We start from the raw sequence: 144,179 nt of genomic DNA on the forward strand, positions 1-144,179 counted from the left end.
AAGCTATTCATTCTGTCTCTCTCAGCAACATATAGGATCCAGTTCTCCACAGAAGATGTAAATCAAGAGTAGTTCCACTGAGGACATCTGAGTTACACTGATGTAAAACTGGTGTTAGTGAAATCAGAAGCAGGCCCATAATCTCTAAATGTATACTTGTTACAAATATATCCCGGCACCTTTTCAACTGATTTTTCCATTTGACTTCAGTGGGTCCAGGATTTAAATACAGTCTAGCGTGATCTACATATCATTAAGAGGAATAATTCCATTCCAATAGTAAAGATCATGCTAGTTGTAGTTGGTTTAAGGAAATATTAATTTCTTATTAATTGCAATTATTTTAAATTGTCCTGGCATTTTATAAGTAAAACAGGTAGAAACTGTCTTAGGTACATTCCATTCTTAATTACACTATTGTGAGTTCACTGATGTCACTAGAATCAGACTGGTTTTATGGAGCAAAATTTGGCTCAAGTTCTGCAAATTGTGTGGTCCTAGGACTCTGTTTTGAAACAAAACCTGCCTGTTAAACAAGTTGCAACCACCCTATACTGTTAGAGGGATACATTCTGCCCAGAGATGTGCATGCACAGCTCCATCTGACTGCAATGAGAACCGTATGTGTATATTCAGAAGCAGAATTTGGTCTAAAGGGAACTGACAACATGTCTGTATGCACGCAGTTAGGGGGTGACAGCAATTTCTAAAAGGAATGGAATTACTAGGACTGCGCCTTTTGATTATTCTCTCCCAGATGGGATATATGGAATAACAGGAAATATTTGAACTATGAGAAAAAGTAAATAAAAATACACAAGAGATATAGATGTTTGGGTAAATGAGCCTCTCCATGCAGATAAGATCCAGTGATTAATGTTAGTGGGAGATAGGCGTGTGCACATGAAAAGGAAAACAGTTGTTCGTTACTATGAGGAAATGTGGATGGTGCCTGTACCATTTGGGAGTCTGCAATATCCCATTAATAGCTGAAACAGTGGGGCATAAGAAAAAAACTGAGGAATTTGGGGGAAAAAACACTGTCTGGGTCTGTCTTTTTCAAAGCCAGGTAAGCACAATTACCGGTGTACTATTAAGTGTGCCTAATTTGCATAGGCAAGTACTGTGATAGCCTGCTCAAATCAGATGTTTGCACTTACTAATGGACAGTTAAGTACATGAATATATATATATATATATATATATATATATATATATATATATATATATATATATGTATATACACCACTGTGAAGGTGTCAGGGTTCCCTCCCCACTCTGAACTCTGGAGTACAGATGTGGGAACCCGCATGAAAGCTCCCCTAAGCTTATTTCTACTAGCTTAGGTTAAAAATTTCCCCAAGGCACAAATCCTTTCCTTGTCCTTGGATGTATTGCTGCTATCACCAAGTGATTTAGACAAAGATTCAGGAAAAGGACCACTTGAAATTCCTATTTTCCCAAAATATCCCTCCAGGCCCTTTCACCCCCTGTCCTGTGGGAGCTTGAGAATAATATACCAGCCAATTGCCTTTAATAAATGTACAGACCAGACTCTTTATTTTTAGGACACTGAAAATCAATCAGGTTCTTAAAAGAAGAACTTTATTATAAAGAAAAAAGTAAAAGAAGCACCTCTGTAAAATCAGGATGGTAGGTAATTTTACAGGATAATAAAAAGATTTAAAACACAGAGGATTCCCCTCTAGCTCAACTTCAAAGTTACAAAAACGGGAATAAACCTCCCTCTTAGCATAGGGAAAATTCACAAGCTAAACCAAAAGATAATCTAATGCCTTTCCTTGCCTTTACTTACAATTTTTGTAATCTTAGATGCTCATTTCAGGTAGGTTTTTAGGAGATGTTTTTTCCTGCCTGGTCCATCTCTCGTCCAGAGAGAGAACAAATAAAGAGAGCACACACAAAACCTCCCCCCACAGATTTGAAAGTATCTTCTTTCCTTATTGGTCCTTTTGGTCAGGTGTCAACCAGGTTATTTGAGTTTCTTAACCCTTACAGGTAAAGGAGGGATTCTATGCTACTCTTAGCTGTATGTTTATGACAGAAGGGCACTGTGGTAAACCGTAAGGTAGGTAGATATAGATGTGTATATGCAAATTGAGTATTTGTATACACAAACATGGTATTTGCAGGTACAAATTAGGTGCATACAATTGAACACATGCAATTACATGCACTCAGCTTTGAAATTCAGGTCCTCTTTCAAATTTACACATTGTAATACATATTTGGTGAATTAATAAATCAGTAAACTTATGTTGTAGTAAAATAGTTTTTAAATAAGAAAAGGGTGCTTCATGATGTGAGGGAGAAGCTAATGTACTGAAATGTACACCTTTCAAGCTGTTAAATGCTACTAATGTAAAATTCCAAAAATTCTATTATCCAGGTCTTTAATAGACCCTTGACTCCAAATATTGAGAAAATACTCCCATCTTGTTATGTCTGGAAGTATAAATCCACTTCAGTTTTTACATACAGTAAAAGTATCTTTTTTTTTTTTTTTTGGTCAATTGCAGTGATTAAATAATTGCAGTTCAAACTTATTTAGTTAGTGAAATAATGAGGTCCTTATTGCTGACACGGAAAAAACAATTAAATTTGTCCCTATTGTACAACAACTGAAAGTGTCTCTATTTCTGTCCTGTATTAGATTTATGGACACCTCTGAAACTTCTACAAGAAAGGTTAGGAAATTCATGGTGGTAAAATTATGCACATTTTCTGTGACTAAAGATCTGCACCAACTGATGTGTAGGCCCAAGGGAGTAGAGTAGTAGATACACTAGAAATAGAAAACAAGGTAAGAACATCTGTGAAATCAGTCAGGAGTAAGAGGGATATCCAGATGTTGATCATCCTTTGGATACAAAAGGTGTTATTAAGAAGGATAATCAGGAATTACTATGTAAATAACCATTTTCAAACCCTCCAAGTACAGGGGTGTTAGCTCCCACAACCTGCCCTTTTATCATCATGGCTTTAGGGACAAACAGATTGGTTAAAAAAATACATCCTGTGACGAGCTGGTTAAATATTTTTGCCTCAAAACTTTTATGTGATGGACAATTCCTTTTCAGTGAAATGAAGCAATTTCAATTGCTTCCAATTTATATTTCACTTAAACACATGAAAACTCAAACCTGAAAAACTTTTGGGTTTTGGCAACTAAAAGCCACATTTTTGGATGAAAACAATTGGTTTTCAGACTTTTTTTCCTCTGAAAACATACAAATTTTCAAATAGGATTATTATTTTCAAAATGAATGAAAATTATTTTTGTTTCATTTCTGTTGACTTTTTTTTTTTTGTAAATAATTTCCTACCAGCTCTAACTCTGTGTGCAGCAGAAGTGAGGATCACAGCTGTTGTCAAGAAATTGCTGAGGGAGGAGAATAAGAAAACTACGGTGATGATTAAGTTTAAAGTAGTGGATAAAAAGTGTAAAATAGTGGATAAAAAGTGTAAGGATCCACTTAAGTCTCAGTGGATAGATCTGGAAAGCAAACTTACAAAGGTTTATGGGTGCTGAGATGTGAAGTTTTGCTTTAATCCACAACAACATTGTGCAGAAGACCTACAATTGAATTATGTTTGATATGAATAACCTTTCTCTCTCATATATAGTAGTAGAGAGTGCGTGTATGGAGAGTTTAAAGGTGAAAGGACCTGATGAAGGGCTTGAAATCTGTGGAGGATATTTTGATATTTTCGCTTGATCTTCAGTTGCTTCTGTCCTGGAGCAATTCTTGTGTCCTACTCCTAAGTGAGGCTTAGAGAACCCCAAGCTTAATCTGATTCCTTTTCCTCAGTGTGTACCAAGATTTGAGTAACCTGTCAAGGGTTACACACTTCCTGCATTGCATGGTACCCAGCTTCATGGAGGCCCCCTGAGAGCTGTGGTCTATGGGAGAACTGGGGACAAGGCCGGGCCAGGATGGGAAGGAGCAGAAGTGGGGCAGTGGGACTATAGATTTACTTTCCTTACTTAAGATTATCTCCAACAACTCTCCTTCTGCAAATCTTTCACTTTCTTGCCTTTGTGTTGCTGTATAAAACACCAGTGTAGAGAAAGTGCACAAAATTAAGAAAATGGGAAGGAAAGTACAGATCGCCATCAACACCTGTTTTTTATCCACCCCATGCAACCAAATAAAATGCCTTAGGACAAAAAGGAGATCATGGAGACACATTTTCCTTTGTCCACTGCTTCATATAAAACAATGTTAATTGTACTTTATAATCAAACCACAGAAACAGTAATTTTTCTTTGATCTAGGTGCATAGCACATAGTCTCTCTCTCAAGGAGGAGACATACATTTATACAGTGACTGGAAGGCAAATGCTTGTTGTCAATTTTACTTTTTGTCAAATAAATGGAGTTCAGGATCAACTGTGTATATGAGGACTGAAGTCACTGCAACTTGCAAGTGTAAGCCAGGGCCTGAGTGAGCTCTCCCCTGCCATCAAGCGATGATCTGAGGGAAGAGACTTCAGGAGCAGTGTGTATATTTGCATAGAGTGGTCGTGTAGCTGTGTCAGACCCAGGATATTAGAGACAAGGTGGGTGAGGTAATACATTTTATTGGAAGTTGGTGAGAGAGACAAGCTTTCAGGCTACACAGAACTCTTCCTCGGGACCTGTAGTAGGAAGAGCTGCTTTGCCAAAGTGTTCAATTTTGGCTGCTTTGGGTTAAAATTCACTATAGTATTGAATGCAGGGGTGATTAAATGTTGCTATCCTTATTGTGTACGTGAAGAGCAGCAGAACTGTACTGAGCATGTTCTGATTGAAGGCTCACTGTAAAATTAACCTCATTTGCAAAATGGGGGGAGCGGTGCCAAATCCAAGGGAAAGTGAGGGGGATGGGAAGGTCTCTGTTTAATAAGTCTTAGACACCATTTGACCCTCCCCTCTCCAATGTTTAAATACAGAACTGATCAAACTCAGTTGAGAGTCCTTGGTTCTGTTCACTGATTCCTAGAGCTCAAACCACGGATGAGCCTTAGACCTGGCGTCAGGTGTGGGGACAGCGCTGCAGTGAAAGACAACGCAGAGGCTGCATTAGCAGCGAGGTTGCCTGCTACCCAGTGAAATCACTCAGAGCTGAGATCATTAAGAACTGGACTAAGTGGTGGAACCTCAGATCATGGCATTACAGAGGCGGCAGCAAGCAGTGACAGATATAACGGCGGGAGCAGCGGCAACCAGCAGCAGACATAGCAGAGAGTGGCTAACAGAGGCAGAGGAACAGCGAGCGGCAGCAGAATGGCGGTGGTGAGCGGTGGAAGACTAGCAAGTAGAGGCAGGGATTCCTGAGAGCAGCAGAGACATTGCTCCATGTTCCTCCCTTCCCCCTTTCAGGGTGGGAGGTGATCTGACGTGAATGCACCCTTGAGTTCCAGGACGTGGCTGACCTCGGACAACAGAGAGTGGGGTGCAGTGGAGGGAAAGGGGAGTGGCATGTTAAAGGGGCATTCGTCCATCAGACTTTCACACTGCAAGGTGGGAAACAGAGGCAAAAGTCACTGCCCCATATACTGTGGAGAGGGTGTTTGTTTATGGTTTACGTTCTTTTGAATAATTTGTTTCAGTATTTTCCCAAATTAATTCTGTGTTCCTTCTTCCTTTTAATAAAACTTTTCTTTTGTTATATGCAGACTCCGGGTGTGCGAGTGGGGAAGTATTGTTTCTTAGATGTGCCCAGGGATAGTGTTTAATTTTCCCAGATTACTGGGTAGGGGCTCGAACCAGGTCTGTTTCTCATTGTTAAGAGGAACCCCTAGATATTGAATCTGGCCCCCATTGCTGCCAACACCACCTTGCAGAAGCATTACACAAGCCAAGCCTTTGAGCTGAAAACTGTGTCTTGTAACCCTTGTTTTTGAAGGGAAAGAAAGAGAGGGAAACAGAAAGCAAGAAAGAAAGCAAGACAGAGGGTTCTGGAGAGTCACACCTGCCAAGTGCTGGCAGGCAAAGCAGAGCGCTCTCTCTCTCTCTCTCTCTCTCTCTCTCTCTCTTCCCCCTGTGTGTCTGTATATGTGTCTGGCTGGTGAGTCCTATGATCACATGCACCTCGGGCTCCTGCCTCCCTCCCTCCTCAGTCCTCTCTCTCTCACTGCACTACTTGCAACTTTTGCAAACAAGTCTAAGCAGAAGCACTTATCACAGACTGGACTCTTTATCCCTCCACAAGTCCTGGAATTCACCAGTGACCAAGGCTTGCTGTTTTTCCTATCTGCTGAATAAGGATCTGGGACACATAGTGGAGCTTTTGTGCTGCTTTAAAAAAATGATTCCCCTTAGCAAGAAAGGCTCCTGTTCGTCTCAGCTCTGTCTTGCTCTCTGTGCCTTTGGGTTAGCACTGCTTGGGGATTTATCCCAGGCTTTGCCTGTGGAGGATCAGGATTATTACCTGCAGGAGATTATAAACAGGGATCATTATTATTCCTATCCAGGTCCCGATGAGGAATTTTCCCCTTTCACAGAGCAACCTGGACAGGAAGAAACAGCCCACGTTGCAGAGGCAGAGGAGTCCCCAAGGTTCAGACCGGGCAAGAAAGAGTTAAAACAGAAGAAAGGCAACAAAAAAGAAAAATCCATTCTCGAGATTCCACCAGGTAACTTTCCACCTCTTCCTCCAAACTTTAAGAGCTCTGTTGAGTCTCAAACTGACTCTGACTTTTAACATAAATTAATACTCTAATACTGATAGTAATAATAATAAATGTGCTGGGGATGATGACATATACTAATTTCTAACACCAAGCTTTTCAGCTCTTTGGAAATCTCACATGCACTTTTACCCTTTCCCTCTCACCTGTCACATTAAGAGTTTTCAAAAACACTGCATTTCATTAATCAAATGAGACTCCAGCTGGTGCATGAACTTCCCTTCTTATCATATTTCACATTTGGCTGCTTGCTGAAACTACATTTTTGCAATCAAATGAAGAGAGACTCACTCCATGGTAAGATCTGTTTTGTCTGTCTTATGATGATTTCTTATTGTACCCCTAGTCATTTTAACTCTAAATGTTCTTCACCTTTGAACAGGTGAATCACTGTCAGATTTCACTTTAAAGCCCTCCCATGGAAGAAATGTAAACAGGGATATTCCTTCAGAGAGATCAGTTACTAGGGGGATTAATTTTAATTATTAGGAGGTACTAATACATAATTTAATAAATAAATTAAAAGACAGCCATATCGTCCATCACTTCAGTTATTACATGTAATGTCTTTGGCTGAGAGAAGACAAGCTATTGGAAACCTACACATTACTATCGTTCCCAAAACTCTGGTCAGTAAGCACAGTAGAGTGGTTTCTATTTTGACACAGTTACACTAAGGTGGCTCGGCAGTTTATTCTACAAGCATTCTCCGATTGCATTTGTCTTGTTTAATTTCTTTGGAGGAAATTTGAAATCGAAATTATTTCACGAAGTAAGCAACAGTCTTATAAAATTAAGGGCCAAAGCCCTCACTCAGGCAAAACTCCCATTGGCTTCAGTAGGAATTTTGTATCCTTAAGTACTATGGGATATGGCACAAAATTTTCAAAATAAAGACACCCACATCACAGCAAATTGGAGAAATAAGGTTTTCTGAGTGGCATTAACTCTTCCCAATTGCATATAGGTGATATTAAATTAAGGGTTGCAGTTTGATTTTTACCAGTTTTACATGTAGTTACTTTCTGATCAAGAAAAAATTGAAAACAGCTTTTTATAAGTTATGCCCCAAATTTACCATTTCTGCAGTGTTGAAAATTGTTAGAGGGCCAGCAGATCTTAGCTGCAGGTATAGCCCAGGGCAGAGGACTCTAGTGGCATAGAGTCTGCCTGGGTGAGGGTAGCAGTGGTACAAGAAACTTATAACCTGGTGCTCCACTGGGGATCAGCAGCTAGACAGAAAGTTCAAAAGCAGATGGCACTGGCAGGGTATCTCTGGGATGTGCTGATTCAGCTTATCTGGTAGTGCATGCACTGTCTTTCCTCCCATTTTCTGTGGGGGGTGGGAGGCAGGAGAGTTCCCCCTGAGGTGCAGTGGCCCCTGTTTGTGTACAGGGTTCAGTTCACAGCTCTTCGGACTCCAGCAGGTATGTAAGAAGCCCCACATATGTACAGCCACATTATCCCCTTTGACCAAATGGGTGTCTAGAAACTTTGCATGCTTGCACTTGTAGAATTTACTGAAAAGTCTTCCCTTGGTGAAGTTTGGTGAGGAGGTGATAGGCAGCTCATAACACTAAATCAGTTGATTCTCCAAGAGCTAGCGCTCAGGTGATCTAGCAAGTCCTGAGCCATCTCCATGGAGGCTCTGTAGCTCCATACTGCCTCCAAGCTCCCTGCTGGCTTTCCCCCAACTTTCCTAGCAGCACAGCTGCAAACATACTCCAGAAAGCCCAGCATCACTCAGGAGCTCTGTGGCAAAGGCAGGGTTAGAATTTGATTCTCTTCTCTTCCTGCAATCTCCTTCCTCATTCACACACTTTCCAACTTCTGCAACAAATGAGGACGGAGTCCTACAGATAGCAACCCCCTTTACACCACACTGATTCATTCCCAGGACAGGTCCCTCCTGTGGGGTTAATAAGGTAGGGGTCCTGTGGAAAACAAATAGTATGTGATCATGCAATTAAAGACTCTTGTAATGCATATTCACAAGGGGACTGAATTAATGGCTGTAACAGGGTGGCTTGTCCCTTTAAGGGCCAGAGGCCTGGGCCCCTCCAATCCCAGTTACTAAGGAGTCACATTTGAATGGGGATCAGCTGATAAAGAGTACAAGGAAGGGGGGCAGAGGGTCTGAGGAAGCTGAAGAAACTGCAGAGAAAGGAAGGAATGGCAGGGTCTGCCGGAGACAGGAGGCCTGGCAGTAGCCTTAGGAGCAGAGACTAAGGTCAGAAGGGTAACTGCTTAATGTTTTCATTTTTGTTTGTTTTAGAAAATAAATAAAGCCCTGCAGAAGGGCCTGCAAGAGTGATCTGTTGTGAGTTTAGTTGTGGAGCCCTGGAGAGGGGTGAGATTGATGAAAAGGGGTCTGCAGAGCGACCTCATGCCATAAGGGTGCATTTCCTAACTTTTGAGCACTTGGTGTCCCAACTTTAATGTTCTTTTAATATAGTTTTTCTTTGTAATTTCCTAGGTTTTTTAAAAAAGCAAACTGTAAAAACAGAAATTCCATGCTATGGCATTGCATTGACACCCACATGATTCATCAGGTGGGCTGGAGCCTTTAGATCTACCATACAGACTTCTGCCACTTGAACTAAGGGAGTAACTGGCAGCAGTTTTAGGTGGTCATCTTCTATGTGGACCAGTACTAGAGGGGGATATGAGATACATTCCACACACATTTGTTGAGGAATGGTGAGAATTGGAAATGTTGGTGCCCTTGTTCCCTCCATGCTGTCCTTGTGCCATTCTTGTTCCTCCCTCCAGTTTCTCATCCTAGTGTCCACCCCCTCATCCCTGGCTCCTCCCAATACCCATCCCCTCACCTAGCCAATCTTAGTCTCCTCATTCCAGTTTCTCTCTCCTTGACCAGCCAGTCTCAGCTCCGTGACCAAGTCTCAGTCTCTCTGCCCCCACAAGCTCCCAGTCTCGGTATCCCCATGCTGGTCCCAGTTGTTCCCAATCTCCTCTCCTCCCAGGCCTCCTCTTCCAGTCTCCATCTCTCATTCTTACCCCCTGGTTCCCAGTCTTCCACCTCCAGATTCCTTGTGCCAACCCTACCTGCTTCCTCCCATATCCAGCTCCTATTTCTTCTGCATTTCAGTCAGATGGTTTCCTCCTCCTCGCTACCTGGGCACTGAGAGCATGAGGGACAATTTCCTTGTCCTTGGTTTTGATGATTGGGGCCACGCAGCCTGAAGTAATTACAGGGAAAGTCCTGCTCAGCCCTTTCAGCCCTGGACTGGACCATGTTCAGTGCAGAGAAATTGAGCTGCCAACCTCTAAGAAGTCTCTGCTGTGCATGTGTGAATTGAAATTTTTCAAAGGCTTCTAGCATAGCCATATTTGAGCATTTTTTTCAGGGTGACAGTAAAGGGCACATCCCCGACACCCGCGTGGCTCTCTGACAAATTTCAAGTCCCTGCTCCAAAACATGGAGGCTCTAGAACATCTTAAATAAATTTGTCATAAGATTTTTTTTTTTAACGTGGGGAAAAAACACGTTTTCCTCTTACTCATGCTCTGGAATGTCTGAAACATTTCAACTGAAACTACCCAAAATAATTCAGCCTAAGGCAGACACCCAACATGTTGAAGCTCAACCTGAACGCTTAAGGACTGGCAAAGTTATAAGCAACTGAAGAAAGAGATCTTATACTGGGAAGTATTGTAGAACCTTAACGATAGATGGCACTAGCTGCTCTGTCTGTAATCTACACAAAATAACTATCCAAGGCACTATAGCATGATCCAGCAATTATGTAGGTTAAATCTAAAACACCATCCAGTGCAGTGCTACATGGATTAGTAACATTAAAATAAATTAAAGCTGTTGGTTTTCAGCACCTCTGAAAACCAAGTCACTTACGTAAGTGCCAAAATACAAATGTAGGTGCCTAGAATTGCACACCCAATTTTGAAAAATTGGCCTTATAAAGGTACAGATCATGCTGAGCTCATGATTGATTGGTGCTTAACTAATAATTATGAACCTAACTGTAAATAGGTGTGGAGGTGTGTGTAAGTATGTATGTATTTATATATTTATATATATGAACAAACACTTTTACGTTGAATAGAGATTAAATCAATGGACATACAGTAAACAAAATGCTCCTTTTTTGTGAAGCTTAGTGGAAGCAGGGGCATGTTGGATTAATTATATGGTGTAGCAAACAATAGACTGGATCTTGGCTGGAATAAAGAAAGGCAGAGGAATGGGAACGTGTGATCTGCCCTGTGGCTGGGCAGCTGGTAGTGATCAGTGCTAACTTTGAATTAAAGTTGGACTAAAATCATAACTGTGTAAAGGCTACAGCAAATTGCATATGACATGTAATTGATTAATTTAAGCTCATTACTGTTGATGGCTTGAATGCAGCTGGTTTACATTGTGAAGTATTAATATAAGTACAAATTCATTTCCATTCAAGGCAACGGGCAAGTCTCCCATTGACTTTAGGTGGGCAAACCCAGGATTATGCTGTGGATTTATTTTTTATTAAAGCAGTATTTGCGAGCACTTGAGTTACATAACAATACATCAATCTCATCCTGCCCTTTGCCTCCCTTATGACTCTTATAAATTCAGCTGTACCATGTAATCCTTGGAAAGTAAAAGGTTGGATTGACAGATCCCATCACAAGTGGATTTGTATTTTCTAATCCATTCTTGCTTATTTATGACCTGATCCAAAGCCCACTGAAATCAACTAGTCTGATCGGCTTCAGTGGATTCTATTCTATATCTGTTCTTACACCACATTCATGGCTGTAATATCTGAGCATCTTCCAGTAATGCATTAAGCAACATGGCTACATAACTCTCATTTGTTCTTCTCTCGTCCTCTCCCCAGGGGTACAAATGTGTAGTGGAGTGTCTTGTTTTGGTAGTTTTTTAAATAAATATTCACATTGCTATGTGTGTGTTAGGGGAGGCAAGTCAAAAAAGCATGGCTTGCACTTGAATAGAAAGGTGATGCGGTTTGTGATGGTCTTTAGTTCCTGAGGGAATTTATTCCAAAGTCTCGGATCAGCCCCAAAGAAAGTGTTGACTCCTGCACAAACAAGCTTTACCTTTATTTACCTTCCTTTGTGCCAGAGGGGTGTAGTTGTTGATCACAGTCTTCAACTCAGAGTTTCATTTGGTTTTTTAGATATGTTCAAAGCACTCTATGGCCTGGGACAAGTATAAGGACTGAGACCTTGAACTTGATTTGAAATTCTATGGGAAATCAGTGTAGAGAGTAGAGAACAAGTCTGAAGTTCTTGCGGGTAGCCTGTGTTGCTGAGGAGATGCTCTGCAGAGTTCTGTATCAATTGGAGTTTCCTAGGTGCTGAAGGCTTCATGCCCAGGAATACTGCAGTGCTGTAGTCCAGCCAAGAAGTGAAGGCATGAATAACTGAGGTCAGGCCATCATCTGCCAGGACGGGGCAGTCTCCTAGCCAACACGAGACGATAGAAAGCATTACTCACAGATATTGCTTTGTGAGAACTTAGCATCAGTGAGGAATCCAAGAGTATTCCTTGATCATGAACTGAATTGACCAAATGTGGATGAGTACCTTCAACCAAAGAAGAATGCGCTGTAGCTGCAAACTCCTCCAAATGCTTCCCTCTGCCCACCAGCATCACCACTGTCTTGCTTGTATTCAGATTCAGCCAGCTGTTGGGTGTGTTCCTTCGGAAAGGATTCAACACGTTTTAGCACATTACCTTGGATAACAGCTCTATATCCAAACTGATCTGAGGTGAGAAAAGGGCCTTTTAAAAAAAAATCAAGATTTCATTAATAGACTGGAGAGAGATAAGCATGAGACTGAATCTGCTTCTGGAATGCTGGTAGATGGATTATGATTTGCTCCAGTTTATTCATTATGTCAATGTACTACTTTTTCGAAGGAAATAAGAGAGGATTTGCATGCATGATGGATTGAATTTGAACAGTTTGGCAGCAATATCCAGTAGCCCAGATTAAAAATTCAACCTGATCTTTTTAGTTGTGATTGGTCAGATAAATCACATGCTATTGTTTCTGTTCTCTGATTGGATGAGTGTAACTCTAAGGTTTGGGAGGAGGACTTCAAGAAGCCATGTGAGCTTTGATTCTCTCAGCGAGAGGTAGCAATTTATGGTGAGGGAGCAAGATATAAGCAGCATTAGGTGATTTGTATAAAAAGCGAAGAACATAGGCGCTGACTCCATGGGTCTGCTAGGGTTGGAACACCCACATAAAAAAATTAGTGGGTGCTTAGCACCACTTGCAGCCAGCGCCCCCCTCCCAGTGCTTCCCGGCAACCCCGCCAATCAACTCTTCCCGCTCCCTCCCCGTGCATCCTGCCTGCTGAGATCAGCTGTTCTGTGGCATGCAGCAGGTGCTGGGGGGGAGGGAAAGGAGCAGGGATGGGGCACGCTTGGAGGAGGGGATGGAACTGGGTGGGAAGAGGATGGGTGGGAGTGGAGCAGGGGCGGGAAGAGGTGGGGTGGGCATGAAGGCTTGGGGGAAGGGGGTGGGTGGGGGCAGGGCACCCCTGTGGCCCGGAGGAAGCTGGCGCCTGTAGTGAAGAAGTCCTTTTTCTTTGTGGGATACACAGACAGGGGTGCCACAAGGAGGGCAGGGGCAGAGCGGGATGAAGCCCCTGCTTGCTGCCAACACATTCGGTAAAATTTTGTCCTCCAGCTGGGAATTCAGCTGCTGCTGCAGCCTCCGAGGCAGTGCAGTGCCAAGCTGGTAGGTGGTCTCCCCATGCCCCTGGAGAACAGTGGGGGAGGAGCTCAGGCTGCTACTGGTGCCAGCTGACTAGGGTGGTCCTGCCACTAGGTCTCTGTGCATTCTGCCTGGGGGGGGGGGGGGGCAGAGGGGATGCTGAGGACTCGGAGCTGGTTCTGGGGATGCTGGTTCTGCGGATTGGAGGGCGGTGGGGGGGAATGGCATTATCACTGCCAGACCCTTTTTTACTGTGCAGCCTGCCCAGGCCCCACTCAAGAGCCCAAGCTCTGCTGCTGTCGCCTAACAACATCTGAGGAGGCACGGCTTGGCGCCAGGCTGGCTCAGTCCCAGGCATCTGGCCAGATTGAAAGGCCCAGACTGGCCACCACAGGATGCTAGTGCAGCGTGGGGGCATGAATCAGAAAATCAACAACCCCAGCCAACAATTCAACTTTGTGCCTCAGGATCAGATCTGGTAAGGCCCATTCCCCCTGCCCCGCCCTTGACCCACCCAATTCTAGCCCTTTATCTCTCCCCCAGGGGCATCTACCCCAATCTTCTCCATTTGCCAGGATCTCCTCCCCCCAAACCCTCCGATCCCACTCTGCCCCTCCCCCAAATACACCCCACCCCCCGCCAAACTCCAGTTCCTGGTCCCCCACAGACTCTATGCCAGCCCCTGATTCTAGTCATCCCCAACCACTTTCACCCCAGTCACACACACACATATCTCATGGCTCCAATCCTGCAAACACAGCTGCGGGACCCACCCCTCTCTTTCTGTCTACTTAAATACATTCCACCACTTGCCGCTCACTTCCTGAAGGCTGATTGGACTGTTTGCTCCTTCTTTCTTGTGAAATGGACATAGCCAACTTCCTGGATACTGAGAAAATAACCAAAAATTGGATCGCAATGAAATCGTGGAAAATTTCCCTTGATTAACAATTTATCAGTCCAGACATTTAAAGTAAAAATGACTATATAATTTGTTGCTTCTTCATAGCCTGCAGAATTGCTGTTTTAGTTAGTTCACAAAGCTGATATCATTCAGTAAAATCTCAGGAAACGTTAGGTAAGTTTTTGAGACTTCACCCTCCCATCCACCTGGAACCCCAAGTGGTGCCTGACACATCGTCCTTGTGATAATTAGGCTACTGAAAGATTTGTCTTCTAGTGCAGAATTTAAATTTGATTTTTCTCTCATCATATTCACACAGAGGAGCTGCTTGTGCATGTGCTGTCCTGTACTCAAAGGATGCATCAGATAGTTATCTGGCTCATTTTAATGTCCCATGCAAAGGCCCTGGTGAGCAGTGTCTCCCTGTTGTGTGAAGCTGCATCTATTGCCATATAATCTATATAATTCCTTGTATGAATATGTGAATGTGAGAGCTTAACATTCCACTTTCTGGACCTTCATGGAAAGTAGACATAAAAGGAGTCCATGCGTGGCTGACATGAGTTCATTTTAAAATTCAGGTGGAGAGCTCTGTGGAGCATTTGGCCAGCTCAGATACATGTGGACAGAAAGAGAATTAATCACTGTAGTGGCACAAAGCCAGATGAGAAATAGAGCACTAAATTTGCCCCTTTACTCTCTCCATAGAACCACTCTTGGACAATCTGGAGTATTGCACTAATATCAAAAGCCTAACAGAGTGGGTGTATATTTAAAAACAATTAAGAGGGGATATGCCATAAAGAGTTGTACAGTGTTTTCAGGCTTCTTTTCTGTTAGGATGGGATTGTTGAATGTTCTCTGCAGATGGTCATAGTCAGCCTGTCTCCTGATTTACAAATTACCTCTATGCAAACCCAACCAAACATACTATTCATTCTCCTGGCAGGAATAAACTGCATGGAGATGAGAAGGGTTGTGCATGGAGGACATTGCAACAAATCAGAATATAGGTGCAGAACAGTGCTGCTTTTGTGCTCACCAGCTTTGGGAGCATTCTTGCCTTGGGTTAGAATATTGGTGGTGGTCTGTGAAGATGTTGGATCACTGCAGATTAAATATACTCACCCCTTTTAAGGTCTGATCCAACTCCATTAAAGTCCAGGGGAGTCTTTCTGTTCACTTCAGTAGGTGTTGGATGGGGCCCTTATATGTTTGATCAAATGATGAGGAGGATTGAGCAATAAACTGTCACTGGAGCGTGTGTAGACATTAAAAAATGAATTCCATTTGTGCAAGAAAGAAATGCATATCTGGTTCCTTCATACTGCAGCAAAGAAAAGGACACTTCTGATTCCTTGCACCCATATTTCTATAGTTCTCATACCTGGGAAAAGAATAACAGGATATTCTAAACATCTGCTGCATTGGAAGGATTGGAATGCCATCCTACAGAAGCAAACTGTTTTATTCACTGTGTAGTTAGCCATTGTTAAATACACTTGACAGTGGACAAGAAGTAAAACTTGTTTTTCTTTTCATCCTACAGCTAAAAATGGCAACAAGAAAGGTGAGAAAAACAAGAAAGGGAATGAGAAGATGACAGATGGTGGCTATGAAAGTCGAAGGGGCTATGAAGTCTTCAGAGAAAGTACGTGTAAAGTTTCTAAAGTACCTTTTGGAATTCTTGGTTTACCTGCTACTTTCTCCAGTCACATTTAAATTAAATTACAAATTATATTGAAGATATTGCTGTGAAATGTCTAGATGCTGCGCTGGTTATGAAATGGCATGCTGAAATAAACTACGTTAGCACAGCATGTGCGAAAAGATGGAGACAAGGAACCACACCGTGTTAGTGTGGGATGAAGTGAGCTACAATGTAAGGTAAGGAGCCTAATTCTCATTTCCATTAAGGCCTCTTTTAACACCACTCCGGCAGTAAAAGGGCCCTTACAGTAAGTATTCCTCTTTGGAGTGATGTTTAATGGCACCTTAGTGTAAATGAGAATGAAGCCCAAGATATTTTTATAATTTATAAAAGAACAAGGTATATTTTCATTTAAAACTAAGAGTTTGATGCTTTAAGAATGGTGCTAGATTAAGAACTGTCTCTCCAGAACAGGAACAGTGAAATATTTCCCATTCTGCCATACCAATATGCCTTAAATCTGATCTGGAGGTCTCACCTCAACGTATGTAAGACTGGAACAGCCAAATGCTAATTGTGAGTGTGGTTTCTGTATTATGGATGTTTGTCCACTGTGACCTGAACTGATATTCCAGTTGATTTCATGAAAGCTAGCAAACTCCAGCAGGCTGTCATGATTTGCAGTTATTACAGACCTCAGGTGGAATTGAATCAATGATCTAGCAGAGAAAGGCTTTATAATATCTTGAGAAATCCAGCCTTCCTTATATTTATGGGAATTTACAGCATGGGCATACTATGAACTTCTATTACTAGCATGGAGATTCAGATCAGCACTGGGAGTAACATGCATCTGATCTCTGCTCCCTCCTCCCAGAGTCCTAAGGTGGTGTTAAAAAGTTGCGGGGTTTTTTTTTCTTTCAGTTTTTAAAATATTTTCACATGTAGGTGTATGAACCTAAATTTCTCTCTCACTATGTCTATTCAGTAGCTTCTCATTCATGGAGATGGAAAATATTGCATTCCTAGTGAATAGTTGCTGATTAAATTAGGTTTCCAATATTTTGTTTGGCCCTGAAGAAAGGTCCTGGAGGGAGTCTCCAGGTCCTTTGCTCCTCAACCTCATTTCTTTTACCTCCTTGTATATGCTTCAGGAAACAAAACAATCTTCCTCCTTGAGTCCATTCCCCTTGATTTCTATGGAAGTTACGCTTGAGGGAGTGTTGGGCTAGGCCAAGTATCTCCTGCCTTTAATGCACTGATTTTTACTGTAAACCATCTGAGTGCATGACTCACTACAGTGTGCTGGGAAATGACACTCTTTGGAATGTGAACACTTGAAAACCAACTAGTTCATGCTTTTCCAGCAATTATATTTATGTTCACCTCTTCAGAGAGAGCCTATATTATGCTGACAGTTTTACAGCCTTGCTTTACTGTCAGTGTCTTCCTAAAACATCCGTCAATTAAGGGAAAAAGTTCAAAATATACTAAAAAATGTAGATGTGCCTTAACCACAAATGTCAGATCCGGATTGTGAACCTCTCTCCCCACACCCACTTTTGAATGGTGGATTGAGATTATCCCATAAAAGTGAGGGACAGCGTCTACAAAGCTCAAACCTGGATCCAGGATCAGATTCGAAACCTCCAAAAGATTTGACTCAGGCCTATCATTCTTTGTAAACTGTATTGTAAGCCTACCCTTATGGAAATCAAAATGGATTTACTGGGACACTGCAATTAACAACTCCAGCACGCAAATGGAGCTTGAATTCTCAGCCTTTTCTTTCTTTTCATAATTGATAGATGATGTAAAATGTTACCAGGGACAAATAGAATGATAGTTGACATCCACTCAGCAAGCTGACATGAGCACTGTGTTCTGAAGTACAGACTCAGCTTTGCTCGCCCTTGAAATTAAAAAAAAAAAAACAAAAGCAAAACCCTTTTCTTGTGTTCTTTACATTTTTTTTTATGCTCCAAGCCAAAGTTTCATTTAGAAGCTCTCTGTGCCAAAAATATAACATTACTTAAGCAAACTGTTCTGAATGTTGGAATATCCAGAAGAGACTCAGACAACTCATAGGTCAGTCATCCCAGCATGGTGAAGCTCAATCTTAAATTGCATTCCAGACAATCCCAGCGGTGCTCTACTGGTGCAGCAGCCTTTAATCTGCCGGAGCCAGTCACAGGAGGTTCACCCAAGTCTAGGGAATCATCTGGAGACGTAAAGCCAAAGTAGCAGCTCTTATCCGACCCACGTTCCCTGGTGCTGGTGAATTGGGTGTGGCCAGGGGAACGGGAGAGTAGCCAGGGCTTCTCTCTGTCCTGATGATTCCTGGCTGTCTAATGGACCCTGGGGACTTTTGGTAGCAAGGAGACCGGTCCAGTGCATTGTCAGCCTAAGCTCTAGGGAACAAGGATTTAAAGCCACTTATGCAGACAACCTCCACCTCTCCTCCAGTTGCTCTGTATGCTCCTTGACAGCAGGTAAGGATTCCAGCCTCACACTCTTCCACATCCCTCATTTGAAGGGTGAGATTCTTACTGCTTCTCCAGAGTAGATAGACTAGAGTGGTGTAAAGGGCCCTAAAATCGTGATTTCATCTGGTGGGAGGATTTCTACGGCTCAGGTACTGTGGAAGCCAGCTGTAAGGCTGCCTTGCAAGGACCCCCTGCAACCCTGACATAAGGGGTAGAAAGAGACATGATGGAGATGAAAAGGGTATGTCAAGGGCAGAATCACAGCACATGGTACTGCAAGGATTCTAGGCAGTACTGTGACCTGTAGGGTAGCCCAAGGAGGATAAGGTGAATTTCACAGATCCCTGCAGCATAAAACTTGGCTTAACGGTGAAATCCTAGCAGATCTTAAACATAAAAAAGAAGCTTACAAGAAGTGGAAGGTTGGACATATGACCAGGGAAGAGTATAAAAATATTGCTCGGGCATGTAGGAATGATATCAGGAGGGCCAAATCGCACCTGGAGCTGCAGCTAGCAAGAGATGTTAAGAGTAACAAGAAGGGTTTTTTCAGGTATGTTGGCAACAAGAAGAAAGCCAAGGAAAGTGTGGGCCCCTTACTGAATGAGGGAGGCAACCTAGTGACAGAGGATGTGGAAAAAGCTAATGTACTCAATGCTTTTTTTGCCTCTGTTTTCACAAACAAGGTCAGCTCCCAGACTGCTGCGCTGGGCATCACAACATGGGGAAGAGATGGCCAGCCCTCTGTGGAGATAGAGGTGGTTAGGGACTATTTAGAAAAGCTGGACGTGCACAAGTCCATGGGGCCGGACGAGTTGCATCCGAGAGTGCTGAAGGAATTGGCAGCTGTGATTGCAGAGCCATTGGCCATTATCTTTGAAAACTCGTGGCGAACGGGGGAAGTCCCGGATGACTGGAAAAAGGCTAATGTAGTGCCCATCTTTAAAAAAGGGAAGAAGGAGGATCCTGGGAACTACAGGCCAGTCAGCCTCACCTCAGTCCCTGGAAAAATCATGGAGCAGGTCCTCAAAGAATCAATCCTGAAGCACTTGCATGAGAGGAAAGTGATCAGGAACAGCCAGCATGGATTCACCAAGGGAAGGTCATGCCTGACTAATCTAATCGCCTTTTATGATGAGATTACTGGTTCTGTGGATGAAGGGAAGGCAGTGGATGTATTGTTTCTTGACTTTAGCAAAGCTTTTGACACGGTCTCCCACAGTATTCTTGTCAGCAAGTTAAGGAAGTATGGGCTGGATGAATGCACTATAAGGTGGGTAGAAAGCTGGCTAGATTGTCGGGCTCAGTGGGTAGTGATCAATGGCTCCATGTCTAGTTGGCAGCCGGTATCAAGTGGAGTGCCCCAAGGGTCGGTCCTGGGGCCGGTTTTGTTCAATATCTTCATAAATGATCTGGAGGATGGTATGGATTGCACTCTCAGCAAATTTGCGGATGATACTAAACTGGGAGGAGTGGTAGATACGCTGGAGGGGAGGGATAGGATACAGAAGGACCTAGACAAATTGGAGGATTGGGCCAAAAGAAATCTGAGGAGGTTCAATAAGGATAAGTGCAGGGTCCTGCACTTAGGACGGAAGAATCCAATGCACCGCTACAGACTAGGGACCGAATGGCGAGGCAGCAGTTCTGCGGAAAAGGACCTAGGGGTGACAGTGGACGAGAAGCTGGATATGAGTCAGCAGTGTGCCCTTGTTGCCAAGAAGGCCAATGGCATTTTGGGATGTATAAGTAGGGGCATAGCGAGCAGATCGAGGGACGTGATCGTTCCCCTCTATTCGACATTGGTGAGGCCTCATCTGGAGTACTGTGTCCAGTTTTGGGCCCCACACTACAAGAAGGATGTGGATAAATTGGAGAGAGTCCAGCGAAGGGCAACAAAAATGATTAGGGGTCTAGAACACATGACTTATGAGGAGAGGCTGAGGGAGCTGGGATTGTTTAGCCTGCAGAAGAGAAGAATGAGGGGGGATTTGATAGCTGCTTTCAACTACCTGAAAGGGGGTTCCAAAGAGGATGGCTCTAGACTGTTCTCAGTGGTAGCAGATGACAGAACGAGGAGTAATGGTCTCAAGTTGCAGTGGGGGAGGTTTAGATTGGATATTAGGAAAAACTTTTTCACTAAGAGGGTGGTGAAACACTGGAATGCGTTACCTAGGGAGGTGGTAGAATCTCCTTCCTTAGAGGTTTTTAAGGTCAGGCTTGACAAAGCCCTGGCTGGGATGATTTAACTGGGAATTGGTCCTGCTTCAAGCAGGGGGTTGGACTAGATGACCTTCTGGGGTCCCTTCCAACCCTGATATTCTATGATTCTATGAAAACTTGCAGGCCAGGGTGAAGGGAGGCTACGGCAACTTTATACCACCATTGTGCTTTCCTGATCCCGGGAACTTTCCCTGAGTTCTTTGCTGCCCATTCACACAGGGAGAGCATCAGCAAATGGTCAGCTTTTCTGGCACTGCAATGTCATTCCTAGAAGTGGTGGCAATGACAGAAATGGGCATTAAAATTTACCAAAGGAGACAGCAGCATCCCAGTATTGCAAGGGCAAAAATATCTTCCCTACCATATAGTACATGAGCTATGTTAATGGGAAGTTCATAATCACAAATATCAAAGCCTTGGTTTGTTTTAAGAGAGAGTTGGACAAATTTATGAATGCAATTAGATGATGGGGTTATTTGTGATGGTAGGGGCCAGGACTCAACAGACCTGGGGCTTCACTTATGTGCCAAAAAGCTCAGGATTTCAGCTGAACACCTGCAGTGGTCAGGAAGGAATTTCCCCCCTAATGTATTCTGGGATTTTTTTGTCTCCTTCCTCTGAACACCAGGGGTGGTCACAGCTGGAGATGGACATTGGATGGGGCGGGGTGCAGGGCTCTGAGGTGGCACTGAACATTCTCTTGGTTGCGTGGCCCCCATACTTAGTGTCTAACTGATCGCCATATGTGGGGTTGGGAAGGAATTTTCCCCTAGGTCAGAATGGCAGTGACTTTGAGGGGTGGGGAAGGTTGCCTTCCTCTGCAGAGTGTGGATGCAGGTCACTTGCCAGGATTTTCTGTCTATATTGCACTTAATTATTTCCCTGCCAATGTGGGGGACCTTGGGCACAGGGCCACCTTGGTCCCTTCTAATCTCTGCCTATGGCTCACAACAGTCTAGTTTCCTGTGGACTGTAATACGTCGGGCTAATTTTGGTTGTTGGGTTTAGTGTGTGTGTGCTGGGTGGTGTTGGTGGCCTGTGATATACAGGAGGTCATACCAGAGGATCTGGTGGTCCCTTCTGGCCTTAAAGTCTGACTCTTTGTGCCCCTCCTTTCTCTTTTCTGCTTCTCTGAAAGTTACTAAAAATGGTGGTAACTCTTCATGTAAGCAAAACCAACAACGGAATATCAAGAATATTTGAGGGTAAGTTGACATATTCGTAAAATATGGGAATATTGTAGCACTGAAAGCTTCCAACATTCCCTGTTACTTATAAATTGCCGCAGCTATGTCAAGTTTGTTTCTGGTGTACTTATTCCCTAAAATGTGTTGTCTGTGGGATGTAACTAGTCAGGCAAGTCATAGGGCATATTTTTTGCTTCCTGACTGGAGGACTGAAACTTGAAAACAAAAAAAAGGAGTCTACTGAATTGTGACTAATGCACTTTCCGTAGGAATTTTCTGCAAGATAATCTTTTGTACTGGAATTCATTCAACGTTCAGGACCTGAGACCCTTTCCACAAGTAAATTGGCACTTATGCGTCGGTGTTTGTGAACAACAAATAAAACCCCACAAAGTACAGCAGAGTAGTCTCAGTAAGCTTACTTACAGAAATACTCACAAATCCGCTCTAGGCATTTAGCAGTATTTTAGGATTATGCAGTTAAAAGGAAAAATGATGCTTAAATGTCCTTTGTGTCCACTTTCCAAATCAGCCTAAGTAATGACCCTTTATATTGTCTGTGCACAGTTCTGCGAATGGATCTGAATTCTTTGGTATTGCCAAAAAAGCTGTAGCAGTCTTCCATGTAACTTTCTGAATGCTAGTCAAAAAGCAGTCATTTACTGGGGAAGAAGGAAGCTATGAGGCTCTTTCAAAGAGAACAACACAAACTTTTTCAAAGCACAGCAAAAATGTTAGCAGCAGAGTCCTCACTAAACTGAAGGGCAGTTTTGCGGTTATAACACCACCCAGCCCCTTAAAAATGCAGAGATAAAATAGCACAATATCCATCCTCCATGTGCTCATTGCTCACTTTTATTCCCTGATTCGGAGTCAGATTTCTTCCCCCTCCACATCTGAGTTAGAGAGTATTTGTTCATGTTAGACAAGCCCTTGTGGTGTAGTACAGAATGGGCCAGATTAGGCCTTCAGGCAGCAATAAAAGAGCTAGGAGGACAGAACTAGGCATTTGGGGTGTAGAGAGTAGAAAGTGACAAGCGTTAGTCAGAGGGCCAGAGACTGACAGCTCCAGTTTCTACCTGCATGGAGGGAGGAGGCTCTTGTCCCTGGAATGATGACACAGGCACAAGCTCAGTAACAGCATAATATGTGTTTATTGCTGGGAGAGGGGACAGAGGCAGCTCCCTTCCTCTGGCCAGTACTGCAGAACCCCCAAAACACCTTTGCTTTCCCATGGCCAGAAAGCCCCCCTTCATCTCCAGGGTCAGCGGTTCTTTTCCTCCTGGAGGAGTCACACCCTTTAGAGGCTGTGTGGGATAAAATGTGGAGCTCCATTAAGACCATGTAAATGGGCACTGCTGCCACTCTGCTGTGGCCTGCCTTAGTTTCCCCCTGGATGAGATAGCAATAAAGTCCCAAGTAACAGCTTGGTCAAGGAGAAGCCAAACACTCCACTTCACAGCAGTATCTCTCTCTTTAATAAAGCCTTTTGAGAGGAGCACTTATACAACAGCCTAAATGCTTCTACCCCAGAGTAAAGATAAACCAACTCCCTTAACAAAAATCTGTCACAGGTAGGCTGGGCATCTCACTCTCCTTAGAGGACCAGCCCTGTGATAGGCTAAAGTCATTAGCAAGAAGATTTTGACCCTAATTAGGAGGCTGGAATAGAGATGGGAGAACCTCCCTGTTCAGACATTTGGATTGGATAAGTGCCTAAGCGTTGAAATGTTCATCTGAACCTTGTGTGAACTATTGGAACTTTTTAGGTCTGCAAAACTGAGCTGGGAGCTTCATAAGAACAGGCTTCCTTGCAGGATTTCCAGTGCTTTGTTCTGATAGAGGGTTGCCACATCTGAGATGCAGAAAAGCTGACCACTGACCAGTCCCACACCACAGATGTGAAGATGCCCCCTACCCGGGCTGGCTCCAGCTTTTTTGCCACCCCAAGCAGCGAAGGAGGGGAATAAAAACAAAACAAGCCTGGTTGAGCTGCCGCCGAAGTGCCGCCCCTTTCTATTGGCTGCCCCAGGCACCTGCTTCCTTCGCTGGTGCTTGGAGCCAGCCCTGCCCCCTACCATCTTCTCCCACAACTACCTTCCTCACCCAGCTTTTTACCCCTCTTTGATAGTGAGCCTCAGGTCTGTCCCGGTCCACAGTGCCAAGAGAAGCCACGGCAGTTTCAGCAGGTTGAGGGCCCGACACACAAAGCAGGACCGCACTCCTAGCCATGTTATTTGCACAGTAGTTATAAGATCCCTGCATGGCAACGTGTGCATGCAGCGTATAGGGAATGTTGGTTCCAGGTAGGAAAAAAGCCCAGCACACTAAATCTTTTCACCCACAGCCAGCAAGGCAGTACAAAAACTGGCCAGGCCAATTAAGAACCAATCAAGTGGCAACCCTATGATCAGCTTGGAACTGCTGAGAGCACTGCCTTTCTTGCAGTATTTTGGCATTTCTGTAACCAGAAAGCTCAGAGGCTTGTGAAAATGATGACTAATAATTTAAAATACATTAAGTGAACTTTTAAAACCATGAAACCTAGGTGTTAGCTTGAATTGGGAACAAAAATTCTTATTTAACCTGAATGGGCTCCCCCTTTTCTAGATTGAAGCCAGATAGCCAGGGGGAGGGGAAGTGGGTAATGGATGAAATAATTAAGCATGGGAGGGAGTTGAAATCGAAGTGCTATCTGTACAGTGAGCAGCTGTTTGAAACCCAAAGTACTTCAGAAAGATTGTCAAGGGCTGCCATGAGAAGCAAAACTAGTGAGATGTGGGAACAAGAAGGCCTGGATATAGTGTGCTGGTAAGTTTACTTAGCTCTTAAAAAAAGCATGTCCTTTCCAGGGGTGGATTACGGCATAAATGAATGGTGTGAATGATCTGGGCTCCATACTCAGATGGCTTCATCAATGGTGTATTTTCCAGTGGAATTCCTATGCCGTTCATGGTTTTGATTTCTCCAGCAGTAATCCCCAGTCCCTGCCAGCAGACTAGTTTCCAAAAGAACCCCCTCCCACTTTCCTCCTCTCCAGAAATACTCTTCCAGAAATACTGCTGAGCCAAACTGGGGCCTTCATTTCTTGGTTTGGGCCATGTTTCATTTTAATTGATCTATGGCTTAGGTTTCCTCAAACTCTTAACATTCTAATTATTTCTTGCACTGTTACTTTTCCTCTTACTTCTAACTTCTTCAATTTTCTTTACATTTTTCTGGAATTAGATAAATTACAAGTCTGGAATTAGATAAATTGCAGTCATACGAATCTTCTCTGAATGCACTGTGTGGGTAATAGCTCTCCACATGAAGAGTGTGTGTTTTTATTCAGGCCTCTCATTATCCAATATGAAATAGTAATAGCAGATTTATTTTTAAAATCTGTACTTATTACAGTGTCAGACAAATCTAACCTTTATATTATTGAAACTTAGGGAAGAAGTTTTTATTTTTAAAAGCTATTTTAAGACGAGTTGGACTGATTTTAGGTATTTCCTGTAACCAGCTCTGTATATAGGTCAAGTATTTAAGCTAACCTGTCTTCTAGAGAGTTAGAAGTCATTGTCAGAGGACTGTCAGGCTCGGTGCAGGAGAGGAATAGAGGGGAACTAAGGCTTATGCATAATCATGGGCAGAACTTCATGTAAATAAACCATCTAACCGTGAATTTAAAGTTGGTCTCTCTTCCTCCTGCTGGCCAGAAGAAGTTACTGCTGATTCAGGAAGAGAGAAACTGGAAGGGGCTGGTATATGCACCCTTCTTACTCGTTGTGACAAGGTGGAGGGCTGTATTCCCTGGCTGACTGTTTTATTTGTATTCTCTCAGCCCTGGGTCAGTTCTGTATTAGAGTTTGTCCCCCTGACCCCAGGTTCTTTCTGCTTCCTATGAGTGGAGAAAACTTTGGTAGGCTTTATGGTTAGCAGCATGTTCTCAAGCAAGAATTTGTAAGTGGCAAGGAGTGGGAGGGATGGCTCAAAAGTGAAGTGTTAAAAGTTGCACTTGCAGTGTTGACTTGGCCATGTTGCACATACGAAATATTTTCTGTTCCTGTTTTCCTTTGTAAATGCAAACTTTAATATATGCCATAAAAATATCAGAGAGACAATGTGGTTGAGTTAAGCTGGAGATACCTGAACTCATCATTCTGGATATAAAAGAGATTTATAACCTTGCATGAACTTAAGACAGATCATTTCCTGTGTCTGCTCCAGGCTTAATAGTTTAATGTTTTCTTTCTGCTGCAATGTGTTGTTTTAAACTGTTATCATTCTCTATCCGTCAACTGGTTCACTGTGTGGCCTGGTAATTCAGTACCTCCCCATGCTCCTCTGCCAATGTGCCTCAATCTTGACTGGAGGAGATACTGTTAGAGGTGATCGGACAGTTCAGGTTCCATATTCAGTCAGCCTTTGGATTCTGATTATCTTATGGGGCAATCAGTGCATCTTGTGATGCTTGTTTTTGTATTGTAGTAAGCACTGAACTGAGACTATAGATTCATTTCATATTATCAGCCAGAGGCATCAGATGTGCACTAGCGAATTTCAGGTGCTACTAATCAATGTTAAATTAAAACAATGACCTATAGGCAAAAGACTCTGTATGCCATTACTGGTCAACAGAACCATCTAGTTTCCATTCAGGGTCAGATTTTTGTTTCTCACGTTTGTTCTGCCATATCCTAATTGGCAGAGACATTCTGGACATGTGACAAAAATGCCTCACATGAACCTATTTTGCTCTCTTCAAAGGTTTTCAAACCTCAGACTGCTGCTTCTAAGGATGGCAGTGCATCTGCTTCAGTATCCTCTCCAGCATATGTTTCATATGAAGAAGTTCAAATTGGCCATAGCCCAGACCCTAGATTGACTGAAATATGGGTGGTATGCAGATCTCTTTAAATAACATTGATCAGAAAATGGAGTCACTTTTTTGGTTCTGGCTCAGCTTTGCAGTCAAGTGTGACAGATGTAGAAAATACTTCCTCACCAACAAGGGTGCCTGTATTGATGGTTATGAAGGTTAATGATTCTTTGTCACTAAATAGGATCCTATTTAAAATCAAAATCCTGGGCTGTATCCTTAAGCAGTGTAAATCACTGAAATCAATAGAGCTATGATAATTTACACGACTTGCAGATCTGATCCATGTATATGTGGCCATGAGAGTTACTGTAGTCTCACGTATGCAGTGCCAATCAACTCTGCAGCCTGCGATGGAGGAGGGTAGGGTTTCTTCCCTGTGATTCCCCCATGGGGATACTCAGTGCTTAGCCTGGTGTTCAGGCTGTGCTCTTGATGGAAGAATCTAAGCAAAAACCCATAAAGCTGGCCACAGCTCTTTATAGATGTTAGGTATGTCACATTTAGTCAAGTGGGGAAGAAGCATTCTTTCAGTCAAAAATATGGGACTGTCAAATGAAATTCTCCTTACTGTGTCAGGCACAGGTGAAGACTAATGGGAGCAGTTTAAGAAAGGAAACTAAGGCTGTTTTTGGCAGCAGTCACACAGAGAAAGTTTGGATGAAGGGGAAATGATTCCATATTTCTAGTGATTAGGATGTTGGCTACCTAATTAAGAAACAGTTTACAGTTTTTGTGCTACGTCAATTTTCTGTGGCAGCACAGACTTTGTACTTAAGCCTTCATAATGATATCAGGATGGGCAGATTTGTTTGTTCTTTTATTTTTCACATAGTCTGATAAAGTATTGTTCTTTCAGTCAGGACCGCAATTTCGCAATAGAAGTATGTAATAAACCTTACTTGGTTGTTAATTGAATGATGGAAATTGTGTGCTATCTTGCACTGGAGCATGGCTACACTGGAAAGTTGTCCCACTTTAACTATACCAGTATAGTTAAAGCAATACAACCCTCCTAGTGTGGATGCAGTTGTATCCATATAAAGTTGCACTATATTGATATAACTATTCCCCTGTGAGAAGGGGAAGAAGTATACTGGTATAAAGTCACCCTTTTATGGGTAGAAGTGCATCCACACACCGATGCTTTTACTGGTATAACTATTTGGTAAAGTTATATCAGTAAAATATGTAAGCATAGATCAGGCTATAATCATTCAGTGGTTGTTGTTTGGGTTAGCTGTCGAAAGACTGAAAGTCTTCATTTAACTGTATCCTTGACAATATACTCCCTGGTCCTTTTCCATTTTCATCCTTTGTCTTTGGGCCCAGAGTAATATCTAATGTAGCAGTAATCTTCTTAGTTCATGTTCTTCTACTTAATTGCATGGGCAAGGTTGAGATGTCTTTTGTGTTGTAACTACTGTTTGTGGCCCCTCTGTGGAATCTTTTTGGCCCCGCAGTGTATTTCAAGGTTTTGATATTTTTAAGATACTTTAGACACAAGCATATTCAAGAAGTATGCTTTTTCCACTGGTAGTTTTTGTCAAACACCCAGCCCTTGTGAGAGTGGTTTGCCTCTGTTTTTTATTTGAAATGCTTGGCTAAGTATGTTTGTTTGAATTTGCAAGAGAAGACTTATTCTTGTTTTTGACTACTGTGTTTAGTTTGGCTGCTTTACTTGGAATCATGCATTCTGTTCATCCTTGTGCCTTAAACTAATAACGGATGAAAATGTTTTGAATTAATGGATCACAAGTCAGCCTCACTTGCACTTAATTTTGAACTCATTATAATCATTATTACTTTAATGGTTTTAATCTCTAGCAGTTAAAGGGAAGAGATCTATTTCAGAGAGATACCAAATACACTGCAGTGTTCTTTTGTAGAAAATGGGGTGGGTTCCTCAGTCAATCTGGCTTGGGTATAAACGGGGATTATTTTTCTTTCCTCAATGGCACAGCACAACAGCAGTATCTCTGGGAGACATTTTGTCTCTGACAGGCACAGTTTGTTTCCAGGAGCCCTTTGGAAGCACAGCTACTGCAATGTTTTTGTGGAAGGTTGCAGTGCGCATTCCCTCCCACAGAGGGCAAGCTCTAATGATAAGTGCAGATGGAGTTCAAGTCATGGACACTGTCCATGCCATGAGAAGACTAGCACCACTCTGGAGGTGTAGTTCTTGAGCATTCTGCATGCAACAGCTGCAATTAGGTCCATCCGTGCAGGCAAAAGTGAGGGAGGCTCCTTGTGCCCATTACCCTTGCGCCTTACCCAGGCACAATCCGACCCAAAGGCATTTTTGTGATTGTTGACTGGTGACAGTCTGCCGTATGGCACTTCCATACTGTCTATGCCATAAATGACATAACTTCTTAGGCAAGATGTCTGTCAGCAGCAGCGGGCTCAGAAATTCCAGTTTATAATGTAGGCAAGCCAAGGTGGATGAGGTAATATCTTTTATTGGACCAACATTGCTTCTTGTTTCCTGGGCAAATGCAAGAAACAAAGATATTACCTCACCCACCTTGGCTTTCTAATATCTTGGGACCAGCACAGTTACAACACCACTGCCTGCAACAGTTCATAAAGCTGTATGCTATCTGAAGATTATCTGAAGCTCCTGAGTCAGAAAACATAGAAAGGAAATCTTCTAAAATCAGGTTTTCTGGGAAAATCTGCTTTCAGCTCTGCAAGAAACACCGAAAGATCCCAGTGCTAAATGTTATTTTGGCATTTCCAGAACTGACTGCAACCTGCAAGTGCTAAGGTGCATAAACATGACAAATAGTCTATAAATAAGTGGACTTTTCTGAATCTAAAAAAATGTTTGGTTTCATTTCAGGTTTGCAATATGGAAGTGGGGTAGTACTTACTTTATTCTATACTTATCAATTGTTTTACTTCAACTAGGGAAGAAGAACCTTTTCAATAAATCATGTGCCCAATTCTGCCATCTGGCGCACAGCATTTAGCTTACAGAAAGGGTGCAAGTTACAGTCAGTCTTTTCAAAAAGAACATACATTGCCACAAAATAAATTCTGCATTGTTCTTCTGTCATAGTAAGAGATGGGGACATAATGCAATATGCACAGCTTGCTCAGATTTCATGACCTCTGTAGAAAAAGCAAGTGTAGTCACAGTCCCGGATATGCTAGTTCAGTACTGAATTTATAGGTTCAGATGAAAGATAGAGTAGGGGAATAAATATACTTTAAAAACACTAGTCCATCCTAGGAAAGCATCAATTGTACCCTAGCCTCCCATCAAAGCCATGCAATTTTCTAATGAAACACAGCAACCACTGTATGGGGTTTAAGAGATTGGGAATTTTCCACTTAAGAAAGAGGTAATGTTTATCCCAGTGCTATAACATCCACTTCCCCTTATGGTACTACTGTAGAAACCTAAAAAATACCCTGCAGGTATGTTGTAACCACAGGAAGCAGCTCTGGTGAGAAAGATTCCTTTTATGTTAAGCATAGAGGACCTGGTCCAAAGTTCAAAGAAGTCAACTAGAGTCTTTCCATGGGCTTTGGATCAGGCCTAGAGGTGGCATAAGACTGTGCTGTTTACAAAGTTAGGAGAACTATTCATGGTAAATAACTTATTCAATTAATGTGTTTCTTACCTAAAAAATGATCCGTGAATGGACTTTAATAAATCTCAATTATTGAACATTTTATAGGAACACATTTCAGACTATGGGCTGTTGGTGAATTGGTCACTTTAATTGCTAGCTGCTCATGATTCATAGTGTGCCATTGATCATTGTTTCATGTACCATGTGCTAGGTAATAACACAACAGGATTAATTGTTTCTAAAACTAAAATGGCACTGTATTACGACAATGATTTATAGAGATGCTGCAAGTGCAGCTAGCATTCAAGCTATGTGCAGACAGACTTCCTGGTGCCTCCTCCAAATTTTTGTCTCCTGTAACGTGTGCTCCATGCAGGTTGCTATCATCACAGAGCAGCAGTTCAGGTAGACAGATTGTGATCTACAATGCAGGTAGCCCACTCAGGGGCTCCCTTCTCCTCAAACATCCTTACTTCTCTTTGAGGGGCACATAACATAGGTCATGATTTGGCCCTTAGAATCAATGTGCATAAAATTTTGCTGTCTGTTTTGCTTTATATAACAAATGTGCTGTTGCTGATCATGTCTATCAGACATGTCTATCAGATTTGGAATGGTGCCTGGATCAGAGATGGGCACTCTTAAGAGTATTTCCATTCAAATGTTTCTGCTATGTTGCAGGGACAGAAGGGACTTCAAAAGATGTGCTGGCACAAGGAGACATATATGATACATGGTAAAGGTATATCACACTGTCTTCTTTCACTATCTTCTTCCCCCCCTCCCCCGGCTCTATCCTTACAATCTCTGTGCATTTGGTATTCAATCTGTCCATTCTCTGCTCTATGTTTTAAATCTTTCTTCACTGAATTGTTTCATTATGCTTCCTCTGTTTTGTTTTTTTCCCCTGACAGTCTCTCCTAAGCAAAAGCATGAATCCAATAATGACTCATATTAGGGTCAAACTCTGAACGCTTCAATATTTGATTGGGATCAAAATTAGGCAAAATTACTCCCCTACCTAAATTCTCACTGATGGACATGTTAATGGAAACACAGCGTAAGCCTATATTAAATCAAATATAGAAACAGGAACAGAGAACTTGTCCTTCTCATAAATGACTCTCTTTCGGATTGGGTCTGGTATAGATCAGATGTACCTGAACCAAAACCTTGCATCCAGGCTCCCCTGAATGTTGATAAAATTTGGATCTAGATCTTGGCCTAAGGTTACAGTTGCAGCTCATCTCTTATCTATCATGGACACAGTGCCCAAACTCTGTAACATCAACTCCAGCATCAAACAGAGCTCCCCAAATCTTGTATGCTCGGACAGATTTACTGATGTTTTAAATTGAATGATTACTCAGTTTTTTGGTGGGGGAATTGAACACTGCTTCTGATTGGTATCAGGAATTGGGCCCAGCAAGCAGAGCCAATCTGTGGGCAAACTCATTAGAGCAGGTGGCTACACCACCTGATTGAAGAGTCTGCAGACCAGCTCTGAAGTCCAGCCCAGCAGCTGTTCAGTGGCTGCTCAAAGTGTTTGCCCACAGCTGTGATGGTGCCTCTGCCTGCTTGGCCCCAGCCCTGCGTCACTCCAGGTAACCCATCCTGACTCTGTTCTCTGATTCCTGACTTTGGCTGTAGCATCTGGCCTTTGACTCCAGCTCTGACCCTTGGCTCTGATGCCTGACTTAAGCTCTGACACTTGGCCCTGATTCCTGACTCTGGCTCTGATCCTGGATTTCGATTCCTGACTACTGACTGTGGCTCCAGCACCTAGGTCTGACTTCTGCTCTAGCCACTAGACATGACTGCCCACATTGGGGTCATAAGAAGATAAGAACGGCCATACTGGATCAGACCAAAGGTCCATCTAGCCCAGTATCCTGTCTTCAGACAATGCCAATGCCAGGGGCCCCAGAGGGAATGAACAGAACAGGTAATCATCAAGTGATCCATCCCCTGTCGCCCGTTCCCAGGTTCTGGCAAACAGAAGCTAGGGAAACCATTCCTGCCCATCCTGGCTAATAGCCAGGGATGGACCTTCTTCTCCATGAGCTTATCTAGTTCTTTTTTGAACTGATAAAGGAAATCTTGTTGAGAAAGTGAGCAGGCCCTAGCCACACCTATTTTTTGTAGGAGAGTTGGTGATTGGACCTGAAAGCAGAAGAGAATTATAGCGGGCATAAGAAACTGAGGAAGACGAGGAGAACCACGCATAGCTAAATCCATGAACTTGGATCCTCCAGTAAAGCAAGGGTAGCATACCAAGTAAATGAAGTGAGTCATAAACTTCTGTGAACATTTCACACTTATACGAGCACATCCTCAAGACAGCAGAATTTAGCTATAACATGTTTCCCCCCCCACACAAATGGTCCAAGACTATAAATATAACTGATTATTTAGACTAGATGGAGAATGTTGTTCCATTCCATCCAGCCCCAACAAAGGATGTCCATGGCAATATTTAATGACACAAAGCAATCAAAACATATTTTCAACTAAAATGCTCAGATAAAATCCTTTCAGGTGCACTGCATGTTTAGAATACTTTGCATGCCTGTGACATAATAGATTTTAAATGATGAGCTAAATTTCATATGAAGAGGCATAGAATATGGACAGAATTAGTTAGAGCTTTCCATACAAAATGTTCCATTACTGGAAGGTGAAAAGAAAAGGAGCACTTGTGGCACCTTAGAGACTAACCAATTTATTTGAGCATAAGCTTTTGTGAGCTACAGCTCAACTTCATCAGAATGCAGCCAATGAAGTGAGCTGTAGCTCACGAAAGCTTATGCTCAAATAAATTGATTAGTCTCTAAGGTGCCACAAGTCCTCCTTTTCTTTTTGCGAATACAGACTAACATGGCTGCTACTCTGAATACTGGAAGGTGAGTTATTCAGCCACACATTTCATTGGGAAAACTCAAAAGATTAAAATTTATATTAACTTTGGCCAAAGCCCATAGTCCTTAGGTTGATTCCAGTAGGTTTATTTCGTCTGTATAAGTACAGCATAAGGATTGCGGGATTTGCCTCAAAATAATGCAAGTAAAATATTAAAGATTAAGGTCCTGATCCAGCAAAGCACTTATTAACCAGGTGTTAAACTTTCAGCATGTAAGTAGCCCTTTGCCTTCAAGTTAACGTAAAGTTAACCATGTGCTTTGCTTGATTAGGGCCTGAATCCTGCCTATGCTCCACATAGTGTTCAGGACTGGAAAAGGGGAATCTGAGATTCAAACTACAGAAACAGCAGTATGCTCAATGAGGTTGGCCAAAGGGAAGAGCAAGACTGTACTGTGCTAACAGATATGCCTATCATGTTTGCAGCTAGCAGGGGTGCAGGAAAAGGGGAAGTGTGTGCCCAAATCTGGTAAGCATGTCTCCTGCCATCTATAGCAGGCACAAATCGGCAACGATTACAGTGGCACATTGCTGCTGGCAAAAGGAACAGCAGAGCTTCAAAATGGCCCCACATGCAATGGCAGGGTGTCTGTTACTGGATGCACCCTAAAACCATCACCACTGTTCATACAGGGCAGGGCTTTGGCGATGAGGCCAAGATTTGACCCACATGTGTCTTGACATACAGTATTAAAAAAGTTAGCATTATAGGGCCTGATTTTCGGAGGGGCTGAATACCCACAACTGCTTCTGGAGTTGGGAGCTTTGACTGTTCAGCATCTCTGAAAATCAAGCCCATAGTGTTGATATTCACAGAAATTCCACTATTTTAACTACAATCAGTTCTAGCCAAACTGTAGTGAACTACTTGAGCTCAGCTTACTGAGGGCCTGATTCAACTCCTACTGAAATCAGTGGGAGTCTTTTCCGAGCCCCAACATCAAGCCCCAAATGTCTAGCTAGAGATGTCTCTGGAAAAATATACAGAGCCAAAGCCATTATTGGTATATGGATGATTCTATATCAAATAAATATCGGCAGTGTCTTGACCTCCTTTAATCTTCCCCTGGACCGTGTGTCTATAACATAAACTCTAAATTAAATAAACATGTTGAAGTGTTGTGGGATTCTTATCTATTTAAAAATGACAACGCTCCTGGAGCTAAAACACATTTAGAATCATAAAAAATAAATAAGCAGTCAAAGTAAATTCTGCTTCCAAATGGCGAGGAGCCCGTCAGACTGCACAGGGAAAATATTTCTCCATTTACAGATGTGAATATCACTGTGTGGCTAAGAGTTAGACAAGCACAGATTTTTCTTGTGGGAATTCAATACGATCATAGATACATCTCTTTAAAATGATAAATATAAATAAATAAATAACAAGGAAACTTTTTCCCTAATAGAAGAACAGAATATACAACTAGAATTGATGGGAAATCTTTTAAAAATAAAATAGCCAATTTGGTGGCTTTGCCCTCAAAAGAGCAACAAAAGAGAACAGATTTCCAAACTGTGTCTATTAAATATAACAAAATATATGGCAATCTGTGCTTTTACCTGAAAAATTGACTCGGAAAAAAATAAAGAAATTAACAGTTGAGCTAGGCTAACTGACTTTTATTATTTCCATGTCCTCACAATAAATATTTGTCTATTGCTGAAATTGATCTGTAGTTCCAAGGATGTATATTTCCTAAATTTGATGAAGAATTGTGGACATTTGAGAACCAGGTTTAGCATAATTAGTTATAATTTCTTCAATGACTGGGAATGTAGGCTCATCCTGCCTACCAAATTATGAACCCATTATGTTTCTGAGCATTTGTTTCCAGATGTGATCCCATAGAAATCAGTGGGACTGCTTAAGTGAGCAACTGCTCACTTAATTGTGAGCCTTTGAGCGAGGCCTTGGTTCTCCACCAGTGTTGCCTACCTTTCAGCTCAGTGCACTCTAAACTGCAACAGAACTTGGGCTGATCAATACTTTGGTCTTGCAAGTACAGATTGCAGGACATAGTGTGTATTTGAAACCATCTTCAAAATCTCTGCCATACAGAAAAGTTGTGGCTAATGTCTTGGCTAATGATGCTGCTGCATCAGAAACGCTGGCTGGTCTTAGCTGAGATATACAACATCCACCAAAATAGTACTAGGCATTATCTGAAGGAGTGGACATTGTATCATGGCTTCTAAGAGGTACTGTACCTCTAAATAATATGTTTTCCAGCGGACAAGTTATCGTCTCTAGTTAGAATAAACCAGGCCATATATTGATGGGTTTTACCTAGAACTTTTAAACATTTTCTGAAATTCTGAGGATCCTTCCACACCATTTAGGCCATGAGTCAGCAGGGTACTTAAGTGCATGCCTAATTTTAAGCAAGTGAGCAGTCCCATTGACTTCAGTGAGACAGTTCAAATACTTACAGGTAGGCACTTGCATAAGAAACTTGCTGAACTGACACCTCAGTCCCTAAACTATGTTTCTAATCCAAACCATTTTGAATTTGTTTTTGTTTTGTTTTGAAGAATTTGAAATCCCTGAATCAGAGTCATCTCCTCACCCATATGATTTTGGTCCTGGGTCAGATCTGAATGCAGGAAGGATCTGTTTTTTCTGCCTGAAATAGCAGATATTTGACAAGATTTCTACCATTTGAGACAGAAATCTCACAAGAACAGCTCTTAAAATACAAATACTGTGAAACATTTTATACATGTTCTCAAAATGAAGTAATAAATTAAAAACTCAAGGAAACAAAGCAGAAACCTAACCTAAAAGGAGACTCCTATAAAGGACTTTTAATATCTGTGCCTGTAGTAGACTGGCAAATTTAGATGGGTTGCTGTGTCTTATATTCAGAACCTTGAAGATTATTAGACCAGGTCCTATTGGAAACTTTCCCGTTTCCACACCCCCACCCAACTAATAGATTGAAACCCTTTGTTTGGTAAAATCTGTAAGTGGTACAAACTTTTCTTACCATTTGTGTTGTCGATGGAAGTGACATGTAAGTGAAACAACTGACTCTCTTAAAAAGTTAGAAATCCTTTATTATAGGCCCTCAACTTTAAAGCAAAATCAAAGATTGTCTTTTGTGAAAAACATCACGAATCCCATACGCATTTGCTGCTCTGAACAACAGACTTGATGACACCAAGATCATCACTAATATTAGCAAGTTAATAGTTGGTAGCAGATAAACGTAAAGCCAGAGCCAAAAAACTTCTTTGAAGAATGATGTTGTTCCATTCCCAGTTTGGCATAGCTGCCAGAGAAAGAGGTACTGTGAGTGGAGGAAATGAGATGTTTTTATTTAAGGTCAAAATTTTCAATCCAGAGCTGGGACAACATATTTTATTTTTCTTAAAGAGAGATTTTTTCAGGTGACTTCGAGTTTTGTTGACTGTGTGCATTAGCCTTTACCTATGGAGACTATAGTTGAAATTCTATCTTAAGTTTTGAATGGAAGTAACTGCTTTTCTCAGAATTCTTTGTAAGAGATTTTCCATGGCTCTTAGTGTGAAAGGCACTTTAAATGGGGCATATTATTAATTTATTATTATATATACCTTTTTATATGATGGTAGCATCTAGAAACCCTAATCATCACAAATGGGGACCCCTGTTGCTAGGTACTGTACAAACATAGAGGCAGATACTGTCTGTGCCCTGAAGATCTTAAAACTATAAATGCTACACTTTAGTATCACTGGTTTTATGAAGTTTCAAGCATTGCAAAGATAAAAGCCACATGCATTCACTTCTATCATCAACCTTAGTGTCTAATCCTGCTAGCACTTACATGCCTGCCTAACTTTAGGTACTTTTGTTCCCTGGGACTACATATGTGAATGTACTCAGGTGCAGAAGAGTTTGCAGGATTATGCCTTTAGATTGATTTCTAAATCTGTCCAGAGGGTTGAATTTGTAGGAGTGAGACAGGGAGTTCTTATTACCGGTTCTTCTCAGCCGTGTAACTTACTCCCAATAGAGGTCTTTCAGAACCCTAGGCTTATCTTGTTTAGGGAACAATATAAGATGAAACACTCATATATAACGAAATATAATTAAAACAAACAAAATTCCCTCTAAGCTACTCCTTCCTCTGGTTTTCCCAGTGCATCCTGTCTCTTCTCTGTTTCTGTTAATTAGATTGAAAGCTCTTCTGAGCAGGGTCTGTCTGCATTTTGTCTCATGTGCAGCACTGAGCCTATTGTTAGTGTTAAAAAAATACATTAATATTAAATGTTTATCATTCTAATGGTCCCACTCCTGTCTCCATTGTAGTCAGGAGTTTTGCCATTGACTTCAGCAAGACCAGAAACCAGCCCTATTGCTGATGAAGTGTCCAAACCTTTTTTCTAAGGGTGAGCAAATCAATACTTGCACAGTTTGTTCTGCAGCATAATCCCAGTTCCATTTTTCTAGGAGGAGTTTACATCATGGATGAGCTAAGGGAGAGAACAAGAAATCCTATGTCCTTTCTGTCAGTTTTTGTATAATGATTGGAGATGGGCCTGGATCAGATCCTCAAATCCAGACATCTGTGGATTTCAGAAGAGTGATTTCAATCTAGACCTGAACCTACACAAGAACAGCCATACTGGGTTAGACCAAAGGTCCATCTAGCCCAGTATCCTGTCTTCTGACTGTGGCCAATGACAGGTGCCCCAGAGAGAATGAACAGGCCAGGTAATCATCAAGTGATCCAATTTCTGTCGCCCATTCCCAACTTTTGGCAAACAGAGGCTAGGGTCACCATCCCTCCCCATCCTGATGTATCTACCCTCCATGAATTTTTCTATTTTTTTTTTGAACCCTGCATTGGTAATTCCTTGGTAGCTATGGCATATGTAAGGCTGTGTTCACAGCTCTAAATCAAAGCAGAAAGGGAGGATGGTCTAGTCATGGTTAGAATACTAGCATTGGGAGACCTGGATTCAGACTCCTATGTGAACTGTTTCTCTCTATGCATCCATTTCCCTTCCATGAAAAGTTGATAAGAGAACTTTCCTACCTCCAAAGGCTGATATAAGGATAAATACATTAGAGATTGTGAGGCGCGCAGATACTGTGGTAATGGAGGTCATACAAGTACCTTCGACTAGAACTTTTCTGATTTAAAAAAGTACAGTAGGATCTTTCTGATGTCTTATCTTCCAAAGTAAGATCTCAAGGCTGGATTTTGCTGCAGTACTGTACAGTACTGGCATCTGCTATTTTTGTTCAAAACTGTGCACCATTTGAAGCTTATAGAGGTGGCCTCTTGTTTCAAATTTGCCCTGTTTGTGCTTACTCATTGCTCCAGCAGAGCTCTGCAGTGTGGTCTCCCAGACCTCCCTGAGAGATGCTATTGTACAATGTGTGTGCATGTTTGAAGTCTCCAGAATGTGCTTTAATTGAAAACAACTTGACACAGTAGTAAATGCCAAAAGAAAAAAATAAAAGGCCACTCTGCTGGCATTTTGTACTGACAAGCACTTGACAGGAAATACTGTGCATATCTGTGGCAAAGGAAGGGTATGGCAAAGAAAAAGAACTATTAAGGAAAACTTAAAGGTCCAGACCCTCAACTGATGAAAATCAACATCACTCCACTGATTTCAGTGGAGCAGCCATCATCTCATTGGTTTCATTGTGCTATCCCGATTTACACCAGCTGAGGATCTGACCTATTTCGGTCTCTCACACACACACATGTGCACACACACATATACAAAAGTAGCTTTGGATAATATATATTTGTTTGTTTTCCTCATTTTTTAATAAAACTTTGTCGTTTTACAGGTTGCCCACCGCTTGGTTTAGAGACATTAAAAATTACTGATTTCCAGCTCCATGCTTCTACAGTAAAGCGATATGGCCTTGGGGCCCACAGAGGAAGGCTTAATATTCAGGTAAAATCAATTTTCTTTGTAAGTGGTAGAATGGCTTAGGGTTGTAGTGTTCTGCAGACAGTGCTAATGGATGGTTATAGGTTTTGACTACCTTGTCAGCTCACATTATTCAAATGAAGGGAAATATTGAATTACACTGGTGGATAGGGTTGATGAAGAGTTCTGAAGTTGTGGGGTTTGTTCTGTGCTTTAAAAAGCTCTAAATTTTATGCTGCTTAGAATTCAAATCTTAATGAAATTCCATAAAGTAAAGATGATGAGGTGGAGCGGAGCGGGGAAAAGAATCTTCCCTAATGCGTTAACAGAGCACAAAGAAGAGACGGTAAGGATATATGAGAAGCAAAAACATTTTGTTTCATTATTTGCCTGTAAATAATGATCGTGGTGAATAGAAAAAACATTTTAAAGCAGTGGTTCCTAAACTGGGGTTCATGAAATATTACAGGGGATTCTTGGGAAAAAATTCCCTAATGGCAGACAGAGCTGTCCCTAGGGACCCTGGGCAGCATGGGGCCAGCAGCCTGGAGCCCCTGGACTTCCAAGAGCTAAGCAGATCAAAGCAAGCATATCTATCACACTGAGGAGATTTAAACTTCAAGACACCTTAAAAGAAATGGGAAGGGAGGTGGATATTTTTTGCTGTTTTTAAAATTAAATAGGCAGCTAGTATTGTTTTTTAAATTGTTATGAAGAACAAGTTTCAGCTTTGTTGTAACATGCATTGTTTGTCTGGACTGCTGAAGACCTGAATGTTTGTGTAGGAGGAACTCTTTGAGTTGGCTTCTTAAATATCTTCATGCTGTTTCACATCTGACACTCCTTGATGAAACATAGGAGCCTTGTCTTATAACAGGCTTATTCAAAGTGATACAAGCTTCGAAAGTGAGATCTTGGAAGAGTGTTGCCGTTTTCATAATGTAATACAAATACTGTAATGATAAATAATAATTAATAACAAATAGTGTGTAAATAAGCATGTCATAAAACAAATTTTATATTTCCAAGATCACTGCTTTTTTAATTTATACTCAGGAGAAAATCCCTGGAAATATTCATTTTTAGGAGGGGGTTCACAAGACTTGACATTTTACTGAAAGGGGTTCACAGGTTGTTAAAGTTTGGGAACCACTGTTTTAAAGCAAAGTAATTTGTCACCAGGCAGCTTTTCCCAGGCAATGATACTTCTACCAAAAAATATAGCAATTTGGAAGCCACTTATATATGTTCTTGTGTCTCCTGTGTTGGCCACCTTCTCTTTATATGGTGTTATCTCTTTTATTCCAGCCTGTTTGATGTTTGTTTGATGCTTGTTGCTATATACTGCCTTACATTTTATATTGTAACCTGCTTGCACTGTCTTCCATACGTAATTGGGATCTCTGGCTACCCCGGTGCCACCATGAGCTATTTAGTTCCTTTAAATTAGAGAGTGAATTAATTGTGAAATGTCTGATTTTGGGGCATTGGCAGAGGATTGAGGGCAGTCACACAAACATCTTGACACTGAGACCAAAGGCAAGTATATTGTAGGCCTAATTCACCCCTGAGTTACTCTACTTGTATGCTGGTGTAAATCCATTGAAGTCAAAGGAATTAAACCGGCATAAAACTGGAGTTATGTGGTATGAATCAGTTTCCATATATTTATTAACTGATTAAGCAAATCAAGGAACATATTTAAAGGAAATCTACTTACCCTAGCTGAGACGTTAGTGATAGAACAGAGCCATGGATCAGATGGCTTTGAGGAGAGTGGAATTTAGCAACATTAATTTAGAAGTGACCTTTTCTTGCTGTGAAATTCTTTCCAAACTTGAGAATTCAGCTTGACACTTTCCTTTAGCCCAATAGAGTGGAATCCAGTTAATGAAGTAATTTGATTCAGTCTGCAGTTACTTCCAAGATGGTTCCTTCAGTCTCTTCCCTCCAATGCACTCACCAAAACCAGAATCAGTGTGTTGTTCAAAGGGCAAACAGGATGGTGATGGATTTATTTAAAGCTTGAAAGTGTACTTTAAGTATAAAAATAGGTGAGGGGTCCACTCTCAGGTTTATGACTAGATCAAAACCCTGTAACTGGAATGTGAACAGAAAAGGGGCTCCAGCCAACTATTCCTTTCAGAACATCCAAGTGACACTCAGGCTGAACAGTTTCCATAATGACATTTGGTTGTTTGTTCGGGCTTCTTGTCTCCAGTCTGCTAGGTTACAGGGTTTTGCTGGGCCACAGAACTCCTTTCTTTCTTGGGTCTTTCTCTCATTTTGATCAGTGTCCAACTCTTCCTCCTGCAAATGAGCTGCTGCCACTTGCTATTTCCCAGCAGTTCTCCAGACACCACTGGCTGTGACTGTAATATCTGTACCAATTTTTAGATAGTGGCTCCATTTTTCTCCACAGTGAAGCTCAGGCTTCCATCTCTGAAGCATTTCAGCCTTTAGGTCAGGGGTGGCCAACCTGAGACTGAGAAGGAGCCAGATTTTACCGATGTACATTGCCAAAGAGCCACAGTAATACATCAGCAGCCCTCCATGAGCTCCCCACCCGCACCCAGCGCCTTCTGCTCACTGGTAGCCTCACCGATCAGTGCCTCCTGCTCCCTCCCCACACTTCCTGATTAGCTGTTTTGTGGCATGCAGGAGGCTTGGAGGGAGAGTGGGAGGAGCAAGAGCATAGCAGGCTCTGGGATGGGGCAGGAAGGGGTGGAGTGGGGGCAGGGCCTGTGGCAGAGCCAGGGGTTGACCAGTGAGCGCCCCCCGGCACATTGGAAAGTTGGCACCTGTAGCTCCAGCCCCGGAGTCACTGCCTATACAAGAAGCTGCATATTAACTTCTGAAGAGCCTTATGGGGCTCCGGAGCCACGGGTTGGCCACCCCTGCTTTAGGTGGTCGCCTGAGGGCTGCAGTGAACTCTCCAACAAAGAGTCCTTTAACCCCAAAGACCAGTCTTCTTTATTTCAAAAATATTTTTTCAGTTGTGTTCTTCATTCTCTAGTTTCAGATCTTTGTTTAGAAAATTGATCTATTTTCCTACCGCAGAAACAAATGCTTCAGCCTGTCATAACTCTGTTTGATGCAATGTCTTATTCCACATATCTATTTCCATGTATTGTGTAAATTGCCATTTCCATGTAATGTGTAAATTCTGGCAAACATATTCTCTTCTGAACTTTCAAGTTTGTTTTGATTATTTTCTGGTATAAATACTTTCATGATCCTATCACTCTGGGAGGCTTGTATACAAATAGCACAAGAGTACCTAATCTATGACAATGTTGAAACTTAGGAATTTATCTCTTTTCCTTTTCCTGTTTGAGTGCCACCTATTTCTCTTCTACAACTTTATCTCTAATAGACAGCTCCAGTAATCTTCAAATTGTACACTTTCTACGACCAGATAACCAGTCAGTAATCCCTTAAACCAGCTCAAACATTTGGAGCACTTACTGTGATTGATAGTGCATGTAAAAGTGCATTCTGCAGTTTTTTTCTTTTTCAGATACTCCTAGTTTGCAGCCTGGCCTAAAACACCTAAGGTTCCAATATATTCAAGTTGATGATATCACTCTTCCCAGATTTCCTCTCAGTCACTTAATTTTTCATGTTCAACTTCAGTTCAGGATTACGATCTCTAAATTTTGGTGATATTGGGGAAATATATAAATGAGACTTTTATTTATAACCAAATTTGGGAAAAATGCTGTCTTTGACGTTTCAGTTTGAAATTTAGATTAATTTATAAGTACTTTATGATTGAGAGTGGAGGTTAAAGTCAATTACACGTGAAGACCGGCTTTAAAGTTTGAGGCAGGAGTGCAACTATGTGCATTTGGTTGTTTGTACGGTATGCAGTTGTGTTATTTATTTAACACACTTCTTCTTAAATGTGATCAGAGAGTGAAACTCAACCTTGGGCAGAGGATCAGCATATTATCTATGCACTTCAGCCCCTTAAACCACTTAAACTCTGGCTAGAAGGTTTAAATGCGATGAAGGTGGTGCATAGAACTTTGAATTTCACCCAGTATGCACCCGGTAGATTCCACTCTCTTTTAAGTATCAGAAGATGAGTTTGTGTGTAGTCTTGTTTCTTGTGTCACTGTTACAGGATAGAGCAAACACTGAAATCCACAATCATTTTTGACTATTACAACAAATACTTAAGTTACTTCATACTAAAGAAATGCTAGTGACATTTTGCAGTTATATTTAAGCAAATAGTAGTTATATTTTTGATGGTGTACTGCAATATTCACCATGATATTTCTTAATTTATTAGTTTCTATACTGCCACTCCTTTATGTTGGCAGTAACTACTCTAAAAGGAACATGAGCTGGTTGAAAGTACAACTCCTGAGCAATTTCAGATCTACAGGCTCCCTGTGGTGAAACAATTATTGCCTGAGAGGATCTTACTGTTGTCCATATTCCGTTAGGAATTATGTACACGTTAAACATGGATAGATTGCTACTGGTGTAAATAGTTGCTTGCACTGCAGCTGACTTACTGGGTGTTGATTTCATAGAAGACTGAAATTTCTGCCTCTATATTTTTAGTACATTTAGGGCTTAATATCTTCACCCCTGATACAAAAGTGGGCTCTTTGAATTGTGATAATATGGGACAATATTTATATTCTCTTGTATTTGGGAAGAGAACCATAATGATTATGAGTTGAGATCAGACGTGCTTTGGTGTCATATTAAAAAGATGGATGAACTTTCTATGAAACTTCAGCCTTACTTCTAAATTTACACTCATGTACCTTATGAACAATCATTTGCACCCACAATTTTGCTTGAATTTCAGCATCTAACAGCTGAATTTACAGGCACTTGATATGCAAGCAATGATATGCTGAATTCCTAGTTAGCTGTGCTCACAAATTATTTTTTATGAATCATTGCAGATGCAATTTTAGAGGGCATTTCAAAAATATTAGCCCATAACATTCAATATATGGTATAAAATAATACTTAGCACTTATATAAAATGTTTGGATCGATAGAGCTCAAACTGCTGAACAGTGGTAAGCAAGCGTTTCTATTCCAATTTTACAGCTGGGGAAATTGAGTCAGAAGTTAAATGACTTTTCTCTAAGAGCCCACAATGAGTCAATGGCACAATTGGAAGTAGAACCCATGACACCGGACTGTCTAAAATCCTATGAACTTGGCCACTGCCTCAAAAAATGTGCTGATATAGTTCAACAGAAGTGCTTTAATTAATGGGAGATACATATCTGCAGGCACAATTTGGTCCTGTGTTGAACTTTAATACCACGTTATATGAATAGATGTACAGAGTCCAAGACCAGAAGATACCATTGTGATCATGTGGTCTGACTTCTTGTACAACATATAGGCCATAGAACTTTCCCACAAATAATTGCTAGAACATATCTGGTAAAAAAGAAAAAATTACCCTCACCGTTAAAAATTTACTCCTCATTTCCAGTCTGAAATTGTCTAGATTCAACTTTCAGCCATTGGACTGAGACATTGAATAATACAATGTATCATACCAAAATCAGGGAACTAAAAAGTTAGTCACAACCTGCGCTGACATACACCTTGTGCTAACTCATTGACTTTACTAGGCTGCACAGCAGCAAAGAATTTGCTTTGGCATGTATTGTACAGTAATAAAGCCTGTCCTTGCTCCTACTGAAGTCATTGAGAGTGCTGCCATTTAATTCCATGTGCCAGCGCTGGGTTCATAAATAACAATATATTTGAAAGATAAGCCATAACCAAAACTCCATAAACAAATTTCAGATCCAGATCTAGGTTTAGATCTGAGTTTGCAGCTTTGAAATCTACCTCTGTAGTGGCCTGCATCAGCACACCAACCCTGAACACCTGGAATTTTGGAAAAGTTTAAATTCCAAGTTCAAGAACATTTAGATTTGGGGATTTGGAACTGTCTGTAATAAAGATCCTAACCGACTTGGACCAGGATTCAGAATTTGAAATCTCTAAAATTAAAGTAGTTATTTAACATGCAAATTAAAAGACTAAAATCGCCTGATTTAATACTTTGGTTGATTTTTAGCCCATCTTCTCCCCTGCTTCCACTAATCCCTTCATCCTCCTAGTTATAAATTTACTGAATCCATGCTTAAAAATGAGCTCTTGAAAAATTACACTTTTGGCCATGCTTAAATCATAATTCTAATCCCTTAACTCCCTTAATTAAGTACATGGAAGTTTAAATTGATGTAAATATTTTACATGGGAGTTTGTGTATGTGTATGCAGAGTACATTTCCCCATACTACACACATTATACACAGTACATTTCCCCATACTAATTTCTCCCTACTGTTACTCACACCTTCTTGTCAACTGTTTGGAATGGGCCACCCTCATTACCATTACAAAAGTGATTTTTCCTCCCTTGGTATCCTAATGTTAATTGAATTGTCTCGTTAGCACTGACCCCCCCCCACACTTGGTAAGGCAACTCCCATCTTTTCATGTACTGTGTATACCTACCTGCTACTGTATTTTCCACTCCATGTATCTGATGAAGTGGGTTTTAGCCCATAAAAATTTATGCCCATATAAATTTGTTAGTCTCTAAGGTGACACAAGGACTCCTCATTGTTTATGTTTTATCCTGTTTATCTTTAATACATATTTATAAAGTCTCTCTGGCTAGCTCTTGGGAGTTATTTGGGAGATACCAAGCATTACAAACTGTTCGTGAGCCATTCTTGGAATTGCCATGACCGCAAAGAAGTCCACTTTATAACTTCTGTAAAACAGAGTAAGGAGGAGGTACAAAAGTGTTAAAAAGCCTCTGTGTAGTGGCTATGAACAAAGCAAAGAGCCTCTGTCCTTTATAATAGTAATAACCACCTGGGTGCAGGGTATTCACAGGGGCTTACTACAGAGTGCCTCCACACATAATTACATTGCGGCTGGCCATAATTTCCCAGGAGATGGCCTGTGATCAGGTAGGTTTCAGAGGAGGAGCTGTGTTAGTACATAGCCCCTCTGCCATGTACCCTGGCCAAACTGGACAGTCTCTACGTAAAAGAATAAATGGACACAGATCAGACGTCAAGAATGATAACATTCAAAAACCAGTCGGAGAACACTTCAATCTTTCTGGTCACTCGGTTACAGACGTAAAAGTGGCAATTCTTCAACAAAAAAACTCCAAAAACAGACTCCAACGAGAGACTGCCGAATTGGAATTAATTTGGAAACTGGATATAATTAACTTAGGCTTGAATAAAGACTGGGAGTGGATGGGTGATTACACAAAGTAAAACTATTTCCCCATGTTTATTCCGGCCCCCCTGCCTCCCCACCCCCACTGTTCCTCAGACGTTCTTGTCAACTGCTGGAAATGGCCCACCTTGATTATCACTACAAAAGGTTCCCCCCACCCCTTGCTGGTAATAGCTCACCTTACTTGATCGCTCTCGTTACAGTGTGTGTGGTAACACCCATTGTTTCATGTTCTCTGTGTAAATAAATCTCCCCACTGTATTTTCCACTGAATGCATCCGATGAAGTGAGCTGTCACTCACGAAAGCTTATGCTCAAATAAATTTGTTAGTCTCTAAGGTGCCACAAGTCCTCCTTTTCTTTTTGTGATCAGGTAGTTATTGCTTAATTGCAATTTCTTCAGATTCAGTTGCATTCATCTGGATTTTATTTGGCCAGTTCTGAGTCATTCCTCCTTATTTGAAAAAGTTGGGAAACTGTATGTTTGTTATTTATTGGCAGAATACAGTAAGTGTGAGACATTTATGGTTAGTGGTTTACGTGCAGGATGAGGCATCAGGTATTCCTAAATTCTGATATAATCTCTGACCCTGACTAGTTGTGAGGCCTGGATGTCCCCAGTGATGGAGATGAATGTCCCTGTGAATCAGAAGTAGTGGAATATGTTGATCCCATTTGCATGAACTATCTGTTCTCCAAAACTACTTTAGGAGGAGAAGGCAAGGGTTCCACAGCAGGGGAGTCTTTCCTCTAAATGAGTCAGTCTATCACAGAGACATTTGCACAGCTCAGAAGACTTCATGGGTAATTTGTGCTGGACAGAGACTTTCTGAGACTGCTGGCACAGAAAGGTAGGTTGGGTTGAAGCCCTGTTCAAAATCAGGCCAGTCAACCCTAAATTAAATTTGTATTTCAGGATCTTGGCTTTTTAAATGATTTTAGAATATTTTTCCACTTTGGCCATGATGTTTTCTTTCCCAATGTATATAGGTCCTGAGAAGGGGAACTCCATCAGAGTCTTAGAACATCTGTGTAACCAAAAGAAGGAATGGAATGAATGATGATTTCATGTTCTCTTATTTTTTCCATGAAAGGCTTTTGAGTTGTCAATGATGATTTATGAAGACAGCTTTGTCTTCTTTTCAGGCAGGTGTTAATGAAAATGATTTTTATGATGGTGCTTGGTGTGCAGGACGAAATGACCCATACCAGTGGATTGAACTAGATGCTCGAAGGCTAACAAAGTTCACTGGCATTATCACACAAGGAAGAAACTCTCTCTGGTTGTAAGTACATGCTTATTTTGCTGTCTATGATTCTAAAGTTTGGATCTAAATTTGTTCATTTTTTCTCAAGAAAGAAAGAGAAAAAGAAGAGATGATGGGACATGATAATAGTTAGAGCAAGCAATTAAACAGAAAAAAGATAAAATGCATGCTGTTTATACAGTATTGTGTACATGGAAAACTAATCTGAAGGTAGCAAATTACCACACCCTTAAACTACACATGTCAATAAAGCAGGACAACACACTTTGATAACCCTCATCATTACCACTTAAGTGATGAGTAACCCTGTGTACCCAAGTACGATTATCTAAACCAGTGTGCAATTTGCTGATATTAAGTTTCCTGTCTGTTTTCCAATATTTAATAATTATCCATTATATACAATGCTTTTATGGTTTTCGGAAAAACGCAATACAATTTTAACAGGTTTCAGAGTAGCAGCCGTGTTAGTCTGTATTCGCAAAAAGAAAAGGAGTACTCGTGGCACCTTAGAGACTAACCAATTTATTTGAGCATAAGCTTTCGTGAGCTACAGCTCACTTCATCGGATGGTTTTTCCACGGAATGCATCCGATGAAGTGAGCAGTAGCTCATGAAAGCTTATGCTCAAATAAATTTGTTAATCTCTAAGGTGCCACAAGTCCTCCTTTTCTTTTTGCGAATACATTTTAAATGATCTAAAAGAGATGGTGTAAATCTTTGTCCAGATGAATGTACATCTGCTATGTCATGCAAGTTTATCTGAAAGCTGAACTAGTACAGGGTTCTCAGTATATATTTTTTCTTGGTTTTATTTGTTGCATCAGGAAGAAAATATTATGTTGTTGCTAGCTATCATTTATTCATCACAAATGCGTGTGGCACCACAGAGAGCAAGTGTGAGGGGCGGTACTAGCTCTGAAGGGCTTAGCTTCAGAATAGATGATTGACTAGGAGGGATGACTGACAAGTGGGATTTAAGGAGAGGAAGGATAAAAGTGACTAATATTATGGGATTGCTTTGGCTAGTTCTGAACACATAGGTCTTGAATTTTCAAACACACTCATGTAGGCACCAAAATAGGTGTCCAGATTTTGAGAACACTTCAGCATGTTACATGCAGTGCTCTCTTAATCTGACTGTAGATGTCACCATCTGAACTTCTGGATTCTGAACTCTCTTGTGAAAATCTGGCCCACAGTGATGTCAGGTTGTTAAGTTTTGTTTTTAAATATTTTTATTCTTTCTAAATGACTGTACCCTTTAATGTGTGTCTACTTTCCTTCCTTCCTCCTTGTTTGTTCTAGCAAGTAAGAGTGGTAAAAAGGGAATAGGGAAATGGGGGTGCTAATGATGAGTTAATGGGGGAAAGAGAAGGTGGATAGAACGTGATAGAAAAGGGAGGATAAAAATAGAGATGGTGAGGGAGAAGTATATGATGGATGATGGGTAGGGGAGTGAGGTACATCAGCAGGGGAAGTGATAGAAGCAGATGTTAGAGTCAAAAGGAGAAAGTCTAGTACTGGGAACATTTGGCGATATCAGAAGGTGAAAGTTCTCTTTTCTGCTGCCTGCAATAATGGCTGTAGGACTTCAGGTGGTTTAATGGCCTTTTACAGTCTACCCTAGTAGCCGCTTCTGGCAGGGTGATGGGCCTCATCGTGGTTTGGGTGGGCTGTGTGGCCTGTTGTCCCAGAGTGGCTGCTCACTGGTCTGATGTAGGTAGGTGGGAAGGGGATTTGTAGACTTGACTCTCTTCCCTGGTTCCTTGCTGCTGTTGACTGGGAGGGCAGCCAAAGTGGCTATTTATTGCCCAAAGGTCTATATAAGAAGATGCTGTTGTATCACCTGAGGTACTGTCCCATTTTTAATTAAAAAAAAAGACACAAGGAATATTCCTTATTCGAATGAGAACACATGTTGGCAAAGAGAGCCAGGGAATACCCATTTGCTGAGTTATGCTCTGTTAAAGGAAAAGATAGCCAAACTTGCTAGCCAGTGGGAGACTTGATTCAAACCTTGGAGAGTTTACCAGTGAGAAAAAAACCTCAAGGCACCAAAATATACTAGCTCCTTCCAATCAGACAGGTTATCACTGGGTCAAGGAACTGATCAGATCAAGTTTAGTTAGTGCTCTGTGCTGTTGGAAATAAAATTCAAATGCTGGACTCTTCCCCCACCCCGTTTACACAGGAATACAAGTCTGGAATCTCTCTAGAAATGCCATGTTTCGAGGGTGTGGGCTGTCATGTTACAGTAATAAAGAATTACAGAAGAAGTCACTTTCTCTTAACACTGAACATGGAACTTTATTACAACAAGAAAAAAAATTAACTCCAAAGCTATTCTCTGTGCTTCACTGCAGAGCTTCTGCCTAGGTTAGAACCTGCTATAGATTTAAAGAAACAGTACACATATCCTAGGGTGACCAGACAACAAGTGTGAAAAATCAGGGGTTGGGGGTAATAGGCACCTATATAATATAAAGCCCCAAATATTGGGACTGTCCCTATAAAATCAGGACATCTGGTCACCCTAACTTTTCCTCAAAAGCAGAGGGCATGTGCAGAGGGCCATCTCCGCCAGGGCCGGCTCCAGCGTTTTTGCTGCCCCAAGCGGCAAAAAAAAAACAACCTTGCAGCCGAATGGGGAGGTGGAATCCTGCCCACTGAACATGGAGGTGGAGTGATGGTGCTGCCGCCAAATTGCTGCCAGCGACTGAAGAAGAGTCACGTCCCCTCCGCGGAATTGCCGCCAAGCGCGAAACGCTCTGTGACAGAGTGACTTCCAAATTCCCGTCACCACTGCGGGCGGATTGCCGTCCCAGAGCCCGACATCCTGCTGCCCCTTTACATTTGCTGCCCCAGGCACCTGCTTGGTTCGCTGGTGCCTAGAGCTGGCCCTGATCTCCACACCCCATGGCGTGTGGCAGCACAAAGGTCTTTGCCACTCACTGAAGAGCAGGAATATTGGTGGGGACGGGGGAGGATGGGAGCATGGCCAATGAGCCTATTCATAGCATGCATGCAGTGGCTCCAAAGCTTGTGTAATTAATGGAAGCAACTGCTTGTCCTTTATACCCAGTAGCGGCAGCTGAAGCCTGGATTCATTGGTGATCAAGTCCATACAAACAGTTCCTAGGGATAAAGCCCTTCTAGTTCGTTTATGGAAACAGTTTTGTTCATAGAAACAGGTTTTGGCCTAAAGGGCATATCATGGAGAGCATTCAAGTTCATTCTTCTCCAGGGGAAAAAAAAACAATGGATGAAGTGAAGAGCATGCTTGGACACTTACTGGGTGGAATATGAAAAGCATTGCCTTGTCCCATTTATTGCCTCATCACAATCCAATCCATTCTATTCCTATCAACATCAGCATTGTTATTTGAACCACAAAATGTCTGGGAATCGGATCACCATTCAATGTACCTCTCTTGTGAGTCCCATTCTGCTGCACATTCCTTGTACGCAGTGACTCACCTGGAGGCCCTACTCCCTGTAATGCCTTGTCTGAAGTGACAGACCAGTGGCAGCAACAGGTGAGGCAAAACTGAAGAGAAACTTACAAAATCCAAATAACAAAAGAGAAGAAATGAAGGGATGGGAAGAAGGGGAGGAAGAGAAAAATCAAAGGAAAGCAGGAGAGGAGGAATGAGCATGGAAGTAAAAGTGCAAGGAAGTAAAAATCAGAGAAATAGAACACTAAGGAACAACTCACTCTAAAAAGGGTGACAAAAGGTACAGAAAAGAGGGAAGGAGTGGAGAGAATGAGAAATACAGAAAGGAATGCCATGTGAGATTGGGATAAACTGAAGGTGGAATGGGGCAAAAGAAAAGGAGGAAAGGGAAATGAATGAAAGGACATATGGAGAGAAGCAAAGGACACAGATTAGATGGGGAGTGGGAGAAGAAAAGAGGCAACAGAGAGGAGAGGAGAACAGAGGCTGCCAGAAACCGGTATCAAAATCACCAGCTCTCAGCATGTCCCCTCCCTTGCCCCTAAAGTAATTGCCATGAATTGCTCCACCTCGGTTATTCCCACGCAATCTGTTACCTTGTTCATGCCTCCCCTCCATCCCTGACTATGGGACTTGCTCATTTTTCCCAGCAGCAAGTGAACACTTGTTTCTGAGCAGAGAAAGGCAAAATTGGACCCCTGGAGGAGATTTCATCGATGTTGATGAGTCCTTTTCCTTCAGTGATTAAATAAACACATGGACTCAGTGAACAGAGTTGTTTAGATGCTGCAGGCATTGTTAGGTAGTCTGAAGCCTTATGAAAATTGCCTGCTTTAATTCATCATCATCAACTCTAAAAACTACTGAGGTTTGTCAAAACTTTTGCAAAAGTTTGCCAACCTCTCAAGCAAAGCTGGGTCCAGTTGCAAGTGAAACTGGCTGGTTTCTGATTTTATCCTGAAGTGGTGTGAAACCCAAAAGTGTAACAAATGTGGGTTGAGATCTGTGCAAAGCACCAATATGGTAGTGGATAGAATGCCAGCCCTTTCTGGGTTGTTGAGTATGACTATGTCCAAGGGAGTAATGAATTTGAGGAGCAGCTTCATTGTTTCAGCATGAATATCAGCTGATTAAGAGAGAGCCATTAACGAGGGCTCTTTGAAAAGCCATTTTGCCTGCCTTCTCAGACAAAAGAAAGTTGCCAGGGTGACGCAACCTTTTAGAAAGGGATGTGAAGTCCTCTCCTGAGAAATGGATGATATTAGCTATGGGCTTTATTTGGGATACAGGGGGGTTGTGGCTGAGTATTCTTAGAAGAGTGTGTAATGTGTAAAAAGTCATTGCTGCCAAGGTATCTTTGTGTTTTATGAACCACACATTTTACACAACTGTTCAACCCTATTCTGAGTGGGACACCATAAGCATTCTTTTGAAAATGTGCAGAATGTTTTTGAAGAAATTACATGAGGATATTTAAAACATGCACTTTTCTGGCAGAAGAGAGGTAAATGTGAATTGCTGCTAGTTTCCAAGTTACTATCTAAAAGCCGTAGGGAGGTCTGTCTCTCATTGCCCAAACAATCTGTGGGTAATTTAGCACATCTTTTGTACTAGGAATAGAAAAACATGTCTAAATAGAAGTGTGCAGTCCGAGGACTGCTTGAATCTGCTGGAGTTAATGGCAAAACTTCCGTTCTCTTCAGTGGGAGCAGGATTGAACCTGTGAACATCATTCCTTTTAAACATAAGGTATTGCCAAAATAATTCCTTTCATGTCATATTAAAGGCCTGCTGATTAAAAAAGGAAACAACATACTTCAAAAATTACCAGCTCAGAAAAGCTTTAAAGACTAATTTATTTTTCAGGTGCTTTTGTGCTGAGGTTTTGGTTTTTATTTTATTTTTTTAATCTGGTATTTTACTGTATTTTCAACTTGATGTGACTGGGTAGGGACTGTGAATTTTAGCTCTGTAATAATATATAGCCCCTTATACTGTATATACAGATTATGATGTATTTGAGGATCCTTTTTGCTTTGTTTTGCTAACCCCATGATGAGCTTGACAGGCTGGGAGTCAGAAGAAAGCTTCTTCTGGGTTGTAAACTGAACATATTTGAGGCCAGGCCATAGGGCCCCTATTCTGTCTGCTGATGTAGCCTCTTAACACCACTCTGCCAGTGTAAAGGAGCCATAAGGGAGGCATAGACAGTCTTCCATATCTGTCATAAATATAAAGGGAAGGGTAAACCCCTTGAAATCCCTCCTGGCCAGGGGAAAGCTCCTCTCACCTGTAAAGGGTTAAGAAGCTAAAGGTAACCTCGCTGGCAGCTGACCAAAATGACCAATGAGGAGACAAGATACTTTCAAAAGTCTTTCAAAAGACCAGAAGTGGACACAGTATTCAAAGTGTAGGCATGCCATGGATTTATATAGTAGCATTACGATATTTTCTGTCCCTTTTCTAATAGTTCCTAACATTCTGTTAGCCTTTTGACCTCCATTGCACACTGAGCTGAAGTGTTCAGAAAATATCCATGGTGACTCCACGATCTCTTTCTTGAGTAGTAACAGCTAATTTATAAAGTGAAGCAGTACTTTTTGACGTCTCTTTTCTTTTATGGGAAGTTGTGAAAAATATGATCTCTTTTAAATGTGTGCATGCAGCACTGACAGCAGATGACCTACCTTTCAAAATAAGAGCTAACCTACTGTGGATTCAATAGTGCAGCACAGATTCAGAATATAATACTTAAAGATGAGTTATTTCCATTGTAAAGGTTGTTTTTCATGGGGGTTTGGTAATTCAGCCATTTTAAATTGTTGCACACTGAAATTTTCAGTCTGCTGGGGAATTTTGTTAATGGGATCATAACGATTTAATAATGTTGGTGAGTAATCAATAGTCGTCAATGCAATAAAAATGTTTAGGGCTACATTGTGCCTCTAAGACACTACCCATCGCAAGTACCATTGTACCATGCTGGTGGGGAAATAAAGAGACATTCTGCCTTGGAGGATCATAGTGACCTTCAGAGCTTCCCATTTGCATCATGAGTAAGAGTAATTTGTGATGTTCCCTTTAAAAAGATAGAGCACACACCCCTCATTCACCAGACAGCTCTGTGGTATGTACCATATGTCCACCTATTCCTCACTTCTCATAGTCTTTTTAGCAAGCTGCACCCAGGGGATAGCAGGTCTACCAGCAGCCAGTGCAATTCCTTGAGCACAGATGTTGCAGTCTTTTTGTGAAAGGTGCAGGCTCCCTGCTCCCACTGTGCAGCCATGTCAGGCAGGGCCAGGACCTTGTCTTAATTACCAACCACGTTATCCTCCAGTACTTGGGATGTAAAGCACAGGGGGTATGTTTTACTTGATGATAATACCGAGTCTGTCAGTCTAACTGTATCAGCATCCAGATATGGTGCAGTGGTTACCATTCCACAATCAACGGTTACCCCAACTTACTGCATATCTCCAGGACACCACAGTTCTGCACTATACTTAAAAAAAACAATAGCTACATTATAGCATAATGTTGGTTTCAATGTAGGATGAGCTGTTAGTGCTACAAATACTGGCTACATCACAAGAACAATAGATACATCTTATACAGGGACTGCAAACATGTTTCAATAAAACTTTAATAAATTCAATGGAAATGTCTCAATGTTTTATCCAAATACTATAGTAAAAATCAGTAGCTCCTATGCACTGACATGCAAAGAGCTTTTATGATGTATCATACCATTACAAACTATTATTTATCCTGACTCCCACTCAGTGCCATGACTATGGAAACTGTGACAGCTTTCTTGAAGTTGATAAGCTCTCACTGCAAGAATTGTCCTAGCTATCATTGAAATCATGTTGTAGATCCTTCATGCCTAATAGAATTTCACTGGAAATGATTAAATTCAATGCATAGAAATAAACCCAATCAATAATCCAGTGTTGACATAATCACAGATTAATTATATATTTATGGCAGTGCATTCTATTCTTAATAAAGGATGTTTTGCATTAACTAGCACTGATATTGCATCTTCTATGATACTGTTTTAATGGAACCACATAATGGTTTGAATTGGTTTTATTTTTAAATGGAGGAACAAAGTCCAGATTTTTAAAGGTATTTAGGCATTTGTGCTCTTAGTGTTGTAACAAGTAACTGATTTAGGAGCGTAAACCTCATTTTCAAAAGGAATTTAGGCACTTAGGAAAATTGGTGAGCTTTAGGTGTCTAAATCCCTTTTGAAAGGTTTACGCTCCTAAATCAGTTAAGTGTTGCAATGCTGAGTGCAGCAGTGCCCAAGTACCTCTAAAGATCTGGACCAAAGACAGCAAGCCTTCCCCAGCTTAAATGTGGAATGTCCTTGATTTATTTATTTAACTTAAATTTTGTACCTATATTAATGTCACTTTCTGGTTCTTGTATCCTGGGAGGAGCTTTGACACACAACACAGCTTGGAGGCCATTTTAATGAATGCTTTAATCACTGTTCTCTTCAGGATACTTAGCTGGTGGTCTAGGGTAGGTGGTCCTGTCTACCTATTCTGAATTTTATTTATAGGGCATCAGGTTCCATTGATGGAGACAGCATCATATTGTATTTGTAAATATTTTTTGTTATGGCTTTGTAACATACGTTGAGAATATTTTTCAGGGTGCTCACTGAATCACTAGCTGACAGTAGTCAGAGAATAAGCAATTGTCAGTCCCAAGATGGGTGTTCTTGAACATTTAAGCTAGCATGCAGCATGTAGGTGGGGAGCATAGTTTGACATGGACAGAACTTTCTTTAGGCAGTGAGGCTGATAAGAGGTACTAGAACAGCAACAGGTAAAACACTTGCACAGGGTAGAGTTCTGTCAATGCTGACATATAGCCACAATAGAGAAAGATGATGACCTCTGACTGAAATTTGTTTCAATTTTTTAATTAAAAGATGACATGGAAACATTTTGAAACAAGTATACATAAAACATCTACAAATACCACGAGGAAGGTCATTCCACTTCCTGGCCTGAGATCAGATAGCAATATGTAACCCTTCTGCCCATCAGAGTTGGCAGCACCAAGGGCCAGGTTCAGTATCTAGGGGTTCCGTTTCAATAACACAATGTGAAACCAGCTCGAGCCCCCACCCAGTGACCTGGGACAATTACATACCACCCCCCAGGCCGCCTCTAAGAGGCAATACTTCTCCTCTCGCAAGCACCAAGTCTGAATATAGCAAAAGCCTTTTAATAAAGGAGGGAAACAATGTGGTATTATGTTGGGAAAACATCACAAACAGGATCCATACCACAAACCATGAGCAAAAGACCCACCCCCAAGTAAGTTTGGCAGTGTCCTTTTCCCCTCCGGGTCTTAAGTCCAGCAATCCAACAGTCACCCCACCCATGGTTTCTGTCCTTGGTCAGTGCAGCCCCCAGAGTTCAGAAGTTCATCTGCAGAGTTTACCTCCCAGTCTGGGTGGAAGTGGGGGGAAGGTATGGGGGACATCTTGCATGCTCTGCTGGTTGGGTTGACTTCTGATTACCAGGCCTCTCCATGGGGTTCTGCTGCAGTCTTCACCGCCAGCTGCGCCTCTCCACTATCCACGCTGCTAGCCATCCTGCTAGCCCTCCCCCTCTTAACACAGCTCTCAGTGAGTTCAACTCTTTAGTGATTTCAGCTGTTAGTAAGGGGGGAGGGGTCCTCAGTGCTAGCACACTCAGAACCACTAGCCCAAAGTAGGTCTAATGCTTAGAACTAGGAATCAGTGATTTCAGCTCTGCAGCGCCTAACAAGATTCCTAACTGAGTCAAAATTAGCTCGGTTATTACACAGTGGAGGGGGGGGGGGTCAAAGTGGTGTTTTGGAACCAGACTACCAGGTACACATGCCTGTCCCCAGCTTCTCTCAATTTGCTGGGCTTTGGAATCCATGTCCCTTGCCTAGTGAGTGCTACTTAGTTGAGGGTGAGTCCCTTCATCATAAAATACCAAGTACAGTTCTACTGTCCTTGATTCACTTAACCAGGATAACAACACTTTATTACTCCTGCCCCAATAACAAAGAGACTGGGGATCCCACAGCAGCCAAAGTGGCCATTTGGGCAAGCAGTCCATCATGCTAGGCAGGGTGGGTGTGCCCATGCAAATGAGATCAGTCCCTGAAGTCCTTTTCCACAGCTCACCACCAAATGTCAGGGTAGAGCTCATTCTGACTCTGCTTACATTACCATATCTGAGATAGAAGCCAAACTCGAACAGCTTAATGGGACTAAATCAGGCGGCCCAGATAATCTTCATCCAAGAATATTAAAGGAATTGGCACATGAAATTGCAAGCCCATTAGCAAGAATTTTTAATGAATCTGTAAACTCAGGGGTTGTACCATATGACTGGAGAATTGCTAACATAGTTCCTGTTTTTAAGAAGGGTAAATAAAGCGATCGAGGTAACTACAGGCCTGTTAGTTTGACATCTGTAGTATGCAAGGTCTTGGAAAAAGTTTGAAGGAGAAAGTAGTTAAGGACATTGAGGTAAATGGGACAAAATACAACATGGCTTTACAAAAGGTAGATTGTGCCAAACCAACCTGATCTCCTTCTTTGAGAAAGTAACAGATTTTTTAGACAAAGGAAACACAGTGGATCTAATTTACCTAGATTTCAGTAAGGCGTTTGATACGGTGCCACATGGGGAATTATTAGTTAAATTGGAAAAGATGGGGATCAATATGAAAATTGAAAGGTGGATAAGGAATTGGTTAAAAGGGAGACTACAGCGGGTCCTACTGAAAGGTGAACTGTCAGGCTGGAGGGAGGTTACCCGTGGAGTTCCTCAAGGATCAGTTTTGGGACCAGTCTTATTTAATCTTTTTATTACTGACCTTGGCACAAAAAGTGGGAGTGTGCTAATAAAGTTTGCGGATGATACAAAGCTGGGAGGTATTGCCAATTTAGAGAGAGACCGGGATATCATACAGGAGGATCTGGATGACCTTGTAAACTGGAGTAATAGTAATAGGATGAAATTTAATAGTGAGAAGTGTAAGGTCATGCATTTAGGGATTAATAACAAGAATTTTAGTTATAAGCTGGGGACGCATCAATTAGAAGTAACGGAAGAGGAGAAGGACCTTGGAGCATTGGTTGACCAGAGGATGACTATGAGCTGCCAATGTGATATGGCCGTGAAAAAAGCTAATGTGGTCTTGGGATGCATCAGGTGAGGTATTTCCAGTAGAGATAAGGAGGTTTTAGTACCGTTATACAAGGCACTGGTGAGACCTCACCTGGATCACTGTGTACAGTTCTGGTCTCCCATGTTTAAGAAGGATGAATTCAAATTGGAACAGATACAGAGAGGGGCTACTGGGATGATCCGAGGAATGGAAAACCTGTCTTATGAAAGGAGACTCAAGGAGCTTGGCTTGTTTAGCCTAACTAAAAGAAGGTTGAGGGGAGATATGATTGCTCTCTATAAATATATCAGAGGGATAAATACTAGAGAGGGAGAGGAATTATTTAAGCTCAGTACCAATGTGGATACAAGAACAAATGGATATAAACTGGCCTTCAGGAAGTTTAGACTTGAAATTAGACGAAGGTTTCTAACCATCAGAGGAGTGAAGTTCTGGAACAGCCTTCCAAGGGAAGCAGTGGGGGCAAAAGACCTATCTGGCTTCAAGATTAGACTCGATAAGTTTGTGGAGGAGATGGTATGATGGGATAACATGATTTTGGCAATTAATTGATCTTTAACTATTCATGGTAAATAGGCCCAATGGCCTGTGATGGGATGCTAGATGGGGTGGGATCTGAGTTACTACAGAGAATTCTTTCCTGGGTATCTGGCTGATGAATCTTGCCCATATGCTCAGGGTTCAGCTGATTGCCATATTTGGGGTCGGGAAGGAATTTTCCTCCAGGGCAGATTGGAAGAGACCTTGGAGGTTTTTCGCCTTCCTCTGTAGCATGGGGCACGGGTCACTTGCTGGAGGATTCTCTGCACCTTGAAGTCTTTAAACCATGATTTGCGGACTTCAATAGCTCAGCCATAGTTGAGAGGTTTATCGCAGGAGTGGGTGGGTGAAATTCTGTGGCCTGCGTTGTGCAGAAGGTCGGACTAGATGATCATGATGGTCCCTTCTGACCTTAATATCTATAAATCTACATCTATGCTGCTCTTACTATATATAACATTGATCATCAAGGCTTGATTTAAAAATGTGCACTCTACTCTCCATCAGTAGTTCTGACTTGCTGGAGCAAAAAGGATATTACGACATGTGATACCTGATGAACGAGACAGACACTTGTTACTGATACCTATATTCACAGACCAGACCAAAGTTTTCAAAGGCCAGCCTCCACTTTGCATGTGCCAAATAGCTCGATCAAACTTGCACCTGCATCTTCTTGGTGCTAACACCTGCATGCATGTTAACGCCTGCACATGCACTTCAAATAACCGAACACCTGTGCACACAAATGTTTTCATTTGCATCCCTCCTCAATGGGTTTTTCAGGGGCATTTTCTAAAAATTGCCCCTCACCCTTCCACCCCAGGTCTGAGACCATTTGAATTTCTGTATTTCATGTGGATACATGAGGAAGCCAAGAAAATTTACTCAACTGAGCACTTAGCAACCATACAAAATGCTAGACATAGGCAAGAGACACAATTAAGAGTAGCAAATGTCACCAAAAAAACCAACAACAAAGTTTAAAGTGAAGGTGAACCAAACTTTTGTATTTATTGTCCAGGAAGATTCACCAGGGGCAATGTGGTGAGGGACGTATTTCAGAACAAAGCAATTTCCAGGTGAACTTTTTTTGTGCAGATCAAGCTGTAAATGATAAATGTTCTCAATTAGATTGTAAACTCTTAGAGCCAGTCACTGTCTCTTTGTTATAAACTTGTGCAGCACCTAGCAAAATGGGACACAAGGAAACTGCAGCTGATACCCAGCAAGCAAGGGCTACACATGCTGACTCAGCAGGATCAGCTCACTGGCAGAAGACTGCTGATTGGATACCTCTTAGTATAAAGCTTCCCCTTGCTGCCACAACCTTTGTCTGAGCAACTAGTTGCCAAGCCCGATGCTGACCAACCCCCAGAGACAAAGTCTCTGCTTCCTTGCCTGGTTCCCACTTCATACCTGTTACCACATTCTGCTGCCTTGCCCTAACTCTAGTTATTGACCTTCATTCATCCTGCAGCATTTAAAGACAGAAACCAGGAGTCTGATTCAGCTCTTAGTGATCACTAGAGCTGAAATCAATGATAAGCTGGTCTGCGGGTTGAGCCTTACACCTGGTTAAGTGTTGCATGACTCTTACTCTAACTCCACTTTAACCCTTGGCATGGCTTCTAAATCTGACTCTGGCTGCCACCCTTGGTGTGACTCTTAACTGTAATCCCAGCTCTACTTTAGGGTCTGACCGCTAGATCAGTGCTGTTTCTAGGCATTACTCATAATTAATTACAGCACTAACAAAGTGTCAGATATATTTGGGCATCAGAGAATTTGGGCAACTGGGTGAACACAGAAATAATGAAATTAAATCCCACTTAAGCCCTAAGTATGAAATTTTCAAAAGAATTCAGCACCCAGCACCAGATTTTCAGAAGAGCTCATTACATTGGTGGAGATTAGGTTCTTTTTAAAACCTGGCCTTAAGTGTCACCGTGACAGCTACTAGGTCCTGAGTTCTTTTGCAAATCTGATTCTTATTTGGATCCTACATGGGTACTGAGCTCTTTTAAAAATCTGGCCTCAATAGGGGGCAATGATCACTTGAAAATCTGGCCCTAAGCTCTTCTGAAAATCTAACTCTGTGAGTGCACAGGCTCTCTGAAAAGTTGAATTTCACCCAAACTCAGTATAAAGCTTTTGGTCACAAAAGCTCAATTATTATTTTTTATTATTATTTTAAAAGTTAAACATTTTAAAATTTCAGTTATTAAAAAAATACCCCATTGCTTGATAAACTGCATGATTTAAACTCAATATATTTATTTTAATTAATTTTGCTTATGTATTGGCCCACATGTGGTTAGCCTAAGAGCTTTTGAATGTTGCCTATAGGGAGAAGCAGTTGGATAGTGGGCGTTTTAATATTAACACTTTTTATATTTAATTGCTTCTGACTACAAATTCCATTTTGACGCAGAAGTTCACTTAAATTCCAACATGCTGTTTTTGTCATCCATGTCTATCTATCTATCTATATGTTCAGTGGTGTTGTAGCAGTGTTGGTCTCAGATTATTAGAGATATAAGGTAGGTGAGGTAATATCTTTTACTGGATCAACTTATGTTGGTGAGAGAGACAAGCTTCGAGCTTACACAGAGCTCCTCTTCAGGCCCGAGGAAGACCCACCGTGTCTCTCTCTCGATAAAATGGCATTAATAAGAAGGTGTTGGAAAATTTCAGCCTGGCCTAAAAATCTGTTTTGTCTTGCCACATTTTTTTTTGTTTCAGAGATCTTTGATTGAAAATGCATGCTGTAACAGAGGATGCAAACCTGTTCTTTTCCCATTTTTATTTTCCATTCATTTTTGGTGTTTGTAAAGCAGTTAGATTGGATTATGATGACAGCAAAAGAATAATCTGATCAGCTGGAGCCAATGTAGACAGCATTAAGTCTCCCTTTGTACTGTAGTCTAATCTCCAACATCACCGCTATTTCAGTCCTGAGCCACTGCCAGTAATACTGAATTGTGTTAAACTGTGTGGTAGCTCAGTGAGGTGGACAAGCATCCACTAGGGATTGGGATGAGACCACGAGACTTTTTATTGTTGCTTAGTTAGCTCTTCATCGTTATAGAGATTTACATTACATTTTTATGCGCTTAAGCCCATGTTTAAATAAAACCCCCAAACAGTTACAATTCTGGATCTATGTACTGGCGAGAAAGCAGGCAGATGACAATTTGCTTTCTGTCTCTGTGCCATTTCTGCACCTGGCATTGACTGTATTGGTGTAAACCAGGGTTGAAATGAGCTCTCTCCTGCCATCTGTTGATGAACTTGGGAGAAAGACTCCAGGAGTAGACCATATTTGCATAGACATACCTACTGGGCTTAGGAGATCAGCAGACAGACCTGCTTTACCAGAATGATCACATATAGCTGTTTTAAAATTCACTTAAGTCTTAGATGCAGGGGTAATATTATCCTTAGTGTATGACTATGTACAGCTGAACTGTACTAAGTAGGAACTTAATTGAGAGGAGATCACCCTAACTCGAAGCTCACTCAGTCAGCATGGAGTATTGATGCCAAAGCTCAGTGTAAGGGGATAGGGACAGGGGTTGGTTGGGCACTCTGTTTGTGGAGTCCTACATACCATTTGACCAGCATTTAAAGACAGAAACCAGGAGTCTGATCAGCTCTTAGTGATCACTCGAGCTGAAATCAATGATAAGCTGGTCTGGGGGTTGAGCCTTACACCTGGTGTGGGGATGATGTTGCGGGGAAAGGCAACACAGAGGATGCAGCAAATGGAGCAGCAGTGAGCTTCCCTGTTACCCACTGAGCTGGGCTAAGAGGTGGAACCTCAGAACATGGCATCTTAGCTAGGGGTGGCAACTGCAATGCTGGCAAGCAGCGACAGGTGGCAGCATCGTTCCACCACCCGTTCACGCCCAGGGGCGGGAGGGGGACCCACCTGAATGCACCCCTAGACACAGACAACAAACTGCAAGTGGGGCGGGACTTGAACTGGTTCTGTTGTGTAATGCTGAGAGGAACTCCTAGATATTGAACCTGGCCTTTGATGCTGACAGCACCACCTGGTGTTACATTAGTTATGTTGGGTTGTGCTATGTCTATCAGAGAGAAGGGACGATGAAAAGGACGAGTAAGGAAGTAAGGGCCAGAAGATGAGAGAAAGGAAAGAAGGGGTGCGAGGCTGGGAAATTAGCGAGAGGAAGGAAAGGGAATGGAATTTATAATGTATTAGAAATAGGCACATTATAATGGAGTGGGGCATAGAGGGAGAGGATACCTTATTGTTCTTGTGGCATCAAAGTACTTTAAGATGTAGTCAGTAGGTTTATGGTGTGAATGATAGAATGTTTCCTATTTAAAGAAAGAAAGATGAGTCCAGTGGTCAGAGTGCTAGCCAGCACTATGGGAAACTTGGGTTTTGCTACCTGCTCTGCCACAGACTTCCTGTGTGACCCAGGGCAAGTCAATTAGCCTCTCTGCCTCAATTTCCCATTGTAAAATGGGGATAATAGCACTTTCCTATGTCACAGAGAAGTTGGGAGGTGTTTAGATACAAGAGTAATGGGAGCACCAAAGTACTATAGATGGATAAATTGCATACCATATAGAAACATTAAATAACAACAACAATAAAGAGATCCACCATGCCCAGTACATTTCAATTGTGTTTTGATTTTTGTGTCTGGCTTCTGTGAGATTAATAAAATCTTCACAGAGATAATAAAATCTTCACAACAAAGGCAGAACATTTTTGTCTTTTGTAGATACATTGTTATTACGGAGACAGAACAGTCTGGCAGAAACGACTTAAAAGAAGAAATGTTTTTCGTAGGAAACGTGAATCAAGCTGAATTCTAATAGACCCATCTTTCTTGTCATCTGTAGGTCTTTTTCCTTCATGCCTTTTGGTTTGTGGGAGGGTCATGCAAGCTGCATTTAAATCTATATCTATACTAGAGCATCGTGGAGTAGACACAACAAAACAACATCTACGCCCTTTAATGGCAGACTGTCTACCAACAAGGTTTATACTGTCTGTCCTGTGCACAAAAAATAGCTTGATAGGGAATTCAGTATTTTCATGATGCTTTTATAGGGAATTTCCATGTATTTGGTTTTCATGTATTCACAAGGCAGATAGGTACTCTGATTTAGTATACTACAGGACTATTGTAGATCCAGATATTTGTAGAATTAATTCAACACAGCTTCTCAGCATGTTCTCTGTAAAAGAGCTATAGATGCCAAAAATACTGAAAAGTATTCCTATATTCCCTTTAATGGGAAAGTTCTGTTGTTAAATATTTATACATCTTTATAAAGAGCCTTGAGAAGTTTTGATATGAAGTGCTATTGAAATTGTTATTGTCTTCAAATCTCAATGCTAATGTCTAGTCTAGTGCATGCACTAAATCCTGAAGTAGTCAGTTCAGCAAGGTGAAACAGAGATGTTGCCCAGTGTTTCCTCTACAAAGAGACTCCAGCTGGTTGTGGCAGGATTTCTCAGAGAAAGTAGAGAACAATGCACTATGCATCTGCTCCTGCATTATTTAATTCAAAGGGAGTTTTGCAAACAGTGTCAATAGGAGCCAGATCAATCCACATTGTGGGGGAGAGGGGGTCACTTTCTTGCTCTGAGCAAGAGGAAAGATGTGCTTATTTGTTGCATTTTATCAGATATCTCCTAACCCACAGACCACAGCTAAATGAGGGCCAGATGTGTGGGTTGCCACATTAGCCTGGCTTATCTTCTACCACCAATCCAGTGCAATGCTTTCAAGCTGCACATGTATCTGGGGGTAAGATCTAGCCACATTTGTATTTTAATTGACAGGCTTCATCCTGAGAAGCATGTTACCTGTTATCACTCCCAAGAAGTTACAGGTTCAAGTCTGATCAGTGCCCATTTTCCTTTTGTAGAAATGTGGACACTTACAAGTGTGTGAAGTGAGAAAAATCAAAATGGAGATGGTAACATAAAAAACACTTCCTAAGTCAAGAATATAATTTTAGCCTCCACATGCTTTCTTGTGTCAGCAAAATGAGCTAGTTCCTTTAAAAGAAAATGTTAAGGACCAGAACATTTGCCACGATATCAAAAAAAGAGATGTTTAATACTGTCATAGGCTGGTGGTTTTTACATTCTACATCTGTGCTGCAGTATTATTATAACATTCTCAGTTATATGGAATTTCAGCGGTGATCTGGAATCTGGACATGAAGAAACTCAGTGTTTGATTTATTTTTCCAATACATTTAAAATCAGTTTCTTAAGGAAACCAAGGAATAAGGACGGGATTGTGTAAATAAAATGAGAATGAAAAATAAAAATCAAATAAAAATATTCTGTGGTAGATTGCAGTAGGTGGCAGGAAAGGGAATGATGCCTTTGGATTTGCAATAAAACCTTGCAAATAAATCCTGACCTTTTGGTTATGGATCCTGTCCTTGACAAGTGGCCATGGAGAATAGCAAAAAATAAAAATAAATACCTGTGTGTGTGTGTACATGTGCACATGTGTGTGTGTGTGAACACATTTCAAAGTATGGACTTTGCTCTTGAGCTTTTTTCACTTTTTGACAGTGAAATTTATTTTTCTTGTGTTTTGACAGGGGTTGTCTCCTAAATTCCTCATTTCCATCTCCGCTCGATGTAAATCTGCCTCTGTAAATCTGTAGAATTTATGATCACAGTGGCTTTCCTAGGGCAACCACCACATTATTTCACAAGATCAGGGAAGGAAAGATGCTCCTATAAGTGAACTGAATGTATACAGAGCTCTGAAGTTGCTAGTTATATTGTTTTGTAACATTTTACAGCCAGAAAGACTTGAGATGCCAGCATGGCATTTCTCAGAACTTATATCCTAGTAAATCCCCTGTCTCTAGAGATCCTATATTGAGATACAGAAAATTAATACAGTGTTCTGGGTAGGGCACCTAGATTTTAACAATTATTTAAAAAATACTGTGGTAGCATGTGTATTGTGGGTGCTTTTTCAGCTTTTAAGTACAAAGGCAAAAAGTCCAGTCTCTGATAATATTCAAGATTTTGCCGTTTAAACTAGTAGAAATGGTAAAGTTCAGATTTTTTAAAAGGCTGAATATTAATTCAAAATGCAAATCAATTAACTGGTCTGGAAAATGCTCATGGGAAACAGATTTACAAAGGTGTTTAAAGATGCACATAGGTACCTAATTTACAGAGATCTTTTAAAAAGTCCTGCTGAGAGCCTAATTCTTATTGATTTTCAATGGAAGCCAGGCACCTAACCTGCCTAAGCTCTTTTGAAAATCCCTCTAGGTACCTATATGCATCTGTAGGTGCGTAAGTATTTTTGTAAGTCTGGCCCTAAGTACTTAGACCATCCACAATCTTATTTACTTTAATGAGAATACTCCTGCTAGTAAGATAACTCAGTAGCGGGTAAAGGCCCCACAAGTCATTATATTTTTGCTAGCAAGGGTTGGTTAAATCATTATTTGGGAGGTCACCTCATGATGGAAGAGGGAGGAAAACATCAGTCTCCAGTCTTGCAGAAGTTTGGTGAACATGGGATGAGATTGTTCAGAAGGCTAGAAATGTGGTGAAGCTCCCTCATGCCACCCTGCCTCCCTTACTGCCCACCAACAAACCATAGTACTTCCTAGAATTAGCTAGGGGCTAAATTATGACTTTAGCCCCAGGTAAAGGAGCTGCATGAGCTACATCATCGCAGACATAACCCCAGCCAGGCACTGTGACTCAGACATACGTCTCTGGGAGACGATTCCTTCCCTGATCCACATTGGCTCTTGAACCCAGGAAGGAGGCGCTGGGAAGGAAATAAGTGGCTGCTGCCCTTCAAAGGGTGTAGCTTGCTTCCTTCCTTCCTGACTAGCCCCTCTGGCCCATGAGTAGGGGGGTTGGAGCCAATACTTCACCCTTTCCCTACCCCCCTCTACTATCTCCACTGCACTCACAGTAGGGAGTACCAGAGAATAGGGGCTGTGCTTCATATCAGATTGACCACAGGATCTGGATAGGTCTGATTCACTTGAGTATAGAGGCGGTGGCTTCTTACTCCTCTGTAAACCCCTGATTAGCTGAGTGAGACAAGGGCCATAAGGTAAGAATGGGAGGTCCTGGCCTGTGGCTGGCTTTTAGAAGTAGAGAGAGTCTGGCTGCAGGTGATGAGGAGGGGAGGGCTCCTTAAAAGTTCAAGTCTATGGAGTTTGGACCATATTATTTCTGTTTTTTATTCATATTGCAGTAGTGCCCAAAATCCCCACTTGGCTAGGTCCCCATCCTGCTGTAAGATACTTTTTTGTGAACTGGAGAGTTTGGTTCCTTTCCATCTGCTATGAACCCAACTTCAGGGTTCAGTTCAAATGCCCCTTCTTAAAACACCAAACTTTTCAGGATTCATGCACCTCTAATTTTTGCACCTAGAAATGGAAACAGCCTATAATTAGAAGTAGGATGAGCCACTGAATGGAAATGCTGTTGCTAAAATTCAGGGGATTTTACTCCTAGAGTCTTTATATACTTTTTCATCCTCACTGACAGTAATGATAGGAATTATAAATGTTTTGTGGCTGGGGTGGGCAACATTCATGGATAATGCAAATTCTCTGGAGTTGATGCATAATGCATTCTCTGGAGTTGATGGTTTGGATTAACCATCAAATGTGCTAGAATGTGTTTAGACACTGGGGGAAGGAGAAGGCTGATCCTCTTCCTGGAAACCCAGAACATTATCTTGGTTGTGCTGTTCATTTCCATCTTCTTAGGTTTTTAAATCGTCTGCCAAAACCAGCTCTGCATTTCAGTTCACCAGCCAAATGCTGACATTACTTTGCCAGTTGGGATTTCCATAATTAGCAGGTTTATGGAGTGTTGCTATATTAAACACACTTGCATCAATTTACAAAAAAAAATATACCACAACAAACAACAAAACCCTTTGCCTTCTGTCTAGGAGTGACTGGGTGACATCTTATAAAGTAATGGTGAGCAATGACAGTCATGCATGGATCACTGTCAAAAATGGATCTGGAGATATGGTGAGTACCACAGAACAGGAGAGCCACAAGGAATAGTGGGAAAGCGTTACTTGGGGAAAAAAAGAATCATATTGACTTTTGATATGCCACGTAGTAATATATCTTCTTGAGAGGCTCTGTGAGGCTGAAAGGGGAATGATGTATGTATCCCCCTAGTCCTTCTCATTGTCTGAGTGCTCCTGCCCCAGCTCTGCCATCCCTGACACACTCTGCACTGTAGATCAGCAGGGTATCAGATCTGCAGGGTACCATCTATTATTTTGAAGAACTGGCCCCCTCCCACTCTTTGCACACAGGACGGGATAGATCAGATACAGTGTCCCCTCCATGGGCCAGATCCTTAGCTGGTGTAAATCCATTGATGTAAGTTGAACTACACTGATTTACAGCAGATGAGGATGCCTGCAGAGTGCACATTATTTGAGAGAGGCTGTGGAGAAGATGGGGCTGTGACACTCCCCTTTTCCTCTGGCCCACTAATAATTGAGCTGAGAGCGTATTCTCCCTGAAAAGCAATTATCTCTGGGTTCCCCTCACCTACCTATCAGGGCACAATCTCATTCCACCTTTAAGTTGGATATAGTTCCAGATGTTTTACCAAAGTTTTGGAGAGTCATGTGAACTGAACTTGACGTTTTTGTATGTTTGAATCTGAATAGATTTTTGAAGGAAACAGCGAGAAAGAGATCCCGGTACTCAATGAACTGCCAGTACCAATTGTTGCACGTTATATCCGTATAAACCCTCGGTCATGGTACGAAGAAGGGAGCATCTGTATGAGACTGGAAATCTTAGGCTGCCCCCTGCCAGGTAAGCACAGTTCTCCATTACAATTAGCAGGATTGCCCACAAACTTTGCCAAGACCACATTACTCAGCTCGGAAGGAGTCCTAAAGCCTATCCTGGCATTAATAGCTTTCTCTTGAATGGGCAATCAAAGTTGTGTAAAAGGTAACAGAAATACATTTTACCCAGTTACAGTGATAGTGTCAGTGTAATTCTATTCAATTGCAACAAAAAGATATTTATAACGGACTGTGACAAAGTTCCTCCTCTGCCTTGATGGGTCCTGTGCTTATTGGCGGAGTTGCTCGCCTCAGAGGTTCATGGCAGCCCTCAGTTTGGCCACTTTCATGGCTCAAATCTGCCATTCACTCAGTTAGCCTCATCACTGGGCAGCATGGGGAAAAGGAAGAAGAACAATCCCCGCAGTCTCTGCTGATCCACCTAGTGGATCAGGCAACAGGCCAGAGACCTTCCCCTCTGGTGGAACCCACAATCCAGGTCAACTCCTCCAGTATCAAGTAGGGAGTTGCGGGGGATAGGGGGAACCCGGGCCCGCCCTCTACTCCGGGTTCCAGCCAAGGGCCCTGTGGATTGCAGCTGTCTACAGTGGCTCCTGTAACAGCTGCGTTACAGCTACAACTCCCTGGGCTACTTCCCCATGGCCTCCTCCCAACACCTTCTTTATTCTCACCACAGGACCTTCCTCCTGATGTCTGATAATGCTTGTACTTCTCAGTCTTCCAGTAGTATGCCTTCTCACTCTCAGCTTCTTGCGCCTCTTGCCCCCAGTTCCTCGCACATACCTCACAAACTAAGGTGAGCTCCTTTTAAAACCCAGGTGCCCTGATTAGCCTGCCTGTCTTAATTGATTCTAGCAGCTTCTTGATTGGCTGCAGGTGTTCTAATCAGCCTGTCTGCCTTAATTGTTTCCAGAAAGTTCCTGATTGTTCTGCAACCTTCCCTGTTATCTTATCCAGGGAAAAGGGAACTACTTAATCTGGGGCTAATATATCTGCCTTCTATCACTCTTCTGTAGCCATCTGGCCTGATCTTGTCACATGGACATTATTAATAAACCAAAATTACACATCTGATCTAATGAGGGATTTCTCTTCTGTTCAAGCTGAGGTGCAGATTCATAAACCTTATTGAGTGCACATGTACCAGTGTTAATAGAATGATGCATTGAAAGGCTTACTTGTGAATTGCCTAGAGTCACAGATTTTAAGGCCAGAATGGACCACTGTGATCATCTAGTCTGACTTCCTGCATAAGATAGACTGAAGGACTTCCCTGAATAAATTCCTGCTTCAGGTCTGATAGCTATGCTTGGACTAGAGCATATCTTTTAGGGGGGAAAACCCAACCTGGATTTAAAATTTACCAACTCTTGGTAAATTTTAAATGTTGGCAAATGATTTCATTTTCCTTTAAGATTGTGGAAGTCACACATCCCGAAAGCGAACAAAAGATCTTTTAAATGTTAGATATTTCATTAATCATACTCATGCAAAAAATATCTAGTGCCTCACTAGGTACCACATACAAGGTGGAAACTAAGTCAAAGCCATTCCAGAAAAAGAATGTTCAAAATTTCACAATGCCTCAAGCTTACATCTCAGTTATGGGTTATCATAACGTAGCCTAGTATCAGGCTTATATACAGATACTTGTATGTCGGTGTATATATATATGTAGATCTGTTTGTTCCAGTCTTTTCTACAGGTTTCAACTCCTCATTTTAAATCTTTCATCTGCTTTTTTCTTTGAACTTAAATTCTGGTATTTTGGGGATAGCTCTTCCTTTTTTTTTATGAATAGTATTTTCAGAAATACTAGAAACATAAAGAGAACTGCCTTTCCAGAGCTTATCAATACTACTTTAACTGCTCCTGTTCTGAGACTTGCTGTCTCCACTTCCACTGTTGATGTAGGGTCATCCCACTGATCGAAAGTACAGCAGAAAGAACCCGGTGACTAGCAGAGAGTAATGAGCACCTCAGATTTCCATTTGAAGTATATTCCATGTGGCTTTGGTTAGCGTGTCTATAGGCACATTCTTTACAATACTGGATGTCAGACAGAAGTAAATGAGAAGCTCTTATTATTACCATGGAACCAGAAGCAACTGCACAGGAGGGACAAGCATAGTGTTGACCATGGGATAATGAGGAGGACACTGACACCATGCTGGAGAGCAACATGTGCTACAGGAAAGGTGGAAAGTTCTTACCACCGTTTATTTTGAATTCTGTAAAACTGCATTTGCTTTATTCAAGCCAAAGAAGAAAAGAGGCAAAATGTGGTTCTTTGGAAAGTAAATGTTTTTAGTAATATAATAACTATGTTATAAATACTGGAAAAACTACAATTGACAGGTCAAATTCTGCTCTCCCATCATGAGATAGTTCACAGTAACTCATTTGACTTCAGTGGGTTACAATAATTGATAATGATGTAACTGAGATCAGAATATGACCCATTGTAACCACAAGCTCACCTTCACTTGGGTTGAAGTGACCAAGTTCTGATTTCCTTTCACCTTGGATTAGAATGGAAGCAGTTTCAGGTCCTTACTTATATCCATGTTTCTGCATGTTAGTTGTTCATGGGAGCCATTCTATGCAGTGGCTGGTTTTGTCTGTCTTTGGCATTAAGGCAGGCAGTATCATAGCCGGTGAAAAATACACATTAAATATCGAGGGTTGTTTATTTTTTGAATGTTTGAAAAGGCTTAGGATTTTGATGGGGATTTATACAGTAGGCAATTGGACTGGGTGGAACAACATCTGAACATTTTCAGAATCCCATGTGAATGCCATAACCACTAGGCTAAAGATTACAAGAGGTGTAACTCTGAACTGGTTTCACTGGAAGCAGCGGTAGGCCTCGGTGCATTTGAAAATCCTACCTTTAAATCCTTACCTAAGCACCTAATTATGTTTCCTGATTTCTAGAAGTGTTGAATATCCTCATGCCTCCCATTATATTCCATAAAAAAAGTTTATTCGTGCTTACGGCAATTGGGGGTTGAAATCAAGAAACTTATTTAGGTGCCTAAGGCCAAGAACTTGAATAATAAGAGCTTGAATTTTTCCTTTTAAGTACTTCTTTGAGTTCCTAATAAGTAACCTGATTTTCAAATGTGATGAGCACTAATTTACAGAGGAAGGATAATCACTGGAAGAAAGATTTTTACCTCTCGGGCTGTGGGGCCAATTTAGACAAAATAAGAACCAACACATATCTTCATTCAAAGCTCAAACCAAACATTCAGGAGATGCTAAAAAGTTTAGCTACCTTGAAAATATGTTTACCATTTTATGCATTTCCTGGAAATAGCCAGGACTGGAAACTACAGTATATAGCACTGGAAAACTCATGAGAAAATCTTTCCTTATAAGATCTGTAGTCTGATTTAAGACCAAAGTGGGGAATGATTATCTGAACTGAATCTTTTAAGATTGCTCTCATATTTATCATAAAAATATTCATGTAATACTCATAATATGCATTTTTGTGTATTGTGTATTTTTGTGTAGGATACTTTTGATCAGCCCCTCTTGCTAGAGGGAGGATTAAACTATCCATTATCCCTACTGAAAACTCTACAAACATATTACACACCCATGGAGGTGCTGGCTCAGCAGACATATCAAGTGATTTCCTGTTTTACTGAGGACAAGGCATGTTTATGTGTAGATGGAAAGATGCAAAAAGTCTTTCCTGCAGCAGGAGGATGGTACAACAGTCACTAGCAGAAGAGAAAGGTGATGAAGGCGGCACTGGTTATTTAATTTCCTCCCTGGTTTCCAAAAATGTTGCTACTTAGACAGATACAGACTGACGCATACAATCTTTTTGCAGTTGCCTCAGAGGGATAGATGTGCTTTTCCTTCCAGTCTTTTCTCAAAGGTAACATAAAGCAAAAAGGTTTCAGAGTGGTAGTCGTGTTAGTCTATCAGCAAAAATAACGAAGAGTCCTTGTGGCACCTTAGAGACTAACAAATTTATTTGGGCATAAGCTTTTGTGGGCTAAAACCCACTTCATCAGATGCATAGAGTGAAAAATACAGTAAGAAGAATATATATTATAGCACATGAAAAGATGGGAGTTGCCTTACCAAGTGGGGGTTAGTGCTAACGAACCAATTCAATTAAGGTGGAATTGGCCTATTCTCAACAGTTAGGGTTACCAGATAGCAACTGTGAAAAACCAGGACAGGCAGTGTGGAGGGTAATTGGTGCCTATATAAGAAAAAGTCCCCAAAAACAGGACATCTGGTCACTCTATCAACAGCTGACAAGAAGTTGGTGAATGCCAAGGGAGGGAAAATTATTTTTGTAGTGCTAATGAGGCCAATGCAATCAAGGTGGCCCATTTCCAGCAGTTGACAAGAAGGCGTGAGTATCAGCAGAGGGAAAATTTCTTTTGTAGTGACCCATCCACTCCCAGTTTTTATTAAGGCCTAATTTGATGGTGTCCAGTTTGCAAATTAATTCCAGTTCTGCAGTTTCTCGTTGGAGTCTGTTTCTGAAGTTTTTTTGTTGAAGAATTGCCACATTTAAGTCTATTATTGAGTGTCCAGGGAGATTAAAGTGTTCTCCTACTGGTTTTTGAATGTTACAAATTCTTGATGTCTGATTTGTGTCCATTTATTCTTTTGCATAGAGACTGTCTGGTTTGGCCAATGTGCATGGCAGAGGGGCATTGCTGGCACATGATGGCATATATCACATTGGTAGATGTGCAGGTGAACGAGCCCCTGATGGTGTGGCTGATGTGATTAGGTCCTATGATGGTGTCTCTTGAATAGATATGTGGACAGAGTTGGCAACGGGGTTTGTTGCAGGGATTGGTTCCTAGGTTAGTGGTTTTGTTGGGTGGTGTGTAGTTGCTGGTGAGTATTTGCTTCAGGTTTCAGGGGTTGTCTGTAAGCAAGGACTGGCCTGTCTCCCAGGGTCTGTGAGAGTGAGGGATTGTCCTTCAGGATAGGTTGCAGATCCTTGATGATGCGCTGGAGAGGTTTGAGTTGGGGGCTGTAGGTGACGGCTAGTGGCGTTCTGTGATTTTCTTTGTTGGGCGTGTCTTGTAGTAGGTGACTTCTGGGTACCCTTCTGGCTCTGTAATAAAGCAGAAAGAAGCTGGATATGATCAAAAATACCCAAATATTGGAGGAGACAAAAATTAAATTGAGGTTTTCGTCTATTTACTATGTCAGAGAATGATCACCCCAATAGATGATTCTTTTAATAGAATAAATTCATTGCATGATATAATTTTCAGAATTCTTGCAAGTTGATCCAAGAGGTAAAAATAACTTAAACTACCATAAGTACAAGTGTATAACCTGTTTGATGGCATGTTCTCTTTTGCAGTGGTTGCTTCATTCAGTAGCTTGAAACAGTCACAGAACATTTCTTGCTCGATTGTTTGTTTCTTAAGTCTACCAGTGGATTCACTATGTGCCATATTATAACTCAAACCCATACCCTACTGATGAGCAGTCATCTACACAAGCAGTTCCAATTACTTCAGTGGGATTACTTATGAGAGTAACTGCTCACTGTGGGGTCACAATCTGGCCCTTTGTGTTTTAATTTTATCCTTGTGGAGCCAAAGCCTGAAGTTTTTACTTAGGCAAATTCAAATGAGCTTTTCTGGAAATTTTTGCCTACGTAAGGGCTGCATCAAAATAAGTCTAAATTCAATAGGACTTGGGTGTAGTCTATGTAGTATATCCCTATATATTCACCAAGGGAGATGTATATCAGCACAGACTAATATAATAGTTACCCTCAGAATGGTTCCTTCCACCTTTTCATTGTTACATAAAATATTGTTATGAGCAAGTACTCCCTATTCTTAGAATGGGGAAAGTTGCTAGAAACCGTAACATTTCTAGAATCAGAATAAACTTTAAACATGCTTATTATTAACAGTTAAAAGAAAACTTTTGAAAGAGGATGGCTGTGGAGTGGTGCCTCAGTTCTTAGGGTGACTATACATCTCATTTTGGCTGGGACAGTCCCTTTTTAACCCCTGTCCCGGACGTCCTGACTTTTTGGCAAAACTAGGCATTTGTCCCGTTTGCTCTTGCCGGCTGATGACCAGTTGGCAAGAGCAAACAGGACAAATGCCCAATTCTGCCAAAAAGGTGGGGCATACTCCTCTAATGGGATATGGAGGAATGTTTGGGGGGGGGGCGGGGAGGGAGAGCGGCAACGCTAGCCACACACAGCAGAGCTCGGGCGAGTGGCAACACCAGGCAGCTTGAGTCAGCCCCGTGCAGGGATTGCGGGGTGGGGGGCTTGGGACAGATCTGTATGGGGGCTCGAGTGAGCAGCTCGGGCCAGCCCCACATGGTGTCCAATTTTTACTTTGAGAAATATGGTCACCCTATTGATTCTTCTCTGGTGTATGCTGGTTTTACACCATTGTCATTCAATTGAATTAACTGGAGTTACTCCTGACTTATAGTGGTGGAAATGAGAGAAGAATCTGCACAATATATCTAAAGAGTGTGATTTCCCTGTTGATTTAAAGTGTCATGGTAACATTCAGAAATGTAATGAAATAGAACATGTGAAAAGAAACATGATTTATTCTGGTGGCTGTCTGTACATTTCTTCAAGATGTGTTTAATGTCCATTATATGTTTAATTCGCTGGAGAGAGGTCAAACTTATGCATATTCATTGGGAACAGGGTGCACATCCCCAATCAGTAATTCTGAGATTTTCAAAGCTGTCTAAGGGATTTAGGCACTATCTTCCTTTAATTTTAATAGGAGGTATGTCTAAATCTTTTAGACTGCATTGAACATCTCAGCCAGAGCACTCTATAATGGACAACTTTTCTAATAGGACAAACAAAAAGCAAACTGCAGAAGCTCTTTGGCACTATAGTGTGAGTACAGGTTTCAAACAGCAAACTCCATGAGAAGTTCAACTTTGTAGAAGTCACGATGAAGTTGAGACAATGCGATATTAGGATGAGTGCAAATTCTGTGAATTAAAAAAAGAGAATCCTTATCATTTGGTCATGTTAGTTTCTTTGAGAGTGATGATTTCACCCTCCCATCTTTGTGAGACTGTCTTCATACACAGCATTTCATATCAAACCCTAGAGAACACTAGAAACGTTAAAAAAATATATTACTGGTCTCTGCTTATCATTATTATTATTTATACTATGGTAGCACCTAGGAACCCCATTCAAGGTTCAGGGCCCTATTGTGCTAAGTGTGATACAGACATGTAACAAAGAGACAGTCCTTGCCCCAGAGACCTACAGTCTTCATGACAGGATACAATAGGAGACAAATCTAACAAATAGGGTGGGGCAGAGTGGGAGGATGCCAGAGCTGAGCAGAAAGTTACAAGTATTTGTGTTATAAAAGTAGTTTAGATTTATGGAAACCCCTCAATGTTCTTGTGCTGAGAAGAAATTAGATATTGCGGAGATGATTTCTTTCTCTCTCTGTCTCATACACATACTTTTATAGAATTGGAGATGGAAAAGGTCATGTGTCCATCCCCCTGCCAGTGCAATTGATTTCTGTATTTTACCCAATCTAGTTTCACTTTGGGAGGGGTAGAGGTAGGAGGATATCAGAAACTATTCTTTCAAAGTACCTTTGCCAGCCAGTTTATAAATTAGCTGTGGTGCTGGCTTAAATGGAAGTTGACAGTGGAAAAAAATCAATACATTCTTTTGAATTCATCGTAATCATACAGACTTTCAGGGTGTCTTTTTCCTGTAAGGGGGGGGATTGTTTGAAATGATGCCAGGAATGAATACGTAATTGAAATGCTCCAGTGGTTTTAGCTGCATGGGGTCTTATTTTCTGTTTGCATGATGGTAAACAGTTGTTGCCAAGGTGGACTTAATGTACAGCAGATGAGAGTGGGTTTTTGGTTGGTTGGGTTTTTTTTTTGGTGTTTTGTTTTTTGTCTTCTGCATTTTGCTCTATAATTTCCTAATCTATATTCCTGCTGCAACAGCAACATCAATGGTCAAAACAGACTGACAATAGAGTTAATGTTTGTTCACAAGAGATCTTAGATTGTGCACATTTTAGAAGTAGAGCCAGAGGTCCAATACTCCCTTTGTAGGAGTGTTTTCATTTTCAGGGATTTCAGTGGAAGTGGGAGGTCCCATTTATTGCCTCTTTTTGGTTTGGAAGCTTTACTGAAGCTTTCATAGTTATGTTCTAACAACAGCACCAGAGCAAATTCTTAAAGTATCTCAGCACTGCTGATGTAGACTAGAACATGAAAGTGCAGAACAGAATAAGAATGAAAAATAATCCCTGGTGTGGGTGAAAAACTCAGTTAACATTTCAGAAATGTCCAGAAATGGTGGTTCAGGTTCACTGCTTGGAATGAGCAAAAGCTGGAGTTGGGAGTGTTTCTGATTTTTTCCTAACTGGTTTGCTCATCCAACCATATTCTTTAGCTGAATTGCCAGTGCACTCTCCTGGAAAGGCAAGAAAGCACAGGTTTTTGTTCCACCTCCATCTTCTCACTTGACACTAATTATTAATTGTCATCTTGTTGGTTTAATTAGATATGTGATGGCCTGCCTTCCTCTGAGAAATGTTTTCATGGAACACCTCACACAGAATAAATTATATCCACATGGTAAAGAAAACAGTCCGTTAATTTTAAATTAAAAAGCCCAAAAAATTATGCAGTGAGTTTAAGAAAATACTTAACTAGAAATAATTCTTACTACCAAAAGTGGGTCCATTATTTGTTCGGCCCAATATTTTGCAGGCAGTGCATAATCTCTGAAAATGCTCATCAATAACAACAAATAGCTACTGGTTCTCTACAGTAACTAATTATTCTAGTAGAAACATAGCATTTGCTGGGGCCGCTTTTCCCTCTGAAGTGGTGTTTCCATTCTTTCTTAAATCCATCAGACTGATGCCTTGATCATTTTCTAGTGTCTTTTGCCCTTTTACAAAGCATTAGAATGTGTTTTTTGCTTTTCCTATTACAGTTTAGTTGTTAATGCAGCACAAATGTCTCAGTTACCGTAAGCTTGCTGCCTACTTGGTCCTATTGGGTTTAATGAGTTGATTTATACGGTAATTAGTAATATTTCAAAGCTGCTGTTTGTTTACTTCAGCTACTTAAAAGAGTCTTGATTAAACGTGAGTAGGAGAGTGGCATTCAGAGTAAAACACTTTCTCTCCATGCTCGGCATCTTTCCCTTTGGGAACGGTTAATAAATATGTGCAATTTTTAAAATTTCTTTTCTCAGACCCAAATAATTATTATCACAGAAGAAATGAAATGACAACCACAGATGATCTTGATTTTAAACACCACAACTACAAAGAAATGAGACAGGTAGGCCACAGAGAATGCAATTTCAGTTCTGGCATGTGTATATGTGGGGTGGGTGTTGGCGTGGGTGTTGGGGTCCTTATTTTAGGTAGTTGAGCTCTGTCGGCCCCTAGATTTTGTAGAGTATACTAGGGGAAAGGTGAACTTATGGGCAGTTGAGAACTGTGTGTTTTCCAAATCTATCCTAACTGCAGATAAGTCTTTTCCAAAATTGCCTCTGCCAAGTTATTCTGTGAGGGCTTACAAAGGAAATTCAATGTCCATCAACAGAACTTGATATTTTTCATTTATTACTTTTGGGCAGAATGTTGGGGTGTGTTATAAACCATTACAGGAAATAAATTCTAGACCTCAGAAAGCAAGTTTATTTTTTTATGGTAACCTACTTTAAAAGGCACATGGATTTTTCCTAACAATGCATGTTTTAGCCATATGGTAGATCCAGAGCTCTCTGAGGTCAGTAGGAGCCTTTTCATTGATTTCAATAGACAGTGGATCAGCCTGCTAATATTTCCATCCAGTGTCATGTTTATACATCTGTTATACAAATATATATTTAAGGACTTGTACTAATATTTTGGAGTTATTTAAGCTGAGCATTTTCCTCTCAAATGCCACAGGGAAAACATTAACAAAGAGTAATGAGTGGAAGGTGCAAGAGAAGGATATTTACACTTTGTCACTAGGTGTGCATTGAAGGAGGTATTTTATGGAGAGATATACAAAATAAAATGTTATAAATCTGGAAAGATTATTTACAAATCAGAGCTTTATCATGTTACAGTTTCAGCTGTGAACATACTGTCTTACCTGGATTTGTGCATTGGTGCGCTATATTCTAAAATTTTTGTAAGTTCACATCGGTATGAACACCGCATGCTAAAGAAGATTTGATTTTTCTTTCTATTGCTATAGTGACTTTATAACATCAAAATGGCTTTTGAAACTTTACATTTAACATTTATGTGACATTTGCAGCTTTAAAATTGGCATTTAATGTACAGGACTTTGAAATGTCAATGTGTTTTTAAACTTGTCTCTTGATGAAAAAAATCTATCTGGTCACAAAAACAAATGCTGTAATATATGGCTAAAAGTTTCAGTTTCTTTCTTTGTCAACCTTCCAGCCAATCCTAACAGGTTTCTCCACGGTGGTGGTGGCGGCATGTACCCATGCATGTTATTCCAACAGTCTGCTCTTGTGAATATCTGGAGTGCTGAACATTGCAATATGCTCATTCCTTGATAGCGCACCAAGAGTTCTTGAGTAACAGAATTGTGGCATATTTTAATGTATTGTGCGATTATATGAATAAAACAGAGAGGCAGGGTCAGATTCCTTACTTGGTTACCCCAGTGCAAATCTACAGTAACTCAGCTGAAATCAAAGGAGTTATTTGGGATTAATACCGCTGTAGATGCAAATAAAAATTGACTCCGGGATGAGGGACATCACGATAGGTACCAGCAGGCTCATACCATGTAAATGACCATGAACCAAAAGAAAGCTAATACTGTCAGTCTAATTTTAGACTCACCATCCTTAATTATCTCCTTTAATTCAAGTGCGGGGTGGGGGGGGATCTAGATTTATATCACCCCAGATATAGGTCTGGGATGTGCTAAAAAATATTTCTTCCTGTCTTGCTCTTCAAATATAAAAATAATATGCTTGGACTTGAAGTATGTGAATCATTATCTGAGTGCTGAATCTTCAGTGTATTTATACTGCATGAGTCATCATTCATTTTTATTGAGCAATTGTGTTCTGAGTCACACGTTTAGTTCACTAGAGATTTCATGGCCTATATTTCTTGCACAAAGGTTAGACAAGTAGAAACTTAATTGGCATAATTAGTGTCAAGAACAATAAATGTAAATGCATTTTAGATACTAATTGCACAAAACAGGTTGGTCAGGTTTGAAATATCTTTGAAAAACAGCTTAAAAATAATTATTTCCCTGGTTCTTCTATAAGGAGAAAATCAAGCTGCGGTTAAACAATGGTAAGGGCTGTGAACTGGACAGCTGTGATCTGTGTCCTTTGCCGTGCTTTCTCAAGTTGTGTGCTTCTATGTAGTAGTAGCTCGTTTTGTAGCACTCTTGTCATTGGGCAGATGGTTCAGGGTATGATTGGAGGAGATCTAATATCACTGCAACATATCTTTGGTGACACTAGAGAATTTAATCATTATCTTTGAGTCTTTAAACAGACAGCCTGGCACAACAGCTTTAAGAGACATGTAGGTTTCCCCTTGTGTTCACTGTGCAATTTATTAATGACAGCTTTGTTAACTACTTCACTTCTGACCATGTTAGAAGAGATAAATAACGAATGTGTTTTCCACTCTGGTTGTTTATCATAGACACTGGAGAGGGACTGGCAGAAAGTGCTTCATGGACCACATTTTGGGAACCACTATCCTAGGCTTCAATCCATAAGCTATGGATTTACAAAAGGCAGGGAATTTTACCCCAAGTGCATTCAAAGCTCTCTGTGAAATCAGTGTGAACATTCTCCATGCATCTGAGAGCGGGGTTTAGCCTACAGTCTAAAAAGTATGTTCATGTTACATTCATGTTTGTACATGAGCATGTTAGAATGATTTGAAAAAGAATGCACTCCCCAGGATAATTTAGGGAATGGGCATTTGATCACACATGGATGCCTGCAAATAGGATCATGAAGGCAAAACTCTTCTGCTAAACCAAACCCCTAACTACACTCAAGGCAGATGAAACTTCAGATGATTTGGGAGTAGATACTTTTTATTTCCAGCAAATATTTTTCACAGCATTTTGTGCATTGTGAAGAGAGAGGGTCCTGAACCAAAACCAGGAATCCAAACATCCCTAAACTTCAGAAAAGTTCAGATCCCAAATCTGGGCCCTGTCTCTATAATGGACTAAAACAAATGCTCAGGGCCTCATTTTTGTCTGGAAAATATTACCTGATTTCAGTGGGAGTTACTTGTATCCTCTGGGAGAGAGAAGCAGGCCCCGAGCAGCCCTGAACTTTGAGAAAGTTGATCCAGTGTTTCAGCTCAGGCCCATCTTTAATTATGGAGGTGGTATGATGATGATATTGAAAATTCCTCTGAATTCAGCAGGACTGTGTATGTTACCAATAGAACAGCTCCACTGGAGGGTGAAATACAACCAGGTCTGGAGGCTCAGAGCAAGGTCCACCACACCCCCTAGGCCCCACCTTAGGGCTGTGTGGAAAGGGTCAGTCCTGCTGTTCCGAGAGTCTTGTAGCCCTCAGATACAACTGAGGTGGTTTCTGCATTAGCCCCCAAAAGTCCAGTGAATGAAGGGGCTCTGTACTTAGGCCTGGGAAGGAACGACAGGACTGGTCCCTCAGTGGATCCAGTGGTCCAAAACCCCTTCATAGAGTGCATGAAATGGCAGTGGTCACTATTCAAGTCCATAGGCCAGAAGAGCATTTTCAGCTGAGCTGTATTGCAGTCCTACTCCTTCCTCAAAGATTGGGTGGCCAGGTAGTTCTGGACTCAAAACAGATTCCCTTTGTGTGAGAAGGGGAGAATCACATCCTCAGAGCCCAGTCCAATGGGCAGAATTTATGCAGTTTTCCCAGTGTGTTAATAGAGTAAATAATTGCTGATTACAAACAAATAATAATTGTCAATTAGCAAAATTGCTCCTGGAAATGCTTTATAACCCTGCTGGTTGTTAATAACACTCAGACTGCATATTACCATAGATTGTCTTTGACAGTTTGTGCAGGCAGAAGGAAAAAGCTGTCTGAGCTTTCAGATGGCCTATTGTGCAATTTATATTGTAGATAGGAAAGAAAAAGGAGTATGAAAACATGTTCATTCATATCCCTTATTCAGTACCATTACCCCATCCGTGGAAGACCTTGCAGTGCCAAAGAGCCAATGGCAATTGTTAAGGAGAGAGAGTAACACAGAATACTTTGGTTGTGAGGATTATTTTGGAACACTGTTTATTCTTTATAAAATTCCACGGTGAGGGGCTGACTCAGTTTTAAGAGTAAAAAATTGTAAAAGTTACTCCACAATTAGCGTCATGTGCTCCACGTTTAAATATAGACTGAATTTTTATTCCCAGTTTATAAACTCCTTAACATTTGAGTTTATATGGAAACATGAACTATCTTCATTATACCTGCACTGCTGGGCTCTGTTAGAATACTAAGAGATAATGAAAAATGTAATGCATGATACACCTAGGCCCCAATTCAAAAATTAAGCATGTTGTTCATTAAAGTAATGAAAATATTCCCATTGATTTCAGTCCCCAGTTGAAAGGCCTGATCCCAAGGCATACTGAAGTTAGTAGAAATATTCCCATTGACTCCAATAGGTCTGGATCAGGCTTACGGTGCTCTCCTGAATAAGAATAAACTTAAGTTCTTAAGTGCTTTCCTGATTTGGAGCCCAAGATACTATAGTGATAGGCATGTTTGAGATGCTTCAGCTCTCTTCCCCTAGTCCTTCAAGGGGCTCTGCATTGCTCAGAGGCCTGTTCCCACATGGAAATGGAAAATGGTGCAAGGCTCTGCCCATGTGGAGTTTTTTGCAGAATCAAAGCCTAAGTAAGAACTGATATGGATAGCTATGAGTCAAATACATTTTTTCATTTCATTATCTATAAATTAGAGAAAGGGAATTCCATCCTGCTATAATAGAGCTCCTTTCATGTTTCACAATGGCTATACATTTTACTCATTTGGCTTTGTATGGTAGATAATTCAAGATAAAAATGATTTGCTTTGTGCAGTAAATACATGTTTCTGGTCCAGTGTCCTTTTGACCATGAATTTTGAGACTACCATCAGAAGAACAGTCACTTAACCAAAATATTGGAAAGTTTTAAAAATTATTCTAATTTTAAATATGCATTTTTAGTTGGAATAACAAACATATTCAGGTGATATATTCTAAATGATTAGAACAGAGGATAATGAGTTATCAATATACAAAGTAAGACCAAATGAAAGAATAAATGAAAAAAATAGAGGAGTGGGAAAAGGAGGAGGATGGGGTAGGGGAGAGAAAAGTGATAGGGAGGTCATGATTAATCAAAAAATGGTTCTAGTTTTATTCCATTCATTATGGGTAAGGGAAGTTCCTTATAATTATTTTTCACTTTAATTATCAAAAAGTGACCCTTCAAATGTAAACTCATACTTAAACAGGAACTTGCATAAGAGGGTCCCCAAAAACTGCTGACCGGATATCCTCAAACAAAGAAAAATTGATGTCTGTGCCAAGATAGGTAGGTGAGCCAATATTAGTGTTACTAATCAGCTTATTACACCTACAAGTTGTGCACACAGCTAGCCTATGGATTCACATGCTCTTATTACTGGTAACTCATCCTCCCTTCCTCCCCTGCTATCATTGTTTCATCCACCCTCTATATCTTTTAGATGATAAGCCCTTGGAGGCAGTGACAGTCTTGTGTTTTGCTAATTGTTTATACAGCACCTACAATGATGGGGTCCTGACCTAGCTGAGGCATTTAGAAGCTACTGTGATATCAAAACATTAACGGTGGTGGTGGTGGTGATGATGATAGTAATAAAGGAATTTGTCTTAAATTAAGATGGTGGGAGTGTCATTCTGCATTGCAATTTCCAGATGAGGATGGACTTTATATTGCTGAAGAAAGTTGTTCTTTTATTTGTAAAATTGGTCTGTATGTTTAGCGAACGTACAAAAATATCACATCATTTAGTCTATTTGCAATGTGATTATATATAGAACTGCACTCTTTTGTGGGTGGAATTTTGGTGATGTTTTCACCAATGTGAATTGTGTTTTCCCCTTAGATTTGCTAAATTGGAGCCTGGGTACTGGACATATCTAATTATTGCGTTCCTAAAATCGTCAGCCCTGTTGTCATCCAGTATTGTTTCTAAATTAATGCTGTGCGAACAAAGTTATGTTATGCTACAATACTTGCTCAGTAGGGTATGTAAAATCTAGTAAAGAAATGATTGTCTAATTCTTATTCCCTCGGATTCCAATTTACAGTAAAATCTTTATTTCTTTAAATAATCCTTTCCAGTGAACAAAATCAATGCAACAAAATCAAGGCCCTTCTTATAATTCAAAACTGTTTTCTATTATTTCTTATTAGGACCTCGTGCTTTGAACTCGCACATTTGTTTCTTTTAATCCAACTGATACTTATCCAGGGGTACAAAAATTGAACTCAGTTGTCACTAATGGTCAAGCAGTATTTGGTGTATAACACTGACATACAGTTAATTTGCAACAAGACAGACATTACAGTACCTATCAGTTCAGCAGGTTTGAATGTCATGTACATTAACTGCATACTCACCTATAAATCTTTGAATTTACAGATGTGCATGAAAAAAACCACCACCAAGCCAGAGAAATATTACCCCATATAAAAACTATGTTAATCTCACAAGCCATGCACATATCTGATGCTACCTTGAGCCAGGCAATGTCACATGTAGTAGCATGTTGACTGGCCTTGCTACAGATACTTAACCCAAACCTCTGAAAAGTTTTAAGGTTCAATGACATATTGATGAAAGATGAGAAATTTCCCATTCTTTCCTGTATGTCTGCACACAGTGGGGACAGTTCAGGTTATGTAGCATGCTCTCCCCCTTTCAGATGAGGCTTATCTTGCTATTCTTTCCACATCGATATCAATTCATGCTGCGATCCTACCACAGATTTCATACTGTAATCTGAGCAGAGTTGGACTTGGTCTGTACTCAGGTGGAGGCCTCCAGATAAAATCAAAATGCTTCAAAAATGTTTTAAAATGATTCAACAGGTGATGTTCTTCCCTCTTACATAACCAGAACCCCAGTATGAGATCAGGGGTACAATGCTTCTGGAGGTATCTTCTACTGGTCTGAATATTTGACTAGGGGCCTGGAACCCCTACATTCCAGTCACAACTCACCACTAACTCACTGTGTCTCAGACCCCATTGTAAAAAAAGGAAGTAATTATTATATTTACCTATCTCACAGGAGTGTTGAGAGGATTATTTACGTAATTATTGTTAGGGCTCTGAAAATGTCAAGTGCTATATCCAGGAGTGCAAAGTATTATTATTTTTATTTATTTTTATTATGACTGTTCCTCCTCTCAGATCCTTAATTTAAATAATGTCAGATGTAAGAAGGATTTTGAACTTCACCCACACAGTCCTGTTCTAGCAGACTGTTATACTTGTTCTAGCTGAATGAAAGTTTGGTTCTGAGCCAGCAGACCTATAACAGTCTTCAAAATTGATTTTTTAACAATTTTGTTTTCAGCTTCAACTTTTCGTTTCAACATCTCAGAAAAAGTAAAATGAATAAAGTATCTTTTCCCTACATCCAGTTTTGGATCATAGACTCATCTAAACCTTGAATGAATTATAATCAATATTGTGTGTATATATATATTTAGTACATATATATAAAATATACATAAGTGCATCATTTTTTCTTTGACAGTTGATGAAAGTTGTGAATGAAATGTGTCCGAATATCACGAGAATTTACAACATTGGAAAAAGCCACCAAGGTCTAAAGCTGTATGCTGTCGAGATCTCAGACAACCCGGGAGAACACGAAGTTGGTTAGGATTATATTCTGATTAAATCTGTTTCAGGATGGATTTATTTTATTTTTTAATTCCACACATCTGCAGCAATTATCACTGAAGAAACTTAGGTTCACTGCAGCAATGATTTTGAACGTGTGTGGGAGGAACTTCAGCATTATATTTCTCACAGGAGAAGAAAAGATTGAACATAAATAGAAGACATTATGGGAGTGGGATCCAATTAATGAATGCTAATGGGTTATTATCTTTACAATTTTTTTTAAAGAAGTATAGAGTGGATTTTAGTGCAGTGGAATGTGACTGGCTTACAGCCCTCAAGACTGAAGTTTCATGTTTTTCTATAGAATATGTGTACCACAAGCATAGGTAGCTCAAATTTCCCTCCATTGCCCCACGAATGTTCTGGGCATAGTGTCTGGTGGTGAGACTGTAGTTCAATCTCCGTTCCGTCTCTCAATTGAGAATACCAACAAGGATGCTCATATGATGGTGGGATTGGTATGTAGAAGGGAGGAAGATCCAGCTAACACAAAGGCGTGTAGCAATGCGCACGATGGGGAACTGTCCATCACATGCTGTGTGCATTGCAGTGCTGCACCTTAGGTGAAGAAACTGCACACTGCCATTTAGAGTCAAGGTTTAGCTGTGCCCATGTGGCGTGATCTAACTCTGTGATCTGGACTGAGACCACCAAGTCATGTCACATAAGCAACTGAAGGCGTTAACATTTTAATGAATATCAGCTATCACTGACCAGTCACTTTGGCTGAACTTAAACCAAGGCGAAGGATTCCATAGCATAGTATAGAACTACTTACCCATTCAGTCCATTTAGCCTTCATGGATTGCATTCACAACCAGTGTCCCACAAATGCCCATGTAATAATTATGAGTATGTCTGTTTCCCCGGGCAGAATCTAACATTTAGATGGGAAATTACTACACACAAATGGTTGCAAACGCAAATATTTCAAGCATATTTGTGGAGGCCACTTGAAAAATCTAGTCAATGGTCTTCATATGCAGTATGTGCACTCCTTCTTAATGCATTAGGTGGCAGTTAGTTCCATATTTCCTAGTCTAGTGACATTCTGAAGGATATAATTATTCCAAACACTACCAGTGAGATGCAAATAAAACCTCCTTCTCCCATCATGTGCCGGTGAAGGAAGAATTTGGTCACTAGGTCTAATAGTCTACAGTACCTATTGTTTGTTAGTGGTATATATGGTTAAAGGGGAGTTGAATACATCCTGTAAGAACTATGCAGTAAAGGACAACAAATATTGTGGCATTTAATAAAACCTTGCCAAATAAGTATGAATCATTGTTTTAGATTAATGAATGAAAAAGAGTGCTTGAGGTCAGAGACATGTTCTACAGTCAGCAAGAGACTCTGTATTATGTATCTATCCTTTATTTATGGAGAGATTTGTCATGTTATCGTTTAAAATCATAGATCTTTTAAAATGGTGTTCTATATCTGTGTTTTCCTGTAATTGGAAAATATAAACTAATATAATTTAATTTTGTAGTATGTTTTTCAATGGAAAATGTACCCCAAATGCTTTACATGGTTGCTGTAGATATTATCAATACATAATTAAGTTATGGATAGGAGCAATGGGAAAGAGAAATTAAGTGGTATAGGTAAGTTAGAAAAGAGACATTTTTTTCAGCTGAGATGTGTTTATTTTGGGGGCTGATCCAATCCCTTATGAAGCCAGTGGAAAGACTCCCATTGACTCCAATAGGTGTTGGGTTGGATCTTTGGTTTGCTCCACTAACTACATTCCTGTCCTGTTTGTTTTCAACAGGTGAGCCAGAATTTCGCTACATTGCGGGGGCTCATGGGAATGAGGTGCTTGGACGTGAGCTAATGCTTTTGTTAATGCAATTTATGTGCCAGGAATATCTGGCTGGGAACCCACGCATTGCACGCCTTATTGAGGACACCAGAATTCATCTCCTTCCTTCAATCAACCCAGATGGATACGAGATGGCATATGAAGTGGTAATGTGACTGTCAACATTACTAGCAATTATCTTATTCATAGTAGATTGCTAAAATATGCTCCCATTATCATGATTTAAAAAAAATGATGAAATTTGGATGTAATCCAAATAAACAAAGCCAATAAAGCAACACTCCAAAAGGAAAAGCAGAACCCACTGAGATACCTTATTCGTAAAAACTGGAGTGAACGGTCTTCCAGATGATCTCAGTTGCTGTGAGGGCACCTAAGGAAAGAGGCTGCCTGTAAGATAGCCAGGACACACACCATATAGGGTAGCGTAGTTCAATATGAGCATCTTCAATTGAATTTGGAAACCTAATGGTAGACAGTGCTGTTTATAGTTCGTATGTGTGATTTGTACCACCTGAGAAGCACAGCTAAGCAAACAAGCAGTTGCAATCAACACCAGCTGAAATTTCAGACTGCTCTGTAAGTGCAGCCCAGTGGAGAGTGCATTGCAATCCTTCAGTGTGGAAGGAACAAAGGCTTGGAGAATTGTGGATCCACATCCAAGTGGAAAAATTGCATGCCCCCTGATCAGGTACAGATGGAAAAAGCTATCAGGGTTACTCTGTAGATGCCAAGAATCCAAAAAGGACCCAGAGTTTGTAAATCTCAGTCTCAACATATAAATGTTCCCCCTCCATAAAGGGAGTATCTGTCACCTCTACCATATCATCTGGAAATTTTCCTCCACGCACACTCTTTGTCTTGTTCTAAATAACTGTTCTTTTTATATTTTTAATTTGAATGGATACTAGATGATTACAACTTTTCTTCTTCCGGTTCTGAACTTATATGACAAACATCACGGTCAAAACCCATGACAATTCATGAAAGCCAAAAATATGTTTATGAAATTTTGAGTAATTAAGATGAAATTATATGAGTGAAACTAGTAAAATGAAATTCTGTAATACTTAACTGGCACATCTATCTCAAGAATTTAATTTCATTCACCTTGGGGAGGAGTGTATAGCTAATAGTTAATAAATGACAATGATCTATTTTAATATAGCATCTTTCATTTCAAAGGATTCCAAAATGCTTTATACCCTTTACTGCCTCTATATAGACTTGTGGATAATTGTGTGTGTGTGTGTGTATCTTTAACACAGTGGGTCAGATCCTTGACCTCTGCTAAGGTTGCTTTGTGCTCTTGAAGTGACACAAAGAAATCTTAAACTGGCCATGAAAGGGCTACTGAAGATTTCCCCAAAATAGTCAACTTTATACCGCTTTCTCTAGCATGGAGGGAACATGTCAGGGACAGGATGGGACTAGGATGGAACACACAGCCTCATCCAATCAGCTGCATCCAATCACCCTGTGCAGCTTCCAGCTGCTGTAATTTAGAGTGGTCCATAGTTCACTACAATTAGAATGCATTCGCCTGCCAGAGACGTACAGTCGCTTGGGATCAAATTCAACACAGATAGTAACACTCCATAGCACTACCAGCCAGAGATTGAAGAACAGAGTAGTTTATCCAGTTGGAACTTCAGCAGAAAGATTAGGCAGGCAGAATATAATTCCCAATGCTAGAATTAGACCACGATAGCAGTCACCCATACTCCTAGAAAATAGTTCATTAGGATCCTACATAGCTACAAACATTTAAGACCTTGAATTTATGTTTCTACGGAAAGATGCATGCAGCTGTTCAGTGTAACACAAGCTTGATTGGTGATAACACAGTGAACGATTTGAAAATTTTGTCACAGGGTTCGGAATTAGGAGGCTGGTCTTTAGGAAGATGGACTCAGGATGGCATTGACATCAACAATAATTTCCCTGATTTAAATACCATGCTTTGGGAAGCTGAAGATAGGAAGAAGTTTCAGAGAAAGGTCCCAAATCATCATATTCCAATTCCAGAATGGTACCGTTCTGAAAATACTACAGTAAGTACAAGAAGCTCCAGAGAGAAAGAGAGAGAGAAAAGAAGGTGGGGTGAACTAGGGATGAAACCTCATGAGATATTTGTATAAAAGCTTTTAAGAGCCTATTTGTTGTTCAGAAACTTAAATCAGGAAGAGAGTTAGTACACATAGCAGTGCATATTAAAACTTAAATTCTCCCCCTTGAATTTCATTAACTTCATTTGTTTTAAATAGTGAGAATTATTGTAATTATATTAATTTTGTAAGGTATTTGTTTATATCTCTGGGCCTCTTTTTTAAAATTATTTTGGAGAGACTGAGTTTTCCATCATTTTAATGAGACATCTCCATCGGTTTGTGAGATCGCAGAGCTCTTTAGAAAGGACAACACTAGACATCAGGCAAATTTCCCCTAGGTTTCCTACTGAATTTTCCTTAAAATAAATAATATCTCTTAACAGATCAGACTCCATCTTATATGCAAAACCATCTCAGTGACCTGTGTTAATTGCACATATTGGATAATAATGCAAAGACATTAAGTCTTTTCTGCATGTCTTACTTTAACAGTGGCCAATGTTTCGAATGGCTGAATATAGCCATCTTGAGATGAAATGAGGGGAAGGCACTTAACCCTTGTGAACTCTGTGTGATTTAGAAATATTTTCATACTTAAGCCTCTTTAGTTTGCAAATATTTTCATTTCCATTGACGCGAATGGGAGCAAAGGCAGGGCCTTGGCTGCTGCTACAGAGTTCATGCACTCTCACTTCTGAACTGGCTGTTTACCAGTTTGGCACCCCAGCATAAGGTTGAGCAATATGAAGGCTGTATTTTATACTGGTTGCTAGCTGCCTCAAAATATACAGCCAGTGGCCACAAGGATGCAGGGAAGCGCTGAATACATCTCCCTTTCCCTTTCTCATTCCCTTTCTGCTAGTTACAGGGAAGAGGGTGACACAGGAATTGCAAGGCTCTGTGCTAACAGAGGATCCCCTTGTATTCAGGTGATCCTCCCGTTGCCAGCTATGCTGGCTTAGCATTAAGTGACCAATGTGCCTCTGAAGATTGAGGTCATAGTTTCTAAGTGATAGGAGCTTTGCAGCTAAATCCTCATATATTGCTTTAGTTTTAATATCTCACAATAGAATATGAACAGAATTAAAGAAGGAACAAAATCAAAAGCTTGACTCTGAACTTTGAATTCCTGAGAGTTTGGGTTCAAATCCCTGGCTCTCATTCTACCTTCTATAGTTCAAATGGCCCTGTTTTCCAAATTCTGGTGCAGAAGCAGACAACTTTTCATGAAAAATAAGTGATTCTTCCAAGCATTTATCCTGAGATGGTAAATTTCACAAGAGAAGGGGAACTTTTCAAGATTTTCAGCATTTTGCTCCAAAATTGTATGAATACTACTCATGGGATTTCAGATCTATTGAATTTAAATGTGAACCCAAACCCTAGTTCTGATTTGGCTTCAGACCATATGTTAAACCTAATGCATAATTGAATACCATCTCTTTGGTCACTGTCCAAATAAGTGAGGACTACTGAATTTCACACCTCCCATTGAAGCTGTTGTTTCTTTTCCATCCAGGTGGCAGTTGAGACTCGAGCAGTGATAGCATGGATGGAAAAAATTCCATTTGTACTGGGTGGCAATTTACAAGGAGGAGAACTGGTTGTTGCATACCCATATGATATGGTTCGATCTACATGGAAAACTCAGGAGCACACACCTACCCCTGATGACCATGTATTTCGGTGGTTGGCATATTCATATGCCTCCACTCACCGACTAATGACAGATGCCAGAAGGAGAGTATGCCATACAGAGGATTTCCAGAAGGAAGATGGGACTGTTAATGGGGCCTCCTGGCATACAGTTGCTGGAAGTAAGTGTCTGAAGTAACTTTGCCTAGGATTCATTGTAGAACAAGCCTGGTAAATGCTATAACACTGTAATTTTATGGTACTTGTCACACAATTCATGGCAAGTAAACACCTCCACTGAGAGAATAATAGACCTTAATGAAATCTGCCCTTTTGCGTTTCATAAGATGTCCATGGATTGACAGAGAGCTGTCAAAATTTCCTTGCAAATACCTCATTTACTGCTGATGTTTTCCAAAGGTGTGCATGTCATACCGTATTTATTAAACACATTTAAAAGTTGCCTGTCACGAGTCAGCCACATCAAGTGCCATATGGTCCATTCCAAAATTAAAATTGATCCAAAAGAACCAACCAGCCCAAGACCACTGACAGGAAGGAACCTGCCAACCTTAAGCATGTCACTCCACCAACAAAATGTACCATTGCCTTACAAAGGATGGAGGAAAAGAGGAGTAGCGAATGCCATAATCAAAGGAGTAGCCCCAAAATGATAAATAACAAGCAAGACCAAGAGCTCTAATAAAGAAAATGGCATGTAAAGCCACATACTTGTATCTATTTACAGTTGTTATTGTTGTCATATTTAATGTAAATAGATACCATTTTCTTTATTAGAGCTTTTGGTCTTGCTTGTTATTTTGCACCGTCCTCACTGTATAAACAGTGCTACTTTTATTGGATCAGGCAAAGTTAATTGTGGCTGACTGAAGCCAAGCTTATTGCACTTTAAAATATGTTTCACTATGTTAAAAACAACTGAACAAATTCAGGGGAAGAGATGGTGAACTGTCCACATTACAAAAACAGTTCCTGCAGATAAGGGTCCATGCATTATGCAAATTCTGAAAACTTGGAAAGTTGACTGCCTAATTATTGAATTTGACTTTAATTTTCTTAAATGCTGTATAAACCTGATTATGAATCGATACAACAAAGATAAGGCTGGCAGTATCACTAACAGCTGTAGCAGTAAGTAACTGGCTACAGCATAGATGCTGAGTAGTATATGATTTCTTAGTAACAATTTTATGTTGAATTTGGTTCATTGAATTTGTTTTGTTCCTATATGATGCTTCACATTATTTTTAATATTCTGTTTTCTGGTGTTATAATGAAGTCTCTGGGTTTGTTTTGTGGGGAGATTACTAGAATATTTTTTTTTATTTTTCTTCTTTCTTCTTATACCAAGAGCACTGGACTGGGATTCAGGAGACCTGGGTTCTATTCAAAGCTGTGTCACTTTCCTGCTGGGTGACTTTGGGCAAGTCATTGCCTCAGTTTCCCCATCTGTAAAATTTGAATAAGGATGCCCCCTTTGCAAAGTGGAGTTAGGTATTTAGGAATAAGCTGACAATAATTATTAGGAGACTAGTGAAAATGGTTTAAGTGAATCATAAACCAAAAAGTCTGAATTATTTTTAACAATTAATACCAAAAGCCTCATTAATCAGAGACATGATCTGAGTTGCTACATTCAGCTCCAAACCCAGAACAAAAGTGCCTCAGATTTGAGGGTGAGGAGTTGCCTGTCTGCTATGTCGACATTATTTCTACCTAGTCACAGATTTTCACATGGACTGTTCTCTCAATTATTCCTCTTTTAAGCCACACAGTTGCAATAGGTTTCAGAGTAACAGCCGTGTTAGTCTGTATTCACAAAAAGAAAAGGAGTACTTGTGGCACCTTAGAGACTAACCAATTTATTTGAGCATAAGCTTTCGTGAGCTACAGCTCACTTCATCGGATGCATTACTTATTCTTTCTTAAACAGCTGTTCATGTAAACTCTGTTCCCAAAGTGACATTCCTGAAAATAGCCCAGGGTCTGCTCTAACTTACTCTCATATTGTTCAATGGGCTTCTCTTCAGCCCAAAATAGCTGAATTCAAAGCTGTTCAGGACCCTCCCAGCCCCCAGCCATGCCCTTGATATGCCCCTACACTGGGTTTGTGAAGGAGCTGGTGTACATAAACCCTGCACTGAGAGAGTTGCCCAGAAGCTCTCTAGCCCCTTTATACCACCAAATGACCCTGGAGGTGTAGTAAGCTGGCTGTAAACAGCTTCTGCAGATATCAAATGCCTCAGCATTTCTTGGGTATTTAACTACATTATTCCCTGTAGCATATCATGGGCTTCCATGTAAATGATCTCTTCAATCAGTCTAAAAATAACATCTAAGCAGTGGATAAGCCCCTTGTACACTACGCAACATATAAATCTTATCTTTGATTTCCAATGCTGGATTTGGGCATTCAAACAATATATGGAGAGTTCCTCCTGGCAACACTGAGCCATTATTTGAAGGAGACGTGTGAAAACAGAGCAATTACTGTGTAACACAAAACATTTCACCATAGATTATCCAGGATGAAATACGATATGTGAAGAGAAAACGTTTGTGAGCATTTCTCAAATGGAAAGGAAACAGGCTTCTGCAGAGCAGCATATGCCAGCGTCTGAAATTTTAGTCTTTCCCCATCAACAAACATATAAAAATTTAACATCTGTGTTATATAATCCTCCTACTCTGCATCCAGAAGGCACTGAGGGCTCATTAAACACTTGACTGCTGCTGCATAATAATTGGATTGATTGGATCTTCTTCTTTTTTTAATTCTCTTCAATCAGATATACTTGGTGAATGTATTTCCTGCTAATCTTTGCCATTAGGAAAGAAATCAGTTTATGATCATTAATGAGCAATTTTCTTCTTAGCCTTAAATATTTTTTTTATTATCAGTTTGTTCGGATAATGAGAAATTAATCTTCGTTCCTTCCTTCCCCCTGCATTCAGCCTGGTCATTCAATTGTGTTATCTGTGTTAGTTTGGAGAATGTTAGTAAATGAAATTCCCCAAAGGGAGATTCTTCTGGGAATCAGCAGAGAAACGGAAAAAATGGAAGTGGATTGGAGGTCTGCATCTACATACAGACTTCCCCAGTGCTCAGGGGAATCTGGGGGTTTAGCGTTTGGCCCATTATAGAGATTGGAGGTAGTTGTGAAGTATGGACACAGATTGGAGCTTCATCAAAGTTCAGGGATGGTTGGTTAGGACACGTCGCGAATGAACATCTTTATTAGGAGACAACGATACTAATTCTGATCTTTTGCAGGACCCTATAGAGGAAACAAGAATGCAGTCCATAGTTCTCTCACAGAGCCAGGCTCTATACATGGAATAGGTCACCCAGAACTTACAGGTGAAAGGACACCAAACATATCCTGTACGACCTTTACTCTTCTCTATTCCCTTATCAGTTATATATGACGAACTCATACGTACTACTTCTGTAGGAAAATATTTGTACTATCCACAATCCTGTTTATTGTTAATAACTGAAAACCAAAACCATGCTCACTCTACATATGGGCATTTAAGAATGGTATAAATGAGCTTATTGCCCCCACGCCAGTGCTCACTAGTATCAAACGACCATCCTTCTTTAGCACAGTGTAGCTACTGAATGGTCTACAAGAGTTTTCATAGCTCCAGGGAAAATACTCTGCTGCTGACCCCTCTGCGTTAAAACCTGCACTATTATCAGTAACTGTGTTTCCGTGGAAAATTACAGGAAAAAGGTGGCCTTTGAGACAGCTAAGTCCTTCCCCCATTTAGCGCTTTGATGGTGAGGACCATGAGAAGAATTCAGCTCTCAGTTTTACTGATGTAGATTAAGTCAGTGGAGTTACTCAGACTTCCAGTTTCAATGAAAGTAGAATTGGACCTTGAACTGTACTTGGGATTGGAATGGCAGCCTATGTAAAGTGTGAAGAATTGGTATTTTTTGCTCTTGGCAGTACCTTCCACTTAGCAGACAGGATGCTGCATGCTGTACCATCTATAGTTTGTGATCCCATCTTGTGGGTTAGGCCAAGATATGTTGTGTTGCAATGATCCTCCCTGGAGAAGACAAAAGCTTGGAATACTGTAATTGGGGCATCAGAAGGGAAGAACATAGTGAAATCTGACATTTCTGGGAATTGCTACTATACGGGCATCTAGGCTTAGTTTAAGAATCCATTTAAGAGCCCATAAAGTTTAGCACCTCCTGGACAACTGAAGAACATACATCTCAGTAAAAGGAGAGGTCATATTTCCTGCTATTTCCTCCAAGTGCTTCCTTCTTTTTCATCAGCATCACATCCATCTTATCTGCTATAAGCTTAACCCAACTATTTTTCATTTAGATCCCAAATTTTGTTAGACCCTGGGACAGCAAGAAGGTGACCCCACTTTCAGCACTAAAGGGGACTGAGATTCATGCTGTGTGTCATTAGTGCATTGATGACAAAATAGTCCATACTTTCACACACGCTCACTCGGCAGTCTCACATATATGCTGAATAAGAGAAGTGATTGGACTGAACCCTGCAGAACACTGCGACCAAGACTCCCATAGTCTTCAAGGGGCTTTCAACAAGGCTTATACTGAGGATGAGTACAGTAGCTACCTCCACCTCTATCTCGGTCTCTCTCTCTTTTCATCTTGGTTTATCATGCTCTGTGCTACTCAGTTCCTTGTTTTAAATGGGATAAAATGAAAATGGACCTTCGTGTCTATAGGAAAATTTAAAAAGTTTGCATCAAGTTTCGTGGAGCTATTATGGCTTTACTTCTTTAGAATTGCAATTTAGATTTTGTTTCTATTGGCACAATGTTATGAGAATCAATTTAATATATTCATGGCATTTTTAAAACAGCATTTTCCTGCCAGAACTGTCGTCTACTTTGTGCTATTCAGATATTCTGCTCTTTGATTAAAATAATCAGGTCTAGTGCCCAAAATAAACAAGAGCAGCATTTTATGGTTCTAAAGCTTTTCTTATTTTATTACGTCAACAGGTATAAATGACTTTAGTTACCTGCACACAAACTGCTTTGAGCTATCCATCTATGTGGGCTGTGACAAATATCCTCATGAGAGCGAGTTACCTGAAGAATGGGAAAACAACCGTGAATCCCTGATTGTTTTTATGGAACAGGTATGAAAGAGAATACCTTTCCCAATTAGAATTCACTTTGGAAGGGGCCTAAGTGAAAGTCTTAATTTGAAGTTACTGTAGCCTGCTGTGTTTTCTGGTAGGTAAGGTTCCAGTCCAATGGACCCATACAGTTTTCAGAGGTACTTACTATAACCTTGCTATTCCCCCAGGTTGTTCACAAATTACCTTCTACCTGATCCTGCAGAGACAGATGCTAAAGAGTTCAGAACTGTGCTGATTCGTATAGGAGCTCTCAGTGGGTTGCCCTCCACAGCTTTTCAAATCAGCCAATGGGATTCAGACACATATCTTCCATTAGCTTAATTATTTATCTTCCATTGGTTCTCATGCTGCTTTGGAAATCTCAACCACAGCGTTTACATTGCATTACGGGTAGAGTCCAGATTTGACCTTTAAAATCCAGAGTGCTCCCGCTAAAAAGAAACTGAGAAACTTTGTACGAATACCTATACAACTAGCCATCATTTAAAACACTAGAAAAATCTTAATATACTTTTTTATCCAAAGTTTTCCAGTCCTCCATACACCCCTGGTGATCTCACAGGGCTAATATGTTTTATTTCAGTTTAGTAAACCCCTATGTGGTAGCTAATTCTTTCACTAAAGGTTTCACTTATGATCTGTGTTTTGAATTATGAACATTTTTGGCATTTATCATAGAAACCTTACCCTTCAAAATTACTGGCAGAATTTTTTCAAACATCAGACTATTTTAGTTTAAGTGGACAAAATAATGAAGCATGTTAAAATTTTACCAGAGTGCAGTGCTTGATTAAAAACAATCGCATGAAAATCCCTTTGACTTGCTACTTTTAGTTGTTTTATCTGGCTCTCTCTTATGTTCATAACTGCAGAAGCTCTAAAAAAAAAAGTGAAGTCAAAAGTGGCTGATGCCTAGAAAGTGAATTTTATGTTGATAGTGATATTTCAAAACTATATTATTTGCAAAGAAGATAAAAAAACGAACCGATCCTGTTGACATACATATATTTTATATGCGTTGAGAATGCATACCATTTTACCTACTGCAATATGCAGACATGGGGAGAAGGCTCAGAGTCTACATTTGAGAAAAAAATGTTCTTTTTAAATTTGGGGCTAGATTAATTATATCTTTCATCCAAGATTTCTGGTGGAAGAGAACATAGTCATTATCAAGTTAATGATTTGCTTTCTCATGCAGATCTGACTGTTTGATGATTCTATCATATTTGCTTTTCACTGTTGTGTAATAGGTATCCATTTATTTGTCCCACTACTAGGTCCACCGGGGCATCAAAGGCATGGTAAGGGATTTATCTGGAAAGGGAATTCCAAATGCCATTATTTCAGTAGAGGGTGTTAACCACGACATTCGCACAGGTAAAAAAAATGCTGCATTCTGAACCATCTGAACTATCTGACCTTCTCGGTTAAGCTAGGATATGGTGTGTTGCAGTGAGGAGACAAAAGCTTGGAATGCTCTGATGGGGACATCAGAAAGGAAGAACATAGTGAAAGTTGACGTTTCTGGGAATTGCTACTATATGGGCATCTAGGCTTAGTTTAAGAGTCTATTTAGCTTTTAAGAGCCCATAAAAGTTTAGCATCTCCTGGACAACTGAAGATTAGGCTCGATACGTTTATGGAGGAGATGGTATGATGGGAAAACATGATTTTGGCAATTAATTGATCTTTAACTATTCATGGTAAATAGGCCCAATGGCCTGTGATGGGATGCTAGATGGGGTGGGATCTGAGTTCCTGCTTATATCAAACGACCATCCCTCTAATTCTTTCCTGGGTATCTGGCTGGTGAATCTTGCCCATATGCTCAGGGTTTAGCTGATCGCCATATTTGGGGTCGGGAAGGAATCTTCCTCCAGGGCAGATTTGAAGAGGCCCTGGAGGTTTTTCACTTTCCTCTGTAGCATGGGGCATGGGTCACTTGCTGGAGGATTCTCTGCTCCTTGAAGTCTTTAAACCATGATTTGAGGACTTCAATAGCTCAGACATAGGTGAGAGGTTTTTCGCAGGAGTGGCTGGGTGAGATTCTGTGGCCTGCGTTGTGCAGGAGGTCAGACTAGATGATCCTAATGGTCCCTTCTGACCTTAATATCTATGAATCTATGACATACACCTCAGTAGAAGGTGAGGTCTATTTCCTGCTATTTCCTCCAAGTGCTTCCTTCTTTTCCATCAGCATCACATCCATGTACACAAATCAGTAGATTTATTGCAAACAAATATAGGGCTGCATTGTAACTTTACAGTTTTCCCCGAGGAAGGGACCGCACATAGCTCCAGTGCCCTAGGAGCACACCAGAGAATGAATTGTCACTCAATTCCCCTGGTCTGGAGGAGGCATAAGTAACTTTGCTCCTTTTCATGGAGTGGCTACTCTGACCAGAAGGTAGGGAGGGGAGCCAGGGCTCCTCCCGCTTCTTGTCCTTCTCCTCCCACTCCCTGCCTACTTGCTTGTAGTGGTTGGTATTGGGTAGGTAGCCCCTGCGCTCTCCAACACAGTAGAAATCACAGTCTGAACAAGGGAGGCCTTACTCCCATGTGTGGCCAAGTGAGGGCGGTGACTGTCTAGCCAAAATTAATTAGAGCACCATTAACAATAGCAAAGGGTGCTTCTGTGGTTATTAATTCTGTGGTTAAGGGAACATGAAAGATTTAGAGGTCTAGTTTGGATGAGCGTGAAAAGGTGAAGCAGCTGCTGTAGGAAGGGAGGAACCTCATGCTCTTCAGAGGTTTGCAGTTCCACTGTGCACGCTTGGTGGAATCTCGGAGCCCGGTGGAAGGGTTACTTCACGCAGGGTGAATTGCACTCATAGAGCATTGCTGATCCAGATTTCTATTAAAAAAAGAAAGTTAATAAATGTGTGCATTCAGTATTTTCACAGTATTAATTAAGCAAATGTGAGCCAGCAAATTCAGAATGTACCCAGGGCTATTCAGAGGGAGTTAGATCAAACATCTGGACTTTTCCAAAGTACTTTTGAACTAGTTTATTATTATTATTATTTATTTGTACTGCAGTCATGCCTAGAGCACCCAGTCATAGACAAGTGTCCCTTTGGGCTAGGTGCTGTGCTAATACAGATGCAACAGGTGGTCTCTGCCTTGAGGAGCTCACAGTCTATGATGAGCGACAACAGATGAAGGAACACCAGGAAATGATACCACAGTAATGATTAGCATAATAGACTGTCACAGCACAGTATCTGCTTAATAGTGGTCAGGATTTTTGTAGGCATCACAACAGAAGACCGTTTTACTGAGGAATTTGAAAGAGGACAATGAGGTGGCTTTGCAGATGTTTATGGGGAGCTTTGCCCAAGAGTGAGGTACAGCATGAGAGATAGCATAGAAGTGTGTGTTTGAAAATTTAACAAGTGGGTGAGGAAGACTGGCATTATTGGCAGAGCAAAGGTGAGAGCTGATTTTTGATAGCATGTGAAAAGTGGTAGGTAGGGTGGGGCTAGCCTCTGAAGAACCTTGTAAGTGAAGGTGAGTAGTTTGATCTGGTAGGGAGTGGAGACTCAGTGATGAGATGGAAAAGGAGAGGTGATACGATCAAAAGAAACAAGCCAGGAAAATGATCTGTGCAGCAGCATTTTGAATGGATTGAAGTGGGGGCAAGATTGCATTTATCAAGGCCAGGGAAGAGGATGTTGCAGTAGTCGAGAAGTCAGATGATGGTGACTAGATAAGAGTTTTAGCTGTGTGGCTGTAGAGGAAAGGCCAGATCTCAGAGACGTTATGCAGGAAGATACAGAAAAATGTTGATGTCTTTGATATGAGTATCTAGACAGAGTGCTGAAAAGAAGATAATATTCAGGTTACACCCCAGAGTGATAGGAAGGAAGATGGTCCTCAATCACTGAAAAAGGGAAAGGAGTCTGGTGTGAAAGTTAAGAGCTCTGTTTTGGACACACTGAGCTTAGTCTGATGGCTGGACATCCACAAAGAGACATAAAACAGGCTGAGATTTTAATTTGGACAGAAAGAGACAGGACCAGAGTAGAGAGGTAGATCTGTGAGTTGTTTGCGTTGAGATGACAGGGAATAGCATTAGCTCTGATGCTGAAAAATATAATTCTTGCAAAGAGCACCCCTAAACCAATACCGGTTCTATCAATCTCAGAAATACCATATGCAGAGGTGGTAATTTTGTAAACAAATGTAAGGATATGATGGCCATATACTCAAGGGTTGGTTTGGTATTAGAATGTGGGAAAGCAATTAGCAATGTGATATACTGGGTATTTCATTATCTACCCATCATTGAATTTAAGATCTGCTTATACAGTTGTATGACATAATTAATCAATGGGGGGCTATGGAATACCAGGAACTCCAGCAGTTTTAGGTAAGCAAGTTCTGAGTTTCAGATATCTACTATTTTAGGTTAGCTGACTCAATAATATCAGCAAATTTAGCTCAGTTATGATAAGTTTTATTTCAACTTTACTATGTCTCTGCTGTGAGAGAAAACATAGAATTGCAGATATTTAGTAAGGCAATTACGTCTTCTTTATATATTTCAAAATGGGGCCACTGGAAAACAAAAGAGGGAATGAAAATAATCAGTTGTTTTTCCACTAACCTAGAAGGCTGTCATAAACTGTAGGTTATATTACTCTGGTAAATGTTTACTGGGAACTGAATAAATGCAATGGATGATTATTCCAATCCCTCAATATACTGGGTTACATTAGATACCACACTGGAGAATAGTGGATGATTTAGAGAAAATGCAAATCTGAGTGCATATGGAGAAGAATCCCACATGAATGTATAAGAACAGAATTATGGAAGACCCCACAATCTGCTCTGTAAACACTCATGGACTTTGAGAAAGTTTAGGTGCAGGTCTGAATCAGAATTGTCTGGTTAAGGTTCACTGCTAACTATTAATAATAAAAAGAGAAAGTATAATTGTTATTCTTTTCCATAATCTGGGAAGTGTAAAAAATTGATACTCGTACTTATAGATGGAAATATGGAACTTCTATCTTGCCTTACATTAAATAAATAAAGGGGACGGGCTGTCATTAGTCTTTGAAACTAGAAATTTTATGGGATAGCCACTAAGCTAAAATGATATATAGATCTGCAGAGAAAAAAATAAATTATCTCTGTGGGATCTCATTCTTCTCTCTTTTATACCTGTTTAAACTGGGACTATTCCCATTGAAGCAACGGAGTTGCACTGCGTCAAAATTGGTTTAAACAAGAGGAGAATCTGGGCAACTTTCTTTACCCTTCTAAGTTTTGCTTTAAAATGGATTATAGCTATTAAGTTTTTAAAATACCTGCTATTTTCTGACATGTAAATGGAGTCAACTACCCTATTAAGCAGGTGAGAATTGTGTCTACAATAAGCTTTCTATTAACATACATTTGTTCCAGGACATTTCTCCTCTTCCTTCTCTAGTGCAGAAAGAACCTTCTGTTACTTTCACTTAGCGGTACAATGTATCTGATGGGAGTAGGAAGGGGTGACACTGTGCTGATAATATTAATAGGTTAATTGAAATTATTGATTTTGTGAGACCAGGAGCTTGAACACATTGTTCCCTTTTTTTCTTGCTGTACATACAGCTATTGATTGAGCAGAGGTGATGATATGGTTTTATGGTTACATGTGAACTGTGCTCTGTCAGATGACCCTGGGAAATAAGTTCATTAGTTGGATCAAGAAACCCGTTTGGACACTTTTTACCTCCGCATTTTTCAAAGACCAGCTAGCAGAGGTCATTGGATATCTCTTATTGAGATATAAAATTAAACAGTTATTCTAAATATATTTTATTTATATTCAGGGCCTGATTCCAATGACCTTATTAATGTCAAGTAGCACCTTGCTTCTCTTGTTATTCCGTTGGCTCCTTGAGGTGATGGGGTTCACACATCTCCATTACCCAGGGCTGTGCATTCTAGCCCTTAGCATTAGGCGCACAGTCCTGCGGAAAAGCTGAGCCAGCCCAAAAATAGCCTTGGGAGGCATAACGTGTCAGAGGCACCTTTCTGAGGTACTCTCTGCATCTCCTGTGTTCCCGGCCTTTACCAGCAGCAAAATGCAACACCACTTGTGCAAGCTCAGCTGTGTTGACCAGTCTATTGTGGGGGTGGGACGAGCTGAGACCCTGTCCATTCCCTGTTCTAGCACAGGGGAGGGAGTAAGTGAGTGCACTATGCCCACTTACCTCTGCATACCTAGATACAAGGTCTGCGTAGCTCATAGAGAGGTGTAAGGATGGCAGGAGTATATTTTAAAGGATTGTGGACACCTCTCTTCTCATTCACGACCCCACACCCTCTCTCCTTAAACAATCAAAGAACATCCCTGTGGCAACTCCACCCATTGCTGTCATGAAAAGTAACTTTAGGAAAGCATCTGATGGATTTTTAGCTGTCTATTAAAAACATTTAGCAGCAGGAAATAAGGAAGAAAAGTCAGCACTGCATGTCCAGCTACCTTTCAGCAGACCCCCCTAAAAGCTCCATGGGCGAGCTGTGTCCAGAGATTGCTGTTTTGAGAGCCTCTGGTGTATATAGGATCCTAGCCCATTACAGGGACTCAGTGTCAAGAACATAACCTACACTGCTATCAGTTCTGGAAGGGTTGGTGATTTCTTTGAAATTAAAATGGAAGTGGAATATTTCCCAAGTAAAAAGAACATTTTGCCTGTGGCAACCTGCCACACATGAAGCAAACAATTAGCGTTTTACTAATCTCAAAGCTTTTGGCTTATGGTGAGCCACATTTTCTGGTTTTGTTTCATATAGTTTCACACCCATCTTTTGAACACCAAATGTCAAAGTGAAACTTGGTCAAAATTGCAGTATTTCGTTCTGTCTGTCAGCATTTCTCGAGCACCTATTACCACAGTGCCTAGCTTTTGCATGGTTTTCAAAGCAAACCATAAATTAACTCAAGTTTGCCTGAAACTCTTGTAGAAAGCTTTATTTCAGAGAATCTGATAAGAATTTCAGAGTTTCTAACAACATCCAAAACAAAGATTTTGCATCTAACATTTCTCTCTAATTGTTCACCAGATTTTATTATTTTAGTGGGTTGACTAATAACAATACATTATCTTGAAGCACTGCTGGCTGCTGCCTAGTACTCAACTATTTATGGGTGTACACCATCATTCCTTGGGCAGGCAAATTAACTTCATAGTAGGGCCCTTTGTTGGTAATAAAGCATTCAGACAGATCCTCAGTTGATGTAAATTGGAATAATTCCACTGACTTAATGGAGCTACACCAGCTGAAGATCTGGCCCATTATAATTTATTCCTCCTAATTTTTATTTTATTATCTGTCACATTGTTAACAAGATCAAGGTGCCTTCTGGAGTCTATTTACATATATTCATTTGATATCTTTCGTAGTATGTGTTGTCATTTTAACTGAGTACACTATCTCTTTATGTTTACCAAAGTACCTCTTAATATTCTCTAAACCCCCCCGTATTTTTGATCACATGTCTCTACCATCTGTACAGGAATTTTTGATGTAGTTCATTTAGCCCAGAGAATGAAATCTCTTCGTACCCTGAGATTAAATGATGGGTAACAGGAGCAAACTCTTGGAATGAACTCTACTTGTTTTAAAACAGAAAAGAGCTAAATAAGTAAATCCTGCCAGTAGTTTGTATTTAGCTCTATAATTATTTCCTGGTGGTGGTTGAATGTGTAGCTTCTTTTATAGTATTTCTCAAGCTATACTAAAATACATGACAAATGCTTGTCAGAAATGTGTGGATGCACCAAAGGCTAATTGTGTCGTTAGGCACAACCTTGTCCAAAGTGTGATGCATAAACTGCACCACCAATGCAATATCCTACAAGGCACTGTGGTCAAGAGACATCTCTCTGAGACAAAATTTCCTTTGTTTCCTCTTGCTCCAGAGAAGTAAGTAATTTGCTGCTGGCCTATACAGCACCAAAGTACCAGAGGCGGATTACAGTTATGTGGGGCCTTGGGCCAGAGCACATGGGGGATGCTCCCCACGCCGTCCCATTTTTCCAGGGCCCCCCAATTGGCCAGGGCCCCTGGCACGGGCTCCATTGACCCAGCATCTAATCCGCCACTGCAAAGTACGACACCCTTCTGGACCAGCATAGCGGTGCTGGCTAGCATAATGGGGCAGAGTCAGGCTACACTATTGCCCACCCACTTGGTCTGGGAGAAAATACGCCCATTTAGTCCTGTGCACTTGGAACCAAAGTGGATTCTCAGGGCCAACCCCAAACCAGCTCTAAGTTCCTGTGGTGGACACTGCAGCAGTACAGGACAGGCACAGCAAAGCAGAGCTCCATGATAATCCCTCCCCACCTGACTCGCCCCCTACTCCCAAGAAGTGCACAGTAGACAGATATCAGCAGAGAATATGGCCTATCTCCTCTTTTAAAACACTCTCAAACTGGTTGGTAGAAAAATATGAGCCCTCTTTACTCTACGAGAAGTAACTTGACCAGGTGTGTCAGTTACGTCCTCTTTCACAATAATGCCAGGAGATGATTAGCACTGTTTTTTGGTTTTGTTCTTTTGCTGATTCCTGCTATGTCAAACCATGATGCCTAGCTTATCCAGCCCCAATATACAATTTTAGATCTTTACACAGATGCAAGATATAAAATATAAAGCCCAGCTCTAGCACAGTCTGTCTTCTTCTTCCCAGCATACAATCTTTTCATCTTGATTGTCTTTCATTTTAGCAACTTTGTATTGTAAGTCACCCAGGGGCAGGGCCAATAATAGTAATGTCATTTCACATGAATATTACAATAACTCTTCCTGTGGGAGATGTCACATTTCTTTATATATAGTATTACATCCTAGGAAACCTTGAAAATGCATGGCTACAACTCAGGAGGCTTTACTAGGGTAAATTGTAAAACAAATACAATTTTACAGTAAGAAGCTAAGTTTCATTCCCTCTTTCAATCCATTATGAAACATACTTGCTGCTTAAAATAACATCACTAGAAGACCAAAGAATGTCCAAATTATTGGGTAAACATTAAGCCATGGATATCTTCTGTAAGGAAAATCATTAAGGCCCTGATTCAATGAGGTACTGAAACATGTGCTTTGCTTTATCCACGCAAGTAGTTCAATGGATTACAATGGGGTACTCATGTCTTTAAAGTTAGGAATGTGGTTAAGTACTATGTTGAAAATCATGGCCTAAGTTACATATGAAATTGCTTTCTGTCGACGAATTGATATTATAAAGCAAAAACATGATTGCTGTATGCTGAGGGCAACAGTGAAAGGGCCCCAAAGTGGCAAAGGTGGCATATCAAGGAATTATTGTGGGTGTATTTTAATTCAACAAAATATCAAACTGCTAAGATCAAACTTAATTTGGCTGATGGTGCTGGGAAACAGGTTATTTTTAACCCTTCTCTCAGCCCTGTGTATATCTCACCTGTCCAGAGAATTCTGTTTGGGAAATCAGTACTATTTTTTATGTACAGTTACAGAAAATTAGGATGGTAAATGAAAACTGTAATGGATTTTCATGGTGGCATTTTGTTTTCATTGCCAGCTTCATTTATGTTTCCATGGTGAGGGCTACATAGTCACACATAGGAGCAGCCAGGCCTAGGCTACTTTTCCAAATTGTGACTTGACTTGGAATCAAGCACGTATTTTTTTTTTCCCCATTTAAAGGTCATTAAAAAGGCTGCAAAGAAAGAGCAGTGTTTTGCTTAAAACATTCTGTTATTGAGAAGCAGGGCATTGTCAAGCAAATGCTACATATGCCATGGGTCAGATACCTGGGGCCTGTCCTGTTGCTTTGTGTTGCTCTGGTGGCCCAAGACAGCTAGCAGACTGGGCCACCTGCTTGGTGTAGGGGAATCTTTGGGTGAAATAGAGCCAGTGTAGCCAGCCCTATACAGCTCCTCTTATGGCCTCCCGTGTTGGGATGTGGCTGGGCACGGGACTTGGCCAGAGCTCCACTACACTCCAGCAATTCTTGAGTGTGGATGAGCCCCCAAAGCTGTTTCAGCTTGTGCCAGGAGCCAAATTGCCACTCAGGTGATCCCAAACTTGGTGGAAAAGAAGGTTGTAAAGAAGGAACACAGCCACCTTTGATACCTGACTTCTTTCTGGGTCTGGTACCAACCACAGCCAAGGGGAGGTTAACTGGACATGAGGCTCAAGTCCTACATGTATAACTTCAGGCCACAGACCTAACATAGACCTTTATAGTGAATAAGTGTTGACATATCTGTCAAAAGAGCAATAGTCTGAAAATCTTCTTTTCTGATTTCTTTAACAGCGAGTGATGGGGATTACTGGCGTCTCCTGAACCCAGGAGAATATGTGGTCACTGCAAAAGCGGAGGGCTATACCTCTTCCACCAAGAACTGTGCAGTAGGTTATGACATGGGAGCCACTCAGTGTGACTTCACAATCAGCAAAACCAACCTCGCACGAATCAAAGAAATCATGGAGAAATTTGGAAAGCAGCCCATTAGTCTGTCAATCCGACGGCTCAGACAAAGGGCTAGGCAGAGACGCCAGCAAAGATAGACTACTTTCTCTGTTGTAACACATGGCGTTTACAAGCTCTGCTTAAATCAAAACCAATTATAGTAGTAAAAGATACATAGCCAACATTAACATGTTTTTGTCTATTCGAGGAGTTCTAATTAGTATATTTGTATTGAAGAATCTCTTGAGCTTCCAAAACCTTTTCTCCTCTGAGGTTTTAGGGATACAGTTTTTGTTCCCTGTATACAATCCAGCTAAATGCACATTGGGTGGGGGACCTATGCAGGGTAGTGGAATGGATTCCTCCTCTCTCTGCTGTGCCAGCATCACAGTGTCACTGTTTTTCAGGTGTTGCTATGCTGTGGGCACCGGATTTGCGCCTTATTGACTTTTAAGTAACAAAACTGCACAGGAAGGTAGGATGGATTTTCAAGAATAATCCACATCAATTTGGGGGAGAACAAACTAGAGAAATACAGGCCAGCTCCTCAGTTGGTGTAAATCAGCGCCAAAGTTGCTACATTGATTTACACTAGAGGAGGGCCTGGCCCTACATTTTTAGTTTCCTGTCAAAATTCTAAGAATAAACATAATATCCCTTGTATGCTTGGTAGCAAGAATGCAATGGGCACTTTCAAGTACAATTCTGCTAAAACCGTGATTATTGCTGTTAGAGCTTTGCCTTACTCAATACGTTCTTATGATTCCTGGAAAAAGATGATCACCAAAGTATCATTCGGAATTGAAGAAAATAAACTTCAAATAGAAAATCTTTGGTGAAAATACATGTCTGCTATATTTAATTTATTTCTTCTTGTCAACAACTTATCTTGTACATGAAGAAAAGAGAGATAAATGGTTGCAGAATCAATAATATACACTGAAAGCAATCATCAACCCTTGCATAATAACTAGTTTTAGTCCATCCTATGGAAGCTATTCTAGCACATACTTGTTCTGTAAATACCATTAAGCAACAATGTTGCCACAGCTGGGACCCAAGGAAATAGCAGGACTCTCATTAAATTCTGTATTATTGAGATGGTTGCATTATTTATTAAGAGCACGAGTCTCTCTCTTTAATATTAGAGAAGTATCCAGGGTCAAGCCTTCTTAAATTCCACTCCAAGGTGCATTTAAATTGGGTGGTAAAGTCCCTGGATATTTCAGTCTTCTGGTGCAAATCTTGGTGCACTTTCATTTAAATTTAAAAAAGCAAAGGCCTTCAATGAATTGAATATGAGGTTAGACTAGATGATCACAATGGTCCCTTCTGGCCTTACAATCTATGAATATGTAAAATGAATAATTTAGCCCCCATGTTATTTATTTTGATGTTAAATTTTATTTATTTCACCCTGTCCTCATCCTTTTAGTGTTCAATATGCCACAAATTTTTGTAGTGCCAACACCTAATTGCATCAGCAAAGTTGCCAACGAAGACCTGGAGATTTTTGCAGCTGAGTAGGAGATTTGTGTGCCTGGAGAGACATGGGGAGGAATTTGGTCAGCAGTGCAATAATTAGTAATGTTGACATTTAAACTGACATGTTTAGGTTTCAGAGCCAGCACTCCTAGTTAAAATAAATGGGGCAGTTCACTCCACACCTATGTAATGTTTCAGGTTGTTGGCAGACTCAAAGCAACACTGAATGAGTTTATACTGGGTTCACCTTTAGAAGGTTATCTTCAAAACCATACAGATTAGAAAGGTACATCTTTAAAAGTAAAAGCCTAGTTCCGGAGCACAATTCTGCTGCAAGGGGTGGATTCCATGGCAAATTCTGAAACCATGGAATGTCAGAATGTATGTGGCTTGAGGACCGTGGCATCTATTGTTTGCACTTTTTCTTCTCCAGTACTTACTCCTGGTATTGACTTTTGATACTGGATCTTCAACCAAAACATTTATTTCTTACAGGAGGCTTTCTATGTTACAAGATCAGGCGAATGGAAGGGAGTAGTACAGGAGATGAAAGTGTACTTACTTTTCTCAAAATACCCTCTGACCAGCCTCAGAGGTGAGGAGGTTTTGTCTGGGCCAGCAGGGGAAAGAAAATCCTTGGCCCTTTTAAGGATTGCCCCTTCTCGCCCCTCTCTTCCCCATGGGCTAGAGGAGAGAAGCTAGTTTGGTGATTGGTTGGACAGAAGGTTGCAGCACAACCTTATTGGCTACCAAAGGATGCCATTCTGCACTGGGAAGAAAACTCCCTCTCCCTTCCCCTTGGGATTAGAATAGGACTGGGTTGTGGGGCCTTGCTGTGGGCATCATGCTAGTTACTTTTGGGTGCTGCGTAGGAATTTTTCCTTCACTGCCAGATTGGCCTGGGGCCAGTGTGCGGGTTTCTCAACTTCCACTCAGCCGCCCAGGGACCCAATGGGTAGGTTAGGTTGTAAAATTCATTTTGTCACAATTTGGTAGGTGCCTAGTGTACATACTTGTTCAATATGGGGTCCGATGAAGTGAGCTGTAGCTCACGAAAGCTTACGCTCAAATAAATTTGTTAGTCTCTAAGGTGCCACAAGTACTCCTTTTCTTTTTGCGAATACAGACTAACACAGCTGCTACTCTGAAATATGGGGTCTGGTTCCCTGGTAAACCAGAACCGGAGGTGGATTAGGAGAAGACATCTCCTAAAAAAGGTGGAGAATGGAGTTGGAACTCCTAATGTCTGGTACAATGAGAAGACAACCCCTGTCCCTGCTCCCTTAACCCTCAGGTGAGGGGAGGCTGATGGGGTTCCAGCAACAGTGCTGAGAATGGTTTAAGAGGTGGGGGGGCTGTTAGCAGTCCTCCCCCAGGAGATAGAAATTATGGAAGGAGGGATAACTTGCACTGGATGGGTTATTTCTGGATAATTTGCAGATGTGTTTCTTAATAAAGCTGCAGCCTATTTAAACTATATTCCTGGTGTCTTGTCTTGTCTTCTTGTGCTGCCCAGAACAAATATACATCTGCAGATGGGTACATGCACAAGTACGGGAGCGCGAGTCACCAAAAACTGAAGTTGGAAAGCATAAGGCAGGACTTGTTACTCTGATGCCAATATGGACAAAATAGTTATGGAGATAACTAATAGTGCCTGTATCGGCGTGCCCATTCCACTCTTGCAATCCAGCCCCTTGGCCCCGCACCTCACAGACTCAGGGACACTCCAAGCTGGTGCAACTCCTGTGCTCTTTATTTGTGTCCGTTTCCCACCACCAGTTTCCTATGATATACAGGCTATTTACCATGGCTTGGCCTAACACAGGCCTGGTCAGGAACAGAGTAGCAGGCTCCTACCTCTCCCTGAGCTTCCCTTCCCTCCTGGTCTCCACCCTCCTTTTCACTCAGTTCCTCACAGCCTAATAGCTCCTGCCTAATGAGGCTGGCAAGTACAGTCAGTGATTAGGCAAACCTAGGCTCTTTACCCAGCCCCAATCCATTCCCCCTGATTGGGGTTGGAATGGCAGGAGCTGATTGAGGCTTCCCCAGCAGCACCCTGCCACACTCCCTTATTCGAATTAAGCTGTACCTTACTCAGTGCACTGGGACTCAGGAGATCCATGTTCCAGTTCTTGCCAGTCACTTCATCTCACTGCCTGAATTTCCCTGTCTCTAAATGGTGATAGTGATATTTCCTTCCTTTACAAGTGCTTGGAGACCTGTGATTGAGAAGTGCTGAATAAGAACTAAATTTATTCTTGTTGTTGTTATTATTATTTAAAAATTCAATTATATCACCCCATGCTATTCTAAATACCAAACACATTTTCACATTTTAAAAGATAAATTAATTATAGATGTGCTGACCATAAAAAAAAAAAAAAAAGCCCCACAACACATTGGCAAATTTTAATTTCTGACACAAACAGGCCTGTGTATTTGTGTTTGATAGGTTCAATGTCACGAATTTCTATTATCTTACCTTCAGACACTGGTGTTCTTTGAGATGAGCTTTTTGACTAATGTGAGGCAGTTGCACATGAAGTGCCATCAATGCCACCAAAGTATTTCCACTGGAATTGGTGAACCACTGTCAATTTGAGAATCTACATTACCAAAAAGGTGCAAAACTTATCACAGACATTCATGTCTGAGAACAAATATGCATCACATCCCTATTTATTGGAAGCCAGACTGTGCCTCCATTTGTTCAAATTAAGTAGTACTTTACTCCGTGAGAAGTCATGTCTCTTTCATTGAAAAAATTGTACTTAGTAAGTGTATGGAAGGTGGCAAAATCTGCTAAATAACAGTAGTTATTAATACAGGTACTTAGGAGCAGAATGTGCACCCCTTTCTCAGTTATCTGTGAAATTCAGAATGCTTTCCAAAGGTGGGTAAACATTATTATTTCCATTTGACAGATGTAGAATCCTAGACACAGGAAGTGACTTGCCCGTAGTTCATGCAATGTGCCAGTGGTAGAGCTGGGTAAAGAAACCAGATCTCCTGATCCACATCTGGGGGCCCCATCTGGTGGATCTTGCCATCTCCCAAAGGCTAGATAACAATATCCCTTCTCATATTCAGTAGTAGCACCTTACTCTGCAAGTATTCCATTTGTGCCCATGGGACTATTTGCAGAGTAAGGCACCCTGTAGGGCAGAAAATCCCCTATAGTGCAGGTGGAAGTTTAAAGCTCCAAGAGTAAAGTCCTGGGCCTATTAAAGGCCAAGGGAGTTTTGCCATTGAATTCAATGGCTCTAGGATTTCAGCCCAGGACTGTAACTACTTATGCATGCTATACAATAATACTGAACTATGATATCAACTCTTTGTTTCTGTAGTGACTAGGAGATATAATTATTGTTCAAGTTCAGAGACACATTTTGAAGTAGCAGGTGTTACTATCAGAACTAGAGATAGGCCCAAACCACAACCTTATGCTGATAAAATCAGACATCACCATCATGTTTTCCATTTAATCTACATCCTTATAATAGATATTCTCTCTCCTTGAACATTGCATTCTACTCTTTCTATCAAACCAACGAATGCTATCTGCACTGCATTAGAATGGACACAACCCTACAGTTTTTTCTGTTGGTAGAAATAAAACTCCATAGTATGTATGATTCCTTTTTATTATTACGTATCCTTTTCAACATTTACACAAATAAGAAGGACTTTGCTCAAGCTCTATTTGACATTTTTTAAAAAAACCCAGTCCATTCCAAATAATAGCAAATTCAGCTGCCTAACCGAAGCAAAAGGTTAAAACAAGGAACACCAGCCTTCAGCCATCTCCTCTTTCTCCAAATCCTGGCAGGTATAAAATAAAATAGAAATGTGCCATCTTTCCCTTGGATTTCCATGTACTAATGTCAGTTACAAAAGCACTCACATCCATTCTTGCATTCTTAGCCTCCTTACATATCAGAATCATTGTCACCCTAAGTGTATGTGCATATTTGTTTCACTTTACCTAATTCAATCCAAGTTAGTAACAATTCACATTTCTAAGTGCATTACTGTAATGGTCTTTGTTATATGAAATTGTACAGACAGATCTCAGCTTGTGTGGAGCAGCCTGGCTCATCTGAAGCCAACAGAGCTGTGTCTGTTTACACCAGTTGAGGAACTGGTCCTTCTATATCAATCTTTACAGAAGCAGAGTTGTTCATCCTTAGTCTGGTATCAATCAGTTCGCAGCAGAAGGATGAGATATCAGTATTTTAATATCTAATCTATTAGAAGGTTGGGCAGTGGGTATGTAAAATCAATTTTAAAATGAAGCCAAGGAATATAAATTATGTGCTCACTTATACTAATGGATTTCTCCATCTCTAAATAAAGTCAGTTCAAAGACTCCTATTGGCTTAAATGGGAGCTGCCTAGACCCTAATAAAATATGGTGTTTCATAGTTCTTAGTTCTCAGAAAATTAAGTTAAAGATGCTGTGGAATCTTTATCCTAGGATCTTCCCAGTTTTGTGTGTTTAAGTCACAGCCATATCCGTATTCTAATGTACTTTCTCTATTTAATTTCCTTTTAAAAGGCCATTTAACTTGAAATGACATTGTTTTATTCCACTTTGACATTGTAACACAGTTTCTGAGCGGTGAAATTGTGCCTGAAGGCAGTGAAGCCATCACATTTAATGAAATCTTTTGCCTGTGCAGATGAGACTCAGAAACGGTAAGCCAGTTTGCCCAGGCTGTTCATATAGCTTCTATCCACTAGGCCCTGATAGGAGCTTTTCTCCTTCTTCCAAAAAGTCTAGAGAGACTCAGTATTGGCTTGAGTATTGTTTGACATCACATTTCAACCCAATGCAATTGCAAATGGCCATATTTTTCACTCCTAAGTCTTTTAATGTACAGTATTTATACTTATAACTTTTATCCTTCTAATTTATATTTCATAAGCACTGAAGCAATGCATAAAGCCTAATGGAGAATGATGATGAAAATTAAACAGGGGAAAAAAAATCAGTGTTTTTTTAAGCTACTATAAATGTTTTGGGGTAAAATTATCAAAGTATCTGATTCAGGAGCCTGAATCCTGTTTTCAAAAGGCACTCAGGCACTTAGGAGCCTAAGTCCTATTGCCTTTCCATCAGACTTAGGAACCCAAGGGCCAGATTTTTCAAGATGTTTAGGCACCAAAAAATGCAGATAGGCACCTAGTGAGCTTTTCAAAAATGCCTAGGCAGCTAACTCCCACTCAGAGCCCATGCAAAATGACCTTATGTGGACTATAAATTGATCATCAACAGAGCTCTTGTTCTTAAAAACTGCCCCTTCCTCTTAAAATTCCATTTCTTTTTCAAATGTGTATTTTATTTTCCCAAGGAGTAATGCTGTTGTTCAGAGAAAGCAGTTGGATGACATTTGCCTCTTTTTTAACATGCTGTAATGTCAGGCACTGGGTATTTTAATAAGTTATTATTTTTTAATCTCACTGGCTTTACAGCAGCTGTTTTGTAAAACTCAATGTGCCAATTATGTCAACATCAAATTCATTCTTATCAACTCAATATTATCCTAGTATCAACAGAATACAGTATTTTAGTATTCAGTGCAAACCATCATTTAAGGATCTTACAAAAGTGAGTCAGCCTTATTGTTAGTGAGTATGAATATGAAAAATGGAATTAAATTTTCATACCCTAGATGTGAGAGAATTTCAATAGCTCAGTTAATGAGGATCAATGACAGTCATAATCTCACTTGAATAGACCATAGAGTTTTAAATTCAAGATCTGTTCCTTACCTCAGGAGATCTGGATCAGATCACATAGTTTTAGTTTTTATTACATATCATGTGTTTAAATAATTACATTCATGTTTAGCAGGATGGGGAGACCTTTAACTCACTGGAGAATGAAAATAACATTTTGTTCATCCTTCAGGGACCTGATCCACCTCTCAGTGACTTCAGTGAAAGTTGTTCTACTGACTACAATGAAAGCTGGATCAGGCCCCAAAAACATTTTGTGTAGTGCAAGCAAAACCTGTAAATTGAAGATACTTCCAGTATGATCAGTTGGATGGGAAAACCTGAATATTATTCTTGTGGACACTAATTTTAAGAACCCATCTATTTTTATCTGAAGCTGCTTATCATTTAGAAAGGATCATCAGCAATGCTAAATTCTGCCATTTCTGTGTGGCAACTATTTGATGCTCTTGGTTGTTCCAAAATTGAGTTGAAAGTTTCACAAGACTTTCTGAAAGCGTTTCTTCCTTTCCTCTTTCCTTTCAAGCTAGAACCAGGATGTGCAGATATACTCAAAAATGAAATAAATAAATACAAGGTCAGAAAGCGAGAGAAGTTAGTCAAGTTTTTTGGGGAACCTGAGAAAGGTTTTTTGTTTGTGTTTCTATGACCAGTTTGCTTCTTATTTTATTAAAATTATTTTGTCCATCCCTGGTATTTTACTATAAGAGCTCCTTCCTCTCCCCACAGCTTCTCTGTGCAGATGGGCGTAAGCCAAACAGCAGTCAAATTGCTATGTTCCAGCAGTGCAGGGGAGGGGGGAGAAGAAAGGGAAAGGGAGAGAGGACATACAAAAGATAACCGATGGACTTTGAACCCACCACTAATGTTCAGCAGGAGATGAAGTTGCAGTTAAAGATGCAGGGTCAGACTAGATGATCAGAATGAGCCCTTAAAAATAAGAATCTATGTTTAATAGGCTTGAGGAAAACATTATGCTAATATTAGGTATACCTTTTCTTTCCCCTTTTCCATATCTCATCTTACCTCTCTACTGTGGCACAGACCACCATTTAGATTTTCAGGATTGTGATGTATATGTTGTCTGTGCATATTAATCAGAGTTAAACCTCTCAGAGATTGTGTCACTCTTCTACCAAACAAACATTTACTAAATGTATCCACTTGTATACATAACAGGTTACTTATAACCTTTGAAATAATTGTGAATATTGTCAGTCAAAATTCTTGCTTACCAACTAGACTTTTGGGGAAGGGAGGGGTCTTCAGGTTTTAGTACTTTTTAAAATCACAAATTCAAATGCAAAATATATTATGTGTGCTCACATACGTACATCCTCCTAGGGCTCTTCCTTGGCTGGATTACCGTCACTGTCAGTGGAATGGTGTGTAGACACTCTTTAGGACACCTTAAAGTTGGGAGACAAGTGATAATCCCACAGTCTTCTTCAAACTGCTCTTGAGATTGCGCAACAACTGTTCAATTTTCATAGCCTACAGCAAATTCTAGTCCTCTTCTCCGATGCGGTGAAGGATCCTACACTCTAAATCCAACAAAACCAGCCAAGTCCCTGGAACATGGTCTCTACAGCAGACCCTTTCTGGTTCTCATGTTGTGCCGGTGCTGAATCCTGCAGTCTGGCTCCCACCCTTCCTATTTATAAACGCTTGAGTTCCCATTGTTTCCTCTGTCCGAGAGCAACTCTGGGTGTGTTCCACCAGGCAGCGTGGCTACAGTGGAAGCCACCTACATAGCTTTAAACAAGCAGTGAGCAAGCCTACTGACCAGCACACTTATTTTCTGGCCTGATTCAAGCCCATCCTGCCTGGCTCTGGCAAGTCTGCAGGCACAGAGTCCCCCAGTACCAAAACAAGGAACTATGAGCCCTCCTCACTGTCTCTTCCCTTATTTACAGCACTATATGCTGCAATGCGGGCGTGTGGGTACCACATGCATCTTACACATCTATAAAAAACAGAAGTGCAAGTGAATGTATAGTCATGCCAGAGCGGGAGACTTGGAAAGTGAAAACCCGGTCTCCCTACAGAGCAGGAACGGTATGTGCATTGTCAGTGTAAGCTTCACCATGCTGCCCCACCAATTTGCCTAAGTCACATTCTGGAGGGAAGGTTGAGACTCTATGACGATTTAGTCCCTGGCTCTATTGTTTGTTCTGATGTAGAATTTGTACATTAAGATTGAGACTATGGACTCCTTTTAAATAGGGGACCAAACAACCTTCAGATGGCAATGTCTTCCAGTCACTATCAACTTTGGCCAGCTGTGAGCAGCTAACCTACAGGTAAAAGGCTCCATTTCTCCAAATAATTTGATAGTAGTGATTTTTAGAACAATTTTGGTAAGAATCCTGAAAATTAGCTCAGTGAACTGGCAAATGCCATGAACTTTATCAAATCTGTCTTTCTAATGGAGAGACCACCATTTCAATGGGCATTATGTGGATTGTACCATGGACATCTGCATTAACTGTTCCCATGTCACACAAAATTTCAAGTGAGATCTATCATGAACCATGCATTAACCATGTACTATTGGCTCTTGATATAAAAAAATCCCATTGTGTAAAAAGAATTATGTTAAGATAACTGTCATAAATATAAAGGGAAGGGTAAACCCCTTTGAAATCCCTCCTGGCCAGGGGAAAGCTCCTCTCACCTGTAAAGGGTTAAGAAGCTAAAGGTAACCACGCTGGCACCTGACCAAAATGACAAATGAGGAGACAAGATACTTTCAAAAGCTGGGAGGAGGGAGAGAAACAAAGGGTCTGTGTGTCTGTCTGTATGCTGGTCTTTGTCGGGGATATACCAGGAATGGAGTTTTAGAACTTTTAGTAAGTAATCTAGCTAGGTATGTGTTAGATTATGATTTCTTTAAATGGCTGAGAAAAGAATTGTGCTGAATAGAATAACTATTTCTGTCTGTGTATCTTTGTTGTAACTTAAGGTTTTGCCTAGAGGGGTTCTCTATGTTTTTGAATCTAATTACCCTGTAAGATATCTACCATCCTGATTTTACAGGGGGGATTTCTTTATTTCTATTTACTTCTATTTTTATTAAAAGTCTTCTTGTAAGAAAACTGAATGCTTTTTCATTGTTCTCAGATCCAAGGGTTTGGGGCTGTGGTCACCTATGCAAATTGGTGAGGCTTTTTATCCAACATTTCCCAGGAAAGGGGGGGTGCAAGTGTTGGGAGGATTGTTCATTGTTCTTAAGATCCAAGGGTCTGGGTCTGTAGTCACCTAGGCAAATTGGTGAGGCTTTTTACCAAACCTTGTCCAGGAAGTGGGGTGCAAGGTTTTGGGAAGTATTTTGGGGGGAAGGACACGTCCAAACAGCTCTTCCCCAGTAACCAGTATTAGTTTGGTGGTGGTAGCGGCCAGTCCAAGGACAACGGGTGGAATACTTTGTACCTTGGGGAAGTTTTGACCTAAGCTGGTAAAGATAAGCTTAGGAGGTTTTTCATGCAGGTCCCCACATCTGTACCCTAGAGTTCAGAGTGGGGGAGGAACCTTGACAATAACACTTAATGATAATCCCACATCTATATGTCTGTCTCATTCTCTGCTGTAGATAGACTTCAGACATATACGTGACTAATATAAGTCCCAAAATTCTCAACTTAATTTTCCTATCTATACAGCTAATTCAAATCCACAGCCACATCTCATAAAGTAGCCACACTAATGCCAAGAGAAATTTCATCATCTCAAGTCTGACATCCAAAAATGGAGGCATCTGAAGTCAGTGGCCACTGTTGATAATTTGACTGTAGTTGTAAAACCCACCTAGCTCTTAGTCTAATAGCAAATCTTTTTTGCTTTGTTGTTATGAAATGCTGAACTACTTTGCTTAGTGAAAAATTGCCTTGAGAAGTTATTTAGGCTACAGGCTTGACTTTGAAATTTTGCAGTAGGATTTCATTACACAATACTGGTTAATATCTTGTACCCTGCTAAACGTGTCCACAAGTAGTTTAATGAGTGCAAATCACTCTCCATTTCAACCTCAATAACCCCAGCACTATCAGCTTTAAGTGAAGTGCAGAACACACACAGTTTAGAGCAAATCCAGCATAATAAAGTCAGTTTCTGAGTAATGAAAAGCATTCTTACAAATTAAATGATGAATTCCTATTTTGGCTTCAAGAGCAATCTATCATTCCTTAAAGCAATGAGACATTCCAGAGAGTACATTTCACACGTCTATGTCTCAGGCGTATTATGAATCATTTGGCTATGGGATGATTTTCTATTAACATATTGCAAATCAAACTTAATAGGCACTTGGGAATGTACTGAATTTCAGCTGGCCCAATTGCTTGGTGGCTATTAGCTCTATAGCCTGGGATACCTAGTTAAAAGCAGGCTATCACATATTGAAGCAGCAGGTGCTGGGATTATTACTTCATTTACTTGATGCACTCCACTAGCTGCTGTTTGAGAAAAATATTATGGGCCAAATCCTCTGATATAAATATATATTGGTGATATAAATCGGTGTGACCAGGTTAAAAGCTGGACCTCCCATTTTCTGAAAGGAAACTGTCAACTTTCTCAGGTTCAGTGCTTGTGCTGTGAGGCAGATGAATGCAGGAAGACAAGAAATGCTTTGAAGGAGAGAAAAACTGAAGTATGTTAATGTGGATTCTAATCAAAAGCTTATACACACCATTTTGTGCTGCAGTATCTCCAGAACACACTTGCTCATGAGTTTTCAAAGACTCTCTGCTTTTGACCCTTTTATCCAGTTAACAAGTATCACAAGAGCAGTATTTCTAGGGGCATTTCAGGTTTGTAGATTCTGAACCAAACCAGGAAGTGCCACAATGCGGCACCTCTTCCCAAATGTTAACTAAAACATTACAATTATTCCCCCCCCCCAAAAAAAAAGTTCTGTTTAATTTTGGAGAAAAGTTATGATATCCTCAGTCACTTAGCTATCCCACCAGTGCTTGCCACCATGAGTAAGGATTGCACAGTCTATGGTTAGAGCTGGCTGCAAGATCCATGTGCTATCCAAACAATCTTGAACTTTTGTGTTTCTGGTCAGGTAGGAAAAGGTGTGGAAGTTTGTTGGAAATCCAAACACACCTATGGATCAGAATTTTGCAAACAATATGTTTTCAGTTGGCTGAACCAAACACCTACATTTGGACAACACCAATTGCGGGGTGCTGGAAATCTATATTGATTTGCTGTCACTTGGGCCCATCTCAGATCATTGTGGTGACAGGGAGGGAAATTATGAGAAACAATTTAAAGTATTAAGAAAGAAAGGAAAAATATAAAGAGTCTCTTATGATCAAAATTGGTAGGTCCAATATGGCACCTAGGGCTCTATTCCTGACTCTGTCACTGGCCTGCTGGGTAAGTCATTTACCTCTCAGTGCTTTAGATTCCACATCTGTAAAAGAGGAATAATGATTCTGACCTCCTTTGTGAAGTGCTTTACAAACAATGGATGACAGGAAAGCTAGGAGGTATTTGTTTTTATTTACATATGCATGTGTACATGTATTATATATAAAGTATACATTATGATTGCTCTTGTGCTTGATCCTCATTGCTGTCTTTATTCTGGAGCTGATTTCCCATTTGTCCCTTAAAGACCAGGAACACAAGAGTAGGTACAGGAAATTCACTCAATCTTTGTGGGTGGAATTCACAGGACAAATATACAGAATGGAGAAAGAGGGCAGGAAGGCAGAAGGATCGGTGAAAATAGTCTAGGGCAAAGGAAAGCAGATTTTTTTTTATTTGTATAGTACAAACAGAGCGTGGATTCAGAAAATGAGGTAAATTAAGCATCTACATCATGGCTATAATCACTTTACAAGTGGGGCCACGAGTCAGATCAAAAAATACGTGAGAGACTGTGTGGTGTCAAGTATCAGGGGGTAGCCGTGTTAGTCTGCATCCACAAAAACAACGAGGAGTCTGGTGGCACCTTAAAGACTAACAGATTTATTTGAGCATAAGCTTCCGTGGGTAAAAACCCCACTTTTTCAGATCCATGGAGTGAAAATGATGGTGTAGGGTAGTGAGCACAAGACCTGGACCACCTGAATTTTAAATCCAACTCTACCAGTGATTTGATGTGGAGTCTTTGGGAAGTTAGTCAATAACCATAAATGGGGGTGTTATTTATCTATCTAACTCACAGGGGTATTTTGAGGATTAGTTAGTTTTGCAACTAACTAATTGCAAAATTTTAAGCATTATATGAATGCAAAATATTAATAACATTTAGTACACTTTATGGAACAAAGAGGCTTTTTCTGCACTGGCTGTATTATATCCAGGAGATATAATAAATTCCCATATTGCACCTTCATGAATAGCCATCCTGCACTGAGCATAGTACAATAGGTCCCTCTGAGAAGATGTTGGAAGTCGATGGACAAAAGATATCTCATTTATTATTGTAGCACTTAGGAGCTCCAGTTGTGGGCCAGGACCCCATTGGGCTAAGTGCTGTACAAACATGGAATAACAAGACGGTCCCTACCCCAAGGAGCTCCCAATTCTATATTCACTCACCACAATATAGATACGAGCAAGGTAGAGGACAGAAGTGTGACATAAACAAAAGCTAACTGAACAGAGTGACTAGGAATCACTTTTCCATTCAGAAAGGGGAATAGTTTTAAAGGTGTGCCCTAGCCTATAGAGCCAAGAGCATGGGGAGATTCATGAAACATTTAGATGCTAGCTTGACTGGCCAAAAAACAAGGACTGAATGGCTTTACCCTTTTAAACTATTTCTTGTGTATTTCATTATACCAGACATCACTAATTTTGCTGCCGATGTGCATGATTGATTGATGGAGAGTTTAACCTACTGGCATAACTGTAGCTTGTTGGGTCTTGATTAATTGAGCTTTCCTCTGGGATAAATAATTAATGTTCTTTTAATGCTGTTCAGACAAGCATTAGTTTTGCTACAAAGAGTTGTTGACTCTGTTGGCACTGGAAGTACTGTAAGCTTCCTAATGGGTAAGATTCTGTCTCTCAGAGGCACAGCACAGAGCTTGCTGCCCAGAGGGAGGAGGAGCTATGCTGTCTTTAACACACCTTTCCTGGTCCTGGGCTGCTGTCTGCTTTATGGCAGCCTAACCCTGTGGGCCACAGTGCTGCCAGAATCTCTGCAGCACTATGCATTGCTACCCTCAGCCCCTGGCACACCTCCCACATTGCAGCTTGCAAGGGGGATTTTGGAAGGCAGCCTTACTGCTGTCTTCTGTAGGTCCTGTGCTTGAGGAACCCTCTCCTGGAAGGATCCAAGGCTTTTAGAACTACTTTACACCGCTTCAGCTCTTTTAGCCAATATAAAGGAACTGGAGTGGGATGTGAGGATTCAACCAGGATTTTTAAGCAGGATGCAATATTCTTCCTTCATTTATAGGGAAAGTTGCTCTACCAGACTATATTTCTTAGATGAAACTTATCAAAGATGATTGACCAAAGAGAACACATTTGAATACACCTCATGGATTCATATCTCAGAAGACTTAAAAATGCATTTACAAGTTACATTTCTTCAGAGCTAGAATGAATTCCTAATAAAAAATGATCAATAGTTATTACATTTTGGGGTTGTAAAGTAGCACAGTCAAATTTTTTGGGGGATGTGGGCAGGGATAATCCTGGCAACTCAAGTTACATCTTGGATCAGCTGTTGATTTGTGTCATTTTCTTTCCTTGGTGGAAATAAAGCCTTCCCCTAAAGGAGAGATGCCTACAAAGTGATATTTTAGCAATGTATACCAAGGGATTCTGTCGCTGTTGGATTTGAGTATCAGGCAAACAAAACACAATCCTAGACTTCATATTGGGATTTAAAGTATTTTCCTGTCACTTGGCATCAGTAAAATGACCAACCTCCAGGTCAGGTCAAATGTTTCTTGATATTCTGGGACTAATTTAAAGAAGTGGAAGCCTATTTTCATGTGCAAAAATGCACAGTCAGTTGGGCACCTGCACTTGTGCATGCCATTGCCATAATTTCACATGTAAAAAGCTAATAATGGGGTTACCTAGACATTGTGTACAGTGAATCAATGAATGCAAACAATCACAGCAAATGACTCCTCCGAAGCAACAGCTCTGTTAAAGAGAACTCATTCTTTATGAATGTTTCTTCCTACATGCAGTATAGAGAGGCAATCTGTAAAAGCACTAACAAAGGTGTAAATCAGAAGTAATTTCACTATCCTCAACTGAGTCTCAAAGCAGGGTCTCATTGTTAAGACAGCCGAATGCTGTTCTGGAGAACTGGTTTCTGTCCCTGCCGCAGTGCTCTTGTATGCTGCCAGGCAAGTCACTTAAACTAAACTTTTCACAGGGCATCACTAATTGTGCGTTCCTTGTTTTCTGGGTGCCCATCTTGAAACCCTGGGATCTGCTTTGCAGAAGTGCTGAGCACCCACAGCTACAACTGAAGTCAGTGGGAGCTGGGCTTTGAATATATTAAGTGCCACATAATGCTAAGCACTCTTTAAAAAAAACAGGTCCTAGGCATCTCAAATTAGGCAACAAAAATTAGTGGATATTTTTTACCTTAATCTCTCTGTGCCTCACTTCCATCTGTAAAATGGGGATAATAGCACCTCCTCAACTCCCATGGATGTTGTGAAAATAAATGTACTAATGTTTGTGAAGCACTCGGATACTGTAGTCACGAACTGCGTTTGAATAGTGTGCAGTTATTAAGGCTTGAGGTCACACAATGAACAAAATATTGGAGGAGAAAACAAAGTATTGAATTGTTGCTCACTAAGCGAGCACTGTCCAGTCAGTTTACAAAGCTTAAAATAGGTGCAATAGGTAGCATTCTCCATAAAAGGTTTAAATGAGCTGCAGTTGAAAAAAAGAGGAACTTGACTCATTCCTTTTGAAACGGTGAGTGGTAGAAACATTCTGTACTTTCCTGTAGCCTAATAGAGAAGAATATGTAAGAAATGTGTAGGGTATGATTCTGATCTCACTCAGCAAAGAGTCTCACTTGTATAGCTCCATTGAGTTACTCCTAATTTACACTAGTGCAAATGAAATCAGAATTAAGTCCATGAAATGTGCTTCATGGGTAATTGCTCACTAGGGTATTTAGCCATTTGTAGCAAAAAAACAAACAACCCAAACGAGAATATTTCTTCTATATCTGGATGAGATGCAGACATCCTACATGCTCCTGTCAAGTTATGTTATCTCCTTGGGTTGTGAAGTATATAAGAAATCAATGTTCACAAAAGCCCCAATGGATAGGAAAACATCTACAAAATTTGGAAAAGGGTACCAAAAACTATTCTACATCAGATGTGATGGAAGCAATATCATATTGACAAGTAGCATTCTGTAGTTGCTTTCAGCCAAGTCATAAAGCCCATGGTCTTATTTTGGTATTTTGAGAGCTAACCAAAAACAAATAATAGAGATGCTCACACATGCATACGCCTATGTGTATACGCTCGTTCTCGCTCTCTCTCTCACACACACACACACGCTGAAACCCAAGCATACTTGAAAAGCCTCAAACAAGGTTTAGATATACATATCTTTGTAGAATTATCTTGGAATTAAGCCACTGTATTTTTTTCTCAGAGTAAGCAGACCCAACCATTAAAGCAATCATTTGGTTGGTGCTGAAAGCTCTTGAAATGTCTGGAGAATGATGATAATGATCATTTTCTTGATGGAATTAGGTAGTTAACAAAATTTCTAGATGTGGGATTGCCAGATAGATAGTGTTGGTAAGTGAGCATGGTACCATAACAATAATTAGTCTAGGAACTGGCCAAAATACGAACATCTCAGAAAGCCTCAAAACAACTTTCTGATTACATTTAGATGGACTTTTATAATTTTACTGATGATCTTTTAAAAAAAAATAATTCTGGCCTTCCGAATGCAATACATTTTAGATAAATTGCAGGTGCACTCTGAAAGATTTGGGCACCACTCCTTTCAAACATGGGGGCTCTCTGTAACAGTATTCTTTATTACCTACAAAAAACCCCCACCTATATTTATAGAATATTGAGGTTGAAAGTTAAAGCACTCAAAATGTAACCAATGCCAGAATTATGTGCAACCTTATTTTAGCCCTCTTGTGCATATACATGATGACACAATCTTTAGTTATATGATCACATACTATTTTTAACAGGACCCCTGCTTCATTCATCAAATCAGTGCTTACTCAATATCTCTTTGTATCTCTTCATGACTGTTTCTATGGCTCTTTCACCATAGTATGTGAGTATTTGATAAACACTGCTGAATTTATCTTTAAAATATGCCTTGAAGATTAGGTGGTATTATTGTCCCCATTCTACAGCTGGGAACCGAGGCAAAGAGAGGTTAAGGCCAGAATTGTCAAGTGTCAACTAATTTTGGATGGTCAACTTGAGAGACACCTGGGATCTGATTATTCAGTGTCATCAGCATTTTTATAGCGTTATATGGTTAAAGCACAGCTTTATTCCTTTAGCTCCAGTGATGAGGATTAGTGCCCTGGCCGGGAAAGGCAAGGGTTCAAGGACTTCTGAAGGGTCTTTACAGTTGTATATGATTTTTTTTTCCTTTTCTTTAAATTCACTTCAAAGTGACCTGATTGGAGGGCTAAGTCACAGGAAGAGGCAGATCACCACAAGCCGGGAATGACCATTGACAGGAAGTACCTGCTGGGGGGAGAATTGCTACACCGGACCCAGCCATAAGGAGCAGCCTAGTGGTGAGTCAACCCTTTCACACTTGTGCAATGTGAAAATCTCTTGAATAAAGATCTTATCCTTAAAACCACTGAAATCTGACAAGTACACTGTGAATTACACAGTTGTTGCACATTTTCATCTTCTGGCATACCTTTCATACACACTGGCAGGTATGACAGTAGAGAAGGTGTGAAGTCTGGTCACATGGAAAGGATTATACTTCACCCCCTTAAAATGCTATAGTTCATTACTCCATCTTGGACCAATGGCTTCCAGTGCTTTCCGGGCGCCGTGCCCTTACTATGGATTTTCTGCTACATGCATAATTTACCCTTATATTAAGATATTACTTATCAAGTGATGACTGCAAACACTGGGCAGAAAGGCATGGTAATAGCAATAAGATCATGAGATTCCTTTGGTAGTAGATGAATCTAAAAGCCTGGTTGTTTTGGGGTATATAGACTATATAAGGAATGGATACTAAAGGGTTAAAAGAAGGAGCAATCACCTCCTCAGCTGTAATTTATCAGCAGGCCACAATAGCATAGATAAAAGGCTGCAGAATAAATCCAGCCAGAATAGTATGGCTGCTGGTGAGACCTAGAGCTACAGTGCAGGGGTTCCATGTGGTCAGGCCAGAGGAAGGTGCTCAGAGAAACAAGTTCTCTGCCAGTAGGCATCAGATAAAATTCCAGGAAGGAGGTTCCTGTAAGGCCCTGAGGGTAGGAAGCCGTCCATGGAAACAGTAGAAGTTTGAAACAAACAAGTCTCCCCAGGCTAGGACCAGATAAGAGGGTGGGTTTGGGTCCCCTTCACACTCCTGCATGGATGGGGATAGAGACTGCCAAGACCACTAAGTAGGGGTGGCAACAATAACAGGAATATTGGACTTCACCTTTGTGTTCCTGCTTTAACCTACTTTATTACAGAGGGTGCCCTCTGGCATTTGAATCCATTTCTGCCCTCTTAAAAAAAGAAGGGAAGAACCTGTTAAGGGGAAAGCACAGGAAAAGAGGTTAGGAAAGGGACAGAGATGAATGCCCTAAATCCTGGGACTATTGATCGAAGGTTCACTAAAGGGCCTGGTAGAACTTTTGTTGGGACCAGAGCCCTTTCAGTCCCAAAAGGGAAGAGACACAAGTAATCCAGCCACAGGAGTTACAGATGAAGACTGGATATAGGTTCCATCCCTGAATGAGCTAAGGGAAACTGAGGCGAGGACCAGCACAGTTCTGTGGAAGGCTGCCAGTAGATGCTACAAGGCCAAGATCCCTCAGTTACATCCATTAACTAAGATTGTTCTTTGGATGGTCATGTTTTCTGAAAAATTGAATTCAGACAAGACTAGTGTGAGACGTATTTTTTTTAAGAAGTCAATTTTTGTTTCTTTAGAAAAGGACAACTCAGTGTCTCGGTTTATTGAGTGGGTTTAAGATAATATACTTGCTACACCTGAGGTCTCTGTAACAGAAACACACATTCTAAAATATTAATAAACCTGTTCTAGTCCTTTAAAAGATGTGGTGGGTTCTTTAATGTAGGGCATTGGAGCAGACAGACTCACTTTTCTTCATTAGAATGAAGTGAGGTCTCTTGTGCCCTGTGTGTGACCACTATTTGCTGTCTATTCCTTGCCATAGCAGCGGAAGATATTTTCAAATGACAAAAGTCCCCAAAGGACAGAGAGAGAGAGAAGGTAAGTTTTATTCTACAGCTTTAACTGCAGGTAGGCTGCACCTATTACCAACTTGTTAAAACTGCTGGACTTCATTGTGCACAGGATATCTGGTGACTCACAAAACAACCCACATGTTCTGACCAACTGTGGCCCCATTTAAGCTCAATTTTACTGCAAATTAGATTTGAAAACGGACGGTTCACTGCCATCCCACCTACATTTATATACGTTTGTAAGAAACTAGCCTAAACTGAACACTCTTTGGTAAGGTTAGGTTTCAGATCTTCGTCGGAGTTTCATTATTAGTCCTTTTGCTCTTACACATGCTGAACACCATGTTGGTGCATCTGTGAATTTTGGTGGGCACTCACAACCTGGATGCTAATATGAATTTTTCATCTCTGGCTCTGGGACATCTGTACTATCCTCCTTTGTCTCTGATTCAAGATCCAGGATCGCAGAATTTAAGATACATACATACAAAAAAGGCAAAAAGTCTAGGAAAGCAGAGCATCTAGCCCAGACATGTTCAGTAAGACTTCACAACAGCAACACTTAAATTAGATTGTTTTACGTGTAAACTTTAAACCCGTTTGAAAAGCAGGTTTCTCTAGTCATAGCATAGATAATCTAGTCTCCCCTTTCCTTTTCTAAAATAACAGCACCTCTTCACATGGCTTCAGAATGTGAACTCTTCTTTGACATCATCTCCAGAGCATGAGCCTACATTTGCTTTTCTTCAGTGTTAGGTGTGAAAGTTTTTGATTAATCTCTTTGCTTTCTCTGAGCCAACATGGGACTAGATTGTGACTTGGATTACATACTGGTAAGAGAGAGCAATTAAGAACCTCTTTTACACCTCTACTAAGGCTGCCCACTGAATGAAATGCTGACCCTATTCAAGTCAATGGGAGTTCTGGATCTCATACCTCATGTTCAGGTGTATAGAAGTTAGCAGGGCTACCTGCCTGCTTATTCCTTTTCCAGAGCAAGAGGATGGGGGTAAATAGAAAGGGGAGTGATATGAGCAAAGCAGTGGATCTGTTTTCCCACTTGCTGGCCAGAGTAGTTAAACCAATACTGCATATAATTCCAGCAGTAAATTACCACTCCCCAGGGGATGGCTGGACTGGAAGGTGTTGTGTCAATGAGTGACAAGCCCTCCATGCAGATACTGGTGCAAAGTAGTTTATGCTTACTTGGGCCCCATGCCAGAATTCATCTCTTAAAAAAAAAATCTCTCATGCCACATAAGTGGTTTAAAAAAAGAGATCCTGAAAAAAAGATCAAGAATAAAGAAGGAAGAGCCCTATAGAACCCAGCATGTCAAGATATGGAGTAAGTCAGTAGTGTGGCTGTTTGGGCATGTTGTATACACTTCATGTGTTTTCTTTTGAGAGACGGAAGCAATTATGGACACGTAGCCCTCAAGGAGCATCAACAATGTATCGCTGCCAATTGTTTGACATTAAAAAAACCCAGAACTCTACAAATGTAGACTTGTTAGAGTAACAATCAGAGCACAGTGTAGGAGTCTGTAGTATTCCTGGCTATTTGTCTTTTAATTTATTCCATTGAGACTAGGCTGCTTCCTAACACATGGCTGGGAATGTGAAACAATGGTTTTAAAACAACCCAAAACTACTGGAAAAATCCAACATGTGGAAAGCTCTTGTTCTGTGCGTCCAACCTGCTGTCTTGAAATATATTTTTGTATTGGCCTTGTTTCTATTGGAGGGCTATTCAGAAAGAGAGGAGGGCTTTGGGGAGGACATAAGAACTGTCCATGTACTAGAACCACATGAAACCCACTTCTTTTAAGACAAATTAGCCAAAGACAATTCCCCATCTCAACTCCTCTCACTCACAAAGACAGAGGTGGAAGACTTACCAGTGAAAAGAAAAGGAGTACTTGTGGCACCTTAGAGACTAACCAATTTATTTGAGCATAAGCTTTCGTGAGCTACAGCTCACTCGATGAAGTGAGCTGTAGCTCACAAAAGCTTATGCTCAAATAAATTGGTTGGTCTCTAAGGTGCCACAAGTACTCCTTTTCTTTTTGCGAATACAGACTAACACGGCTGTTACTCTGAAACGAGACTTACCAGTGGTTAATAGTTCCTTATTCCTGATCTGCGAGTGTGATCATGTTCCATATCTAAAGATTGTGAGTTTACAGAGCACAGTCCATCCCTTCTGGAATGTTTAAAAAGTTTCTAGCACATACTGGGTGCCACCTTAAATAAAATAAGTCAGTCACTTGGGCAATATTAACAGTGGTGCCAACTCTTGCAATTTCATTGTGAGTCCAACTGTATTTGGTGTTTTTTCTTAATGCCCAGCCCACAGAGACAAGTGATTACATGAGAATCTCAGCTTCTATTGTTTTTTTTAAAAAAAACAGTATATCATAGTTGCTGAGGAAAGGCTAAAAACATGTCCCCTATAGGCTCAGAAGCCAGAACCAAATAAAAAGCACCTCAAAATATCTTTTAAAATCTCAGGATTTTTTTAAAGCCAATGTCATGATTTTTGAGCACCTGATTCATGATGTTTGAACATTTGGGGCTGGCTATATCAATCACTATATATATATATATATATAATTTATATATATATATATAATTTTAACAAAGATTTGACTATAGTTGTGTGTTTCTGGGTGGCGTGTGATTCTGATTAACAATGAAATAATAATCCAGATATGCTGCTGCACACCAGGGTAACATTTTGCTACCTCCCTATATGTGCTATAATTTATGTAACTAACATGAACTATGTGCAGATAGGCCCAAAGCCAAAAGCATTGCTCTGAACACCACCGTGTTTTGGAGGAGCGAGGCTTTTTTGTGGTGTTTCTTGTGGTGTTGCTGCAAGCAGGAGTAAGGAGTACAGAGACGCACATGTGGTCACAACAAAAGCAGGTGTCATTAATAACATGGAAGTGGCACAGATAGCCAGCACTGCTTCTGGGTGCAGTAAGGCTTTGAGTGCTGTTATACTACACCAATTATTTGCTGTACTGGCAAACACTGGTCAGTGGCACATACAGAAGTACCGCTTGTCATTTTATAAATCCAAAGAAATCAACATTAACCCTCTTTAAGTGCCTACAGAATAAGTTCTGGAGCAGGACTGACTTTCTGGGTTGGGCTCACCTCTAGAAATGTTTCATTCTACTATTTTCATATGTAACCAATTTTTGAAGCGTCAGTATAAATTCATGAACATTTGTTCTTCTCCTTCTCTTCCCCAGCCACCTTCCTCCTTTAGAAAATTAATAGTTTCTAAATTTGTGCACTATAAAAGGAATATTGTGGAAGTCTGTTTAACTGGCTTGCTTGGAGTGAACATTCAACTACATAGGTCAAATCTTATTTTCCAAAATGCAGTTCCCGCTGGTGGGGTTGATGGTTTAGTTCCTCATTTAGATTCATAGATTCATAGATATTTAGGTCAGAAGGGACCATTATGATCATCTAGTCTGACCTCCTGCACAACGCAGGCCACAGAATTTCACCCACCACTCCTGCAAAAAACCTCACACCTATATCTGTGCTATTGAAGTCCTCAAATCGTAGTTTAAAGACTTCAAGGAGCAGAGAATCCTCCAGCAAGTGACCCGTGCCCCATGCTACAGAGGAAGGCAAAAAACCTCCAGGGCCTCTTCCAATCTGCCCTGGAGGAAAATTCCTTCCCGACCCCAATGATCGCTGAGCATTTGACCCTAAAATCCAGACAGGAAGTGATTTTATTTGTTGTCTTCAAAGGGAGGAAAGAATGTCACACCTTTTTTGGGTGCCATTCTGCTGCAGGTAAAGCTGGCAGGAGTGCTAATTAGAGGCTGTATCAGTTTAGCTGACCTGCTTTGGCATTGAAGTGTTTAGCAAAACTCACTCTGTCTCTGCACAAAGGAGGATTTGCACTATTCCTCTTAGGAAGCTCACAGTTTCATGGCTCTGCATGTAGTAAACATTTGGACGTAAGGAGCATACAAAAATAAGACTCCTAATGAACTGAAAAAATGAAAAGGGGGTTTGCTTTTCCCTTTTGCAAACCAGCAGAATTATTTTTATTTATTTCTATTCCAGGGGGGTTTTCAGGTCCCCATTGTGCTAGGTAATGTATACAGACATAAAGACAGTCTCTGCCCCAAAGAATTTACAATCTGTAAAAAAGGAGGAGGGACATATTGGGGCTGGGGAGCTTCATGACATGCACCCCTGAAACTTCTGGTAAAACCTTTTTTATTTTTTGGAATAATAAACCAAGTCTCCTGAAGAATGTGGGAGAGAGCAGCTTCAAGAAGGTAGCTAGAGCACAACTAACTCAGTGCAGGAAGCTGGCATATCTCAGTGGAGATGATGCAGGGGGATATTAGGTTTTTTTAAAAAAAACCCCACTCAACTTTAAAGGAAGTTAAAATGGCCAAAATAAAAATAAACTACCACTCGCCATTTTAAGGAACCATTTGCAAATTCAGCGAGCGTTGACAGTACTAGCCTAGAGCTTACTCTGAACACAGCTACCTGTCTGCTACCACTAGGAGTATTTGTAGTTTTCAGATTTACTGGGATGTTGTTCCGTAAATTAACCCACAACTTACGTACTGCCAACCACACCATAAAATAGCTTTAACAATATACCTATTAACTAACCCTCTTTAGATCACTAAGCATGGCCTTAATTTAAAATCAGCATCTTATTTACAAGTTCTCCAGCAAGGACTAACCATTCCTAAGGTAGAAAGACACAGGACACTTGAAATGTCTCGTTTACCCACCATACTACTTGCCACAGGGCAAGATGAGCACAGTTCCTGCAACCTAGTCACATCCAATATATATACAGCAGCTGACTTGTGTTTCTCATCACATACATTTCTGCCCCCCATATCTAGGCAGTTATCACCCAGAGTATTGAAAGCAAGCAGTTAGACCACACACACAAATGGGGTCTAATTACCTGAGTCCAGGCTCCCCTGCCTTACATACTGCAGACAATTGAAATGGAAGAACATGAGTGAGAGAGTCGTGCTAGAAGTGGAGAATAACGTACAGATTCTATACTAAAAAAGAAACCACCGGTTTTACCTGTTTGATTTAGTGGGATTATTTTGTTCATATCCTTGATCTGTGCTGCTGCTACCTCGGCCCTTTGTGGAACAGTAATGACAGCCCTTTTGGAATCTTCTTTTTTCCCTACTGCTCCTTGCACCATGTCTTATTCTACTTTACTTTTCCCCACTGTAGCCAGCCAGCCAGCCCCCCCCCCCCCCCCCGCCAGACCAGCATTGCTGGAAACACAGGAGGAAGCCGGAACAGGGCACTTAACATATATTCCAGCACAGCCTTTGAAGCTGTGAAACCACAGGTGTGCTGCTACAATGTGCCTCTGGGAACAGATACGACGATTAAGCTCACAGCAGGCAGAGGCCCTGTGACAGACATGGCTCTTAGCCCCAACTAAATAGCGTGATGCACACACACCAACATCCTAGGTGGGAAAATATTTACCCTGATAAAAGAAATGTCCAGTAATCGAAACTTATTGTTTCTCTCCCTTGCAAGTGTAAACTACTCTTGCGAAAGCTGGTGTCACCCAGACAGACCAGCCTCAATTTGGCATAAGAAAGGAGAAAGAGAATAAAGGAGTACAGAGGTATAAGTAGGGGACCTACAGCACCATGATTTTTGGAGTGCTTTTCACTATCTATCTGCTGGTCAGATAAGTGACAGCCTCCCAAGGCTTCTGCAGCTAAGAGGGTCCCTACGCCTTGTCCCTTATTCGTCTTTCCGCGGAATTGAGTGACCGATCCTGGCTTGGCACCGCTGGAATCGAGAGATGCAAGGAGGGTAAGAAGCACCCACACCTGATCTCCTATCTTTAGTGTACACATATTTTGAAATAGAGCTCTATACTTTGTTTTCTTTCTTTGGGATTGTGGCTTCAGTTTTGTAACTTGTTTGTGTGTGTAACATCTCTACATTTAAATAAGTAGGCACTAGCAATTTTGTAACCACATGATTAGAATCTAGCTTAATAAATTTTGGTAACCATTTATGCATAAGCCTGACTTGTTTTCTCTGGTTTACTGTAAAGCAGCCAACACAATTAAAGAACCTCAGCCGTTTTGGCTCTAAAGCCTGGCCATTAGGTGAGAGTACTAAGAGCCTAGCGTTGAGTTGTGCCGCCTCCACGGGGCAAACTCTTGGGGCACCTGTCAGTCAATCCTGGCTGCCCGCTGCGAAGGAGCTCTGAGCTCTAGCAGTTAAAGTCACGGGTGTGGAGAGGCTCTTAGTGCTGCCATTGGGGCACCTGTCAGTCAGTATTGACTGCCCGCTGCGAAGGAGCTCTGAGCTCTAGCAGTTAAAGTCACGGGTGGTTAGGACCTTGGGGCATCCGTCAGCCTAGCCCGGGCTGCCCGCCGCGAAGGGACAGTGTGTCCTAGCGGTTAAAGTCACGGATGGTATAAACGGACATAGCTGGCACCTCACCAAACATCCTTGGCCGTCGGCTAACAGAAATTGGCGTCACGAACAGGATTGTGTTATAGGCTGCACTACAGTAACACAATGAAACCAGTCATGATAAACACCACAGAATTCCCTGAGCTAGAGAAAAGTTTGACCCAAGAGGGATGGGGAAATCCTCTGTGGAGCAAAGAACTGCTGGAGAAATATTGGGGAAAACCAGCAGAGATCTGGCAGCATTTCTGTAACTGGAGAACTGCCTGCAAGATGAAGAAAGGGAAAGGAAAAGGTGCTTGTATATGGCTGCTTACTAACATTTGGCAAGCTGCCTGTAAGGATTATCATAGTCTGGCAATAGAATTTAATAGGCTGCAACAGGAAAGGGACACACTGCGCCAGGAATGCCAGAATTTAGATACCAGAGTAAGAACCCTGAATAGGGATATGGAACATCTTCAGAAAAGATTACTTTCCTTAATTGAGAAAGAAGGGATAGAACGAAGGGAAAAGCTGGAGACTAAAACACGCAGAATCAACTGGGCTAAAGTTGAGACTGCTCTCTGGCTAGACCCTGAGGAATGGGATGGAGACATTTGGGATTCAGCAGATGAGTCCCCCTCCTCTGAGGAGGAAGGTCCCTCTGTAAAATTAAGACCAGCTATCACACATCACAAATCAGAAGAACATGAGGAAAATTTGAGTGGGGCAGAGCTGGATGAAGAAGGGGATGACAATTATCCATCCACCTCTTCAAAAACAAAGAAGGGAGGTAAAAAGGGAAAAGGGAGTAAAGCTCCAACACACTTTACCAAAATTACCACCCGCCAATATACTCCCATGGAGTTAAAAACAATCCAGGGAGATTTTGCTAAAAAGCCTGAGGAAGGTATAATAGAGTGGCTGGTCCGCCTCTGGGACACTGGGGGTGGATATATACGCCTGACAGCCCAAGAAACTGAGCGCCTTAACTTAGGTGCAGGAATATTCCTGGAACATTCAGAGGGGAACACCCCTAAAACACTTTGGTCTCTGGCTTGTCAATGGGCAAGAGGAATTTACCCAGCAGACCGAGATGAACCCACAGTAATGCACTGGACCAACATAGATGAGGTAAAAACAGCTCTATTAACTGTGGCTGTCATTAGCATGCTTGGCCAAAACCCTCAAGAGTTAGTCTATGAAAGCCCATGGGAGGGTCAGATAGATGTAGATGATCTCAGACCCCTGCTTAAGGGAGTTCCGAGTAACCACAGGGCTATGGCACTGTCCCTTAGATCAGAAGCTGCAGCACATAACAGTACCTTTTGGGCACTGCTAAACCTTCTGGTGTCATACTTTAGAGAATTCGGAGACATCAGAGCACTGACAGGCAAAGCTAAGATGCGTTCCCTTCAGGGAAACAAGGGGGCACCATCTAAAGGACATAAAAACAAGCGAGAGCCAACCCAGGAGGAAAAGGAGCTTAGAGCCAAGTTGTGGAGACAATGTCTGGCTTTAGGTTATCCCAGAGATGTGATAAATGGACTGCCCACAGAGCGGCTAAAATTATTAACCACCTTTAAAACTTTTAAACCACCATCTCTGCTCTGAAGAGCTTACCATCTAGGTCATAAATAAAGTTCAGATAGGGATTTCACTTGAAGTTTTACCTAACAGACATTGTAAAAGGTGCCTCTATTCAACTTGTAAAAATTGACTGGGAGACAACTAATGCTACTCCCAGTGCACCTCTGCAGCTTTCTCCTCTTTCCCCACCTGCAGACACCCGGTATACTCCATTGCTGCAGCAACTACAAGAGTTACCGGAGCAGGGAAACTAGCTTGCGGGGGTCAATCTCCTCTCCTAATAAACCAGCTTAAATCCAAAGAGGAGAAAACAACAGCAAAAGACCCCCGGATACATGTAACTGTAAATGACAAACACATTATTCCTTTCTTAATGGACACAGGGGCTCAAAGGTCCATGATTAAGCGAGAAAGTTTTCAGGGCTCGCCACCTACTGGCGGAAAGCAGGTACTTGTTACAGGGGTAAATGGCAGTACCATAACTTACCCATTAGTTAAGATAAAACTGGATATCCCATTGCAACCCCACCATCAGCCCCAAAAATATGAGGTGATTTTGGGCAATGCCAACATACTGGGCATGGACGTTTTAAGAGGAAAGAAGGGAAGGATTAATGGGGAAAGATGGGCTTTTGGAGTCAGTTCTGTTCCTCATGCCACCCACCTGGAAGAGGAAAGCCCGCCCCACTATTTTGTAAACTTACTTAGCAGCACACCTGCTCTCCCGCCCTCAACAGTAACAAACACAAAGCAGTATAATGTCCCAGCTGAGGCCATAAGCCCTGTTACTGACCTGATCAAAGATTTGGAACAGCGAGGAATTTTAATTCGTACCCACTCTCGCTTTAATTCTCCTGTGTGGCCCATCAAGAAACCAAATGGCAAATGGAGACTCACTATAGACTATAGGAAGCTAAACAGTAACACTGGACCATTAACTGCAGCAGTCCCTAGCATAACAGATATTGTAAACACCATACAAACCTGGGATAAACCCTGGCTAGCAGCATTAGATGTAAAGGACATGTTCTTCATGGTCCCTTTGCAACCAGCTGACCAGGAAAGATTTGCTTTTACTTGGAAAGGTGTACAATACACTTTTACCCGAATGCCAAAAGGGTTTAAACACTCACCCACTATTTGCCATGGGGCACTGGCAAAGGTCCTAGATGACCTTATACTGCCACCCAATGTACAAACTGTGCAATACATTGATGACATCTTAATAGGTGGGAAAACCCCAGAAGAGGTACAGGAGGCTATGAATCAAATCAAAGGAGCACTAGAAGCCCTTAATTTAGAGTTACCAGCTGAGAAATGCCAAGGTCCCTCCCAAGAGATAAAATTCTTAGGTACTGTATGGATGGGAGGTAGGAGGTCTGTGCCTAATGACACTGTGCAAGAGCTAAATCAGGCACCCTCCCCTGAAAGTAAAGATCAATTGAGACAGATTTTGGGAACCCTGGGGTTTTGGAGAAAACATGTACCTGGCTTTGCCATTATAGCCAGACCATTGTACAATTTGTTAAATAAAAGTGCTGCCTGGGAATGGGCTCCTGCCCATGAGGAAGCCCTCAGGCAACTGATAGGGGAGATACACACCTATCAGGCTCTGGGTCCCATACATCCTGAAGCCCCATTCCATTTGTACCTAACTGTGGGAGCCACTGGAATGTCTTATGCTCTCTGGCAAGACAGTGACACTGCTCCCAGACGACCAATTCAGTTTGGTTCCAAGTCATGGCAAGGGTCACAGGCTAACTACACACCTTATGAGAAGGTGCTTCTGGCAACTTACACAGCCTTGAGAGAAACTGAGGAATTAACTCAGGATAAGGACATCACAATTCACACTCCTCTTCCAACCATTAAACCTATATTGGAAGGGAAAGAGTTACCACCTGGTGTAGCACAAAAGATGACTATCCAAAGATGGGCACTTTACATACACCACAGGGTAGGGAGTGCAGACACTGCACAAAACCCCACTATGATTCAGGAATCCCTATGGAAAGTAGGAATGCCTGATGAATACCGCCTACCTCCACAGCAGTCTCCCATTAAGGATGCTGCCCCATTTGATCCTTCTAAGCCTGAGGGAGTATGGTTCACTGATGGCAGTGCCAGGCTGATCAAAGGAAAATGGAAGGGAAAAGCTGCAGCAGTGCCTGCAGACACCTCTGCAGCACCCCTAACTGCTGAAATTGATGGGTCAGCACAACTTGCAGAATTAGCTGCAATTAAACTGGCCTGTGAAGCAGGAGCCACCGCAGTATATACGGACTCCTATGCGGTATGGGCAGGTGCCACTCAGTGGATCACTAACTGGAAAAATAACCACTGGGAAATAGGAGGTAAACCAGTCTGGGGACTGGAATACTGGAAGTGGTTATATCAGCATGCCCTGCAACAACCCCTGTCTATGGGACATGTCTCAGCTCATCAGAGGAATAATACCCCAGCTGCACAGTTAAACAATTTAGCCGATGCAGCTGCCCAGCTCTTTACCACACAAGTAGAATGGGAACGCTTATATTCATGGTTACATGATAATTTAGGACACACAGGAAGTGATGAGTTAGTGCGGCAAGCACATATCAGGGGGTGGCCTATCACCCACAGACAGGCTAGAGACCTGGTGCAAGCCTGCACTATTTGTGCTGAGACTAGAAAACATATAGCAGAAGGACAAAGGTTTGCCAGGCTAAGAGATGGAAAAACACTATGGGCAACCTGGCAGGTCGACTATGTCGGACCACTGCCCACTACAAGGCAGAGGTGGAAATACGTCTTGACTGGGGTAGAAATTGTTTCAGGAATTGGTTTTGCATATCCAACCCGATTGGCAACAGGGTTGTCCACAGTTATGGGACTAAACCGCTTAACAGCAATTGTCCCAATGCCTCAAGAAATCCAATCAGATAATGGTTCGCATTTTAAGAATAAACTTGTAAGGGAATGGACCCTTAACCATGGAGTCCAATGGACCTTCCACCTTCCATATCGACCTCAATCTAATGGCATGGTCGAGCGCTGGAATGGGTTGCTAAAGAATCACTTGAAGCCTACTGATGGCACATGGGGAGACAGACTGGACGAAGTGGTGCAGAGATTAAACAACAGACAGACTCCTACAGGAAGTCCAATCAGCAGGGGATTCTTCCCTACAGGGAAAGCTATCTCCCCTGCCAGAACACCACTGCACAGTTCCAAGTATGCTCCCGGAGATACTGTTGTGATTAAACACCCACCCCTGGGAACCTTTACCTGCGTTTTGCACGCCTATAAAGAGAAAGGTGTATGGAATGCCTTAAATGCTGATAAAAGGCTAATAACCATTACAGAGGCTTGGATCGCATCCAAGACCGGCTGACCATGTGATTTATTGCAGGAATGGTCCCATGGTTCCGAGCAACCTGCCAGCTAACCTGTCAGCAAAATGGATCATGCAGCAGACCTGTTTGATCACTAGAGACTACTATGGACTGTTGATATATTTGCCATTACTTATAATAGCAGATGTAATTTTTGCTTTTGGTTTTAAAATAAGTTTTTTTAGCTAGAACACGACCCACCAGAGATATGTTCCTGCAAGCCCTCATGATCCTTCTGTTGGCTCCAGTCACCTTGGCAATACCAGAACATCCTCTTCGGGGAGCAATCCAAACCATCGCCTCAGCTGCTGGTGCTCCAAATTGCTGGATGTGCACCTTGCTGGATTCAACCAATGGACTGGGACTTGAATTGGTACCACTACATGCAGTGACTGAGAATGGCCAAACCTCATGGATGCAATGGTTAGCTCAACACTTGGGATTTTCCCTCTCCCCGTTTTTACATTCGGTTGTGAATACTGTTTTAACCATTTTAATTATTGTAATTGTTTTTTGTGTAACTTTATGTATTATGAAGCGTTTGATTCAAACTGCTCTTTCCTCCACGCAAATCAGATACCTAGAGCTAAAAAGGGATCTTAAGCAATTCCGCGAACCCTCATCCTCTAATTTGGTTGTTGGGTATTTCTAGATTTCCCCAAGGAGGGCAAGAGGTGCTGGCATCACCGCCACCTTGCAATCTGGGATGTAGTGTGGTGCATCAGGGGGTGGAATGTAGCCAGACAGCCAGCCCCCCCCCCCAGACCAGCATTGCTGGAAACACAGGAGGAAGCCGGAACAGGGCATTTAACATATATTCCAGCACAGCCTTTGAAGCTGTGAAACCACAGGTGTGCTGCTACAATGTGCCTCTGGGAACAGATACGACGATTAAGCTCACAGCAGGCAGAGGCCCTGTGACAGACATGGCTCTTAGCCCCTACTAAATAGCGTGATGCACACACACCAACATCCTAGGTGGGAAAATATTTACCCTGATAAAAGAAATGTCCAGTAGTCGAAACTTATTGTTTCTCTCCCTTGCAAGTGTAAACTACTCTTGCGAAAGCTGGTGTCACCCAGACAGACCAGCCTCAATTTGGCATAAGAAAGGAGAAAGAGAATAAAGGAGTACAGAGGTATAAGTAGGGGACCTACAGCACCATGATTTTTGGAGTGCTTTTCACTATCTATCTGCTGGTCAGATAAGTGACAGCCTCCCAAGGCTTCTGCAGCTAAGAGGGTCCCTACGCCTTGTCCCTTATTCGTCTTTCCGCGGAATTGAGTGACCGATCCTGGCTTGGCACCGCTGGAATCGAGAGATGCAAGGAGGGTAAGAAGCACCCACACCTGATCTCCTATCTTTAGTGTACACATATTTTGAAATAGAGCTATATACTTTGTTTTCTTTCTTTGGGATTGTGGCTTCAGTTTTGTAACTTGTTTGTGTGTGTAACATCTCTACATTTAAATAAGTAGGCACTAGCAATTTTGTAACCACGTGATTAGAATCTAGCTTAATAAATTTTGGTAACCATTTATGCATAAGCCTGACTTGTTTTCTCTGGTTTACTGTAAAGCAGCCAACACAATTAAAGAACCTCAGCCGTTTTGGCTCTAAAGCCTGGCCATTAGGTGAGAGTACTAAGAGCCTAGCGTTGAGTTGTGCCGCCTCCACGGGGCAAACTCTTGGGGCACCTGTCAGTCAATCCTGGCTGCCCGCTGCGAAGGAGCTCTGAGCTCTAGCAGTTAAAGTCACGGGTGTGGAGAGGCTCTTAGTGCTGCCATTGGGGCACCTGTCAGTCAGTATTGACTGCCCGCTGCGAAGGAGCTCTGAGCTCTAGCAGTTAAAGTCACGGGTGGTTAGGACCTTGGGGCATCCGTCAGCCTAGCCCGGGCTGCCCGCCGCGAAGGGACAGTGCGTCCTAGCGGTTAAAGTCACGGATGGTATAAACGGGCATAGCTGGCACCTCACCAAACATCCTTGGCCGTCGGCTAACACCCACTCAGGGAAAAGTTTCAGGGAACAGAAACAATGCCCTGTTACTAATTATTAGTGTTCTTTACTCATATATTATAGTAATGATCAGATGCCCCAATCAAGGTCAGGGCCTCCTCTGTGTTAGGTGCTGTACAAACACATGGAGACCAGGCCCCCACCTCAAAGCTTACGGATGCCAAATAGTAGATTCCAAAGTCCCATACTTGGATTATTACTCACTCCGAACAATATTTCTCAGGCAATCCGTAGGATGAAATATCTTCATACAAAATATTCCTGGAGCAACTTCTATAATGAACAAAAATGGTACCGTTATGGAGGACAACTTGCAAACAGAAAAAAGGCTAAATGCAACATATGAATTCTTCACAACAAATAATTTGAATAGCTGTGTGTGTGTAATGAAACTAGATTATTTTTAATGTGAAAATTATGGCAGATACACAGTCACTTTAATAGGATGATTAAGATCTGCAACCTCCAGGGGAAAGTGTTTGAATAATGTATGCACCTGCAGCCATTAAAAGAGGCAAAATAGGGAGAAATGGCAAGCACTGTCTCATCACCTTGTTTATGGATCATGACATCTGTCAATTGGAATTGAAACACAGGAAAAACAGAAAATATAGTGTAAGGCAGTTTGCGATCATGTAATTAAAAAGGCAACTGCAAAGGCATTATTGGCCAAGAAAAAAAGGCCTTCTACTCAACTCAGTGGCATCTATCTGTCTAGTTAGTTTGTAATGTGATAATTTTTTAATACTGCGTCTAACCAATTCCAAAATTTCAGGGACTGTTCTTGGCTTTCATGGACAGAACGCATGTTGATTGTGGGGAAAATAGGAAAAACCAAAAGGGGAAGGAGGGAGGGACACACACTGAGTCCTTGGCATCTAATTAGTGCCCACACATCAGCTTCTCCCACCTCTGTAATTGCCTATAGGCCAAAGAAACCTGATGGCAGCTGTTAACACCTTCCAACATAACACCTCCCATCTCAGCTCTTCTCCTCCTCAATAAAGTTTTAAAATGCTGCCACCCTGAATTACTTTTTCCAGACAGGAAGAGGGGAGCCCCTGGGAGCTAGGGGGTGCACCTTGGGGCCTAGGAGCATGTGTGGGGGGCAAGAGAATCCTGCTGCCACCTCAAGATGCACCACCAGCAGAGCACAGAGAGTGGAAACCAAAATTAAAGACGGGCAAGGACCAGAAGCGTCACATTCCATACCTCCATGTTTTACCTCCGTGTTCAGTGTGGGGAAAGTTTTGGCCACTTTCACTCAAGATGACAAACCCACAATCTCAGAGCCAAGAGCCAGGAGCTACACGCAGAAGAGAACTGAGCTTCTGAAGGTTCTCCCGGCAGCCTGGCTCAAAGTGCTATCCTCAAATAAATTTTTTTTCTTTCCTCTGCCCTGGGCTTACTTTCCTTAAAATCTCCCAAAATTAGTGTTTTCTCCTGGCTCAGTGGAGTTCCCCTCAATCCCTGAAATGGTGCCTAAAAATCTGATCCGAGGCATAGACTTGTGAACCCGTTATAGCAAATTGTGATGACAGATACCAAGGTCTCAGAATAGGGAGGCCTCCCAGAGCTTGTCTCATGCAGAGGAAAAGGACAGAAGAAGAATCTGACACCAAGTAAGTGAGCTGTAGCTCATGAAAGCTTATGCTCAAATACATTGGTTAGTCTCTAAGGTGCCACAAGTCCTCCTTTTCTTCATGTAAACATTCTCACGCAGATGGCAGGTTTATAAGCTATAGGGAGTTTCAGGTACTTAGTAAATCACCACAGTGCAGTCAAGGTAAAATTAGACCACTCCCTTGTTCACAAGCAGCAGGGTTCTAGGTCCAGTCTCCTTTGGTCAGAAACTATTTTCTTATCTTGGGCAGGGATGTATCTTAAATCCCTGGAAGCAGCCTTTGTACCAGGCATAAAAATGTAGGGGCTGACAACTTGAGAAAACAGGAAGTTCTCCTGGGAAAATGGTCCCATCACTATGTGTTTGATATTTGATGGTAGGTGGCAAAATACTGACATACACCTCCTTGTTTCAGGAAAGGAGTTTCTCCCTACAGCCTTCTACAGCTCACAAGCAACTAGCCTTTACATTTTCTATATTGGTGAAACAGATTTTTAAGGTACTTGTTCCCTCTTCTGTCAAAAGTGTGTCACGAAGCAAGGAAAAATGAGGCATAAATATCTGTAGACCAAGACCATCCTGGTTCACGCTTCCCTGAGCCCAGGTGTGGCAAAAGCAAGGCCAGACAAACCTGTTAACTGCTCATATGTGGGCCCACCCTATGACAGCAGTAGCAACCACAAAGACAAGTGGTTGGTGCTTCCTCTAAGAATGTGTTTGGGTGACACCTTTGCTTCAGCTGATGAAGCATTTGAATTTTAATGCCCTTATACACACAAAGTGCCCTGTTTTCTGGTTGTCTTAAATATTTATACAACAGTTTTCTGAGGAGATATTTAGTTTGCTGGAATTGCTATTAAGATCCTATCAGTTCTGGACTGGTGTAGAAACAGGAATTGTACAGGATAAGTGGATTTCTGCATCTCAGAACACCAAGCCAGAATGACTCCCCTAGTTATCCCGTACAGCAGTCTGGGATTCAACAACAAAGTTCCCTTAACCAATGACATATTGGTGGCAGTTCTTATTGGATGTCAGTCTTATTTATGGTTTTTCCTCTAAACTAGGAGCCAAATACTATGATGCCCTTACTCAAGCCGAGTAGTACCTTACACTGCACATTAAAATCAATAGGGCTACTCTCAGAATAAGGTTCTACTTTGTGTGAGAAATGGTGGGAAAATCTGATCTAAGTAGCATCTTGAATGGTTGCGCCAATGCCACTGGAGAGAGAGGTGGTCACAAAATCCAGGTATGGACCTCAAGGGCTCACCAATCCCCTGCACGGTGATTGGTTGTGGGTGCCTGTTAAGATGAAAGAGAAGATGCTATCCATTGTGTACAGCAGAGTGCCCGAAGATTTTCAGGTAACAATTTTCTTTGTAACTTTTCTTAGGCAGAATGTCTACCTACTGGGTCCAGCAGAAATGTATACATCACTTTCTTTGTTTGGTAATTGTCTGAGTTCAGCCTCATTTGCATTTTCCTTTAGATTTAGATACCATCTGCTGCTCTGTTTTCTTTTGCCTACTGTCATAGTCACAAGCATGTAATTACCATACTCCTACTCATTTTTTTTCTTGTTCTCTTTCACTACAAGCTTAATTTCTGTGAGAGTTGCTGTCTTTAGCTTGCTTAAACCTGTAATTATTAGAAGACACTTAATGAGATCAGCAGCAATATTCCATGCTATGTGGATATTCTTGAAATGGAATAAACAAGGACAGATGACAAGCTAAAAGACCAAAAGCAATCTTCACATCAGACAAATGTAAGGAAAGGTCAATCTTCTAAAAAACAATATACAAGCAATTAGTATTTTGAGGTCCCCATATTAGGGGCTTTAGATGGGTTACTTGTCTTTGTTCCTTGCAATATGTAACTGCAAAATACTGTACTTCAATTTAAATGGCAAATACACACAAAGTTCAGTGTTGCTTTTTGCTCCTTTTCCCTGAGATCAAAAATTTGGATTGTGCCATGAGATGCGGAATGCTGTCACCTTTGTCATTAGTTTCTAATTTAAACTTACAGTTGTATTTTTAGTAGGTCACAAGAGACTTGCTGGATATCTCCAGGATACAAAATTGTGCAGTGACTAATATGACCTCACTGCTGCCTCTCATGGAGTATTGTGGCTCTGAATTGATGGTGTGATTCAGGAGTCTTTTCTGGCAAAGCACCTTGTGATAATGATTGCTGTCACTGTTAACATTATGAACACCATGCTTTTTATAATTAATATTTTGATCCTCAAAATATCCTGGCACTCCTATTACTCCTATCTGAGCACTTTGAGAGGTTGGAAGCTGACATAGAAAGCTAGCATTAATGTACTGATTCACTAATAGCCGCAATTGATTGAATTGGGTTTAAACACACCAAAATGTCTACTTGCAGGCAGATTAAATAACAATTATGTCTGGATTGTGCGGCACAGGTTCCTATTCACTCAAACCCACCTTCTAACTAAGTAATAATGCACAACAGGGTGCTGCATATAATGTTATAGTTACTTTCCTATAAGGTAAGAATCTGACTGGCAAGTGGCTCGAGGATTATTTAATGGTTATGGTTACAATAGAATATCAGGGTTGGAAGGGACCT

The 144,179-nt window shown here is 41.1% G+C and overlaps 1 protein-coding gene across 1 annotated transcript; it reads left to right on the forward strand.

Moving 5' to 3' along the window:
- Nucleotides 1-6,169: 6,169 nt before the first annotated feature.
- On the forward strand, nt 6,170-109,793 carry CPXM2 (carboxypeptidase X, M14 family member 2). Its single transcript, XM_073354133.2, has 14 exons — nt 6,170-6,643; nt 15,864-15,965; nt 39,029-39,138; nt 47,523-47,662; nt 67,800-67,884; nt 68,544-68,694; nt 77,944-78,032; nt 85,513-85,636; nt 87,442-87,638; nt 89,367-89,546; nt 91,123-91,420; nt 96,264-96,403; nt 97,687-97,786; nt 106,719-109,793. Exons 1-14 carry the CDS (start codon nt 6,316-6,318, stop codon nt 106,970-106,972), a joined length of 2,298 nt encoding a protein of 765 aa, XP_073210234.1. The 5' UTR covers nt 6,170-6,315; the 3' UTR covers nt 106,973-109,793.
- The last annotated feature ends 34,386 nt before the right edge of the window (nt 109,794-144,179 follow it).

This window comes from Lepidochelys kempii, chromosome 7, assembly GCF_965140285.1.
Source record: "Lepidochelys kempii isolate rLepKem1 chromosome 7, rLepKem1.hap1, whole genome shotgun sequence".
Classification (NCBI taxonomy): domain Eukaryota; kingdom Metazoa; phylum Chordata; order Testudines; family Cheloniidae; genus Lepidochelys; species Lepidochelys kempii.

Coding starts and splice junctions, on each gene's coding strand:
- CPXM2 (XM_073354133.2), top strand. CDS start 6,316: ATGATTCCCCTTAGCAAGAAAGGCTCCTGTTCGTCTCAGCTCTGTCTT. Junction 6,644..15,863: donor CATTCTCGAGATTCCACCAG/GTAACTTTCCAC, acceptor TTCATCCTACAG/CTAAAAATGGCAACAAGAAA. Junction 47,663..67,799: donor GGAAGAAACTCTCTCTGGTT/GTAAGTACATGC, acceptor CCTTCTGTCTAG/GAGTGACTGGGTGACATCTT.